This window comes from Myodes glareolus, chromosome 8 (genome assembly GCF_982192425.1).
Source record: "Myodes glareolus chromosome 8, mMyoGla1.1, whole genome shotgun sequence".
Lineage (NCBI taxonomy): Eukaryota > Metazoa > Chordata > Mammalia > Rodentia > Cricetidae > Myodes > Myodes glareolus.
In genome coordinates, this window is record NC_142033.1 from 5,156,472 (window position 1) to 5,295,931 (window position 139,460).

The window sequence follows — 139,460 nt, forward strand, 5'->3', positions numbered from 1 at the left end:
TAGCCTGACCTAAAGGGCCAATCAGCTTTATAACTTTCAGAGATCTTTGAGTGATTTTCTTGGGACTTGCTGGTTGTGGGGTACCGGGCGAGATAGATACCCCAAACAAGCCAGCCCCCTTCATGTTACAAAGTTTATATGACAAAACACAAAACCCAGGATAACCAAAACAATCCTATACAATAAAAGTACTTCTGGAGGCATTACCATCCCTGACTTCAAACTCTATTACAGAGCAACAGTAATGAAAACTGCTTGGTATTGGCATAAGAACAGAAATGTTGATCAATGGAATCAAATCAAAGACCCAGATCTTAATCCACAAACCTATGAACACCTGATTTTCGACAAAGGAATTAAAACTATACATTGGAAGAAAGAAAGCATCTTTAACAAATGGTGCTGGCATAACTGGATGTGTACCTGTAAAAGAATGAAAATAGATCCACATCTATCACCATACTCAAGTCCAAAAATGGATTAAAGACCTCAATATTGATCTGACCACATTGAACCTAATAGAAGAGAAAGTGGGAAGTAGTCTACAAGACGTGGGCACAGGAGACCACTTCCTAGGTAGAACCCTAGTAGCACAGACAATAAGAGCAACAATGAATAAATTGGACCTCCTGAAACTGAGAAGCTTCTGTAAAGCAAAGGACACTGTCAGTAAGACAAAAAGGTAACCTACTGATTGGGAGAAGATCTTCACCAACCCCTCATCAGACAAAGGTCTGATCTCCAAAATATACAAAGAACTCAAGAAACTAGACACTAAACCTCTAAGTAACTCAATTAAAAAATGGGGTACTGAACTGAACAGAGAATTCTCAACAGAAGAACTTTGAATGGCCAAAAGACACTTAAGGTCATGCTCAACCTCTTTAGCAATCAGGGAAATGCAAATCAAAACAACTTTGAGATACCATCATACACCTGTCAGAATAGCTAAAATCAAAAACACCAAAGATAGCCTCTGCTGGAGAGGATGTGGAGTGAGGGGAACACTCATCCATTGTTGGTGGGAATGCAAACTTGTGCAGCCACTTTGGAAGTCAGTGTGACAGTTTCTCAGGAAACTGGGAGTCAACCTACCTCAGGACCCAGCAATTCCACTCTTGGGAATATACCCAAGAGATGGCCTATCTTACTACAAAAGCATTTGTTCAAATATGTTCAAATCAGCACTATTTGTAATAGCCAGAACCTGGAAACAACCTAGGTGCCCCTCAATAGATGATGGTTAAAGAAGGTATGAAACATATTCACATTGGAGTTTTACTCAGTGGTCAAAAACAATGACATCTTGTATTTTGCATGGAAATGGATGGAAATAGAAAATGCTTTACTGAGTGAGGTAATCCAGACCCAAAAAGAGGAATATGGTATGTACTCACTCATAAGTGGATTCTTGCCATAATTAAAGGACATTGAGTCTATAATTAGTGATCCCAGAGAAGCTAAATAAGAAGGTGAACCCACAGAAAATCATATAGTTATCCTCCTGGATATTGGAAGTAGACAAGATTGCCAGGCAAAACTTGGGTGCACGGGAGTGTGGGGGGGTGGATGTAAGGGGAGATGGGTAGAGAGAAGGGAGAAGGGAAGGATTCAGGAGAGCTTTGGAGAATGGGATGGGTAGGATTGAGGAAGGGTGGATATGGGAACAGGGAAGTAAATATCTTAATTAAGGGAGCCATTTTAGGGTTTGCAAGCGACTTGTCTCTAGAGGGGTTCCCAGGTCCAAAAAGAGGTCCCCAGATTGTTCCTTGAGCAGCAGAGGAGAAGGTGCCTGAACTGGCCTTGTCCCACAGCCACACTGATGAATATCTTGCATATCACCATAGAATCTTCATCTGGCGATGGATGGAGATAGAGACAGAGACCCACATTGGAACACTGGACTGAACTCCCAGGGTTCAAATGAGGAGCAGAAGACGGAAGAACATGAGCAAGGAAGTCAGGATCATGAGGGGTCCGTCTACCCACTGAGATGGTGGGACTGATCTAATGGGAGCTCACCAAGGCCAGCTGGACTGGGAGTGATAGAGCATGTGATCAAACTGGACCCTCTGAATGTGGCTGGCAATGAAGGTTGACTGAGAGGCCAAGGACAATGGCACTGGGTTTTTATTCTGCTGCATGGACTGATATTGTGGGAGCCTGGTTTGTTTGGATGCTCACCTTGATAGACCTGGATGGAGCGGGGAGGACCTTGGACTTCCCACGGGGCAGGGAACCCTGACTGCTCTTAAGACTAGAGGGGGGAAGGGGAAGTAAAAGGGAGGCAGGGAGGAGGTGGAAATTTTTTATATATGTAAAGAAACCATAGGAGATGTAGTTCACAACCCCTCTGGCCTTCTACAACTTTCTATACACCTTTAGTCCCTTTCTTTGATTCGTTAGGCATTTTTACTTTAGACAAAGTCCTCTTTTCCTTCACTTCTCTTCAGTATTTCAGTCTCCTGCCTTCTTTCTCACTTTCCAGGTAACATAAAAACTTGTGCAGAAACTATCTTTCAATTTCTCTTCTAGAAATCACAGAGGTATCTGGCTAGCTGGACATTCATTCAAAGTTCTGCTCTAATGTTGGTGCATTCATCTTCATCCTACAGGCCTAGATTATCTCACAGATTTTTCAGTGAAACGGAAAATTTGAAGGACTGTCTGGCCAATTTTGGAAAAATGTTTCAGCCATTTTCTTCTGTGTCCTGCAAAATGTCTAGCAGACTCTTTAACGAAGCAAGAACCCTCAAGGACTGTCACACTTTGTTTTAGCAAATTCACACATCCTTTTCTTGTGAGTCCTGCAAGTCCATTTTATACAGAATATTTTCAAGTACCCCAGGCAACAGCAGTTTCTTGACCAAAGAGTTAACCTCGCCACATTAAAAAAAAATTCCATTCCTCCATTCTCTTGAAACAATTAGTGCAGCCAGGAGAGACATGTCTCACTGTTGAAAAAGTTGAAAGTTCTTGAAACATTTTCAATGCTAAATTATGTAGGTTGTTTGAATGTTACCAATCCTTCTGGAACATATTTCTGTATATCTAGAAAACTTAACTAAGGTAACTAAAAGTATCATAATTATACATGATGATTAATTTGTATGTCTTAACTATACATTACATTTTTAAATATACAGCATAAAAATAATACCTTAACCAAGATAAGAAATGTATATATATACATTTTATACATATATATATATATATACATATATATATATGTGGTTAACAGAATTAACCACAAATTTGTGTCAATAAGCCAAAATCCATACAATGTAAAGTACTTTGTATCATTTATTTTTTAATTAAACCAATTTTTAAAAAATCTACCCTTTGTATATCATATCCTGCTACTTTGCAATGTTTTATAGTAATTAGACAGACCACTGTCATTTTATGAGTGACTCAGAGCCAGGCAATTTTGGTTGAGGTTTTAAACCAAAATATAGGGCTCTTTGTGAATAATGTGGTCTTTTTGCTGTAGATTTTTAAATGTAGCTGACTCCTAGTCTGTTGAGATTTATTTCACACTTCAGCACAATAAGAGCTTTGTGTGAAGACAGTCACACAGACAGGAAACCTGCTTCCCACTGCCAGGTCTTCTTTTTTTCTCCAATGTAAACATGGAGATCTGCCTTCCTGCAATTATCTTTTTTATTGATTTTTATTGAGCTCTACATTTTTCTCTGTTCCTCTCCCTGCCTCTCCCCTTCCCCTTCAACTTTCCCCAAGGTCCCCATCTCCCAATTTATTCAGGAGATCTTGTCTTTTTCTATTTCTCATGTAGATAAGAACTATGTATGTCTCTCTTAAGGTCTTCATTGTTGTCTAGGTTCTCTGGGATTGTGATTTGTGGGCTGATTTTCTTTGTTTTACATTTAAAAATACTTTTGAGTGAGCACATGTGATAACTGTCTTTCTGGGTCTGGGTTACCTCACTCAAAATGATTTTTTTCTACCTCTATCCATTTGCCAGCAAAATTCAAGGTGTCGTTCTTTTTTTCTGCTGTGTAGTACTTTATTCTGTATTTGTACCACATTTTGCTCTTCCTTTTTTTGGTCGAGGGGCATTTCGGTTGTTTCCAGGTTCTGGCTCCTGCAATTATCTTTAATGACAGGCATTTGGTCCGCATTTAAGGTCAAGGCAAAAGCGTTTCATTTAGTAATTCCAAGATATTCAAGGACATAGAATTACTACTTACTCAAAGCTGCTAATTCATAGCAGCTCACAGAGAAAGAAGAAATATGCATGCCTTAGTTTTACCTCACATACAGATAAAGAAAGCAATGACCTCAAACGAACCTTGCATTAAAAGATTCCTAAATCCTCACCTCAGCTTCACCTCAGTGTACTGAAGATTTTAGTTCAGTAGATTTACTGCTTGTGCCTTACTCTCAGGAAAATGAATTAACCATCTACTCACAGCCCACAGGAAGACACACCTTCACTGGCACCTGTGATAAGCATCAAGCTTAAGAGATTGATAACACTGAAACTCACAAACATTTGATAAAAAATGCTAATATCTTCCCTTTTCTGTTTACATGGGTTGCCTGGTTACCTATACCTACAAGATTTTGTGAGTCTATATATCTGGGTAAGAACAAAGAGAAAGGAAGAAGCAGGAAAAGACAGGAGCAGGGACAGACAGAAGCTGGAGCATAAGTTAGAGCAAAGGTGCTCCAGATATTAGCAGAGAGAGGAAAACGAGAATGAAGAAGAAAAGGAATATAGCAGAGAATTGGAATGTAAACTAGGATTGAGACAGAGAATTAGAGATAAGAAATCATAGACAGTTAGGACATAAAAGTTAGAATAGAGTACAAGGAAGAGAGAAAAATACCGAGACATGGATCGAAAGAACATACTGTGTGTAGATTTTTAGCCCTCAGATTTTAGTTCCCTTTGAACACTAAGAGGGATCCTTGGAAGCTGGACTTTTAACATAGCCATTAACATCCTCCTTTAATTTCCTAAGAAATAGATTGACTATTACCATAAACCATTTATAACCAGCCTCCTTTAAATGAAAACAAACAGTCATAAACAATATTTTGAGAATTTTGGTGTAGTTTTCTATATTACTTCTTCCTGATTGGGCATGCTGGTAATCTTATGGGAATGATGAGAATATTTAGAATTAAGGTCAAGTCCTGAATGTGGTATTTTGTATGGTTGATCCAACTCAGCCTGTAGCCTTATAGTTATTTTGAATACTGAATCCCCTGGGCCATTGTTCCCATTGCGTATCTTTCAGAGGTTCTTGCTCATTAAAACCATGTTAACCTGGAAGGAATCCATACCTTCTCATCTTCTGTGGAAACAAGAACCAAATTTCTTATCATGTGAAAATGTCGTGTTTTCCCAGTATTCTTCAAGAAACCTATGAGGCTGAGTAATAAGGAAATGCGTGTGTCCCTTCGACTTTTGATTCCACCTTGTTCTTTCTAGTGGAAGCCAAAGGATCACATTTTACATTAATTTTTTGGAAGATACTTGATCTATGCTCCTGTACATGTGCATGGAATACAACTAATTTTAAAATTAATCACACTGTTATGTGGAATTTTTCTTTTATTTAATAAGACATTTTTATGATCTATTTACGTTAGTGTACAGGAAGCATGTCTAACACTTGTTTCTTGACTATACAGCAATCCAGGATCAGGGCATATTACAATTTGTTACCAATCTTTCTAAATGATGCTTAAGTAAGTTCCAGATTTATCACCAATGATATCAATACCTTTTCTTCTTGCTGTAACAAGATGGTTCAACCAAAGCAACTTAAGAAAGACAGGGTTTGTTCATGGTTCATGGTTCCAGATGGCACTCATAGCATGGCAGAGAATGCATGCAGAAAAAAGTAGAGGGTGGCTGATCAGAAAAAAGTAGAGGGTGGCTGATCACATGACATTCAGTCAGGAAGTAACAAGTGGTACATGTTAGTGCCCAGCTTGCTTTCACCTATTAACTGATTTCCCAGGTCACAGGAATGGTGGTGCCCACATTTGGGATGGGTTTGCTACCATAGTGACCAGAGATGATTCCCCACAAGCTAACCTAGTCAAGATGTCCCCACAGGGTGTAGAAGAGCCTGTGTCCTGGGTGATTCTATAACCAGCCATAACTATAAGTTGACAACAGTCACTGTGACAGTGTACAATGAGTAATCACATAGCTTCCATAGGAATGAATTAAACATTTGTGCCCTGAAGAAAGCATTGTCTGTGCAGACATGTATATGTTCTATCTAATGTGGGGCAGGCATACATGTCCTCTAATTAGCACTTTTAATGCAGAAATTTGCTGAATGAAAATGAAAACATGAAGCTTCATAAAAAGGCAGAGTATAAATTCACGGTCTACCACTTCATCAAAATAAGAGTGAATCCTATTGAAATGCTGAAAAAATGCGTTTTATAGTCATCACGGGCAGTAAAACAGGGGCAGCAAGCAGTGTGGCAGCTTCCTTTAGAAAATGACCTACAAAGGTACCACTGTTTTCTTTCAGGTCATTGACAGTAGATGTCAGCCGCTGTATTTCTCCATTCATTTCCTCAGCTTGCTTCCTAAATCCTTCTTCAAGCAAAGCCTTTTGATGCTAAAAACGGTGAACATGAGAGAGAAGAAAATATTGTAAAATCTCAACATTGTACAAGTTATAGTTTCAAACATTTGGCAAATGGTCCTTACGGTAGCCCTAAATTATTTCCCTTTCCATGAAGAAGGTTCTCTGAGTTAATCCTACACACTGTGAGGAAGAATAGTGGAAACTTCACTGGGGTTGATCCATCATGTCTGCTTGGTTGTAATGCTGGCAGGGGTGTGAAGACATTTCTACACTCATGCCCACTGAGATGCAACTGGTCTGGTTGTGGGGAGCTCAATCCACTGAGACAGTGTGGCAACCACGTCATACAGACAGTGGCAACCAATCAGTTGTTTTACAAATCTGTTACTATTTTATTTGTAGTTGGGCAATGAGAGAATCACTCTCCTGCCATGCGCTGCTTCAAGCAGGCTGTGCACTCTGCAGACAGCTACAGGACCTGCAGAAGAGGCCAATTATCTGCTCTTTTAAGTCCGGATATTTCTTTCAGTTTTATGTCAGCATAGGTCATTCTCAGAGTGGGAGCGTGGGTGTCAGGTGCTGATAATGTGGGCCTTGATAACCCAGGCCCATTGCTGTCCTTATTAAGCTGCCTAACCGGTTGGGAATCATTTAGTGAGTACCCCTGAGTTTGTTTTTAAATATACTGAATTGGTGTATCAAACTATTGCAGTCATTCAAATACTAAAGGAGCAAAAGAAAGCCTGAGGGGAAACGTCCTTATCAACAATACCTTTGGGAGGTGTTTTCATTCATGAGCAGGCTACATAATTTCTTCTGTTGCTGAGGGTATGGCAAGCACCATGGGGAGGAGGAGTCCTACCTGCAGCTGCCTCTCCAGCATTATTTTATGGTCCTTTATGAGCTGTTCTTGCTCCTGCATCAGCTTCATTTTTAGCTGCTCAAAGTTTTCCTTGTAACTTCTTTTTTGAGCCTCTATCACTTGCTGAAGTTCCTCCTGTTTCTGTCTTAGCAGCTCCAGTTCCTTCTTAGCTTCCTCCCTCTTGGCCCGCTCCTCTGCCCCAGGAGGATTAAGCGGGGAAGAACGTGATGGGAGATTGAGGACGGATGGTGGGGGAGAGAAATGATGGGTTAAGTAAAATGTCTACATTTCGAAACTCAAAAAGAAATTCAGATCTGAAAGGAAACCACAGACTCCACACTGGTTCACACAATGGAGAGAGTGTTTCTGGAGGGGATGAGGAGACCCTGCCCATCTGGACGAAACACAGACTGACTTTCTGTTGCTTGTAGAGTGAGCTTCCACAGAAGGCTAGAGAGCTGCTAATCTGGGAATGGGTTTACTGTGGCCCCAGGAAGCCTTGTGGGAACCTAACCCCTGCTGAAAGCCAAGAGACATGCTCCTGTACCTGCAATGGCCTTCTCTCTATCAGTTAGGGCTGTATCTGCCTGCAGGATAGAACTCTCAATGATGGCTTGTGACTGCAGAAAGCTCTGGAAGACTTCACTTGCCTGCAAGACCAAGAAGAAGCAAAGACCTTGATGCATCCTGGGAGAGAACCCGAGTGAGTTAACACAGTATCCACTGTGCCTCACTGTCAAATGCTATGGTGAGGCCTGCAGACTGCCCTGCTCTTCACTAGCACTAGATACTTCTGGGTTCATGGTTCCCTCTATCATCCGCACTAGGGCCACCTGCCACCTCCTGCTCCCAGATCACTCCTGTCCACATCATGTGCAGATTTAAGCACAGTGATCTATGAAGTTTTCAAATATTGTATCCCCATGTAAAATGCTGCATAACTGAGTGGGCTTCACTTTTTCTGCTCTTGTTGGCTCTATTCATGGTCTAACTGCCTGGACTTCAAGGTACAAATGTGCAAACTCTCCTAGTAGTAGTGGGCAACACCCAAACATTTTACATAACTAAAGAAAGGACTGAGGAAAGAACTCACCATGGTGTCATTTCCAACAACAGCATAATATGTTAGCTGTATTCTTATATTTATTAGGAGCTCACAGGTAGACCATCCTGACAAACTTGAAATCTTGTTACTGAGAATTTTTATGTGAATATTTCTCAGAATTAACAGTCAATAGCATCCATTTAAGTCAAGCACAATTCAGGTGATGGGGCTTGAGGGTAAAGCACTTGCTTGCACTGCAAAGCCCTGTTTTGGTCACCAACACCAACATGAAGCTAGAGATGCCATGCTATCTGTGTGTTTTCTTATTCCACTTAGAAAGTTCTGTGTGCTTTTGTTTTATGACACCGTCTTACTTCTGCCATGAGCATCAATGCTCCCTACACCTAACCTCTTCTCGACAATCCCTACTCCTCACCCCTTCCCCATGCTCCCTGCTCCTCACCTTCACCCCTTTCCGGGGCACCTGCCAATAGTCATGCTCAATCTTCTCCCTCATTTTCATGTAGAGCTTGTGTCCTCCAGGAACAGAAAATGTTGAAATAGTTTCCATAAAAGCCTTTGAAAGCCGATTCAGTTCTTCCTGACAGTAATAATTTGATGCTTCTTCATTCTTCAACATAAACATCCTTTTCTTCTCATCTATTAATTCCTACAAGGTAAATGGACAGAGATCTGACATGTTGAAGGAACAGAAGGGAAAAAGTTCCAAGAACCTTTGTATACGAGTCAACCTATTACTCACAAGAAAGTATTCTAGTGTAATAAGACCATAAGCAAATGTAAGATGCTAATGCCTGAATTAGAATTCGAAGAAATCTGTACAAGACCACAGTAAATGTTCTTGAAGTTCCTAGTCCTTGGGACCTTCTGTAAAATGATGATTCTGCATGCTACAATCTCTGGTTCCTATTGGGGTCCCATCTTGTAATTCTGTCTTCAATGACACGAAGATATGAAGGAGCAATAGAACAGTGACCTGCAGTGGGCCTCTTGTGAGACAAAACTATTTCATAGGAACAGAAGAATGTAGCAAGTTCAGGGATGAGCTACAGGTGTTGTGGGCCAGAGTGGAAACCACCGATATTAACTGCATGAAGGATTTAGAACATTATATTCTCATTGTTCCAGTCAATAGAGATTTCTAGATAAAAAGCAACTGAAGTTTGAGAAGGGGCCATGAGTCTTTCACAACTGTGTTCACTATGACCACATTGAGTGCTCAAATTTCAATGAATCACATACCCAGGATCATGAAGGCACAGCAGCGCCACAGCCTTGAAAGGACAGAGTCATGAGAGTTAATGACACCAACATTACCAGCAGCTTCTTCTGGAATTGCTGGGTTTCGTCCTTGAATGAATGCTCCATGAAGACAGCAATGGCTTCCTTCTCACAGGCTGTGTGCACATCCAGCAGCTCCTGGAGCGTGTCTGTGGGGAGCATCAGTCGCTGGTCCATCTGCTCACTGTAGTGGTCAGCTGCCTTCTGCACAGCTGCTGAGTTCTCACGCTGGGCCAGAGTTGTCACCGCATCATCCAGACAAGGCACAGCTCCACTGTTGATGGCACCCACGTAGGTCGTCACCAGAGTCCCTAGTACTTCAGTAACCCAGGGTTTCAGGGGATAAGTATGAAGTTATAAGTATCAGGGATCCAGGTTTAAGACTAGATTTCTAATCTTTCAGAGCTATAATGCAAACTCATAAACACAAACTAGCAATCTCCTACAACAAGACATCATCTTTTTCATAGTCCTTTTGTCTTTGTGGTTTTCTAGTTCTAGTCAAAATTAATATCAATCTTCACCAATAAATTCAATTATCTATAAAAAATTTAATTTTGCATTTAAATCTTGAAATTCATTAAAATAGATAAACTAACATAAACACACAAGGAAAAATATACCATTAAATCTTAAAAGTATGGATTTACATTGTTTAAACACTAGTACTTATGTTGTAACTATTTCAGTTTCCAAATTGCATTTCACGTTGTCATCACAAAGAATAATTCATATACAAATCACCCCCACTGAAAATAAAATACATCAACTTTAGCAGTTTAAACAAGTACATTTTCATTTGTGATTTTATTATCAGTTGAGAATTTCATAAAGGTTTGTGGAGCTATAGATACTAGTGATGAAGTCTGCATTTTTAAAGAAGGATTTGTAATGTACAGTCAATTATAAAAACATATAAGTTTTTCAGAGTAGAGACACAAGCATATTATCACTGTATAGATAATTTTTAAAAATGCAAATACTAATTTCAACATATACTACTCTATGCAGAAATGTGTTCAAAAACAGAATCACTCACGATTCCCAGTGACCTTAATTCCCTCTCTGAGCGTCTTGATCTTTGCATCAGTGAAGATGTAAGAAACAAAAGCCCTTGTTTGTTCCTGGAACATAGGATCCAGTTGTTCTTCTGAGATAGTATCAAGCTTGCGTAAGAGTGCTTTGTCACATGTTGGTTGATCAAAAACAAAACACTTCCGTTTAGGGAAGAAAAGTCTGATGCACTTCCTGGTCAGATTGGATGCTTGGATTCTGGGATTGTCACCTAGTGTTAAGGAAAACACAAAGGCATGGGGTAGTCTCAGAGCAGAGAGAAAATGATGAAGGCCCGTGTCTCTGTGATGTGTTCTGCACTCACAGGTCTCTACCATAAACATTCAACACTTCCATACAGGTCAAAAGTATACCAAGTTTGTACTTGGTAGACATCTGGTGAAATAGTTCAGGAGACATTTGACTCCACTGGAGTTCCATATGGCTGATATCCACAGACCTGAACATGCCATCAAGCACATTTTCCTTGTGTATTGTATTGACTGAGCAACAAAAGACTAAGTGTGATTTCTGATCCAATCATGCCTTTGTAGTGAAGGAGCTGTGGGACTCAAAAAAGTGCCACAAAGGTTTTTTTAAAAAGTAGTAAACACAGCAGCATTAGCAATTCCAGGAATGATGCCATGGTTAGCAAAGGAAAACCACCTTGACACTAAAAGACTTCATTTGTTGTCAATGCTAAGTATACACTCAGAGAAAATATGCATTCATCACAACTGAGGAAGAACGGCAAGTCTACAAAAATATGAAGAATACGTAAGTCTAGAGATTTAAAGATGAACTTCAAGACAGAATTTTAATAAACTGCTGAACTGAGGATTCTCTTTTGTTCATGTGAACGTTTGTGGTGCGTGTATGCATGTTTGCCTGTGTCTGGGTATATGTGTGTGAACAAAACAAAAAGAAGAAAGAAACAAAAAGGAAAGGAAATAGAAGGAAAAGAAAGGAAATGAAAGGAAAGGGAAGGGAAGGGAAGGGAAGGGAAGGGAAGGGAAGGGAAGGGAAGGGAAGGAAAGGAAAGGAAAGGAAAGGAAAGGAAAGGAAAGGAAAGGAAAGGAAAGGAAAGGAAAGGAAAGGAAAGGAAAGGAAAGGAAAGGATATGGGTGTTGGAATGCACATTTAATTCCAGAAAATCGAGGAAAGACAAAAGAAATTGTGAGTTCCAGGCCTGCGTGATTTGGGCTACATAGTGAACACCAGGACAGCTAAGGACTACATTTGATTCTTGATTTAAAAATAAACCATAATAAAAGATTATAGTAAAGGGACTCTGGCCAGCTCAAGTGTGGTGCGCTTGGTTCTGGCAGGCTTTGCCTTTCCCCATTCCCTCTGCTTTGCTACAGGTTTTAGGTTACATTTTCAAGGCTACCTACAAAGTTCTCTTTCCTTATTATGCCATTTCATCCTCCTAAAATCAAATACCAAGGTCCAGCTTTGGAAGTATCAAAATCCAACAACCCAAAGACCCTTGGCTCACCTAATTAACACATCCAATTAAAATTAAAGAGAAGAACAATGTATAACTCTGTAAAATGGATTTTGAGATGGACTACGCATGACAAATTAAAGAATTAGAATTACGTAGTCAGCTATTTCTTAAAGGAAGATAGACACAAAACAGACAAGACATGCCTGGACTTGATGAAGGTTAGATACTTTAGATTCTAGATAATAAAGTATAAACTGTAAAGCATTTGATTTGGAATAATTTGGTGGTGTTCTAGGTTCTAGTTTTCTCAATAGAAATCAAACTCCAGTTCCCAGGCATTACCAGCCAATGACCTATCAGTGTTTCTGCAGACCTCCGTCCCAATGCCAATACAGAAGGACCCCACAGAGGATGGGAGCAACACAATAGATCCCAGGCCTTCCCAGACCCCCCCCCCCAGCCCTCCTTCTACCTGAGATCAGCTTCAGTGCGTTCTCCAGGTACTCATCCTCCGTGATGCTCTCTCCATCTTTCTGCAGCTCCAGCATGAAATCCCGAACAGCCCAGACAAAGTCTGGGAAGAAACTCACAAACTCTGTGGAATTCTTTATTCCATCAGGATTGGGGGAAGACTTTGTCCTGATCAGCTCAGTGAGTTCTGTGACGTAACTGGCACCAGGTTAAGGAAAAGTGAATTCACATGTATATTCTCATAACTCTTTTATTAAAAATAAATCATAATAAAGAGTTTTTGTTGCCCTGGGTCTCCTCTGCCCACCAAAAGCCACACAGTGACAGGGCAGGTCACTTCCTCCATATGCATTCCAGAACACTCAATGGAACATGGTCACTCAGGTCCTGCAAGGATACTGCAGCTGCTCCAGGGCCTGGTGGTTGATGGTGCCCATGCTGTTGTAGACAAAGGTGCTGCTCAGAAGCAAAGCCAGGGCAAAAATCCAAGAGTCATTCTTAGGGTCTCCCTGGAAGACACATGAAGGCAGAGTGAAGAACCATTAACCATTCAGAGAGAGACATTGGAGTTCAACATGAAGAACTGAAATGGAAAAGAGACAAGCACTGGCTTTTTACCTTGACCTCAGTTTGAAAATAGTGATCCTGTCTGCAGTAATCTCAGAATGACACTGAGAATCTGTGAATGCCAGAGAGCTGCCCAATCCCTTTTTATAATCCTCTCAAGGACTGGGATTAAAGGTGTGCACTGCCCAGGTTCTATGGCAAACTAGTGAGGCTACTGGGATTAAAGGTATGTATTAATACTACCCAATGTGTAAGGCTGATCAGTGTGGCTGTTTGACTCTCAGATCTTCAAGTTATCTTTATATATTAAAATACAAACAAAGTGCCACTACACTTCCACCTTTTCTCTAAGATAAAAAAGAAGTATATAAACAATATAAGAAAAAATATATACAATAACGACAATATATACAGACAGTAAATACATCAACTATGTCTAGTTCATTTGGATTTGTCAAATTCAGAGAAAATATTTCATAGCTATCCTACCTTGGTGAGTGCAACGTCTTATACCTAATTTACTTTCTATCCAACATGCTTTCTTCATCTTGTAAACTATAAATATAGTTATATAATCTTCAACTCCCTCAGAGACTCAAGAAGGAAATAGTATTAACTGAGTAAGCAGGAATTGCAAGCAAGTGAACTCCAAAATTGTGGGTAATGACAGAAACATTGACTGCCCAGACAGTCACCCAAAGTTCCTCTGCAATGTTGTAGCATCCGTCTTTGACCTACATACCTAGCACATCTGACAGAGTTTTCTGTGAAGCAGGATAATTTGTGTCCTGCTTGTCTAACTAGGACAGAATACTGTCAGCATTTGAGGCAGGGGCATTTTCTTTCCCAGTGGCTCACTTTTGCCACAAAGAAGTGAAAGTACAAGTGGAATTTCTTGGATGCCCATGATCCTCTCTGAAGTAGATTGGTGCTGCCAGGAGAAGACATGTCTCATTGTCATAAAAAAAGAAGACTTTAATCTATTAAAACTTCTTAAATCCATATTCTGTAGATCTCTGAAGTCTTTATGATAATCTGTCTACCTAAAATATATCTGCTTGACCTTGTAAACATACCAAATATGACTACAAGTTTGATTATACCAGCTGATTAACTACTAACCTACACTTTCTTATTATTCTAAATAGCTGGTAATAATAACTTTCAAGGACTAGAAATTTTACTTACATTGTTAAATGAGTTACATAAGTACAATACCTTGAACAAGATTTGAAATATATGTACAGTATGCTTTAACAACATTAATTTTAAATTTGTATCAATATGCAACATTTCTATAAAATATACAAAAGTTCAGTCAAGTGTAAAACATTTAAAGCTAGCAGCTGCTTTCTCAAGTAGATTCAATAATCAACCTTTTCATCTTTTCATATCTATATCCTTCCTATTTCTTCTATAATCTCTTTTATCCAATCCTATCTACATCCCTATACTTTTGCTTTTCTTTTATCTTTTTTTTTATTCTTTGTTTTGATTTATTTATTTATTTATTGCTTTTTTGAGACCGGGTTTCTCAATAGCTATGAAGTCAGTCCTGGAATTTGCTCTGTAGACCAGGCTGATATCAAACTCATAGTGATCTGCTGACTCTGCCTCCCCACCCAAGGGCTGGGATTAAAGGCATGCAAAAAACCACCTGGCTTTCTTTTTCATTTCAAAACAATACCATATGTATACCCTCTCTTATTTTCTTTTCAATACAATAGTCTTGAATCTAATTTCTTTTGTTTAGCTCTTTTTTTTCCTGACTATTATCCATAACAACTTGTAACCAACACATTGACAATGACAAATATTCATAATCCATTTTTGGGAATATGGGAATAGTTTTCTATGCTACTTCCTGCAGACTGGGGGGGACTGATAATCTTATGGGGACCACAAAAAATTGAGAATATGATGAAATCCTGACACAGAGTATTCTGTGAGGCTGGATCATCTTGGCCAGCAGCCTTGCAGCTGTTCTGGATGTAGAACTCTGAGGAAACTGCAAGAGAGATGCTCTAAAATGTTGGCTCATCTGGCTCCTATAAAGACATTTTCAGGAGCTGGTTCTTAATCAGCCCTTATTTTTCTTAACCTAACATGAATCCACAATAAATCAAACCTTAATTTTATTAACCAAAAATGAATCCATGGGCTGTCATTTCCTGTGGAAACAAAAGCAAAAACCTCTTCTCCAAAGTAGCATACCTTCTGACTTAAATTTTAAAATCAAGATGCTTTAAAAATATAGAGGTTGGATTAGTCCAGCAGCATTTACAATCAAATATCTTTTAGCAGCTGTTCCTGCCTCAGCAGTCATTTAATTCAAATACAACCCAATCAAAAGTATCCATATATATATATATGTGTGTGTGTATGTGTGTGTGTGTGTGTGTGTGTGTGTGTGTGTGTGTGTGTGTGTGTGTGCTTTCTATCTTTACATGGAAGCTAAGCCAGGGAAGATGGGATCTGGAAAGGGTAGTATTTCTCCTCATCCCAGGTGGCTAAGTTTGGGTTCTCAACTGTGCAACTGTGCCAGTAGCGAAAAAGCCACAGGATGCTGTGGGAGCTCCTTCTGCTCCTTCAGCCAATCGCTGCTGAGTTACCAGCCCATTGGGGCGTGGTCTCTCTCTCTTTAAAAAAAGGCAGCTGACTTCCACTCCCTCTTTGGCTTCCGGCTCTGCTTCGGGCTCCCAGACAACACCCCTCCACACGAACAGCAGAGCAGACCTGAGAAATTGCTGCTACCAGGAAAACATGCTTTACTCTATTCTTTCCCAAGCTTTCTCAAGCTTTCTGTGGATTCAGTTATCCACATTGGGCGCCATATGTAGCATGAGGGCCGGCTGGCTTGTTGGGGTATCTGTCCCACCCAGTACCCCACTGCCGGCATATCCCCAAAAAAAATCACATACAGGACTTCATAAGGTTATAAACTGATTGGCCCTTAGCTCTGGCTTCTTATTAGCTCTTATAACTTTTGTTACCCCATTATCCTTATCTACATTAGCCACATGGGCTCAGTACTTTTTCAGGCGGGGCAGCTTACATGCTGCCTCTTCGGTGGTCTGTGCAGGAATGGCAGAGAAACCTCCCTACTTCCCAAAATTCTCCTGTTCTCATTTCATTACCTCTACTTCCTGTCTGGTTTTCCTGCCTATACTGCCTGCCTGGCCAATCAGCGTTTTATTAAAATATGATTGACAGAATACAGACAATTCTCCCGCATCAACAGGAGAATGGCTTTTACATAAATTCATGTCCCACATTGGGCATCAAATAAAGCATGACTAATAAAAACTCACAGAGAGAAACTGGGGTTCAACCTGAAGATCTGAAAAGCAAAGCAGCCAGCCACTGGATCTTATCTTGGCCCCAGTTAAAAAATGATGATCCTAACTCCAGAAATCTCAGAATGAGACTGTGTCTGAGAACTGTCTCCTCCTATTTTACAATCCTCTGTAGGGCTGGGATTAAAGTTGTGCCCCACAGAGATTAAGGGCATGTACCACCTGGTTTCTATGGAAAATTTGTTTGGCTACCCGGGTTTAAAGAGTGTGTTACCACTACCTAGTCTGTAAGGATGACCAGTGGGGCTGTTTTACTCTCTGACTACAAGCAAGCTTTATCTATTAAAACACAAATGAAATGACATCACAGCAGAGGGCTGGGGAGAGCAGTCCTCAGGAGCCCATTTGGGCTGCCCTGTGGCCTTGTTATTCCAGGAACGCTGGAGGCAAAACAGGGGGAGCAAGAGTGCTTGTTCTAGCTGGAGAAAAAATCCAAACTCAGTCTGAGAAACCTAGTGGAATGTATATTGTTCCTCAAGGAACACAGCTCCAAGTGGAGCAAGGATCTCAGATCAGACACCCTGAGTCACACAGAAGAGAGAGAGAGAGAGAGAGAGAGAGAGAGAGAGAGAGAGAGAGAGAGAGAGAGAGAGAGGGAGAGAGAGAGAGAGAGAGAGGCGAATAGGCTGGAACTTAATTGCTCAGGAAAAATCTTTCTGAACAGATTTCATAGACTATAAGGACAATTAATAAACGGGATCTCACAAAAAAGAAAAAGTCTATAATAGTTATAATCTGAGAGATGGTTAGTATTCAAAATATATAAGGAAGTAAAAACAAAACAAACAAACAAGAACAAACAAGAAAATGAACATCAAAAAAACAAATATCTCTCCTTAATATCTGTATGTAGAACTAAAAAGATGTCTCTTAAACAATGAAACACCAAAGACTAAGAAACACATGAAACAGGTTCAAACCCCTTAGTTACCAGGGAGCTTCAAATTCAAACTGCTTTGAAATATCATCTTCTCATAGAATGGCAAAGAGCAATAAAACAAATGATGGCACATGTTTTTATGTACTGATACATGTATGATGTCACACAGAGAGTGACATCACATGCAATCTGCATGGTTTCAAAGGAGACAAAATCCCAGGATTTAGAAGGGAAGTAGACACAAAGTGTCTAATGAACTTAAATTTTAAAACTATGGTTGCTGCTTCACATATGGTTTCAAAGTAATTACAAATATGCCAGTTACATTCTTTATAATGAAAACTTCTAAAATTCACATGAATTAACAAAATACACTCTCTAAAGAGATTAATATTGACCAAGAACAGCAGCACAATACTGATTTGAAGCAAATTCCTGTACTATAGTAATCAGAACAGCATGATTTCTTCAAAAACATGTTCCAAAAGGCTGTTAACAAACACCACAAGAAAAGCAGAGGAGGAGACAATGGATGGTGTCTGTCTCAGAATACCATGTGAATCCTATTAATTTGTACAATTAACATGTGTTATGAGTATCCTTGAAGTACAATAAAAACCAGACAAGGACATACACCAATGGAAGAGAAGAAGAGGCTCAGACATAAACCAGTGAATTAACTAACTGCTGATCTTTGCCAAGGCTGTCAAAAACCCACAAAGCAGTAAGACGGTTCCTTCCACAAATAGTGCTGGAGAAACATGCCATCCAACTGCAGAAAAGCAGAATTGGATCCCATGCACACTGTACACAAAAGTCATCGGAAATAGATACAGATAAGTGCTAGGATGTGACCCTGGATATGTCAGTCACCGTGTGCGTGTGTGAGGCAAGCAGAGCAGCTTAGGGAAGGAGCGGCTGAGTAGTCCCAGCCAAGGCAGGGACTCAACCTGGGATGATGAGTGGACAGAGAAAACACGCTACACATTTGTGTCGGACTCAGATACAGACACACACAAAAGAAACCCTGTGGTATAAACATGCAGATGAACATGGAAAGTGTCTAGGTGAGTGGAGTGACCGGTTCTATGTGTAGAACTAAGGGAAGGAAGAAAAGGATGAATCAGCAAGCAAGATGACACAGGATGCAAGGCTCTAAATGTGCAACCCCAACAGCTTATTTCAATCTCTGGAACCCATATGAAGTGGGAAGGAATTGATACCTTGCCTACACACACACACACACACACACACACACACACACACACACACCAATCCTCTACACTCTACATACACACACATACATGCAACTACATGCACCACATAGCATCTCACATACAGCAATAATCTTTTTAAATCACTCAGTTCCCTTATTTAAATAGCCAAATTTATCCTATTTAGCTGTTTGTGACAAAGAGGTCTTCAGTGAACCTGTAGAATCATTTCTCCCCAGAATGCCCTGAGGACAGTTGACGAGTTTCACAAATTATGTGAACACAAGGGATTGGACAGATGTCTCAGTGGAAAGAACACTCACTGCTCTTGAGAAGAGGACCACAGTTTGATTACCGATATGCACATCAGATCGATTCTAACTTTCTGGAACTCCAGCTCCAGAGAATCCAAATCCTCTGAAGACCTAGGATGCCTGTACTCACACACACATACCACAAGCAGACACACACACACTACACACAATAAAAATACAGCTCTTAAAAATGTAAATGTAATTCCTTAACCTCATTTCCAAAATGTATCCTTGGTATCTCAGAAGACAAGTCAGGATTCTTCATCAACTGAGATGGGATGATGTCATCCACCTTCTCATCAAAGCATTCTTTCACCAAACTGCTTCTAGTGTGATGTCATCCACCTTCCCTAGGGAGCATCTGTCCATCTAACTTACTGCTCCTAGGAGAAGTAGCACTGTGCCACCTGGTTCACCTTTCAGAAGGGAAGACCTTGTTCATCTAGCTCTGCGAGAGCTGATGGGTGACAGCTCTCATATGCCAGCACTTAGAATGACAAAGGCCTCCAGGGAAGACTTCCAGTGATGGGTAGGCACTAGTGATGAATACCCCCACCCTTTACCCAACACAGGCTAGCTCTTAAGAACCCGCCCTAGTTCTCCTTCTAGAGTTCAGAGGTCAGAGGCTGCCCTGTGACTGTTCTTCCTCTCTGCATCCTGCATCTTTCCAGGTACTGGACGATATGAGAAGCACAAAGGTAGGATCCTCAATGAAACTGTGGAGGTTCTTGGGAAAAACTTCATTTTCTTCCCTAATATCTAACTACTGTACCTATTACCCTGGAATTTAACTACTAAACAATTTTTTTTGGAGTGAATCAAATCATTCACTCAAATGGCAAGAAATAAAAGCATGTTTCACCTAATATAATACATCTTATCACTGGGTAGTGGTGGTGCAGGTCTTTAACACAACACTTGGGAGCCATGAGCAGTTGAATCTCTGTGAGTTTGAGGCCAGCCTGGTCTACAGAGCAAGTTCTAGAATAGGCTTCAAAGCTGCACAGAGAAACCCTGTCACAAAAACAAAAGCAACATCAAAAATTTGACCTTGTCTAAATATAAAATCTAAATAAATCAGTCTTAATCTCACACCTATTGTAGTTCAGTCTCTAGAACTATTAGATCTAGTCCTGAATTGGTCAACCAGTTTGATAACAAGGGCTCATAATGGTCAGAATGAATCTTATCCTACCTTTTCCATGTCACCCAGGCCCTCAGTGTCCAGGAGGACCAGGATGTGTTCTGGCTTGGTGGGGTGTGGCACACACCACATCCAGATGCCCTTGGTTTCAGACTGCACAGTGGAGCCCAGAGGGAAGCCTGTGGGGAGAGGTGAGGTGAAAGGGTTGGTTCATGAACTTCCTGCACAGGCAGCCTTATGTGCTTAAAAATATCAGTGCCTGGAAGTCTCATGCTCTGAAACTTCAGTGCCCAGAATCCTTGTGTGCTAAACTTCAGTTTAGGGAAACCAGCATCATCTTGAGGGATTCTGAAAAGGGATGGAAGTTGAGACTAGACCGAGGATAAGAAGTCATAACTCTTCCCAATCCCTTCCTCAATCTCTGCTACTAGTCTTCCATGCACCTGTCTCTGTGATGTTACTATAGCCCCAGGATTAACAAACCCAACCACTGGGGAGTGAAATTTCTAAAACTGTTTCGAGACAAATCCTTCCCCATTAAGTTGTTCACTCTGGTGTTTCGGACCCAGACATGAAAAGCAAAGAAGAGAACAATGCACATGAAAATCAGATGTAAATAGTAGAATTGGCAGTGTTGTGAATCTCAGCACTACAAATGGTGCTTCATCCTTCCTCAAAAATATATTAGTTTATGAATCATCTATTTCAAGCTATAGTGGACATTTAACAAGAGAATGATGCCTTGGAGGACTCCAAATGGAAACAGAAGCATCCACGGAGAGGAGAACATGGCACCCACTGGTGGCGGCAGTGAGGGTTTTGAGTCAGCCAGGGTTGTACTCACCTGTCATCCCTGAAGGCAGGAGACAGAGGCAGGGTGATTGTCAGTAGTTTGACAGCAGCTGATACTAGATAGCTAGAGCCAGGCCAAACAACAAGACAGTCAAAAATAGAGGTATGTTTTACAAACTGTGGGAAATGGTATGGGTTCCATGTCAGAAACACTCAAGAAGAGAAAAACAGGAAAGTAGAAAAGAGAAATTGTTGTAATAGTTTTTATACTCAAAGTTATTAAAGAAAAGCAGGAAAAACAAACAGGAATGTGCAACTATAAAGGAATATAAAGTCCTTTAAAATGTTTTTAAAGATTTATTTACAAAAGAACAGTCATTAAGATTTATTGATTTCATTTTATAAATATCAGAATTTTGCCGGCACATATGTGAGTACACCATACACATTCCCCAGATGCATAAAGGTCAAATAAGGGCATCAAATCCTCCAGAGCTGGAGTTTCAGAGAATGTTGAGTTACCACATGGGTACTGGCACCAAATTCAGTCTTCTACAAGAGCAGCCTAGATCGTCTCTCCAGTCCTACACAAATTTTTAAAGTCTTAGGTATTCAAAGAAATTTCCCCCTGGTGGAAATATTTTATTGAGAAAGAAAACACACGGTATGAGACCAGAGACTGACCCATGGGATACCATTGCTGAAGGCATCAGAAAAAACCCTGTCTTGAGCACTCCTGGGAGAAAGTTTCCCTGACGGAATGGAAGGAAAGAATGTGGGAACCGATTATTGGGGATCAGTAATTACTCATGCGAACTAGCATGAGAGAGTAGATGTGTTGAAAGGAGTTTGGCTTTCCTTTGTTTTAATTGGGAATCAGAATTAAAATAATGGCACAAAGACAGTCAAACCTTTGGCTAGTTCCCAGCATGCCACTCACCGTGATTCTGTCCTGCCAGACGGTTCATCAGGTAGGACTTCCCTGTACGGTACAATCCAACAATAGCCACAACTACCACTGGCTGGGAAATGTTTTCCAGAATCTCTATGGCTTTTTGGTTCACAGACAGCTGGTCCTTGTGGTTTTCCACCAGACAAATGGGAGACATCATTTGTGGTGTGGCCATAGCAACTGCAAAGCTAGAAGAATCTTCAGTAAGAATACAAAGTCATTTTCTGCCTCAGTGTTACTCAAGCCCAAGGTGAGTTAGGACTGATGACTTTTAAACATTTCCTAAGGCAGCAAGCAGATACAGAGGACATTTTCTATCATCCTTCCACAGTTCCAACGACGATTTGGTAAGATATGGGCTGCCATCATGAAGAAAAGATTGTCTTCAATGGAATAAAACCCGAACAACGGCCATCTTCATAAAGGGCTACAATATGCTAAGCCTTGTAATGAATACCTTACCTTGTGAACCCCACATTCTGTAAGTGCCTACAGGTTATAGATTACTGCACACTGACAATAAGGTAGGTGAGTTTGCAAACCCTTAATGACCCAAGAAATGGCAGATCAGTTGGTTCTAATCACTTGTTCCCTCTGTGAATTTAAAATGGCTGAAAATGTATAGGAGCTTTGGAACACACCCATGAATAACACACATACTGAGATGTCCTAATGAATAAACAGTGTGAAATATGTGTGTATGAACTAGACTTTTCAATGTTTACCTCTCACACACACGCAAACACCTGACAGATTCTGTCTGCAGGAAACAAAGCAGCCCTTAATTGTAACAGGCAGGCCTAGGGTAAACCTGGTCTGTGTTTTACCGAATTAGGACTTCAAGGACAGATTATTTCTTGAATGTGATATCAAAATCTCAACGGGATGAATATAGATAAAATACACATTGCAAAATTAGGAACTTTTGTGCACCAAAGGATGAGCACTGTATATTAAATATGCGAGAAAAGTTTAATATCTTAAACTTCTACAATAACAACCCATGTTTAAAATGGGCAGAACACTGTACCCTTATTTCTCCAAAGAAGGTTTATGAATGGCCATAAGCACATGAGAAAGCCTTCAATATTGCTAATCACTCTGTACAAGACAACTCTAAAATTTTAAAGAATTTATTTGAGAAAGATGCAGTGTACAAACTGGGAAGTGCCAAACTGAAAGATAAAGTGTCTGTGTTCCTACTGCAAAATGTCAGTCTGCTTTATTAGGGAAATGTGGGAGCTAAATTAAAAAGCTTTAGCTACTTGATTTCTGTCTTTTAGATTTGGAGACAGATGTAAAAGTCTGTAGTCACATAATCTCGTGTGACTTGGTTTCTAATAATTTATTGAGGTTGAGTCTTTCTCCAGGCTAACGTACATATTTGCTTGAGGTCATTTGTTGGTTTTGCATGTGCTTGCAGTTTAAGCAAGAAAGAGGTCATCATAATACCTACTTGGTTTAGTTGCTCAACAATCTTTCAAAACCAGTCTGCATTATAACGAGGCTTTAGGGAACATTGAGGAACTGCCACTCAAAACCAGATGTCACCTTGGACCCACCAGGACAGCTACCACAGAAAATAAAAACTAATAAATGTGAACCAGAATTCAGATCACTTAGATATTTGTGCACTGCAGCTAAGAACAGAGAATGATGCTACGTCATGGAGAATAGTCTTGCTTCTTATAAAATGAATAGTAACCTTTGATCCAAGAACTCTGCTGTGATTACATTCAATATACAGATAAGGATTTGGACACATTTGAAGATCTATGATAATGGCAACCAACGGCACAGTACCCAAAATGTGGATGTAACCCAATCTCTCATCCACAGATGTATAGATTCAGAGGATGTGATGACCCACACTATAGAATATTATCTTAGCAGAGAAAGGAATAAATTCTACTGAATAAATTCTCAGCACAAGCCTGAGAATATACAGGCTTGTATATTCTTGTGCTGAGGAAGGAGACTGTACAGGATCATGAGAATTTATATAACAGGTGACATCCTGTCCTATTGCAGAAGCACACGTTTTATAAAATTATTAAGAAAGAATAAACTGTGGGGCAATATTATACAGGCCCTACATTGTATGATGGCCAGACTTTCAGAGCAACTTGTACCTGACCACACAGGAGGTGGTCACCTAGCCTTCCAGACAGGATGTTGCCATTCTAACAAAAGAACAGGATATGCTAATATCATTCTACTTCTTTCTTTGTAACTATAGAGATCGCCAGGAAAGAGGTTTGAATCCAGGCTACATGACAGAGCAGTCATAGATGTGGACGTGACTTTAGTTCCGCTACCACAGAAACAGAATGCTAAGGAACATCCCCCTCAGTTTACCTTTTGATATAAAAGCTGTTTGGATAATAAATGCAGGTGATCTTCAGGCTTTGAAGAAACCATGGGACTGCCTCTTGATATTGTGTGAATTGGGTCTCAATTATTCCCACGCCCCCACACTGGTCTGAGAGACAATTTATGTTGGGGCTGGACCCCGACAGAGTACACCTGTGGTGTGGCAGGAGTTTCTACCTAGCATGCCAGCTGCTTAAGTGTAAAGTTACACAGAAGAGTCTCTTAAAAGAGCTGCATTTCTGTAGACTGCAAGCAGTGAGCTCCGTGTACATTCTTTTTCCTTTTTCTCAGACCCCATGTTAAGAGATATTGGACCTGGGCTCCTCAGCATTGGACATCAGTTATAGTTGGTCTTTTTTGTTGGAATGAAATGAAATGAAGACTTATTATGAGTTAAGGAAATTTTGATAATTTAGCTTAGGTTTATTTCCAATTAGTTCTGATAAATTAATCTACATTTTTCATGTGGTTTTATTTACCTGTCTTCCATTCTCTACGTCTCAATTGCTCAGTTTCTTCCATGTCTAGATTCAGAAACCTGAGTTCCTCTCTCAACCTGACTTTTCCATTCATTCACATTTTTATTTTTCTACATGCTTCTCTCCTCCCCTTTCCTAAGGAAATCCCCCATTTTCTTATCAAATCAATTTTACCCTAAAAATATGGAATCCTTCTTCAATTTGAATGTTACCCCTGCACAGGGGTCATGTTAATCATTTCTGTATCAGTCAAGGGTTAGTATAGGTGCTGACAAAGCAAGAATGGGAGCTGACTTCAATGCCCCACTATGATCAATAGATTCTCCAGATGCCTACCCTTCAACAAACTTCAGAGTTAAGCTGTGCTGTAGATCATATAAAGTCACAAGACTTCCACAGAATATTCTACATAATCGCTGAAGTCCATAGATCAAATGGACTCACAAGACTTCCACAGAATATTCTACACAACCAATGAAGTCACATCCTCTTTAGCTGCTTGTGGATGTGGATGTTTTGTCAAGAAAGATCACATCTTTAGCTGTAAAGCAAGTTTTAACAATCAAAAGGTAGTTTCTTGTATCCTAAAAGATCATAATATCCATATATGGAGAAGTCTTTGAGAAACTAAATTCATTCTTGATTACAGTCCTGAACAAACCAGGAAGAGAAAGCTCACATCTGCACACAATAAAGGGTTGTGTTAATCCTACCAGCTAGTTTATACTGAATAGGAATTAACTCAAATTAGTTCCTCTCAATACTGGATAGAGCCAAGGGTAACCATTCCTCTCAACTATTATTTAATACAGAGCTTTCATTTGCAGAGAAATTAGACAAGAGAAAGAAAAACTTATAATCAGGAAAGAAAAAAGTCAAATTGCCCTATTAGTGGATGAAACACCACCATGTTTAAAATCCCACTGGACTGATAGAGCACTTGCCTAACATATGGAAGCCTCTGGATTTGATCCTCTTAACCACATACAAGAAAAGGGCTCTGAATCCAGGGTCCAGCATGATATCTCTGCAGGTAAACGTTCTGGCTGTACAAGATTGGAGATATGAGTTCAATCTAAGAATACCATGAAAAACGACCACAATGGCATGCATTTGTAATTTCAACATGGGAGATCTCCTGGAAGCCAAAGGGTCAGCTACCCTGGAGTATCCAGCATGGAACAAAGTACAGGAGAGACCTCCTCAAGAATTTGGAAGAAAAGAATTGACTTTCAAAATTTATCCTATGATTTCCACAAAACAAATAGTATAACTAACACACACACACACACACACACACACACACACACACACACACTGAAAATACTGAGACTAGCTGTGGGAGAGCAGCTCTGGATTAAATAGCAGAGTAGAATAAGGAAATACGCTTGCACACCTCCGAATATTCCCATAGACACACTATGTCACTATATAGTGCACTGTCAGTCACTGAGGTATGTGATGTTAGTTATGCTAAAATAAAGCCTTTCCTGAAGAGAAAAAAATGTAAAACCAAAGTCACCAAGACTATTAATTTTTGTTACTCATCCTAAAGTGAGCTGAACAGTAATCTTTGTATAGAAAAAATTTTAATTTTCTATATACCAATGTAGTGTGTTTGTGTGTGTGTGTGTGTGTGTATGTGTGTGTGTGTGTGTGTGTGTGTGCATGTACAAGGTAGGGTTGCCAGTTCTTTCATTTCCGTAATCCTTCTTAATTCTAATTACTTTCTTCAAGCAGCTGGTTTTGAGACTTCCTACTTCATATGGTTTTCAAATACGACCAACCTTAAATCAGAAAGAGTCAACAGAATGTCTGGGATGTCAGGAAAGTTACGTCAAACTAGTCTTACACACTTTTCAAATTCAAAAAATATGCAATGTGATTCAAATATTTCCAAATACTTAAAGAATGCAAAATTCACATAACCCAAAGAAAACCTTGGTTTATCTCTAAGTAAGACCTGTTCATCAAGGTGTCTGTAACAGTTTACCTTAGCAGAGGCACTGCTCTGGCATTATGGGATGGTTCCAGGCATAGCCTTTCTTTGAGTCTCCTCAACATCCAAAATTAACACACACATGAGATGTTTCCCCAAAAGCAAAGGCCAGGTGAAGCTTCTCTGAAGAGTCATTATGTTTCCCCCTCTTTTTCCTAAGCTGGGAGACTGATCTGCCCCTTCCTGCTATGATCTCAGGGATGCAACTTAAGGGCTTGGAGAGACGGCTCAGTGGATAAGAGAACACACTGCTCCTAAGTGGACCTGGGATCCATTTCCAGCCCCACATAGGGGAGTTCCAACTGTCTGCACCTCCAGTTCCAGTGATCCAGTGGCCTCTCTGACCTGCAGGTGTTCCAGCAGTGCACTTACATTCATGCAAGCAAAACACTCATGCACATCAAATAAAACTGAATAAATCACTTAAAATGTAACTCAATTCAGATTTGAGGGCCCCAAATGTATTTATGTTCGTTCTGATGTTCTTTCTCACCAAAATTCTCTATTCTTGCCTGTATTTTATTTTGTGAGAGGGTCAGGGAGCCAGAGAAGGGACCTGATAAACATTTTTAGTAGCCCCTCCAGAGACCAGAACTTAGTTTCAGTTTGCTGGAGCTGGCTGGATCTGAGCAAGTAGTTTTCAGGGAAAACCACAACTGGGGTCTCACTAATTAGCAAGCACCCCACAACCTTCTGCTGCTAGTCAGGTGCCCACAACCTTATGCTAGCTAAAGATAGCTTTCCTGCCCTGCAGCTGGATAGTTACTAACCACTAGACCCACCTACCAATCTCATAAACTTTTTGGTAAACCCAGTAGTCAGTCCCCAAACTAATCTCTTTTCCACGGAATTCTCCTAACCCTGTTTAAACAGGGCCTTTGATGGATAACCAATCACACCCCAAAATGTTATTAATTTTTCTTCTTTCTGACCCTAACATTTTTCACTTATCTTATTTATCTGCCTTTCAAATGCATCACAGATGCTTATCCACAGTTTAGTGTAGAAATAGCGTCTGCATGTGTGTGCATTTTAATACACATTGACTGAAGAAAATGCACTGATGGAGAGGGGCGAGTGTTAATACCGTAAGAAGGACTCTTCTGTGCAAATGCCCAGGCCTGGACACTGGTGCTTAATAAATAGGTTTTACTATAAAACTTGCTGTCTTCCTAAACTGGACCAGTGATTACATTTCTTACAAGTATTACACAGGAAAATAAAAGAAGATAGCATTTTAGATTCGTAATCCAGTGGCAGGTTTATACTCTAGTTGTTTTGGCTTTCAATTTTTCTGTTTGTTCATAGTTATTATGCACTATCTGAGTAAGAGTTGTAAGAATTTGATGAATGTCTGTATAGCAAACTAGAGATTTTTGTACAAATTTTAAATCATAAAATAAAGAAAAAGTTAATTGTACAGGTCCTTTACAATACCAGTGTTAATAAATCTTTTTTGCACTTGTGGGAACTTCAGTACTTGATAAAATTTTTACCCACGCAACATCATCAACCTTATTCACCTTCACACATCTGGAGAGATCAGAGGTTGTACATCTTCAACCCATTCTGAATACCACACTCTCTACAAACAGGTGACATGACCAAGACTTTGCCTTTCACACTTGGAAATGAGCTGAAAAGGAGTTCCCAGAACTATCTGCCCAAACTCACCAGGGTCAGAAGCAGAGGCCCAAACTTCTTGTGCACAGGATGGGAAAAGAGATGCAGCTCTGGCTTGAGGTTCTGGCTTCTGCCCCACAGTGTCCTGGAGCCTCTGTATCCTGGCCACCTCTGCTGCTGTCCTTCAAGGGTGGAGACCTATGTGCCTTGTAAAGATAGGAAAGGAAGGAGTTGTTCAGGATGCCATGGGGTGGGGTAAATAGGGTGGGGTGAGCACACTGTGTTTTTGGGGCACTGTGGGTTCATGAGATTGAGGTGTTCCAGCTCAGGGCAAGCTTCCAGAGAGCTGATCAGTCTGCACTGCACCCTATGTAAGGCCAATATCTGTGCTGGAAGATCAGAAGCCAGTATCTAGAACCCCAGAAGAGAGAAAACGAAAGTAGTGTTTCTGGCGGTGAGGTAGTTAAGAAATGAGGGGGTAACAAACATGGGATTAAGGACAGCTGAGGATATGATTCTTCAAAACCTCAGGTTGTTAATATACATTGATTTACAGCTTCACTTTATTTCTGAAGAGACCAATTGATAAATAATTCACTGTTCACAATCATAATCCCTATAATTGAGAGGCTGAGGCAGGAGGTTTGGGGGCTTCTTTCTTTGTAATTATAGAGATCGCCAGGATAGAAGTGTTAATCCAGGCTACATGACAGAGCAGCCATAGATGTGGACGTGACTTTAGTTCCGCTACCACAGAAACAGAATGCTAAGGAACATCCCCCTCAGTTTACCTTTTGATATAAAAGCTGTTTGGATAATAAATGCAGGTGATATTCAGGCTTTGAAGAAACCATTGGACTGCCTCTTGATATTGTGTGAATTGGGTCTCAATTATTCCCACGCCCCCACACTGGTCTGAGAGACAATTTATGTTGGGGCTGGACCCCGACAGGGTACACCTGTGGCGTGGCAGAAGTTTCTACCTAGCATGCCAGCTGCTTAAGTGTAAAGTTACACAGAAGAGTCTCTTAAAAGAGCTGCATTTCTGTAGACTGCAAGCAGTGAGCTCCGTGTACATTCTTTTTCCTTTTTCTCAGATCCTATGTTAGGAGATATTGGACCTGGGCTCCTCAGCATTGGAAGTCAAGTATGGTTGGTCTTTTTTGTTGGAATGTAATGACATGGAGACTTATTATGAGTTGTGGAAATTTTGATAATTTAGCTTAGGTTTATTTCCAATTAGTTCTGATAAATTAATCTGTTTCCATTAATCTACATTTTCATGTGGTTTTCTTTACCTGTCTTCCATTCTCTATGTCTGAATTGCTCAGTCTCTTCCATGTCTAGATTCATAAACCTGAGTTCCTCTCTCAGCCTGACTTTTACATCCATTCATATTTTAATTATTCTATGTGCTTCTCTCCTTCTCCCCTTTCCTAAAAAGATCCCCTATTTTCCTATCAAATCAATTTTACCCTAAAAATATGGAATCCTTTTCAAATTTGTATATGACTCCCTGCACTAGGACCATGTAAGTCATCTCTGTATCAGTCAAGGTTTAGTATATGTGTTGTCAAAGTAAGAACGGGAGCTGACTTTAATGCTCCACTATGATTAATATTTTCTTCAGATGCCTACACTTCAGCAAACTTCAGAGTACTGTGCTGTAGATCCAATAAAGTAACAAGACTTCCACAGAATATTCTACATAATCGCTGAAGTCCATAGATCAAGTGGACTCACAAGACTTCCACAAAATATTTTACACAATCAGTGAAGTCACATCCTCCTTAGCAGCTTGTGGATGTTTTGTCAAGAAAGATCACATCTTTCTTAAAGCATGTTTTAACAATAAAAAGATAGTTTCTTGTATCCTAAATGATCATAATATCAATAGATGGAGAAGTCTTTGAAAAACAAAATTCATTCTTGATTACAGACCTGAACAAACCAGGAAGAGAAAGCTCACACCTACACACAATAAAGGGCTGTGATAATCCAACCAACCACATTATTCTGAATTGGGAATAACTCAAATTAGTTCCTCTCACTACTGAATAGAGCCAAGGGTAACCATTCTTCAACTATACTTAATACAGAACTTTTATTTGCAGAGAAATTAGACAAGAGATGGAAAGAGTTAAAATCAGGAAAGGAAAAAGTCAAATTGCCCTATTTATGAATGAAACATCACCATGTTTAAAATCCCACTGGGCTGGCAGAGCACTTCCCTAATATATGAGAGCCTCTGCATTTTGTTCTTTGTACCACATACCAAGAAAAGGACTCTGAAAACCATCCAGGGTCCAGCAAGATACCTCTGCGGGTAAACATGCTGGCTGTACAAGATTGGAGACCTGTGTTCAATCCAAGGATGCTATGAAAAGGGGACTACAGGGGCATGCCTTTGTAATTCCAGCACAGGAGAATCACATGGAAGCTGAAGAACCAGCTAACCTGGAGGACCCAGCATTGAACAAAGTACAGAAGAGATCTCTTCAACAAGTTGGAAGAAAAGAACTGACTTTCAAAATTTATCCTGTGATCTCCGCACACAGTATAACACACACACACACACACACACACACACACACACACAATCACAGAGAGAAAATACCGAGAGAAGCTTGGGATAGCAGCTCTGGATTAAATAAGCAGAATAGATTATAAAAATATGCTTGCATACCTCTGAATATTCCAATAGTCACACAATTGTGCACTGTAAGTCACTGAGGTGTGTGGTGTTAGTTATACTATAATAGAGCCATTCCTGAAGAGAAAAAATGTAAAGCCAAAGTCACCAAGACTATTAATTTTTGTTACTCATCCTAAAGTGAGTTGACAGTAATTGTTGTAGAGAAGAAATTTTTAATTTTTTTATGTAGCAATTTATCTTAAGTGTGTGTGTGTGTGTGTGTGTGTGTGTGTGTACAAGATAGGCTTTCCAGTTGTTCATTTCCATAATCCTTCTTAAATTTAATTACTTTCCTTAAGCAGCTGGTTCTGAGATTTTCTACATCATATGGTCTTCAAATACGACCAAACTTAAATAAGAAATAATCAACAGAATGTCTGGGATGTCAGGAAAGTTGCCCTAAACTGAACTGACACACTTTAAAATTCAAAATATATGCAATGTGACTCTCAGGTAAATATTTTCCAAATACTTGAAGAATGCAAAATTCATATAACCCATAGAAAACCTTGGTTTATGTCTAAGTAAAACCTGTTCATCAAGGTGTCTATAACAGGGTAAAGAAAATGACAGCTACAGAGCAAAGGCACTGCTCTGGCATTATGGGATGGTTCCAGGCATAGCCTTTCTTTGAGTCTCCTCAACATCCAAAATTAACACACACAAGATATGTTTCCCCAAAAGCAAAGACCAGATGAAGCTTCTCTGAAGAGTCAATGTGTTTCCCCTTCTTGTTTCTAAGTTGGGAGACTGATGGGTCCCTTCTTGCTATGATCTCAGGAATACAACTTAAGGGGCTGGAGAGATGGCTCAGTGGTTAAGAGCACACATTGCTCCTAAGATGACCTGGGTTCCCTTTCTAGCCCCATATAGGGGACTTTCAACTGTCGGCAACTCCAGATCCAGGGATCCAGTGGCCTCTCTGACCTGCAGAGACGCCAGGTGTTCCAGCTGTGCACTTACATTCATGCAAGCAAAACACTCATGCACATCAAATAAAACTGAATAAATCACTTAAAATGTAACTCAATTCAGATTTGAGGGCCCCAAATGTATTTATGTTCGTTCTGATGTTCTTTCTCACCAAAATTCTCCATTCTTGCCTGTATTTTATTTTGTGAGAGAGTCAGGGAGCCAGAGAAGGGGCCTGATAAACATTTTTAGTAGCCCCTCCAGAGACCAGGCCTTAGTTTCAGTTTGCTGGAGCTGGCTGGATTTGAGCAAGTAGTTATCAGAGAAAACCACAACTCGGGGTCTAACTAATCAGCAGGCACCCAACAACCTCTGCTGCTAGTCAGGTGCCCACAACCTCATGCTAGCTAAAGATAGCTTCCCTACCTTGCAGCTGGACAGTTCTAACCACTAGACCCACCTACCAATCTCATAAACTTTTTTGGTAAACCCAATAGTCATTCCCCAAACTAATCTCTCCTCCATGGAATTTCCCTAATCCTGTTTAAAGGGAGCCTTTGTTGGATAACCAACCACATGTCAAAGTGTTATTAATTTTTCTTCTTTCTGACCCTAACATTTTTCACTTATCATATTTATCTACCTTTCAAATGCTTCACAGATGTTTAGCCACAGTTTGGTGCAGAAATAGGCTCTACATGTGTGTGCGTTTTAATACACATTGACTGAAGAAAATGCACTGATGAAGAGAGGCATGTGTTAATATCATAACAAGGGCTCTTCTGTGCAAATGCCCAGGGCTGGGCACATATGCTTAATAAATATGTGTTATTATAAAACTTTCTGTCTTCCTAAACTGGACCAGTGATTACATTTCTTACAAGTTTTACACAAGAAAACAAGAGAAGATAGCATTTTAGATACATAATCCTGTGGCAGGTTTATACTCTAGTTGTTTTGACTTTTAATTTTTCTGTCTGTTCAAACTTCTTATGCACTATCTGAGTAAGAGTTTAAGAAGTTGATGAATATCTGTATAGCAAACTAGAGATTTTTGAACAAATTTTAAATCATAAAATAAAGAAAAAAATAAATTTTTAAGGTCCCTTACAATGCCAGTGTTAACAAATTTCTTTTTCACTTGTGATAACTTCGCTACTTGATAACATTTTTACCCATGCAACATCATCAACTTTATTCACCTTCACACATCTGGAGAGATCAGAGGTTGTACATCTTCAACCCACCATGAACACCACACTTTCTACAGACAGGTGACATGACCAAGTCTTTGCATTTCACATTTGGAAATGAGCTGCAGGGGATTTCCCAACCCTGCCTGCCCACACTCACCAGGGTCAGATGCAGGGGCCCAATCTTCTCGTGCAAAGGATGGGAGAAGAGATGCAGCTCTTGCCTAAGGCTCTGGCTTCTGCCCCACAGTGTCCTGGAGCTTCTGTATCCAGGTCGCCTCTGCTGTTGTCCTTCAAGCGTGGAGACCTATGTGCCTTGTAAAGATAGGAAAGGAAGGAGCTGGTCAGGATGCCATGGGGTGGGCAAAGGAGGGTGTGGTTGGCATGCCATGGTTTTGTGGCACTGTGGAGCCCTGAAGATGGGGTGCTCCAACTCAGAGAAAGCTTACAGAGAGCTGGGCAGTCTTCACTGCACCCTGTGTCAGACCAACATCTGTGCCGGAGAATGAGAAGCCTGCATCCTCAGCCCCAGAAGAGAGACAATGAAAGTAATGTTTCTGTAGAGAGGGGGTGAACAAATAGGGGGCTAACATAGAAAAGACAAACATGGGGTCTAGGACAGCTGAGGATATGCCTTGTTAAAAATTGTGGTTTTTCATATAAATTGATTTACAATTTCATTTAATTTCTTAAGAGACCAACTGAGAAATAATTCACTGTTCACACTTTTAATCCCTCTAACAGATTGCCTGAGGCAGGATGTTTGGAGGCTTGGGTGCCTGGGGTAAATATCAAGCTCTATCACTTATGAACAAGTGGAGGGGGAGCACTAAGTGTAGACTGTTAACCCGCAGTCAGATGGCATAGTGTATGCAGTGTGGAACCATTAGACAGACAAGAAAATTAAGTGTTAAAAGTAAGTCAGTTTCACACTGGGAAAGGACAGAGTAGTGAGAGAAAAGGGGAAGGGTAACGAGGAGCAGTGAGACACAGAGGAAAGACAGAACTACATGGCTTCCCTCAAGCTCCACCATGGCCATCCTCTCCAGAGGTCACCACATTCTTAATTCTTTCATTTATTGTCTGCTTCTATTTCGATTTTACTTCTATTATGTAGTAAAGCTGCTGACCTAACCCAGGGCTTCAGGCCTGGACCAGGTATGCCACTGAGTTATGTTGTGGGATAATGCTCTTGTACACTATAAAGAATTGTCACTCATATTGGTTTAAGAAAATGCTGATTGGTCAGTAGCCAGGCTTGAAGTGTAGGTGGAGCAAGCAGACTAGGAGAATTCTGAGAGGTGGAAAGGCAGAGAGTCAGTCACCAGCCAGTTGAAGAGGAATCAGGATGAGAAATCCTCACTGATAAAGGTACCAAGCAAGTCACATGGTTAAACATAGAGAATTAATATGGGTTAACTTAAGATATAAAAGCTAGTTAACAATAAGTTTGAGCTAATAGGCCAAACAATTTATACTTAGTATAAGCCTCTGTGTGTTTTGTTGAGACTGAATGACTGCAGGACAAGGCAGGACAAAAAAAATCCATCCACAAATGGCATCCAAATATTTGGCAAGGATTTCCACAGAGAGCTGTAGATGGAGGCTACTCATACATTCCCCGTCTGCCCTAACCCAAAATATTCACAAAGACACTATTAATGACAACACAGCTAGCCCAATTATTTAAGCCTACTGCTAGCTAGTTCTTATGCCTTAAATTTACCAATTTCTACTAATTTGTGCATTACCACAAGGACGTGGCCAGCTGATCTGGGGCATCCGTCCCCGGTGGCAGTTACATGGCTTACCACTGACTCCACCTACTTTCTACATCTCTTTTCAGAGTTCCTACCTGCCTTTACTGTGTTAAGCCATTGGCCAAAAGCAGCTTCTTTATTAACCAATGACAATATATACAGAAGGACATCCCACACTGTTTCCCCTTTTCTGTTCAAATAAAAGGAAGGTTTTAATTTTAACATAGTAAAATTACACATAACAAAACAGGTATCAAGCAAGAATTGCAGTTATAATATTTATATCTACTTTATCTTTTATCATAACTAAGGTAAGCTATGATTATAACTATCTATTCTTCAACTACATCAAAGACCAGAGAAATATAAAATGTTAATAGGAAGTTAATAAGAAGTGCCTTGCAACTTCCAAAAATCTAGAAATGACAGAAATATCTCCCTACCTGGACAGTCACCCAAAGTTCTGCATCCATCTTCAGCCTACAGGACCATAGAATACAGAAGACCTTTCCATGAAGCAGGAAATTTCAAAGACAGTTCTTCCCATATTGGTAGCATGTCAGCCATTTTTTCTGTGTCCTGAAAATATCTAGCAGACTCATTTTGTTCTTCCATGAAGCAGGAACTCTGAATAACTGTCTCACCTTTAGGCAAGTCATTTTCTGTGTGTCCTGCATGTCCAGTTTATACAGCATACCATCAAACAAGCAGTCCATGCAAGAGCAGTTTCTTGCCAAAATGACTAGCAACTTCATAAGAAGCGTCTTTGATGCCCATCTTCTCTTGAAAGAATTGGTGCTGCCAGGAGCATGTGTCTCACTGTCATGAAAATTCCTAAGTTTTAAAACATTTTAAATGCCATATTCCGTAGGTCTTTGAAAGGTTTAAGGATTATGTATCTGACTGAAATATACCTGTATATATCTCGTAAACCCAACTAACATGACTGTAAGCTTGACTATTGTAGATGATAATCTATTAACATATATTTCCTAATTGCACATTACTTTCTTAAATAAGCTGCATAAACACAATACCTTAATCAAGAGCAGAAATATACATTTGGCAAAATTGACCATAAGTTTGTATCAATAAACCATGATCCATTCAAATGCAAATTATTGATCTCTATATCATATCCCCCTTTAAATGTAAACAAAAATTTATGAACAATACTTGGCTATTTGGGCACAGTTCTCTCCAAACTACTTCCTGATTTTTGTTTGGCAAGATCATTTTGGGGTTCACGACCTTTCAGGGAGTCTTGGTCCATCAAGCCACATTAGTCTGAAAGGAATCCACAGGTTTTCATCCTCTGTAGAAATTAAAGTAGAACATCTTTTCCAAAGCAACTTATGCTTAGATGCAAAATTTAGGTCAAGATGCCTTTAAAACATACATGTTGGTTCAACTTAGCAGCCTGTACAATTAAATGTCTCTGTACTTTGCTCATTCACAATCAAAAAGTTTAAAGAAAACACAATAAAAACATAATAAAAAAGCATTATGATGTTTTTAGACATTACTTTATTGTACAGGAATGTTTTGCCTATCTTGGGGTTTTTTGTTTGTTTGTTTTCATTTTTGCATTTCCATATGAAGTTGAGTACTATACTTTCAAGGTTTTAAAAAAATTATGCTGGGATTTTGATGGGCATTTTTTGAATCTGTAAATTGCTTTTGACAGCATTGCATTTTTTTTGTTATTTCTACCTACCTAAGAACATGTGAGAACTTTCCGCTTTCTGGTGTCTTCTTCAATTTCTTTCTTCAAAGATTTAAAGTTCTTTTTTATTAATATTTTTGTTGAGCTCTACATTTTTCTATGCTCCCCTCTCTGCCTGTCCCCTCCTGCCTTCAACCCTCCCCCAAGGTCTTCATGCTCCCAATTTACTCAAGAGATCTTGTCTTTTACTTCTTCCCATGTAAATTAGATCTATGTAAGTCTCTTTTAATGTCCTCAATGTTGTCTAAGTTCTCTGGGATTGTGGTTTATAGGCTGGTTTTCTTTGCTTTATATTTAAAAACCACCTATGAGTGAATACATGTGATAATTGTATTTCTGCATCTGGGTTACCTCACTCACTATGATGTTTTCTAGCTTCATCCATTTGCCTGCAAATTTCAAGATGTCATTATTATTTTCGGCTGTGCAGTACTCCACTGTGTTAATGTACCACATTTTCCTTATCCATTCTTCAGTTGAAGGGCACTTAGGTTGCTTCCAGGTTCTGGCTATGAAAAACAATGCTACTATGAACATAGTTGTGCAATGTCCATGCGGCATGATTGATCATCCTTTGGATATATACCTAAAAGTAAGTGGTATTACTGAGTCTTGAGGAAGGCTGTTTTCTAATTTTCTGAGACATCACCACACTGGCATCCAAAGGGGCTGTACTCACATTCCTACCAGCAATGCAGAAATGTTCCCTTTACCCCACAACCTCTCCAGCATAAGTTGTCATCAGTGTTTTTGATCTTTGCCATTCTTACAAGTGTAAGATGGAATCTCAGAGTTGTTTTGATTTGTAATTCTCTGATATCTAGAGATGTTGAACATTTCCTTAAGTGTCTTTCAGTCATTTTGGATTTTTCTGTTGAGAGTTCCCTGCTTGGGTCTCTACTCCATTTTTATTGAATTATGTGTTCTTTTGATGACCAATTTCTTGAGTTCTTTGTATATTTTGGAGATCAGTCCTCTGTCTGATGTGGGGTTAGTGAAGATCTTTTCACACTCTGTAGACTGTCATTTTTGTTTTGTTGGCCATGTCCTTTGCTTTACAGTAGCTATTCAGTTTCAGGAGTTCCCATTTATTAATTGTTTCTCTCATTGTCTATGCTGCTGGAGTTATATTTAGGAAGTAATCTCCTGTGCCAGTGCGTTCAAGTGTATTCACAAACTTTACAGCTGCACTTATATTATAAAAGACCATACCCAAGTAGGCTGGTATCTTAAAGGCTATTGGCTGAAGAATGGAAGAAGCTTTCATAGTACCTTTTGTTTAAACAAGAGAGTTCAAAATCCAATACAAAATTATATGCACTAGAAAAAGATATCAACTATAAGGTTAGAATTGCAGCCAGAATAATCATTATTAAGCAAGAAATGTATGCTAAATGTTTTAATAAACATTTTGTCCTAAAGAGTCTAAGCCTTGTATTGGAAATGACTTGGTTAGAGCATAAGAGGAGAGTAGCTACAACTATCGATTCTTGAATTGAAGTCCTGAGAAGGAATGTTGGATCCCAGGTTTTTCCCCTGCTCCTCGAAGTCAAAGCACAGGATGCAAGAACTGTTTACACTAAACCAGACTAGCTTCCTGTTAACTTCTCTGCTCAATTCTACCAGCTTGGGGGATTAGCATAGAGCCTTGTTTCGTCTTTGGCATGGTAATTTCACCTGCAAAGGAGAGTTCCCACGGCGCCTAAATTTTCTCTTAACTGTCTGTCACAGCTCTTAACCTGGTACCCCCTACCTGGAAGTACTAGCCACTCAACGGGCGCCAGGCTCTCAACACTGTGATCTCACTCCTAGCTGGGAGGGGGTCCTTCTTTCCTGGGAAAAGAGGTATATTAGTCTGGCGGAAGCAAAATAAAACTTGGCATTCGGCTAATCTTGGCGGATGACCCAGATCTCTCTGTGTATGTGTGTCTTGTGTTTAACCCCCAGAACCTCGCCCCAAGCTTGTGGTAAGGTACGAAAGGTATGCGATCCGCATCAGGTGGGAGGGAGTGCAGACCTGGGTGGAACACTTGGAGGCACCACTGGGATCGGAGAAGAAACAGCTGCGTTCTTCTCGTCTGCAAACTCACCCACAAGTTTTTGGGAAGGTAAGAATGTGTGGAGTCACCCTCAGGAGGCTGGCCAGCATTATAAGTGAATAAGTGAGTACGAAGGGTGATTTGGTCAGGATTTGGCAAATGGGTGCGGATATGTCTGCTCCAGCAATAAAAAGCAGATTAACAGATCAGTTGTTGGGCCTTCTAGTGAAACTGGGCACCGGAATCAGAATTGAGACAGCACAGGAGATCATTAAGATGATTTCAGAATTTAGCCCTTGGTTCTTAATTGCAGGAGGTTTTAATATCATGGACTGGGAACTGGTGAAGACTGACCTTCATATTGCACAGAAAGAACGGGGACCTAGAGCCTTCCCCCTTGCAGTTTTTTTGCTATGGTGTTTTATCAGAGATGCTCTCCTCAGTGATGATATGATAATGAAAGAGCAGTTAGAGGTTTTGAACAAAACCCTTGAGGAGATTCAGAAAGTAGAATGAATCTGTGAGCTCTATCAAGAGTTTTGAGGAGCAAGAAGTCAAAAGCATTGAGGATTTAAAAGAGGAAAAAGAAATTTTAGAAGGCGAAATCGCACTTCTAAATAAACAGCTAGAAAAAGAGGAAGGCAAGACAGCAAACAGAGATCTCCCTATGAGACCTCCACCACAAAAAACGTTTTTTGTCACCCCTAATCATTGTGCTACTGCTTTCTCCCCTATAGACCTAGAGGCAGAAACTCGCGAGATGTTAGACAGTCCTAATAATCTAAGTAGGGAAAGGCCAATTTAACCTGCTGAGGAAACTATCGATCAGCAAGTACAAAGGATCAGGCAGCTTGACTCTCTGGCCTTTAAGGATGTCAAGCAATTGAAAGAGGCTGTCGTGGCCTACAGAGCACATGCCCCTTTCACTGTGGCATTGCTGGAGTCCTTCGCAAAGCTCAACCTTACACCCAGTGATTGGACGCACCTTTGCAGGGCCTGTCTCTCGGGAGAAGATTATTTGCTATGGAGAGGTGATATGCGGAAAAATTGCAAAGAGATCGCATAGTATAATGCCATCGCCAGCTTTCCCCAGCATAACCTTGACATGCTAACTGATGAAGGTCAATATGCTGGCTTTACAGCACAGATCACCTATGATCCCGCGGTTTATGCTCAGATAGCTGCCACGGCAATAAAAGCCTGGAAAACTCTGCCTAACATAGGAACAGGAGAGTAGCTTTCAAAAATCGTGCAAGGACCTACAGAACCTTATTCTGAGTTCATTGACCGCCTTTTGCAGGTGGGCAATCATACTCTAGGGGATGTGAGTTCATCCATGCTGGCCATAAAACAATTAGCCTATGAAAACGTTAACAGGTCTTGCCAAGAAGTTTTGCACCCACATAGAAGCAGGAGCTTAGATGATTTTATGCATCTATGCAGAGATGTAGATACTCCCCCTATAGTGGGATGGGCAACTGTTTCTGCCCCTAGGGAAGTTACAGGTGGAACTAGATCTAGGAACTGTTTTCATTGTGGCAAGCCAGGCCTCCCGTGGAGCAGAGCCTGGGAGCTAACCAAAGCCAACCGGCTATTGTCTCAGCATCGGGGGGGGGGGGGGGGGGGGGGGGGGGGGGGGGGGGCATGATCTTTGGAGGTAGAGACCTACAGATCTCTATGAGCTCAAGGTCAGCCTGGACTCCAAAGTGAGTCCCTAAAACAGTCAGAGACAAAAAATGTCCAGGCCCTGTTTTAATAGGGTCTGGAGAGATCTGGGTTTTCTCACAGGATGAAAATCAAGTCAGATGGCTTCCAGAGCGACTAATTCGGTGCACTCAAAAGAAGGACAACGGACCTAAGGACAGCTTAGCTGACGACTGCCCAGCAGGAAAAACAGAATGAGAAAAGCTCCAAGAGAAACCAGTAATCCAGCCCACAGAGAGGAGCCTTATCCTGACCTGCAGCCGCCAACTCACATTGCTGCAGGGAGACTTCTGACAAAGAGATCCTGCTGAGATGAGCTGACTGCAGCTGGCGATGGTGGACCGAATGCCAAGGACTCTCCCTTTGCCCTTCTGCCCTCCCCATGATCTGTCAGTCATCACTGTGGCCGCCAGAAGCGGCTTGCTACCAGTTTTCTCTTTTTTTTTTCCTTCCTTATCCTGTCAGCTGCTTCTGGGCACTGTGAATACCTTCTCGGGGGCAGGCTAAAATGCCGTGGTCGTTCAAATTGAGCTAAATTTACAATTGAATACTGGGGTTAAATTTTACAGATTGGTTATGGTTTCTTACCACTGCTGGTCACAGAAAAGGCTTTTTGCTGTTTTTCATGGATCCTGGAGTACAAGATTTACTAATTGGCTGTCATTTATTCTAGTTAGCTATTCCAGGGTCTCTTTTCACCGGTGCTGGAGTCCTTACTTAAAGGGCTCCATTCTGAGCAGACTTTTTAAGGATTGTGCAGGCGTAATCTCCTTTCGGAATGCTTGTATGCACTGGAGCATCATCTTCATGATCTCATGGTGCCAGAGCCAATGGCTACTCAGGTCAATGCTGCCACGTGGCAAGTCCTTTTGGCACTCGCCTCAGAGTATCTCTCAGCATAAATCTGGCAAAACTCGATGATGTATATCTAGTTAGCCAAAGACGGGAAAGGTTTCTTTGGGGGGTTACCTCAACCTAAGACAGGAATGTGTTTGGACCTGGACACTCTCCCTTGATGGGTAAGAGGTTTGCCTGATGCCATCGCCGCCCAAGACAAGCTTAGTCATCATATCTTATATAAAATACGGGGCCCTGTTGGATCCCAGGTTTTTCCCCTGCTCCTCAAAGCCAAAGCACAGGATGCATGGACTGTTTACGCTAAACCAGCCTAGCTTTCTGTTTACTTCTCTGCTTGATTCTACCAGCTTGGGGGATTAGCATAGAGCCTTGTTTCATCTTTGGTACGGTAATTTCACCTGCAAAGGAGGGTTCCCACGGCGCCTAAATTTTCTCTTAACTGTCTGTCACAGTTCCCAACCCAGTACCCCCTACCTGGAAGTACCAGCCACTCGGCAGGTGTCAGGTTCTCAACGCTGTGATATCACTCCTGGCTGGGAAGGGGTCCTTCTTTCCTGGGAAAAGAGGCATATTAACCTGGTGGAAGCAAAATAAAACTTGGCATTCAGCTATTCTTGGCGGATGACCCAGATCTCTCTGTGTATGTGTGTCTTGTGTTTAACCCCCAGAACCTCACCCCAAGCTCATGGTAAGGTACGAAAGGCACGCAATCCACATCTGGTGGGAGGGAGCGCAGACCCAGGTGGAACAAAGGTAGATAATATTTCTTGAGTATGCAGGAAATACAATCAAGCAGCTTCCAAAATGTTCAGTATATGACAGAGACAACTGACTGCCTGAGCAATCACTCAAAGTCTCATTGGCAGTATTGAAGCAACCAACTTTGGCCAAGGTTTAGTGCAACTGACAGACCATTTTCAGAGGCAGTAATTTTTTCAAAACTGTCTTACCCTGTCTTGGTAAGATTTGACAGACTTTTTTCTTGTATCCTGCATGTCCAGTCCAGACATGTGTACATTGTCAGTGGTCGAGGCATGGGCAATTCCTTCCCCTAAGGCCAGCTGCACCAAGAAAAAAATAAACTCCAAATAGAGTGTCTTTGATGTTTAACACTCTCTCAGGAATAGATGAGTACTGCCAGGAGCATTCATGTTTCATGTCAACAGAATACTAATTTATTTAAATGCCATGTTCTACAGATCTTTGAAGTGGTTGAAGGTTGCCTATCTATGCAGAATACAATCTCTATATAACTAAAGAAGCTAATTAGTCTGACTAAAAGTATAACACACATGAATGACTATTGATCAATAATGCATAATACCTATATATCTTAATGATTAAGACTTCATATTAGAATATTATACAGTTTTTAAACAACTGTGCAGTAAAGGAGGACAATTAACTCAAAATGTAAACAATGTATAAATATCTTAATCAGAGGTAGAATATATGATGCAATATGATAAATATAACCTAAAATTGTATCAATATGCAAAACTTCCTAAACAGTGGCAGAAACATGCATGTGCACAATCTGACAAAATAACTTTGCATAGGTGTACCAATATTGTAAACCAAAATAGGCTCATATTCAATATAAGAAATATGATTTGAATTTGTGCCAAAAATCAATACCAATGTAAATTGTCCATAAATAATAGCTCACAAGTATTCACTTCATTACTCACTATTATTGTTAATACTGTGAGCAAGTTCACTCTAATCTACCTATTATCCCATTCAGTTTTCCCTTTTTTTATGTGATCTCTGAGCTTACATAATTTCCACCCCAATCCCCAACCCTATATGAGTAATAGTCAAGCCTGAAATGGTGTCCCTAACGCTGAGGACAAACATTATTAAGAGAGTAGATGTCGTCTTCTAGAGTTGCTTCCAGCTGTCTTGGGAGTGATGTTTTTCTATGTGATCCTGTAAAAGTAAAATGATGGTTAAGTTTCAAGATTGCTGTTTTGTATAATTGCAAATGGTCTCTCAGTAGTCAGTAGGGTTTTACTGAAGTTCTTATTTGGAGTTCTGACCAGAACGTTGTAAGAAGGTTCATCATTTCCACAGCTGGTACCCCAAAAGCAGTCTCATAGTAGTGCTACAACATCATGATGCCATAGCAACCAGATGGAATTGTTGTTCTAGAGCCCTATATTCTTCCTGAAAGCTTCAAAGAAAACTGCAGGAAAATCTACTGTTAATTGTAAAAAACTTAAACATTATTCATATAGACATATATTCAACAAAAGATACAATATAGACAAAATGGGCATAGAGAAAAGTAAAACATTTCCTTAAAATCTGTTTTCATTCTGTTATATACTAGATGGCTCCTGACATGAGCCAGAAATTCTGAATTTTTCTTTTAACACCATGCTTGGATGTAGAGAATGATAGCCATTGTCCAACTCCAAAGTCAGTTCTTATTTTTAAGTAAAGACGTATACATGTTCAGATAATTAAATTTTACCATGCAAATGATACAGCATAAGTCAGATTTCTCTCTGCTTGTTGTGTTTTTCTGGATAGTCATCTATCTCTTCATCTTTAGGCATCTAGATGTCCAAGGTCTCTCAGCTCTCTGAAGATGAGTATTTTCCTACAAAGACAAGAATAGAACCCTGCTCCAATATTTATGAGGTTTTCTTACAACTGTATGATATTCACCTCTATGATGAGCTGTCATTTCTCTTACCCAAGAAGTTTCCCTTTTTAAAACCAAATCTTTAATAATTTTGATGGTATCCATAGCTTTCCTTCTCCTATGGAAATGAGAGCGAAACCTCTTCCCTAGCATAACACATCTTTGGGTTTCCCTTGTGAGGTCAATACAACCTTGATTACACCATCTGATTTAATTCAGAAGATTTTTTTTATTATAGAATGTCTTTCTCTACTGCTGTTGTTCCTTTCTCATTAGTATTAAGAAAATTCAAGATTAATACAACATTATGCAATCTATTTCTGAGGCTATTTTCTATCCATTTCTATTTGCTTAGCATATCCTTTATAGTTTGATTTGATCTTTCTGAACTGTAGAATTGTTTGGTATACCTATAATATGCTTTATAATAAGCAAAGAACTGTCTCATTTTCTTAGAGACATATGCTGGACCATTATTTGGAAAGAGACCTATAAAGGAAAGAGACCTAGCATATGGGTGTGTTCCACTTTATGGAATTTGATAAATTAAAATATGTACACTATCGGCGAATCAATCCCGCAGCAGTACACCACACCATAGACATGTATTCAGGTTTTCAATGGGCAAATGCTTTAAACTCAGAAAATGCTGATTCAGTAATCATTCATTTATTAAAAGTTATGGCCATCATGAATATACCTGCACAAATAAAGACAGATAATGGCCCAGCATATGTCTATAAAAAATGAAACAGTTATTTGGTTATTATAATATCATAATTTATTAAAATATTATAATATTATTATAATATTAAGAATATTACACACACACGCATACATATATATGGCTGGTTTTGAAGTTGGACAATAAGTCTGTCCTTCTCTAAATCAAGGCATGATGTTAAAAGAAGTATTCAGAGTTTCTATCTCATGTCAAGAGCTGTCTGATATGGGACAGAAAGAAGAAAGAATTTAGAAAAAATTTACATTTCTTCATATCTATTTTTGTCTCTATCATACCTTTAATTGAATATATATGTCTGTATAAATAATGTTTAAGTTTTCCACAATGAACAATGAATTTTCCTGCAGTAATCTTTGAAGTTTTCAGGAAGAAGATGGGGCCCCACAACAATTCCACCTGTTGACATGACATCATGATGCTCATAGCGCTACTATAAGACCAGTTTGGGGGTACCAGCTCCTCAAGATGGTTCCAACTTGACTAGCAGAAATGGTACACTTTTTTTAACAACATTCTGGCTTGAACTCCAAATAGGAACCTCAGAAAAATCTTACCAAATTCTCAGATACTATTTGCAATTATATCAAACAGTAATCTTGGAACTTAATCATCACTTTACTTTCACAGGATCCCATAGAAAGTACGTTGTCCTCGTGACACTTAGAAGTGATTCTAAAAGAAAACATCTCCTCTTCCAAAAAAGTTTGTCCTCAGGGTTAAGGACATCATTTAGGGATTGATTACAACTGTTATAAGGTTGAGGGGAAATTATGTATGCTCAGGGATAGCTCTGAAAAAAATAAAAGCAAAAATGGGGCAGGGAGAAATTGGATGGGATAATAGATTAGTGTGAGCTTACTCACACTAATATTAATAGTGAGTAATGGAGTGAATATTTGTGAGCTATTATTTACTTTGTATATAGATTCTTATATATTAATACAAACTTAAAATATATTGAATATGTTCCTATTTTCATCTAAAATATTTGCATACCTAGGCAAAATTATTTTGTCATATTGTTTGCCTGTATGCTTCTACCTCTGCTTAAAGCATTTTTGTGTATTGATACAATTTTAGGATATATTTATTATATTGCAATGTACATTTCTACCTCTGATCAAGAAACTTATACATTGTTTACATTTTCAGGTCATTGTCTTCATTTGTTGCATAGTTTTTTATTGTATAATATTCTAATATGAAGTCTTAGTCTTTAAGTTATATAGATGTTAAGAATTATAGATCAATAGTCATCTATGTTTGTCATACTAACAAACATAGTTAGACTAATCGAGTTTTATAGATACATAGAGATTATATTCTGCATATATAGGTAATCTTCAACCACGTCAAAGAACTGTAGAATATGGCATTTAAATAACTTAGGGTTCTGCTGAAGGAAGACATGATTGCTCCTGGCACCACCGATCTATTCCCATGTAGGAGGGAGGGACTGCTTGTTTGTCCAAGGAGCCCAGCTAGCTAAGAATGGAAATGATCACACAGAAACGGTATTAACTAAATCATTACCTTTAGTTTCTTATTGGCTAAATCTTACCTATTAATTTAACACATTTCTATTAATCTGAATATCACCACGAGTTCATGGCCTACAAGCAAAGTTTTGGCACATCTATCTCTGGTGGAAGATCCATGGCATCTCTCTGACCCTACCTCCTTTATCCCAACATGCCATTTAGTATTCCCCACCTACCTAAGTTCTGCCCTATAAACAGGCCAAAGTAGTTTCTTTATTCATTAACAATAAATGGAATACATAGACAGAAAGACTTCCCACATCATTTCCCCTTTTCTGTTTAAATAACAAAGAAAGGTTTTAACTTTAACATAATAAAATTACATATAACAAAACAAGTATCAAACAAGAATTACAGTTACAATATTTATATATACTTTATCTTTTATCATAACTAAGGAAAATTATAACTAAAAATTCTTCAACTCCTTCAAAGACTCCAGAAGTATATAATATTACTTAAGTAAAGAGAAGGTGCATTGTAAGTGACTTCCAAAACTCTAGAATTGACAGAGATATCTCACTGCCTGGGCAGTCACCCAAAGTTTTCCTGTACCATTGGAGCATCCATCTTCAGCCTACAGGTCCATGGTATCCAGCAGACTTTTCCACAAAGGAGGAAATTTCAAAGACAGTTACACCTATATTGGCAGTTTGTCCATAACATTTTTCTTTTTTTTATTTTTCCATTCAAAAATTTATACTTGCTCCCCTCCTCCCAATTCCTCCCCTTCTCCACTCACTCTTCTCCTTTCCCCTCCCTGCTTGAGAGATGGCAGGTAACCCTGCCCTGTGGGAAGTCCAAGGCCCTCCTCCCTACATCCAGGCCTAGAGAGCTGTGCATTCATATAGACTAGAGTCCCAAAAAGCCAGAACATGCCATAAAAACAAGTCCCAGTGCATTTATGGTTGGCTTCTCAGTCAGCCCACATTGTCAGCCACAATTAGAGAGTCCAGTTTGATCACATGCTCATTCAGTCCCAGTCCAGCTGGATTTAGTGAGCTCCCATTAGAACAGGAACACTACCTCAGTTGGTGGACCAACCCCTCCTGGTCCTGACTTCCTTACTCATCTTCTCCCTTGTCCTGCCCTTCAACTGGACCTTGGAAGCTCAGTCCATTGTTCTGATGAAAGTCTCTGTCGCTATCACCATCCATTGCTGGACGAAGACTCTGTGGTAATATTCAAGATAATAATCAGTGTGATAGTGGGTCAAGGCCAGTTCAGGCACCCTCTCCTCTGCTGCCCAAGGACTTAGCTTGGGAGAGCCTCCTGGAAATTGGAAGCAAACAAGATTGCTGGACAAAAGTTGGGAGTTGGGGGTGGGGATATGGGTGGGGTTAGGGTTGGGGAAGGCGAGAGGGGGAGAGAGAAGGAGGAAGGGAAAGATTGGGGAGAGCTTGGGGGAGTGGGAGGGTGGAGATGGAGGAAGGGTGGATATAGGAGCAGAGAAGAAGATATCTACATTAAGGGAGCAATTTTAGGATTGGCAAGAGACTTGGCTCTAGAGGGGATCCCAGGTGTCCACGGGGATGTCTCCAGCTAAGTTCTTGGGCAGCAGAGGAGAGGGTGCCTGAACACTGATGGTTATCTCGAATATCATCTTAGAATATTTGTGCGGCAATGGATGGAGATAGAGACAGAGACCAATATCAGAGCAACGGACTGAGCTCCCAAGGTTCAGTTGAAGGGCAGAAGGAGGGAGAAGATGAGCAAGGAAGTCAGGATCGTGAGGGGTTGGTCCACCCACTGAGACAGTATGTCTGTTCTAAAGGGAGCTCACCAAATGCATCTGGACCTGGACTGTAGGAGCATGTGATCAAACCGGACTCCCTGAATGTGGCTGAAAATGGGGGCTAACTGGGAAGCCATTGATAATGGCATTGGGACTTGTTTCTACTACATGTTCTGGCTTTTTGGGACCCTAGTCTGTTTGGATGCACAGCTTCCTAGGCCTGGATGTAATGAGGAGGGCCTTGGACTTCCCACAGGGCAAGGTTTCCTGCTCTCACTTAAGAAGGGAGGGACAGGGAGGAAGACAAGTGGGGGAGGGAGAGTGGAATGGGAGGAGAGGAGGAAGTGTAAATTTTTGAATGGAAAATTAAAAATATAAAATAAAATTAATAATCAATAGAAGCAACACATTGATTCTAAAGCCATACACAGTTTCCTTTATTTGATAAGAAGCCTGTCTTTTTAATTTTGTGAGGAAATATAACAATTGTAATATCCCTAGGTCCTGGCCTGGCTGTCTACCTAGTTTGAAAAGCATTAGAAGAGGCTTATTTAGTCATGACATTGGTACTGCATACCAAATAGTTTCAGGAGATTAGTAAAATTGCTGTTATACAGATGAATTAGCTCATAAAACAGACAAGTTATGATCAGAATAAGAAGGAATGCTTAGGATACATGCTTGATTGTTGATTTGGGCTGCACCAGTCATGGTGAGTATTGTAAGTCAATGAGTTGACAATCTGGTGGGTTCATATCCCTATATAGTTTAGGGCCTGGGTGTCTATCCTTTCCTGTGACTTAGAGACTGATTCCCAGAATTTTCCTAAAGGCCAACATTTGTTTTGTTGGTATACTATGTCTCTGATTCCCAGGATGATCACTTCTGTGCTTTCCTCAAATTTAGGTAATTATGTAAGAAATCAGTAGAAAAATAAAAGCAGTGATTAACAAAATTGACTTGTAATTGATGTTCAGTTGTCAGAAAACAGTATCTATTTAAAATGCAGTGAAAACCGGAGGTCTAATTCTATTTATAGAGTGTTTGCTACCCTTTGAGTGATTCAGTTACATCCCTGTTCCTCAGGACTAGTGGTTCTGAATGTTATAGGTAAGCAGGCTGAACAAGTCATAAAGATCAGCCAATAAGCAACACTCCTTCAAGACTTCTACATCAATTATTACCTCTAGGTTTCTGCCTTGACTCCCTACCCCTATATCCCTGGATGATAGACTACAAACTTTAAGATGAAACGAACACTTTCTTCTGGAACATGCTTTGGACCATAGCATTTTATCAAAATAGAAACCTTAACTAAAACACCTTGATACTCACAAAATATTCAGTTCATAGATTAAATTATAATGATGCCAAAGTCAAAAGGGAAAAACATTCTTACTTAAAGCTCAAAGAAAGCAGTATAGCAAGGTCTTCTAGATTAGTGTTGAAACGATGCTACAGAGCATCTAGCATGTACTAAATGATACACAGAATCCCGTCACTCGTGTTTAAATCAGTGGTCTCCTAGGCCCCTTTCTTTTTCTTTCTTTTTTTTTGATTTTTATTGATCTCTACATTTTCCTCTGATGCCCTTCTAGCCTCTTCCCCCGCCCCCATTTCAACCCTTTCCCAAGGTCCTCATGCTTCCAATTTACTCAGGAGATCTTATCTACTTCCCATGTTGATTGGATCTATATATGTCTCTCTTAGGGTTCTCATTGTTGTCTAAGTTCACTAGGATTGTGATTTGTGGGTTGGTTTTCTTTGTTTTATGTTTTAAAACCATTTATGAGTGATAAGTGTATTTCTGGGTCTGAATTACCTCACCCAATATGATGTTTTCTAGCTCTATTCATTTCCCTGAAAAATTCAAGACATCATTATTTCTCTTCGGTGTAGTGCTCCATTGTGTAAATATATCACATTTTCCTTATCCAATCTTTGGTGGAAGGGCACTTAGGTTGTTTTCAGGTTCTGGCTATGACAAATAATGCTGCTGTGAACATAACTCAGCACATGTCCTTGTGGCACAATTGAGCATCCTTTAGATATATAACCAAAAGTGATATTACCAGATCTTGAGGAAGGTTGTTTCCTAGTTTTCTGTAAAATCGCCATACTGACACCCAAAGGGGCTGTACCAGCTTGTATTCACACCAACAATGTGTAACATGAAGGCCGGCTTGTTGGGGTTTCTGTCCCGCCCAGTACCCCACAGCCAGCAAGTCCCAGAGAATCAATCACACAGAGATCTCTATAAGTTATAAAGCTGATTGGCCCATTAGGTCAGGCTACTTATTAGCTCTTATAACTTATTTTACCCCATTATCCTTATCTACATCAGCCACACGGCTCAGTACCTTTCTCAGCTGAAGAGTTTACATCCTGCCTCTTTGGTGGTCTGTGCAAGAGTGGCGGAGGGAGCTTCTTGTTTTCCCAGAATACTCCCAGTCTCTTTGCTCCACCCCCATTTCCTGTCTGACTTTCCTGCCTATACTGCTTGCCTGGCCAATCAGCATTTTATTAAAATATGATTGACAGAATACAGACAATTCTCCCACACCATTTCCCTCTTTTTTTTTAAACAAAGGAAAATACCCATAGTCCATTTGTTGGGAATGTGGGCGTAGTATTTCAGGCTACTTCCTGCTGGTTGGGGGCGTTGATGATCTTATGGGGACCTAAAGAAAATTTAGAGTTATAATCAAGTTCTGACTGGAGTATCTTGTGAGTCTTGATCATCTCAGGCAGCAGTCTTGAATCTGTTCTGGATGTAGAACTCTGTCATCTGGGTCATCTGTTCCTATCAGAGATTTCTCAGATGGTCTTCGTTTTTTGAACCTGATTTTTCTTAGCTCAGAATGAATCCACAGCCTTTCATTTTCTGTGGAAACAAAAGCAAAATCTCTTCTCCAAAGTAACATACCTGTTGACTTCAATTTTGAAGCCATGGTATTTTGAAAATACCTATCTTTGTTAGTTTAGCAGAATTTATAAGCAAAAGTCTTTTAGCAGCTGTTGCTCCTTCCTTAGCATTCAAACAATTCAAAGAGAGCATAATAATAGCATAAAGTATCAAGATTCTCTGTGTATTTTCCATCTTTATGTGGCTTTTTTAAACCTCTATTTCTTTTATTTTTACTTTTACTTTTTGAGATAGGTTTTCTGTATATCTTTGTTCTGGAATATCTCTGTAGACCAGGCTGTCCTTGAACTCATAGAGATCCATTTGCCTTTGTTTCTCAAGTGCTAGAATCAAAGGTGTATGCTAACACACCTTGAACTCACAGAGATCTGTCTGTCTCTGCCCCCCAGGCATTGGGATTAAAGGCGTGTACTACCACACCTTGAAGTCACAGAGGTCAACTACCTCTGCCCCTTAAAGTCTCAGAGTTCAATTTACCTCTGCCTCTGGAAGTGTTGGGATTAAAGGTGTGTACCACCACACCCAACTACTCTCTTTCTTTCTTTACTTTAAGAACTTTAACTTTTAGCCTGCATATATTTTAACACACTGTAAACCATTTAGAGGTTTTTTTTTTACTTTGAATCTCTTTTTACTGTATATCTCTCTTTTTCTGATCACATGAGCCTTTAATTTATTAAGCAATATGGAGAGCCATGGCTTTGATGGCTAGATCTAGCCCATTCCTTAGCTTTTCAGCCTCATGGCAGAGGTACCGCTGGAGCCATTTTTATTGCCACAACGCTGTGGCGTTTCAAGGTCCCTGTCAGTGAGCAAGCTGCTCACAGACCACACTCTGTCGGACTGCCTGCCTAAAAGAGTCAGAGTTTGCCCTGGCAGGACAACCCAGAAAGCCAGCATTTTAAAATAGCACAGCTTTTTTCCTGCTACGGCTGAGAACTGAAAAGCAGCTTCTCATCAACACTGTTTAAGTGTTTTGTGGCAGGACCTCTTAAAAGGGCTGCAAGGTTTTGCAGCTAAAGCTGAGTCAGGAAGCCTCTCTTAGATGAGAGCCTTGCTTGCCTCTAGCAAGCAGAGCAGAACCGAGAAATTGCTGCTACCAAGAAACCATGCTTTACTCTATTCTTTCCCAAGATTTCTCAGGCTTTCTGTGGATTCAGTTATTCACGTCTTACAGCAATGCAGAAGTGTTTGCTTTACCCTCCAGCATAAGCTGTCATCAGTGATTTTGATCTTGGCCATTCTTGCAGGAATCTCAGAGTTATTTTGATTTGCATTTCTCTGATGACTAAGGATGTTGAACATTTCCTTAAGTGTCTTTCAGTCATTTTAATTCCTCTATTGAGAGTTCTCTGTTTAGGTCTATACTCCATTTTTTATTGGATTATTTGTTCTTTTGATGTCCAATTTCTTGAGCTCTTTGTATATTTTGGAGATCAGGCAGTTGTCTAATGTGTTGTTAGTGAAGATCTTTTCCCATTCTGCAGTTTGTCATTTTGTCTTGTTTACCATGTGGGTTTCTGCTTAAGAGAGTCTATGGATCAGCACAGTCAAAAAGGAAAGCAGATGGGCTAGATGGAGCACTGAAAGGGCAAAAGAAAGATCTAGGGGCATACCGAGTCTGCACCAAGAGACAAACTGGACTTTTTCTTACAATGTACATCAGTTTGTAAAAATTTTAGAAACACCTATATTGCTGATGAGTACTATGCTGTTATGGGAAAACACTGAATGAAGAAGTTATGAATATAAATTAAAGAAACCCAAGAGAAATAAAGACTTCGAAGGTATGGATATAGCAGCTACTTAGCCATAGACTGTAATCTCTAGGGTTGCAAAGGATCTTGGAAGCTAGCAGATCTGGGAGTAGGCAAGGATTCCAAGAGGCAGTTTCTACAGATACTGATCTGTAAGGCAGGGCCCCAACATCTGTGTCTCAGCAACGTTCCTCAAGAGAGCCTCTTGCCAAATTCTATACCACTGAGTTAACCCAAAGCTTAAGTGACTTTTCAGATCAAATATCAAAAGAGTCATTTTATATCACAATAACCCTGTCATTTTATAGCATCTATAGCCAAGACCTCCAGTCAATACTCCTGAGCCATTACATCACCACAGAGAAGTATCCACCTGTCCTGGCTGGTTTTATGACAAGTTGACAGAAGTCAGAGTCATCAGAGAAGACAGAGCCTCATTTGTGAAAATGCCTTTATAAGATCCAGTTGTAAGTCATTTTCTTAGTAAGAGATCAATGGCAGATGGCCCAGAAACTGTTCATGGGGCTACACCAGGATTGAGAATCCTGGCTTCTATAAGAAAGCAGGAAAACTATGCTGAACAAACCAATAAGCAGCAACCCCCTCCATGGCCTCTGTGGTCGCTCCTGCCTCCAATTTCCTGCCTGCTCTACTTTCTGTCCTGATTTCCATCAGTGATAAACACTGGTGTAGAAGTATAAGCCAAATAAACCTTTTCTTCCTAACTTGCTTTATGGTCATGGTGTTCCTTCAAAGTAATAAAAACTCTAAGACACCATCCATAAATCTTATTTAATGAGCTCATCAAAGATGTTTCCATGGTCAGTCATGCATGGTTTGTTTATTTTTGTTTTGTTTTGAAGTAGCATCTTTTGCAGCCCAGGGTAGCCTCAAATATCCTATCTACCTGAGGATGACCTTGAACTCCTGATCTTCTCACTTCTCAGGTAATGACTGTAAATGCAAATTTTGTCCAGCCAGGTTCTACAGCTGTTCAGTCCCAAAGTAACACACAGAGGGTTATATTAATTATAAACTGTTTGGTTAATGGTTCAGGTGTATTCCTAGCTAGCTCTTACATCCTAAATGAACACATTTCTGTCATTTAATATATGGCCACAAGGCTATGGCTTTCCAGTAATGTTCTGACATCTTTCTCCTTCGACAGCTGCATGTGCATGTCATCTCCTTGACTCCACCTACTTTCTTTATATATCTCTGTTCAGATTTCCTGCCTGGCTTTACTCTGCTGAGCCATTGGTCAAAACAACTTTATTCATCAATCAATAAAAGTAACAAATATACAGAAGGACATGGCATATTAAATGACACTATAAGCTTGCATCATCACACTAAGTTCAGAGACATTTTTACCTTTAGAATTAGCACAGTTTTTTATAACATATTTTAGAACCATGCTTTTAAAAGAATCTGTAGTTTCTTATGAACCAGATAATGGCTGATGATGGATTCATTTGGTGGATATAGGCTATGTTCTCACTTATGAAGATGTAAAAATGTAAGGTTCTCTAGGACAAATTCTCCTTTTCAAGGTAAAAGAAATTTTGTTGGTTTCCTCTCATGATTATTATCAGTGAAATGAACTAACATGCAATACTTAAAAACATTACCTTGGCACTTAGTACCTTTACCTTATAATTCAGTTTGTTACTACCTTGTAAATTTCAAAGAAAAATGATTGTTGCTTATTTAGAATATAACAAAAACTGATAAGAAAAAGTGCATTAGATACTTTACACAAGATGTCCTTTTTATATTTGTAATTTTTATTTCAAAAATTTGGCAATCCCATATAAGTACACAATGCATTGCAACCATACTCCCCCTTCCCACTTTTCTTATCTCCCTTTCAACCCCTTTATTCAATCCCTCTGTACAAGTCTCTTTCCCACATTCCTATTTTTGTGTTCTGTCTTGTGACCCATGGAGTTTAACCAGGGCTCTCTGTGTGACCCTGGGTTTTAGACTGTCCACTGGAGCCTAGTTGGCTCTACTGTGAGTATACATGTGAAATCAATGAATAACTATCTATCAGAATCTACCCATAGCTATAGTTCAGCAGAATGGAGTATGGTCCTCTTGAGTCCCTCGCTGACCCTGATGTTGTGGATGAGGGACCCAGTCTTGTGTAGGTAGTTGTAGATGTTGTTGACGAACCATTGTTGCAAGGGCTCTGTGTATCGTGTCCAAAATACAGCATTTCCAGCCGTTCTTCTCATCTTATGTTTCCTGTACTCATTACACCCCTCCACTACACAATTCTGAGTTTTAGAGTAGATGGTATGGGTGCCCAGTTTAGGGTTAAACACTCCAGAGTCAGTACTTGAGCAGTCATGAGTCTCTGCACTCACCATAGTTCATTACAGAGGGAATCTTTTCTGGGTAATGCTGGCAGTAGCCTGTGCCCATGAATATAAGTAAAGATATTTAGAATGCAGTTTGTAATCAAATCTCTTTAAACAATTGTAGAAAATTTCTACCATAGAACATAAACCCCAGTTGCTGGTTTTAGGTTTGATATATAGAGCAACAACAGCAACAAAAAAATTAAGTTTTGCTTCTGTAGAGACCGGCCTTCAGCAGCTCAGGAACTGACAGAACTCCACAGATTCAGAGGACTAATCACTCCATAGACTTTTCGATCTGAGGAATAAAACTGAATTCTCTGGGGTAGTGACTAGGACAAAACTGTAACATGACGGGCCGGCTTGTTAGGGTTTCTGTCCGACCCAGTACCCCAATAAGCCAGCAAGTCCCAAGGAAAATCACACACAAGACTCCATAAGGTTATAAAACTGATTGGCCCATTAGGTCAGGCTACTTATTAGTTCTTATAACTTATCTTAACCCATTATTCTCATCTATGTTAGCCATAATGGCTCCGTACCTTTTCTCAGCTGGGCAAGTTACATGCTCCGTCTTCGGTGGTCTGCACAGGAGTGGCAGAGGAACCTCCTTGCTTCCCAGAATTCTCCTGTTCTCATTGCATCACCTCTACTTCCTGCCTGGCTTTCCCACCTATACTGCCTGCCTGGCCAATCAGCGTTTTATTAAAATATGATTGACAGAATACAGACAATTCTCCCACACCACAAAACTTAACTTTCTGTGGCTGGCAAGCAAGGGAAACACACAAACACACACATCTCCAAAACGTCAGGATCTCAGCGTGGGTGCTGATGAATGGTGAACCTTCAGCAGTCAGAAAGCTGCAGAGGAGATGAAGAGCATACAAACCACTGAAAACATAAATGGGCACGCAAGGACTTTTCTAAGGGTCAAAGCTTAGTTCGTTGTGGTACTCTATATTTTTCTTTTCTTTTCTTTTCTTCTACATTGATGTTTTCTTTCTTTCTCTTTCCTGATGACTTCCTTCTCACTGTTTCCCGATGACTTCCTCCTCCTCTACTTCCTGATGACTTCCTCCTCACGACTATTTCCTGATGACTTCCTCCTCCTCTACTTCCTGATGACTTCCTCCTCCTCTACTTCCTGATGACTTCCTCCTCACGACTATTTCCTGATGACTTCCTTCTCGCTACTTTTTCCCTTACAACTTATACACCCCAGCATAATCTTTAAAACAATATGAAATTGACAATGTGATTACATTCTACTTTTAACTGAATGATTACAATGTATACAAGTAAGAAACAACATGGTTCCTATTTCCCTTACGTGATTAAATATTCTATGCATTACAGCTGAAGAACAAACTATCCCCAAGCTCCCACATACAGTTAAACATTTATCTTTTAGACTTCTCATAGATCAGGAACCTTTCAGTCATAACTATTTACCAAGGCAGTAGTTTTTATAACTGTCTGAAAAACAGGCTACTATGTTCACTTTTCATATTTTAGAGTTCCACTATGTTATTGAACCATAAAATTCTTTGTTTTCTAGTTAGATGAAGTCAATTGTTTATAGCTTTTTTTTAGCTATGGTACACACTGAAACCTAAAAACACATTTCCCAATATCAAAGAAAAAATTTGAGCAAACTCCTGGGACTCAATTGTTTTCCTTAATTATTAACCTAAACAATAGTCTATAAGGTTCCTAAGAGAAACTCTTAAGTTTTAGTTTTATGACAAATCCTTGTTCCTTTTTTCTATCCTCTCCAGTCCCTGATGTATCAGGGCTGTGGGCAACACTGTTTCCTACATTTACCTATATTAATTTTCACACTAAACTGACATCTATCATAATCCCTTACTACATTTGATAAAAGCCCTTAATCATCAAAATTCTCTTTAAACTACCACTATTATTGTAAAATTATTACTTAAATTAATACATATTAAGAGGGAATCATCTTCATTATAATCCACAGGTAAAACTGCCTCATAGGTCATGATATTTCCACGAGATAATCACACTACATTAAAGACAGGGGAATCCCTTCACACTCACTCACACCATGGCAAATACCATAGAAAAATGGCAGCAGCAAAAACGTAAAGGCACAGCAGTAGCCAGAGACATTCTGGAGCCAAAGTCCTTAGGGCCTTGCCTATCCATGATCCACCCATAAGTGCCTTGAGTTCTGGTGGGCCAAACTCCTGAAATTCAAGAGCCATCTACTGCTCCTCAGACATTGTCACCCATCAGTAAAATTTTAGTTCTTTTAAGGTCAGTTTAATTCAAAGAAAGTGGAAGACTGATTTAAAAAAACATCTCCTTTTTGAAAAAGCTAATAACTCCACATAGGTAATTGATAAGAGGATAATCGTCATACAAGCTAAGGCCACGTGATTCCCCCAGAAGCCCCACGATGAGAGATCAATGCCCTGGATTATCAGGAATTCTTCTCCACTGCATCTGTAAATCAACACACACAAAAATAACGTCAAAACTTACTCAGTACATTCACTGCTCCTTCCTTTTAGAAACTCAGTTTCAGTACATCATTAAAAACTTCATCTTTATATTTAGTTGATACTAGTATTGGAGTACTTACAATTTTGTTATATATTATGTCAATCTAAGCTACTTGAATGAGGTCCCTTTGTTAATTTCAAAAAACATCTGAAGAAGCACAGCTATCACATATATTTAAAAGCATAGAGGAAGCAGGCATAATAAATGTGGATGAGTTCAGAGAGTTACACTAAAACCCAACTTTGTAGACTTAACTGTATCATTCATTTCTACATCTACAATGCTGCTCTCTCTTCAAAGGACAAAGGCACAGAAGAAGGACTTGTTTCTCCCAAAGGAGAAAACATTAGCTTATTAATTAGACACACACACTCTAAGAGACCAAAGCTTTGTGTAATTCTGCTGCCTCAGCATACAGTCATGCAATAGAACACAGCATAGATTTCTAGACCAAGGACCAGAGGAGAACAAGAGTTTCCAAGAGGAGTCAGTTGACTGCTCTCAGCTCATGTACTAAGAAAGCAGTGACACCGATGGATGCTCAGCTATGGAGCCCATGACTACAAGCAGAACCTGGGAAGCACAGTAGGATGCAGGTGTCCAGAAACAGGTTAGAAAAGCAGCAACTGCTAAAATTTCTGAATACACTACAATTGTTGCCTGTACATCCCTGTCCCTGTGTGTCTCCACCCCTGTGTGTCTCCACCCCTGTGTATCTCATAGGATTTAACATTCCCCAAATGCCTGGGAAGGGCAGATTTCTCCTTCCTCTTGTGAAGACAGTTCTTTTACGGATATGAGGTCTGTGGATGAATCTCCTTGTTTTCACTTTACCCATCCCAACACTCCTGACCAGAAACTGATTAGGAATTTGTAATAGAAAGATTCCAGACCATACCAGGAGAAAAAAGGTGTGGGAAATAAAATAACCTCGACACTTGCTTTCTTATCAGTAATTCAAATATAAATTTTTGTTATTGTTATTTATTTTTATTTTTGAACATCCATAAAAGATTTAACATATTCCCATGTTCTTCTCTCGTTTTATATCAAAATCAAATCAATGAGAATAATTATAGAAAGTTAAGAAATTTTAAGGTATTAGACAAAATGATATTTCCTTCCAACATAGTGAAAAGTATATTTTTCATTTTTCATTGCAGGACAAATCTTCTGATAGGACATTTTACACACACATGCACACACACACACACAAACACACACACACACACATAAAGGCACCATGCTTTGGTGTCTTAAAGTCTTCCAGAGTGTGGGACAGAGGAAATACCCTGAAATCTGGCAGGCAGTGTTCACTCACTTTAGTCCTTGCTGCCCTGATAATCTTGGGCTCTGCTCACAGGTGCCAAAATCAATACATGTTGAAATTGTATGTCTTTGTAAACTATCAAAGCAGCCTATGTCAAACTCAAATGTTCTGAAGCAAGGAACCCAAATCCACAATTAAGACACCAGAACCATTTTTAAAGGCCCCAAAGAACCCTTTCTGCATGTTAATTACACCATGGAGCAGGAGGCTAGAAACACAGCCACATGCATTGGTTACCATGACTCACTCTGGGGAATGGACAAAGGGCAGAGTGTTAATCCTGAGAGGATGGGTTTCCCTTCTAAGTCTAGGAGCATTCTATGTCCCCATTGTGACAATGAACTCAAGCTTACATTACAAAGTTCTGACATCTACTGATTTCTGCAGTTTTGTTCTCTGGACAGAAGTTTTGTCCCAAGAATTCATTGTGCAGCAAAGCCTGTAACACAAACAGGAACAGGGAAAGGCAAATAGTTCAATATTTTTATACATTTCCAAAGAATAAACACAGCTATAACCTCAAGTTCAGTATTGACTGTAATTTGTAAATATAATTGTTTCATTTTTGCAAAAATATTTTTAAACAAAAAATATTCTCACCAAGTTCAGTCTGCCTAGCAAAGCCGTCCCCTCCCCCACACTTGGAGGTATAGGATTGAAATGATGGGGTCTCCTAACTACTAGGACATGGACTCTCTAACTAGACTACTCCAGGTTTCTTCTCCTCTCCCAGTCCATAACCTTGTAAACTCTATATTTAAAACAATGCTGCTGATTTATACTAACAATGTTCTCTTGCTTGTTTTCATCAACACCAGTTGTGCTTATGGAAGGAACAAAGTCTATTAGGACACAGTTTCCTGCAGAGGAAGCTTAGCAAACCAGAGTAGCTCTGGGTATCACCTGGTTTCTGTTTCTTTCATTTTCCTGCTATAAACTATATATCACAGTCCCTGATCCTTTCCTTATTTCCTTATTGGGAAGAATCACAACTGTTTGATTTTCATCGTATCATCTATATTTCCCATTTACTCTGGGATTCTTTTTACCCTTTTTTTTCACCCTCAAATAACATGTAACTGGAGAAAATCTCAGATGACTCACTGACCATCTGCTAAAACCAACAGGAAAGATCTCATCTTTTGCTCCTGGAAGGAAAATCCTGGGCAGTGACTGGTTAGAGATTACAGCTGGAGAAAGGACCTGGATGGGAATCATTGCACTCGCTACAGCTGGAGAACCCGAGTACAGTGAGAGACAGGACAACTTACTGTAAATCCATAATGCGGAATGCTAAAGTACTGAATCCATGAGAAGTCCTGTATGACGTTTATGGAATATAGACCTGAAATAAACTATAAAGACCAAAACCACAAATTAGAACCAGAACAGGGACTAAGAATTCTAGAGAAAATCCTCCTTCTTCAGCCTTCTGACCATTTCTGCTCAGACTAGCTCTTTAAAACATTCTGTGTGGTGGCACACACCTTTAATACTAGCACTTGGGAGGCAGAGGCAGATGAATCTTTGTGAGTTTGAGGTCAGCCTGGACTACAAGAGCTAGTTAGTTCTAGAACAGGTTCCAAAGCTACAGAGAAACCCTGTCTCAGAAAAAAAGAAAAAAAACATTCTTTCAGTTAAATCTAAGCAAAATTTTTCACTCTTGCAAAATTAAGGCTCCTTGCGGGTTTTAAAAGGATAACTAGTCACCCCACTCTGCAAGACCCAAACTTACAGATATTACATAATCTTTAAAATGGCATTAAATCTATGAATATTCTTAAAACTTTAAGTACACCCATCCTATGCCTTTAAGTCTTCTTTAGATATTATGATATCTAATTTTTGCAGATACTATGATTGATGCATGAGGACAAACAAGGGACAGCTGTGAAGTTCGCATAAGACTTTTCCTATGCAGTCTTGGATACACTAGAATATGCAAAATAATGGCTGTGTGTGCATGCATTCAGACTGCACCTGACCAAATGGCTATACAGAAAACACACCATTTGGCTTCATAACTAGTTTGCAGGTCACATGTAGAAACTTTATACGATAACCTGTTGTCTTGGGTCCTTTCCTGAGGCTGTGATAAAACACCATGACAAACAGAAAAGTCGGGAGCTTTTCAAAGTACAAATTACAAACATAATGGAAACAAAATGACATAAACGGTCTCATTTACAAAAGCCTCAAAAGAGTGGAAGAAAGGGAACCTTGGAATAAATCTAACAAAATGAAATACTTGTACAATAAGGTTAAGACACTGAACAAAAGAAATTGGAAAATATGTAAGTTAGACAGACCACCCATGTTTATATTTCCTAGGATAAAAATTACAAAACTATCTATCCTTCCAAAAACAATCAATAGACTCAATGTAATACCCATCAAAATTTCAATTCAATTCACAGAAATAGAAAAAAATATTGAATTTCACAAGGAAATAAAAAGACCCAGGTTAGAGAAACAATTCATAACATCAACAGTAAAACTGTCAGAGGAATCAGCACCCATTGGAGAGAGAATCCATCCTCCTGTTGCGTGAGGAATAACTCATCATCTCTGTCAATTAGAGGCTCTCAGTGGGCCTGCCTGCACATCTGGGAACAAGAAAAACAGACTCTGGGAAACTTGACAATCATGTGTCCTTCTCTCAGAAAGAGGGCAGCATGCAGTTTGCTCAGTAGGACCAGAGTCCCACTAAAAGGAAAAGGATCCTTGAGCCTGTGGATGTCCTGCCACACAGGTGTAGCAATCACTCCTTGGGCACATGCGCTCTACAATTTATCCAAGTATTCAGGGTCTATGTCAGTTTTATAAATGCATTTAGCAAAGATAGAAGCAGAATGATCTCTACCAACTCCATGACCTTTAGGTTATGAGGGATTGATAGGGTCCTTTTGGGAATTAATTTTAAAGGCTTCCTGGATGATTCAAAGGGACAACTTGGGACACATGTACTTGTCTGGCAGAGAAAGGTTTCTGGTTTTCCTTTGTTTATTTGTTTTCTTTTTTTGGTTTCTTAGGTAAGTGTTAGATTAGATACTCACAACAACAAACTGCTATTAAACTTCTTTACTTACATTAAAAGCTTTTATTGTCATATTAGAAATAAAAAGCAAGACTTTTAAATGTTAACTTTAAAGGTTTTCCTTGTGCTAAGACTGTCCATCTGGATGATGATGTCTGCAGTCTCTCACTTAGATGTACTGTGTCCCACCTCCTTAACCTTCTGAACTGTGCTCTTGGTTAACAACACAGGAAAGGGGCCTTCCAGGTCTGCTTCAACTTTTCTCTTTTTTTTCAGCTTTTTAGCAGTATTTGGTTCCCAAGCAGGAAACTGTGGACTGGAAATTTTAGCAAAGGAGTCTGGGTGAAAACTTTGTAACCTAAGAGAAAGCAAAGTAGAGGATTGACCTGCAACACAATTGATCAGAAACAGACTTTATTTCCTGGTGGAAAAGCTTGTGGGATCCCTAAGACAGAAGATATGTAACATTCATATGAGGAGAGTCTTGTAGTCCTTCTGAAAATGACTTTAATCTTAAACAAATGTGTAGTTCTGAGTTACACTAAGTAGTATTCATCACACCAGCATCAGCATGAGGAATGGAGGAGGCTCTACCCATCTGAGGAGGTGGTATACACTTCTACCACTGTATATTAAAGTTCTCTTTTAGTTGTTTATTTGTTTCTTTGATATTTGTGCAATTTCATCTGGGTTCCTAACCCAACAATGTCAGTCTATTATATAGAAAGTAGGAAGACTTCCAGGAGACAATTTAATATTGTAATATCTGTTGTATTCCTTTTGAAATTTCCTCATATATTCTCCAGGAATAACTTACTCTGCTGTGCACCTACTATGAAAAGGGAACAGGGATGGAGTTGCACAGGATTATCCAAATTATCTATATGGACACATTCTGTCATCTTTAACCCTCCACCCAACATACTGGAGTCACTGCAGAACTGCATTTCATTTTTAAATCTTCTGTAAAAATGCTCAGGCAGTTCTGGGCTCCAAGATGACTCGTTTTCCCTTCAACACTCTGAGGTAAGATGATCAGAACCAACAATGGGCAGAGCTCCTGGAAATGGTGTCTGGTTCTTGCAGTTTCCACTATGCTTTGGGATCCATGCTCTGGGACTGCAGCAGAACCAATGTCTGTAGGTCATCTTGTCCACAAGAGTCATGTTTTTCTACTGCCCAATGCCCTGAGAGTCTGGCACCCCAGCAATGACATAGATGAAAGTACTGTCATTGTACCCCAACAAGAGTGCCCCAAAAGGGTAGGGGTTTTAGGTCTAAGAATCAGAATGCCAAGGCTTCCTTTACAGAAACTAATCTACAGTCCAGGCAAGCATGCTTGACAGAGTAATCTGAGTCTGATCCTTAACACAATGGGGCAGAACTTCCCATCAGTTTCTTTTAGTCTCTTATGTGTAGTGACTTCCATCTGGACTGGGTGCTGTCACTATGAACAATGAGCTAGAAATGCTGACATATAGGATAGGGATTTCAGGTGAAGTTGTGAGTGTGCTCAAGGACAGTGGTGATTCCACCTGGGTTTCTGCTTTTCATTTTTGTGGAGACAAAGAAACACACGGGGAACACCGGACAGACTACTACAATGGAACTAACTACCATCTATTTTTTGATTGTAGTTATGGCCTGCTCTATGAGATGGAAATACTGTCTGATGCTGTGTCTACTGGGGTCATAGGTGCCAGGGGAGAATCTCTTGTTGTTGTTCCCAAGTTGAGATCCCCAGAGAGACACCACCAGAATCCAGTCAAGTCCAGAATGCAAAAGCAAATTTTATTCAGTGCACATGCACATAGTCCAGCTAGCTGGAAGCTCAAAGCCTCCACTCACAAGGAAGTGCAGTAGAGAGAGCTCTCACTCCTCATATGTGGTTGACATATACAGGCAAAAACCGCAAGCCAGGTTTACCCAGGGTCAAGGGGAATTAGTTTTGGTAACTAGCAAGTTAAGTTAGACTACTGCATACCCTCTTACTTCTTTAAGTGGCTTCTTCTGATTCTGTGCATGCCCCCTGCCCTCCACTTGAGCAGTTATTTTCTGCTCCTATCTAGACCACAAAGCTGGGTGTTGACAGGGGGCTAGCTGCTAGGGACAGTTGGTCTGCACTTTTGCAAAGGCTCCTGTTTCCAGCTAACTCTTGAAGCTCCAAAGTTTGTAGAACCCAGTGCCTTAACCAGCTCCTGACCAAGTAAAGTTTCTTAAAATTTTCCATGTCCTTGCACTCTTAATCTTCTAAACGGACATGGTATTACACTGACTTCTAATAAGTTGTTGTCATAGATTAGTGCATCTCAGACCTTCATCAGAGAAGCTTACTTTTTTAGGAGACAGTGATTAAGACAGACCCACCACAGGTCAACATAGAGAGAATAGAGACGTCAGAGGATCCAGGACTGAATGGGACATCTGGATCACTCTCCTTCAAAAGATCAAGAATCATGATGAAAAGATCAAGGATCAAAGAAATTTAGTGCAGACATTGCTGCTAAATGACCCTTATTACTATGCTGTCCAGCTGGACCAGAAAGCCAAACATCTTTGTCATCATAGTTCTTCATCAGACAATGTTGTCAATTGGGGGGAAAACTGAAATAGATTTCAACATAATTGTTAAGTGTCGTGTGGACACTGGATGACCAATGAAGTCTAAATTCACAATAGAAGAACTGCAACCCAAAACAGTAAATGCATTGGTTTGATTATTAAATATGCTCTGTTCTTCAGGCTGCCATGTGTGGTAGAACAGATTTTACAATGATGATTATGTTTATATATAAAAGTATAACTAGCTAGTTCTTTTACTCGTTAGTTATGTGTTGGATCCTGGCATTATGTGTTTGTTATTATTTCAAGGAGTAACTTGTCCTTTTATTGGCTGATGTTTTTAGATAGACTTTTTAAGGACTTAAGTAATATCACTAATTATAACTCACAAGTAAAGGAGTCAGGGTGGGAATTTTAGGGAGCTAAATTTAATGTGAATTTAGAGACAGTGTGGGCATTTTAAGAGGCCCCAGATTTAAATTTCACAGAAATTTAATTTTACAAGTCACTACTGAGTTGTGAGTGTGGAGGTGTGTGGTAGATTTTTAAAGTTATCTTCCTTTAAAGGTGAACATGGAAACTTAACTTTTGTAGTTTAGGCCTCCTCAGTACCCCATGATGATTAAAGTAATTTAATCATGTATGTCAACACATAACATTGTATCTTAATTAATAAATAGAATAATTACAATTTTAAAAAAAAGATCAAGGATCATGATGAAAAGAGGTTAGAAAAATTGTAAGATCCAGAGGCAGTGGACAACTACAACAAGACAGTGTTTTCCTGTCACAACAGGACAGTGACACATGTGAATGCAGAGCAGTTGTGACAGCATGGGCATCACAAGTGAGCCCTGAGATAGACACTTAGAGCTGAACAATTACATTGATCATTCTTGTAGAATATTATTTTAAGATATGTTACACACGTTTTTGTTATGGAACATTTGTTTAATGATGCAAAGATTTGACACATTCTTTTTATATTGCATTTGATTAACTTTGTCAAGTTGAAATACTTTGCCTGTCTACATACCTGATATGTCTAATAAAGAGCTGAAAGGCCAATAACTTGGCAGGATAGGATAGGCAGGGCTGGCAGGCAAAGAGAATAACTGGGAGGAGAAATCTAAGGGGATGGAGGAACAATAAAAGGAGAAGAGGAGGATGCTAGGGGCTAGCCACCCAACTACACAGCCACCAATTCACACTGCCAGTCATGGAGTAAGTGTGAGAGTAAGACACAGTAGTAAGAAAAGATAGGGAAACCCACAGAAACAGCTGATCTGGGCTAATGGTAGCTCACTGATCCCTAAGTGGCAGCTGGGGAACCTGCACAGGACCAAACTAGGTTCTCAGAATGTGGGTGACAGTTGTGTGGCTTGGGCGGTCTGTGGGACCATTGTCAGTGGGACAAGGATTTGGATCTAGTGTTTGAACTGACCTTTTTGGAGCACATTTTTACTTGAGGAATACTTTCCTTCACCTATATATAGTGAGGATAACCTGGTCCTGCCTCAAAGTGATGGACCAGTCTTTGTTAATTCCCCATTGGAAGGATTACCCTCTCTAAGGAGTGGTAAGGGGTAGACTTGGGCAAAGGTAGGAGGAGCTGGAGGAGGGAAGGGAGTGGGTACTAGAATTGGTATATAAAATCAATTTTTAATCAAAATAAATAAAAAGAGAAAAAAATCCCGGAGGCAAAAGGTAGATTGGATAATTAAAGTAAAGAAATAATGCCTAGAGACAAGCCAAGAAAGGCTAGGCATTTATAAGTAATAATATTATTCAATTTGCTTTATTTGGGAGCTGGGTGGTGGGTGCCCAAAAGAACAAAGAGTAAAGAGTAAAATACAACCTGAACTATGATTTCTCATTAAAGATGACTGAACAAACCAAATCACCTCTGCTATGATTAAAAGGGCAGGTAAGTCTCTCATACTGGCATTAAAGGAAGGTAGCAATCTATCTATTTGGGGAATCAGTCAATCACACCAATTTCTTGAAGTTCTATTTTATCACAGTTTTGTAACGTGATTCCAAGAGATGTCTGGTAAAAGCTCATGAGAAACAGCATGCCAACCATGTTGGAGGAGGCCGCTTGTTTGTCCCGGCTGCCCAGAACCAAAATAATCAGACAGAAACGTTATTAATTAAATCACTGCTTGGCTTATTAGCTCTACCTTCTTATCCACTAGCTTTTACATCTTGTTTTAACCCATCTCCATTAATCTGTGCATTTCTACATGAGGTTACTAGCAAAGTTTCAACACGTCTGTCTCAGGTGGCTCCATGGCTTCTCCCTTTATAGGACTGACATCAGAGAAGTAACCATAAAGCCTAGGAGGAAAGGCAACTCTTTCTCTCCTACAGACCATAATAAGCTTTAGCATCAGGCCTACTGTCACAAGTCCTGATGAGTCAAGCAGGTTACATGTGCAACAAAGGACACAAGGAAATTCTTCTTCTAAGAAAACCACGATTCACACTCACCAGCATGAACACAAAGTAGATGGTCACAATTACTATTGGTACACCCTTTGCAATCTGCCCTGCCCCTATAGACAGTGGCAGGGAACTGGCAGAAGAAGTCAACATCATGATGGTAAACAACATAGTGAAGAAACCCTTCACATCTGTGTTTACTCCTTAGAAAGAAAAAAAGTAGAGTCAGTTCATCTATCTATGTCAGGAATATTGTACATATTTCAAATAATGCTTTAATAATCAATAATATTAGTAATAGTTTCATGGCCGCCAAACTTCTCTGCATCTGTAACTGTGACCTGATCATGTGCATGCTGGGAACAAAATTTGGGGACTTTGGAGGAGCAACATGTGCTCTTAACCAATGAGTCTCTCTCAAGCCTCATCATATCACTTTCTTTTTATATCCACCACAAAATATCTTTTCATATAACACCTGTTCTCCTCTATATAAAATTATGAGCAATGTATATGATCCTGATATGGAAAACTACAGACTATACAAGTGGCCCAAATTTTATTGCATTTTTTTTCACAGGAGAATCAGCAATAGAACATGTTCATGTCCACTTTCCTCTGTGTTTACTATAATTGCATTAGTAATAAAATTGGGATCAGGACTGTGTCTGTTAGTTTTTGTTATTTTACACAAGCTAGAGATGTTTATGGCAAAAGGGAACCTCACTAAAAAAATGCTTCCATTAGCTTGGCCTGTAGGCAAGCCTGTGGGGACATTTTCTGCATGAATGATTATGTAGGGGGTCTTAGACAACTGTGAATGATGCCATCCCTAGGCAAGTAGTCTTGAGTTCTATAAAAAGGCAGACTGAGGAAGCCATTAGGAGCCAAAAATCAGCACTCCTCCATGGCCTCTTCTTCACTCCTTGCCCCCAGGGTCCTGCTCTGAGTTCCCTTCTTTAAGGACATTGAACTATAAGATGAAATAAACCCTTTTCTCCCCAAGTTGTTTCTAGTCATGGCATTTGTCACAATGCTAGAAACCTAACCAAGGCAAGGATTAAACAACCTTGCAGTGGTTTTAATATCTAGAGGACAGGAAGGTCAACTTTAGTTTTCCTAGGAAGTCACCATGTAACTGCTCTGGAGGAAGGCAATGGGTTCCACAAACTGATATGTAATCTTTATGGAGATAATGATATGAGCCATGAATAGCCCTGTGTTTTATAATAGTCACAAAGCCACAAGGTAGAGTCTGGGAGAGATGAGTTCCAAGTCTAATTGTTTACAAAGTTAATGTTATGGTTATCTTTTTTTTAAGTAATTTTATTAAATTATAAAAGTTTCCATTTCCGCCCCACCTCCCAACACCCTCCCACTCCCCCCACTCCCTCTCCTCCTCCCTCTTCGTCCCCAAAGTGAGTATGGTATATGTGTGTGTATAGGTGTTCATGACTATGCATGTGCCATGGTATGTACATGCCATGGTGTGTATGTGCCATGCTGTATATGTGCCATGGTGTGCATGTGGAGTTGAATGATGTCTTTCTGGAGTGATTCTCTCTTCTACTGTGAATTTTAAGGATCAAATTCAGGTTGTCTGATTTGCAGGACAAGCACATTTCCCATAACCATCCCACAGCCTAAATGACAGGTTCTAAATGATAAATTTCTTATTAAAAAAGTCTAATCTTTATCAGTGCTTATCTTTGAAAGTCTATGTGTGTGAGAGAATGTATGTTCATATATGTGCATGTGTTTATGTCTGTGTGGAGTATGCATGTCTGTATGTCTTTATGTGTGTGTATGTGTGTGTCTGTGTGTGAAAAGTATGAAAATTCTGAGATGAAGCCTATCCATGATGCACAGATGAATTTGTACACATATTTAAAATAATTTTTTATATTGCATAATATCAACCAACCTTAAATTTAGTATCCTCTCTCTTTGTTAAATTAGGTAGCATAAGACATTGTATACATTTAAGTTCATTTTCACATACAAATGTGGTGTGATAGGTCCTTCTGTCTATGTGTTGTTTTTATTTGGTTAGTGAATAAAGAAATTGTCTTGACCTCTGTTAGGGCAAAAGAACAGAGCTAGGCAGGGAAAAGTAAAGTGAATGCTGGGAGAAAGGCGGCAGGGTCAAAGAGACACAATGGAACAGCTGCCAGAGATAGACGTGCTGAATCTTTGCTGGTAGGTCACAGCCACGTGGTGATATACAGATTAACAGTAATGGGTTAAGGTTAAATTAATATGTAAGAGGTAGCCAATAAGAAGCTAGAGCTAATGGGCCAAGCAGTAATTTAATTAGTACAGTTTCTGTGTGATTATTTTGGGGCTAAGCATACAGCACAAACAAGCGGCCTGCTGCTACAAATTGGTGCCCAACATGTCAAACTAAAATCCACTTATAAACCTGAGACAGTTTAATTCTAGACACAAAAATACAGAGTTTAACACAGCTTCTTGCTGTTTAATGGTGGCATGCCACAACTCATTTAAGAGAGGTTTTCCTGACACAGCTGTAACAACAAAAAAAGTCATGTCATTTTAATATGCTGACTTTCTTGGCTGTGCTGCCAGCATGACCTCTGGCTCTTTCAGGAGATTGAGCATTTGGATGGCAGTGTGAGCAATGTCCTATGGCTTGCTGATGGCAACTTGGACTGGCTGTGTGCCTAGAAGTGGGGCAGTGAGAATAGCACTAAAAGATGAGCAGCATCATTATGGACTGGACAGGGCAAGCAGGAAGTACCACATATACCCTAATAATGGCACAGCTTAAGTTTTTAAGAAGTGCTTAGCATTTTAAAAAGTGTTCCTGGACAGTAAATATTTGCAGCTACACTTAAGGACAGATTCAGACATAAAAGACCTCAAAATGGGTTACAGTGTTGGATAAATGTTTGTAGGCTTGGGAGAAAAAAAAAGAGTATAAAGAGTTAAAAAAGAAGTAAATCATTTTTTTAAAAAAAAGTCTTTAAAGAGACAGAGTGCAGACAGTCAGATTAAAAGGAGAAAAGAAAAAATAAACCAGATAAAGATGGCCAATACACAGAGAGTCTGGATTATCTATATTATTGTGCTTTCTTTTAATTTTTTGACTATGAAGGAGTTAAGTCCAGAGACACATTTCATTGTGTGAGCTGCTAAGCTAAACCAGCATATATGATATATTCAGAATTTGGGTCTAAGTATTTGTTGCTTTGGAAAAGAGGTTCTTCTCTTATTTCCACAGAGGATGAGAGCTTATGGATTGCTTCTAGACTGGTGTAGTTTGATGGAACAAGACTCCTCCTGAAGGTCACTGTGAACATCCCCCAAAATTACTTTGCTCAACAATCAGCAGGAAGCAGTATGGGCAAAACTATGCCCATATTCCCAAATACAGATTGTAAATGCTTCTTTACATTTAAAGGGGGATATGTCTTAGAGATTTGAAGTGGTATAGATCTTGGTTTATTGATACAAATTTTAGGTCAATTTTGTTAAATATATATGTGCCTGATTGAGGTATTGTGTTTGTGCAGTTCATTTAAAAATGTAATATATAATTAAGAAATATCGGTTAATAGATAATCATCTATAATAGTCAAGCTCGTAGCTATGTTGGATTTTCTAGATGTATAGAGATATATTTCAGTTAGATAGGTTTTCTTCAAATCTTTCAGAGACCTTCAAAATATGGCATTTCAAATGTTTAAAACTGAAAACTTTTCATGACAGTGAGACACATCTGCTCCTGACAGCACCAATTACTTCAGGAGGACAATGGGCATTGAAGAGGCTCCTTGTGGAGCTGATTAGCCATTTGGACAAGAAACCGCTCTTGCCTGGACTGCTTGACTGGATTGCAGGACCCACAGAAAAGTGACTGCTGAACTTGTCTAAAGGTGAGATGACCCATCGGGGTTTCTGCTTCATGAAAGAATTTGCCAGACATTCTATAGGACACAGAAAAAAGTAACTGAAAATCTACCAATTTAGGCAGAACTGTTCTTGAAATTCCCTGCTTTGTGGAAAAGTCTACAGGATACTACTTGTCTGTAGGCCGACGATGGAAGCCACAATGATGTAGAAGAACTTCGGGTGACTGTTCAGGCAGTGAATTGTCTCTGTCAATTCTAGAATTTTGAAAGTTGCTTATAATGCACCTGCTGTCTATTTAGGTAATATTATATCTTTCTGGAGTCTTTGATGAAGTTAAAGAATTTATAGCTATGGTTTTCCTTAGTTATGACAAAAGATAAAGTAGATATAAATATTGTAACTGTAGTTATTATTTGATACATTTTTATGTAATTTTACTATGTTAAAGCCTTCCTTTTTGTTTAAATAGAAAAGGGGAAATGGTGTGGGAGGCCCTTCTGTCTATGTGTTACTTTTATTCGTTAGAGAATAAAGAAACTATCTTGGCCTGTGATAGAGTAAAAGAACAGAGCTAGGTGGGGAAAACTAAAGTGAATGCTAGGACAAAGGAGGCAGGGTCAGAGAGATGCCATGGAGCAGCCACCAGAGATAGACAGGCTGAAACTTTGCTGATAGACTATGACCTTGTGGTGATGTGCAGATTATAGAAATGGGTTAAATTAATATGTAAGAGTTAGCCATTAAGAAGCTAGAGCTAATAAGCCAGGTAGTGATTTAATTAATAGAGTTTCTGAATTTCTGTGTGATTGGTTCAGGACTAAGTAGCCAAGAACCAACAAATGGTACCCTCCTCCAACAAACATATGTGTGAGATACTATCCACTTTTCTATATTGCATTTACACATTCGGATACTTATACAGAAACATAGGAAAGATATACAGCTGGGGTAAGAGATGGCTCACTGATTAAGAGTGTGTGCTATTACTGAAAGGCCCTGGATTCCAATCCCAGCACCTATACAGCAGTTCCCATTCTGTAACTCCAGTTCCAGGGGATCTGATGTACTTCTCTGGCCTCTCTAAGCACTGGATCCACTTAGTGCACACATGACAGAGAGACAGACAGACAGACACATACACATGAAAGTCAAACAAACAAGTGAAGGAAATTTAAAGCTTTGAAAAACTTTTGCGTAGATATTTAATAATTTACCTTGCTCCATTGACACTGTCTCAAATGTGTGTACTATTTTCACATTCATTATAGTGCACAGAATCTCTAGTAAAAGCACAGTTTCATAAACAGCTTTTATACTATTTTGTGAACAAGTCTTGAAGAATTTCTTCATGTTGAACTCCTGTTTTGATGGCACACAGTGGAGATGTGCTTTTCTACTTATGTTCTTCTACTTTAGATTTGCCACAGTTGTACAAACCAAAACACGCTCCCCCAAGAGTAAAGACACGTTCTCTTGCCTTGTCACTTACCTGCTATGATGAATACTATAACAGTAAATATAATACTTGGCAACAACCTCCTGGGTACCAGCTCACCCAGCAATTTCCCAAGGAAATACGATGACACTCTGTAGTATCCACTGGTGTGCTCATGTCTACAGAGACAGAGATCACATTATACATCCTTAGATTAGTCCAGAAGGCACAGGTGAGATACTGACCACAGTGACTTCTGCTACCACAGTCAGCCTAACAGGACAGTGTCCTCTATACTCCATGCTGACTCCCACACATGTCCTCATCTTAGACCAGTCACTCTAGGTCAACAGCCTTATGACATTCTCCCTACTGTTCTCCCCACCAGAAAACTCTTCCCTCTTTGTCCACTCTGGCCACACAACAGCCCTCCAGGGAAACAGTCTGATGTGCCCACTCTCCCCAGAGTCTGTGTCCCTCTGAAGCTGGTTCCCTGAGGAGCAGCTCATTTGTACCTCACCTCACACAATTGTTATGGAGACTTCTGTCCTTCCAGTTCTTATGAGGAAGGTGACACTGTCACTCTGAGGTCACAGTGCATCTTCAGGACACTACACCCTTCTCTTCTGCTACCCCCACTTTAGGACAGATGTATTCCTTCAATAGTCTCTCTTTACAACCATGAATCTTTAACAGATGCCAAACTTAACCCTTTCCCTGCCTTGCCCTCCAAGTCCTCAGCCTTTCCCCTCCCAGTATATTCATTTCATCTCTGGGGTTTTTGTTTGTTTGTTTGTTTTGTTTTGTTTTTGATACAGAACCACCAGTGCAGGCTGACCTTAAAATCCATACATAACCAAGAATGAGCAACTTCCTGTCTCTAACCCGGTTGCCAAATTCTGGGATTACAGAAATACAGCCCTGCTAAGAGTTTTGTGGTACTACGAATCTAACACAGAGTTTAACACAGGGAGAGTCAGCATTCTGCCAACTAACCGAGGCCCTCGGTTCCTCTCTGAAAACTTCCCTCCTTGGCATGTATTTAGCCAACTTTGAGAGCAGGGAATCCTAAGCATAGGCCACCAGGAAAAGGTTCTTTCATGTTTGAAAAACACGGATAAAAACAGATCTTTTATATCCGGCTGTTGTCTGGCTCTTTCCAGCCTTGCATCAAGAGGACCCTGATTCTTGTGCAGCTGTCCCTCTCCAGCTCCAGTGCTGCTGAACCCACTGCACCCGAGCTCTGTGAAACCCCTGACAGCTTTCTTTGGGAGGGGGTGGGTGAATTTCCTGTCACGTTTAGCCCCCTTTATATTGTGTTGTCTGAAACACTGGGATCTAGTGGTCTCACCCCAATTTTGAGATTTTTCTCTGAGCAGCAGAAACATCTGCTCTTAATTTTTCATCCATTTTTCAATTAATATTACAAAACTCTTTACATCCTTCAAAATTCATGGTCCCACATGATGAAAACAAAATTTCATAGTTTGTTTATTTTCAACTAAGTAATTAAGAAAAAGGGGAATTGCTGGTAATATATGATATAACATTTTAGGCCCAACTATGAATGTAATTAAATTGATCACTCGCCCCTGATGCCTGCTTCTGGAGCAGAGGCTACTCACGGAAAACGATCCCTGTCAATCACGAGAACCTCTCCCGCAGTCACATTTGTGAGACACTGGAAGACTGTGAGCAAGAAGAGCAGGCCGGCTCTGCCAGGAGAGAATGGAGGCAAAAGCAACAGTAAATTCAACATTAGGATGGGTTCTTTTCCAATACACCTTGTTCTGTAAAATAAATAACGTTACACAGATCTGTTCTTTGAAAAAGAAAACAGAACTGGAGAGATGGATCAGCAATAAAGAATGCTTGTTACTTTATCAAAGGACTCAGGTTTGGTTGGGAGCACTTACATGGTGGATCACAGTCATCTGTCACTCGCGTTCAAGGGGATTCCATGCCAGTGAGTTTTATGTCAACATGACCTAAGCTAGGGTTATCTAAAAGGAGGGAACCTCAATTGAGAAAATGCCTCCATAAGATCCAGTCAAGTCATTTTCTTAATTACTGATGGATGGGGGAGGGCCCAACCCATAGTGGAGGCTACTTCCTTGAGCTGGTGGTCTTAGGTTCTAAAAGAAAGCAGGTTAAGCAAGCTATTGGGAGCAAGTCAGGAAGCAGGGCCCATCAAAGGCTCAGGGCTCGGATTCCTGTCTACTTTGAGTTCCTCCTATCCTATTTCATTCAATGATGAATTATAATTTGGAAATATAAACTGAATAAACTCTCTCCTCCCCAACTTGCCCTTTGGTCATGTGTTTATTCAGAACAATAATTACTGAAACTAGGACAGGAACCAGTGCCTATTTCTGATAGTCATAGATCTCAGGGCACACTCCTTTTACACAGACATACATGTAGGCAAACACTCACACACATAAAAATAAAATAAGTATTTAGAACTTTTCTGATTTAAAAGGACAGAAAGTACGAGTCCTATGAATAATTTTCCTTTCTGTCTCCACAGTGGTGTCTGTTCATGGAAGTAGGTACCCTAATATCCAAGAATTTGATAAATGATACTTAATGTAATGATCCTAGGGTATATAATTCAGTAATTAATAGGTTATAGATGAAATCCTGAGAGTGGAACCCCATAATGCCATCTGTGTCCTCATCATGGGAAGAAATAGCATTGCAGGGTCTGATACAAGACGTCTGAGAGAAGGTGTCCAGACAGGAAGAGCCTGGGAGAGAATCCTCCCCTCAGGCTCTCACACTGCAGTGCGGAGACACATTTGATTTTAAATCCACTGATTCTGTGGTAGTTACTTGGCAGCCCAATCCATCTTTTTAATTTAACTAACAAAATTCATAAGCATCATTCCTAATGTATAAAGAAAAAAAGCAAAAAGATTAATAAGACTCCAAGGAATTTTCATGTTCAGTTGGCCACTTTGATTTTACAGAAGAATAAGAATGAAAACATGAATCAGTGGGGGAATCCCCACTCAACAGCTAACTACAGACCTGCAGACATCAGCTGTAGAACCATCTTCAGAGCCCCGACGATTACCCCAAAACAGGCCAACCAACTTCCTGCTTGGTTTCCAAAGAATTTGGAAAAGGAATTCATTCATGCTTATTTGTGAAGAAATACTTGGTGATCATGTGGTAGGGGATGGTAAGCAGGAGGAAGGGGAGCAAAAGGCCCTCTGCAGTTATGTGTTTCCTGGACACACGTCAGGTTCCTCTAAGACAGATGGCATGACTGGCTCCTAAAATCCTGTTACCATTTTCAACTAATGTCAGAGGTCAGCGACTCTTTATCTAGATACATGGTGATGGTTAGATATCAGGTCAGATGATGGGGGAGCTTATTAGAGACAAGTTTCCTCTTACATTAAAGAAAAATCCAGTTAACAATCTACAAAAGGCCACATTAAAAGAAAGGATGGAAAGAAAAAAGACAAGCTAAGAATGGGTAAAACTGCGAGGAGAGCAGGGAGTGAGATCACCAAACTCCTGGAACTTGGGAGACAGAGGCATGAGGATGGCTGCAGACTGAGGCCAGCCTGGGCTACAAAACAAGGTCTGGGCCTGTGAGGTCACAACTCTGGCCCTCCCTTTAATGACCAAACAAGGGCAAAGGACCTGAGCACCACGTGACCAACCACAGCCCAGAGGATCTGTGCACCATATGAGCAACCGTAGCCCAGAGGACCTGGGATTCTCCTCCTCTCCTAATGAGCCAGTCTTGCTTCCATGGCTTCACTCTACTAAATGCACAGCTTTCTCTCTCCACTCTTCATTCCCACACACACATTCCCTGGTGCTCAATGCATTCTCTATCTCTGTCTCCACTAAATTGTCCTCAATTTCCATCTTGCTTGCTTTCATATGTTTTTAATCAACAAAACCAAGAATTTAGGAAGGGAACTTTATGGCCCTGGCTACACTTAGCCATATATACCATATCTACATTCTACCTGACATTTTAGATATTATAATGGTAGATTGACAATCTATAGCAATACATTCAAGGTATGAAACTAATACAACTCATTAAAAATTTTGTGAAATAATCATATCAAGCTAAATAGGGTGATGTCCATCACTACAATTATACATCATTTTACAGTAACACATTAGAAATATATTCTAAGAAACTTTGAAATGTGTACTAATATCTAGATTGAATGTGCTGTGCATTTTATCTCAAAGGAATAAAATCCTACTTGTGTTATTTAATAGATTTTATACTCTTCACCCATCTGTGTCTCTTTACTCCTCACTGTCCTGAAAATGTGCACTATGCAGCCAGGAAGTCAATTTCTTTACAACCTGCTTGTAAGTGAAACACGTTTGTCTTTCTGGGCTTGGACTATTTTACTTTGCATGATGTTCCTCAGATTTTCAGTTCTTTCTCTATTGCTACAAATTCCCACTTTAAAGAGAAGCAGCATTCTGAGACACATCTTACCATTTATGTGTTAGCAGACACTTATACCCCCTAACTTTGTTATTGTATACAGTGCTTCAATGAACATCAGTCTTCACATGAATCTTGGGTAATGATTTTAAATATGCATATAAATATGTGCAGAATAATTGTCTGTATCCAAATTTTTCTATTAATGCCTTCTCCTTAATGACTACCACCTCAGTCCCATAATGCTGTGGAGCTCAGCCTCTGGCTTGGCTACCTGCCGCCAGCTCGGCTTGGCACGAGGCCTCCCTCAGCCATAACCTCCATGCCTCCCAGGATACACAGGTCCGGACAGTCTCTGCCGGCAAACTTTGCCATGTTTTTCAGGGATTTTTAAATTTTTCCTTGCAACGTGAGTCAAAGAGCTCACAGCGCAAGCTCCCTTTGAAGTTCCAGCAAGCTGTTTGAAACCACTGCCATCCGCCATAACTGATTGGGAGTGCTGCAAGCAGCTTGACCCTTAATCCCAGCACAGGGACACAGGGCCCAAAGCACTAGGCCTCTTTAGCAACAGTGCAGCATCGGGTTGGACAGAGCAGCAGGGCAGGAGAGCCCGACTGGGGTAGGCCAGGCTGCCTTGTTTATTGGCCACTAGAAGCTCTCTGACCTTTTGTGATCTGTGAATTTAACCTCTGGATTTGAGTGTATATATTCTAGAGTTTACTTCCTGAATCAACGCCATTGCCACATGGATTCAGGTGCGCCCCACCTCCTACTGGCAGGCAACGGTCATTACAGGTAAGATTTTTCTTTTCAGTTGAAAATACATACATACATACATACATACATACAAGTACAATTTCTTTTGATTGAAAATGTCAGAAAATATTACTATCCAAAATTTCAATGGTTTTTTAAATTGTGCTATGGAGGATATTCTGAAGGCTGTCTCTGATTGATATTCCTCTTACTTTGTTATTCCTGGGATCTGTCGCTTTTCTGGTGTTTGGTTATTTTATAAGAAAGATACAGTCCTTACAGACTTAATCTACAATGCTGAGGGCAGAGATTAAAACCTTAAGAACAATTCAGACTGATACCAACCTCCTCAAAAAAGAGTTTGGAGATCTTAAGGAGGAGACTAGATCTTTGTCTGATATGACTCGGTTGACTGACCAAAATATCAAGAAGGTACAGTCTGATATTGCTTCTTTAGAAGGGAGCTTCACTGCTCTGGAGGAGGGGACAACCAAAATGATTCGTAACCTCCAGTCCATGACTGTAAGTGCTGAAACATTAGCTGAGAGGATTATAACCATTGAATGTGAAAATCAGACTTTATCAAAAGGGTATGATAGATTAATTGACAGGATTTCCATACAAGAAGGCACAGTACATGCCATGAGGATTGTGTCCAAAGAGGAAATGGTGTCTCTGACAGACAAACTCCATGCCTTAGAATCGTTAATGAAGGCTTTGGAGCATAATACTGGACAGGAGATTCAGGACTTACAGAAGGCAATGGTGAGCAGATTTACTAAGATTAAGGAAATCATAGACTCTGATGAACAGGAGCAAAAGGTAGAAAGGCAACATTCACCTCAAAAAACTCTCAGTCTATATAGAGTTATACCTGCTTTTCCAGTAATAATATCAGGAAAGATAACCGGCTCCAAAAACCCTAAAGTCATTAAAGAACATACATGGGAGCCTATACGTATGAATGATCTGAAAGAATTTAAACAAGCAATTGTGAATTATGGACTACATTCATCCTTTGTTAGGGAGATGTTAAAATCCTGGGCTCTGAGCAGCAGGACCACTTCTCAAGATTGGAACCAGCTCACGTCAGCTGTCCTAGAGAACAGACCTTTATGGCATTTCAAATGCCTATTCAAACAAGAGGCCAGACTTTTACAAAAACAAGAATCAGCGAAAGGAATTGAGGTTTCTCTACATCAAATTCTAGGGGAAGGACTTTACTCTGATCCTTAGGAACAAGCTCTTTATGATGAAAACATTTTATCCATATGTGCTACAGCAGCTCTAAGGGCCTGGGACAGGGTTCAAGACTCAGATCAGAGAGTAGAATCGTATATCAGGGTCAAACAGGGTCAGAGAGAACCCTCTAGTGGCTTTTTACAAAGACTAACTAAGGCTGTACAAATAGGGATACCTGATCCGGAAGCAAGAAATATAGCAATTGAGTCTTTGGCTTATGAGAATGCCAATGTAGAATGCAAAAGGATCCTGGGGCCTTTAAAGCTCAGATCAGCGCCTTTGGATGAATGGGTTTTACATACAATGAATGTTGATACATTTGATTATGGCAATGAAACATGGGTGCAAGAAGCAATTTCCAAAGGTAAAAGGAGACATCAGATTACAAAATGCTTTCATTGTGGCAAAATGGGACACATGAAAAGGGACTGCAGACAATGGAATTCCAGGAATAATGCCTCTTCTAGGAATAACAGGAATAGGAGGACTCAGCCTTCAGGTTTATGTACGAGATGTGGAAAGGGAAGGCATTGGACGAATGAGTGTAGGTCAACAAGAGATAAACAGGGCAACCCGTTGCCATCGGGAAACTCAATAGGGGGCCTCTTGAAGGCCTCCATGGCAAATGTGTTCCAGTCATTTCCGATCACTGCAGAGAACATGTCTCTTCAGGGAAATTAGAATGCCCCATGCCTACTGTTAAAAGCAATAACGGCCTGAAGGATGAGTTAAATGTGGTGAATGAATCAAGAAATCTAAGAGGACAAAGTAAATGTATTTCTGGCAGACTTCTATAAATGAACAAAGACCACAGCTAAGAGTGTATGTAAATGGCAAATTTATTACTGGCTTACTGGACACAGGTACAGATGTAAGTATCATTACTCTAGAATCTTGGCATCCGCATTGGCCTCTTCAGGAGGTAGATATTCAGTTCTTTGGAATTGGAACCCTATCTCAAGTAAGGCAAAGCACGAGATGGGTCAAATGTATAGGTCCAGACAGACAAATAGGAAAACTAAGGCCATATGTAGCAAATATTGCGGTGAATTTATGGGGCCTTGACCAATTGCAGCAATGGAATACCCAAATTAACATTCCTGCTGCTTCCAGAGCCTATATTTCTAAGGACAATATTATAAGATATTACAGATGGCGGAAACCAGCCATTAGAGCTATACAAGAACACAACACAATTGATGGCCCTTCAGAGGTACCAACAGCCATGCCTCTACAATGGTTGAATGAGAAACCAATATGGACTAAACAGTGACCTTTAGCTGAGGAAAAGTTCCAGGCTTTAGAACAGCTGGTACAAGAGCAATTAGATGCTCAACATATAGAAGAATCTACCAGCCCTTGGAACTCTCCTGTATTTGTTGTTAAGAAAAACTCTGGTAAATGGAGAATGGTGACAGATCTTCGAGCTATCAACAAGGTTATTCAACCTATGGGCCCTCTGCAATCTGGAATTCCTCTGCCCTCCCTGTTACCAATGGGATGGCCTCTTATAGTTATTGATCTGAAAGATTGTTTTTTCACTATACCATTACAAGAAAAAGATAGAGAAAAGTTTGCCTTCACAGTGCCTACCTATAATAATTCTCAGCCTGCAAGGAGGTACCAGTGGACCGTCCTCCCACAGGGAATGTTAAACTCTCCCACCCTGTGCCAACATTTTGTAAGCCAACCATTGAAAATTATACGCAAACAATTTCCTAAGTCCATAATATACCACTATATGGATGATATCCTGATATCTGATCAAAACAAAGACACCTTAGAAAGGCTGTTTGAAGAAGTAAAAATAGTATTACCTAAATGGGGATTGCAAATTGCTCCTGAAAAAATTCAGAGAGGAGATTCTGTTAATTATTTAGGTTGTAAAATAGGTTTACAAAGAATTAAGACTCAAAAGGCACAAATCAGGAGAGACCGGTTACGAACTCTTAATGACTTTCAAAGATTATTAGGAGACATTTCCAGTCTACGACAAGCTGTTGGGATAACACCTGATCTAATAATTCATTTAAACAAAACCTTAGATGGTGACAAAGATTTGAATAGTCCCAGAGAGTTAACAGCTGAAGCAGAAAAGGAACTGATGATGGTTGAGGAAAAATTACAGGAGGCACATGTAGATAGGGTGGATCCAAATCTTAGTTGCATTCTACTCATATTGCCTTCCAGAATTTCTCCTATGGGAATTTTAATGCAGAGGGAAGATACTATTTTAGAATGGATCTTTTTACCACACAAACCAAGTAAAAAATTAAAAACTTATGTGGAAAAAGTCTCTGAATTGATTATAAAAGGAAAATTGAGACTTCGTCAATTAGCAGGAATAGACAGAGCAGAAATTATAGTGCCTTTCACTGCTGATGAGATAAAAAAGTTTTGGGAAGACAATGAACCATGGCAAAGAGCTTGTGCTAATTTTTGGGGAGAAATCAATAATAATTACCCAAAAAGCAAGAGACTTAACTTTATAAAGAGAACTTCTTGGATCCTCCCTCGAATTGTCTATGATGCTCCAATAACCGGAGCCTGTACATTTTATACCGATGCTAATAAATCAGGGAAAGCAGGTTACAAATCAGAAGAATTGAGTAAAGTGGAACAAAGTCCTTATGATTTTGTCCAGAAGGCAGAATTATGGTGCTTAGGGATTTTAAAGAACCTCTTAATATAATTACTGACTCACAATATGCAGAAAGAGTTATTTTGCATATTGAAACTGCTGAATTTATACCTGATGATACAGAACTGACCTCATTGTTTATCCAGGTACAAGACATGATCAGAAACAGGTTCTGCCCTATGTATATAACGCATATCCGATCTCATACGGGTCTGCCAGATCCTCTAGCACAAGGTAATGCAGATATTGATCAATTATTGATTGGTAGTGTGCTGCAGGCATCTGAATTTCATAAAAAACATCATGTCAATAGCAAAGGCTTGAAAAAAGAGTTTTCTATTATATGGCAACAAGCTAAGGAGATTGTAAAGAAATGCCCTACTTGCTCTTTTTATAACCAAACACCATTGCCTGTGACTAATCCAAAGGGTATTAAAAGGAATGAAATTTGGCAGATGGATGTGTTTCACTTTCCAGAATTTGGCAAATTAAAATATATATATCACACCATTGACACGTACTCAGGTTTCCAATGGGCAACTGCTTTAAGCTCAGAAAAAGCTGATTCAGTAATCACTCATTTATTAGAAGTTATGGCCATCATGGGTATACCTACACAGATAAAGACCAATAATGGTCCAGCTTATGTTTCTAGGAAAATGACACAATTTTTTTTTGCTTATTATAATATTAAGCATGTTACAGGTATACCATACAATCTTACAGGTCAAGCAGTTATAGAAAGATCAAATCGAACTATAAAAGATATGTTGAACAAACAGAAAGGGGTGGAAAATACCCCCAGGAATAGGTTACATAATGCTTTATTAACCTTGAATTTTCTCAATGCTAATGAGAAGGGGACAACGGCTGCAGAAAGACATTGGATATTGGAAAAGTCTGCTGAAATAAATCAACCAATTTATTTCAAGGATGTGCTGACCTCACAGTGGAAGCCAGGAGATGTGCTGCATTGGGGAAGGGGTTTTGCTCTTGTTTCCACAGGAGAAGAAAAATTGTGGATACCATCAAAATTAATAAAGGTTAGATCTGAAGAGAAGAAACCTCTTGGAACGGAGAAATGACAGCATATACAATGATGATGACCATACAGGTGGTAAGAAAAACATAAAATGGGGGCAGGGTTCTGTTCTTGTCTCCACAGGAAAACACTCGTCTTTGAAAAATTCAAAGTACCCTGGATGTTTGAATACTGACAGATGGAAAAATAACTACCCAACATGGATTATCAAGAAAACTGAATAGGTTCTGTGAGTATGAAGCTCTGGAATATACTAAATCATATTTCTGAATTTATAGAGCTGGTTTTGGAGTTGGACTCTTGGCTCGGTCCCTCTCTAATTCCAAGCCTGTTGTTAGGAGAAAAACCCAGAGTTTCTGGAGTTTCTGTCTTATGTCAAGAGCCATGATATGAGACAGAAAGAAATATGAGTTTAGAAAACATCTTTGCTTTTCTTCATATCTATCATACTTTTCATTGAATATGTCTATCATACCTTTCATTGAATATGTTTGTATATGTCTATATAATTAATGTTTAAGTTTTCCACAATGAACAATGAGTTCTTTCTGCACTGACATTTGAAGTTTTCAGGAAGAAGATGGGACCCCCATAACAACAACTCCACTCAGTTGATATGATGTCATGATACTGATAGTGCTACTGCAAGCCCTGTTTCAGGTATCAGCTGCACAGATGATTCCAACTTGGTTAGCTGAAATGGTGCACATCTTGTACAACATTCTGGCCAGACCTCCACAAAATACTCAGAGACTGTTTGCAACTTTAAGACATTGACCTTGAAATTTAACCATCATTTTAGTTTCACAGGATCCTCCAGAAAGAACCATACCCTCATGACAGCTGGAAGTAATTCTAGAGGACGATGTCCCCTCTCTCAGCAAAGTTTATCCTCAGGTTGAGGAACAATATTTAGGGATTGATTATAATTAGTATATGGTTGAGAGTTGGGAAAGGAATTTTATAAGCTCAGGGATCTTTAAAAAAAAGGGGGGATAATTGGATAGATAATAATGGTATTTGTGAGTTATTGTTTGTAGATAATTACATGGGCATATATTGAATATTGTATGTATGCATGCTTCTACCTGTTTAAAACATTCTTTATGTATCGATATATATTGTATTGATATATGTATACCATATTGCAGTGTACAGTTCTACCTCTGATTAAGATACTCATATATTGTTTATGTATTGATATTTATTGTTTACATTTGGAGGTCATTGTCCTCATTTATTGCACAGTTGTTTATTCTCTTAGTCTTTAAGTTAGATACATGTTAAGAATTGTAGATCAATATTCATCTATGTCTGTCATATTTATGGTTAGACTAATCAGGTTCTTTAGATACATAGAGATTATATATAAATAGTCTTCAACCTCTTCGAAGAGCTGTAGAAAATGGCATTTAATTTAATCTTAGAGTTCTGTATAGTGAGACGCAATCATTCCTGGCAACACCAACCTATTCCTGAGAGATTGTTGAGCACCAAAGACACTCCACTTGGAGCTTGTCTTCTTGACAAAACTGGCCTCTGGGTAAGGAACTGCCCATACCTCAACTACTGACAAATACACGGTACCCGGAAATGGACAAACAGAACTGTCAAATCTTGCCAAGACAGGGTAAGACGGTTTTGAAAAATCTCTTGCCTGTTAAAATCTGGAAATGGATAAAATCCAGAAATGGATAAACAGAACTGTTAAATCTTGCCAAGACAGGGTAAGATGGTTCTGAAAAATCTCTTGCCTGTTAAAAATAATCTGTCAGTTATTCTAGGCCTTAGTCAAAGTTGGTTGCTTCAATGCTGCAAACAGGTCTTTGGTGATTGCCCAGGTAGCCACATTGTCTCTGTGATTTGTTGCATGTTTTGGAAGTTCTTTGATTGCACTTCCTAATTACTCAGGTAACATTATTTCCCTTCTCGGATCTTCTATGGGGTTGAAGACTAGATAAATGTAGCTACTTTCCTTTCATGACTGGGCCAAGTTATTTATTACACAAGACTTTAGCTAATTAGAATAAGATATTTGTACTTATTGTATATAATTGTGTAGGTTTGTACTTACTGTATATAATTTCGTAGTAGGCTTAGAACTCTCTTACTTAAACAAAAGGGGGAGGTGCTGCGGGAGTATCTTCCACTGCTTCAGCCAATAGTCGCTGAAGCACGAGCCCATTGGGTTCGATGCTGCAGGAGGGCCTTCCGCTCCATCAGCCAATAGTCACTGAAATACCAGCCCACTGGGGCATGGTATATTTCTCTTTTAAAAAGAGCCACAGATCTCGGCTCAGGCCTCTTGGTTCTGGCGCTTGGTCTCGGCTCCTGCTCCCAGCTCCTGCTCCAGCGACTAGGCTCCCTTACTGACAGTTTATGGTGTATGTGAGTTTTACCCCCCAAAATAAATAACCCCTTAAAACATAACTGGTGTGGGATTGATTCGCCGTTAGTTTGTGTTGCTGCAGTGAATACCCTCATCAACAGCGACTTGGGGAGAATGGCATTGATCTGGCAAGCACATCGCAAGTCGTAGTCCATCCCCCTAGGAAAGTCAGACAGGAATCCAAAGCAGGATCTGGGAGACTGGGATGGAAGTTGGGACCACATAGGATTTCTTCTTACTGGTTTACTCCTCATGACTTGCTCAGACTGCTTGCTTATACACCTGAGAATCACCTGCCCAGAAGTGGCACTCTTCCCGGGGGACAGGCCCCTCCCACATCCAGTATTAATCAAGAAAATGTCCCACAGACTTGCTTACAAGACAGTCTGATAGACGAATTTCTTATTCAAGATTCCTTCTTCCCACATGACTCAGGCTGGAACAAGTTGGCAATAAACTAACTGGAACACAAACCAAAAGAATCCATCACTAATCAGGATGACTAAGATAAATCACACGCAAAGGCCAATGTCACACAGCTTCTTATAGAATACTGGAGGAGGGGAATAGAAAAAATAAAAACTAAGAGCATTTCACAGTTTCTAGAAAGAATATGAAGGAACAGTTAATAAAGCTCTTTTTTGTGCCTGCATTGTCCAAGAATATTTCCAGGTCAAGTTCTTCAGAGGTCATATCTGAATGCTTCCTGTGACAGTGTCTACACCGTCTATCTTGTCTGTCCTGTTCTGGGTTAAGATGCGCCATCTACACAGGCACAAACCAGGTACTAGCAGGTCTGGAAAGCACTCAGATCTTGATCTTCAGGGAAGGTGAAGAAAACAGACTGGAAACAGTTGAACCAGACATCTCACTGCAGACTAACTTCTAGTTCACACAGAAGATAGTTCATAGAAGAACTCATTTTTATGCTTATTCTTTTCTTCAAAATCAATAGGTGTTTTTCACACATTAAAACATTTTATGGGGCTGAGAAGTTGGCCCATTCAGCAAAGTGTCTGCCATGCAGCCATGAGGCCCTGAGTTCAAATATCCAGAACACATGGAAAAGTCTCCAGGCACAGCACTTATGTGTAACCACAGACTAAAGAGTACAAAGGTGGACACTTGGAGCTCATTGGTCAGCCCAGTCAAGTCAATGAGCTCTGGATGTGGTGAGGGACCTACATTGATAAGGGAAGTGGAGGGACATCAAGGAAAACATGGCATCAACCTCTGACCTCCACATGCAGACACATGCATACTCACCAACATGCACATTTGTATACACCCGCATAAACATAAACCTGACACAAAACTATGCATATAATACACAACACTGCAAACAGGCACACACACAAACACCAAGAAAGCAGAGCATCCATGGTAAGCCTCTCTGGCCATTGGGAGGTACCCTGAGGCTGTGGGTGTCAAGAAGGGAGCCCAGTTGAATAAACAGTGGTATGTCACACATTAATTACAATGAAAATTTTAAAAATTGTGATCCTGATCAGAAACTATGTTTGGAACATGCTGTAGTCATTAAAAAGTTTAAAATGATTTCTTTTCCACTGTGTAATTTGGCTTCTTTGTCAAAAATCAGGTATTCATAGGTGTGTGGATTAGCATCTGGGTCTTCAATTTGATTCCATTGGTCAATCTGTTTGTTTTTATGCCAATATCAAGCTGTTTTCATTACTGTAGCTATATAATAGAGCTTGAAGTCAGGGATGGTGATGCCTCCAGAAGTTCCTTTATTGTACAGGATTGTTTGGCTATCCTGGGTTTTTTTGTTTTTCCATTTGAAGATGAGTATTGTTCTTTCAGGGTCTGTGAAGAATTGTGTTGGGATTTTGATGGGGATTGCATTGAACCTGTAGGTAGCTTTTGGTAGAATTGTCATTTTTATTATGTTGATCCTACCTGTCCAAGAGCATGGGAGATCCTTCCATTTTCTGATGTCTTCTCCAATCTCTTTCTTCAAAGACTAAAAGTACTTGTCAAACAGGTCTTTCACTTGTTTAATTAGTGTTATCCCATGATACTTTATGTTCTCTGTGGCTACTGTGATTGGTGATGTTTCTCTGATTTCTTTCTCAACTTCTTGATCATTTGTATATCAGAGGGCTATTGATTTTTTTTAGTTGATATTGCATCCTATCACATTGCTGAAGGTGTTTATCAGCTGTAGGAGTTCCCTGGTAGAATTTTGGGCTTCACTTATATATTCTATCATATTGTCTGTGAATATCGAAAGTTTGACTTCTTCCTTTCCAATTTCTATCCCCTTGATCTCCTTTTGTTGTCTTACTACTCTAGCTAGAACTTCAAGAATTATGTTGATTAGATATGGAGATAGGGGACAGCTTTGTCTTGTTCCTGATTTTGATGAAATCGCTTTGATTTTCTCAAATTTAATTTAATATCGATATTGGGTGTCAATGATATTGCTCGCTATGTATTGTTTTTATTGTGTTTAGATAAGCTCCTTTTATCCCTGATCTCTCCAAAACCTTTATCATGAAAGGATGTTGGATTTTGTCACATTCTTTTTCAGCATCTAATGAGATGATCATATGGAGTTTTCTTTCAGTTTACTTATATAGTTGATTACATTGATAGATTTTTGTACATTAAATCATCCCAGCATCTCTGGAATGAAACCAATTTGATCATGATAAATGATTTTATGGGGGGATTTGATTTGTCAGTATTTTATTGAGTATTTTTTTTTGCCGCCAAAGGATGTTCAACCATACTACAAGAACACTTGTTCAACTATGCTTTTAGCAGTATTATTTATAATAGCTAAATACAATTCTAGCAAACCTGGAATTAATCTAGATGCCCCACAACCAAAGAATGGGTAAAGAAAATGTGGTACATTTACACAATGGAGTACTACTCAGCAGTAAAAACTAATGACATCTTGAAATTTGCATGCAGATGGGTGGAACTAAAAGAAACCATCCTGAGGGAGGTAACCCAGACTCAGAAAGATGAGCATTGTATGTACCCACTCATAAGTGAATACTAGCTTTAAAGCAAAGGAGAAGGAGCCCATAGTCCTTAAGAAGCTAAGTAGCAAGGAGATCTCTAAGGGAAATGTATATAGATCCCCCTGGGAAGGGAAAATTGGGAGACAAGATCTCCTGAGAAAATCGGCAGCATGGCTGTGGGGGGGGAGGCAGAAGGGAAGGAGGAGGAAACAAGGAGTTAGAGGAGAAGAACTAGAGGGTACAAGATGGTTGAGATGGGGGAAGCACAGAGACAGAAACACTTCATAAGACATCCAAAGAGTCGTGATTTCATTTTCTTAGATAGCTTATTCTAAACAAGAAAGAACCTAAGTCTGGGTGAGCATGTGCACATACTGGAGCCCTTGTGTTGTGCTGATGAGGATATAAAATAGGACAGTGGAGCTGGAGACAGGACAGCAGCTCCTCAAACAGTTAACACAATGGGCTGTGATTGGACAGCTCTAGCTTTCAACCTTAAAGAGCAAAAGTCCAGGGCTCAAAGAGATATTCTTGCACCCTCAGCAGCTTGACTCCATCCACTAAAACAGGCAAAATAGGTGTGGTGTGCAGAGTTTCATACTATCTACACACAAACATACGTGAAAAAGTGAGTTCTTCCACTCAGCCTTCAAACAAACTCTATCACATGGTAAAATGTTTACTCTGTTCTTGTCATAAATTCAAATTCTTCATGGATTTATATAAGCTTGAACAAAGTCACGGCATTTTCTCCTTTGCTTACCTGGTCTGGACTTCAATACAGTCATTTCTTAGGACACGGAAAGCAACACCCAAAGACACTGCCAGTATTACTGTGATAAATGCCTTTCAAAAAGAAAACAGGGAAAAGAAAATTTTCAAATAGGAGTAAAAAGTATTCTTCACATTGTTCATTATTTTGGAAAATAAAGTTTACTAATCAGATGTCTCCAGTGATATAAACACTATATTATAGCCAGAGTCCCTGTAAGAATATACAGCACACATGTCAATTGTATGCTGATATGTCAGACTGACTATGAAGGTCTCTGCAATCTGAGACTCGAACAGTGCAGACCGTGGAAAAGCAAAGATTTATCCCAGTGCTCTAGCAGGAATGGAAAGTGAAGAGCTCAGTTCAGGAACTAAAACCTGGATGACACAGGGTGGCAGAGAATGCAGACACCTGGGGAACTCTGCGAACAAACCCAAGTAAGTGACAGAAAGTCACTAAACTGAGGTCTCAGCTCTGGTGTCATCGAACATGTGCAGGTTTCTACTTCAAGTGGCTCAAGGGAATACAGGCTTTCTTTACTCTTATAGTTAGAAACAAGAGCACCCAGGCCAGGGGACAGCTCAGTGGCAGAGCCCTCACAACACACAGTAATGCTAATCCCCTCAAGTGCAAACCAAATAATGAAATTAAAAATGATTCACAACACAGTCCTAGCAATGGGATTTTGTGTACTAAGAAGGGGTGAGCTGATCCTCACCTATGTCACCTCAGGGAAGTCTGTGCTGTGTGGGAACCAGCACTATTGCTGTCACCAAAGTGATCATACAGCGTCCTCTGGGTCACCCCAGTCTCCCATTGCCCATCATCTCTGTCACTGCTCCATCAATCTCGATAAGATCAGCCAGGGCTCAAATCTCATCTACGCTGCCAGCTCCTCCAGATTCCCATCTCCCTTCATTTACCCAATCTGTGCCGACCATCACAAGGAGCCTGTACTGCTTTGATTTTGGATTAAAATGACTTTAAAAGGTGCTTCACTTAGCAAAGGAGTAAGCCTACATGATGTTGCAACTTATTTGAAAGATTCTAACTATTATTCCTTGGATAATGTTTTAAAATTAGAATATTACGATATCAGGGAAAGCATCCTACCATGTAACTTGACAAATCAGAAATGAAAATTTCAGATAAGGTTCAACAGTTAAGAGCACTTGCTGTTCTTGCAGAGGATCTGGGATTCAGTTCCCAGCACCCAAGTGGCCCCTACCCACTTTCTGTAAGTACAGTTCCAGAGGATCTGATGCCATCTTCTGGCCTCCATGGCTATGCACACGATGACAATTTATACATGCAGGCAAAACACCCATACTTAAAAAATATAAAAACAACTAACCATAAAAATTAGTTGTCAGTTTTTAGCATGTGTATGTGTTCACATGCACACACACACACACACGCAAACACTTCTTACCTCATCATTATTGCCTCACTGTTTAACAAAAAGTAACCCAATTTGATGAATGTAACTCGCTGTTTTCCAATCATATTAAATGTTTTTTATTACAAAAAGAATGGACATAAAAATGTCTTTTTTATTACATAAGTCCTCAAGTAAAAGCCAAAGACCAGTATAAATCAAATGATCAGCATATTCACATACACACAGGGAAGGAAGCAACATTGAAATATGAAAAGGACAGCTCACATATTAAGAAGTAAGTGATGTTTCATTACAGTCAACAACACACAACCTTTCAATATTCAACAGAAACTAAATACTGAGAATGAAATGACAACGCACTAGAGCAGAAATGACTGTAAGTTCTAGTTGGATGTGAACAAGTTCTGGATGGGCGGGATAGGGATGTAGGTCCTCGGTAGAGTGATTGCCCTCTAATTGCTACAGCCCCAAGATGAACAGGATAAAATGCTAATACAGCAACAGAATCATCATCATCATGAAATAAAAGATAACTGCATAAATGAATGGTTCAATGAGCTGGAAGAACCACATTTCTATGTGACATTGAGGTTAAAGTAACAGAAAATCTTAAGGAATGATGACCCTTGTTACAGAGTCAGTTTAAAGAAAAGCAGAACTCGGGCTGCAGATATGGCTCCGTGGTTAAGAGTACTGACTGCTCTTCCAGAGGACCCAGGTTCAATTCCCAGCATCCACATGGCAGCTCACAACTGTCTGAAGATCCAGTTGTAGGGGATCTGACACTTTCACAAAAATGCACATAAAATAAAGTTAAATAAACCATAAAAATATTTTTTTTAAAAAAGAAGAAAAGCAGAACTTCATCTCCTCCCCATTCCAGTTTGTTGACAGGGAAGAGCATTGCTCATCCAGTTACTGTGTGTGTGTGTGAGCTGCACTCTTTGAGTAGCTGCTGCTTTCACACACTGGACTCCTGATGAGGGAACAGCACTCTGCAGCGGGCTCATCTCAGGCAGTGGATGCTCAGGCTCCCTCAGAGCTGTTTTATGGCCCTGTCTCCTCACCACATGATTTCAACCCCAGACCAACCGTCCTTTCCCTCTCCAGTCATCTCCACCCTTCTCTACTTAAACCTTCTCCAAGTCCATTCTCTCGTCTGACAGGCTACAGTTTTATCTGTTTATCCAGTTACCATCCATCCCCTCACAAAAAACACTACATCAGAAAAAAAAGTCTTTTTCTCCTTGACTCATTCCTGAACTTTGAACTTGTAGGATGCACTCATGAAATAAAGCAGACAGGTGTGAGGAACTCCAAGGTGTGCTGAGTTTCTTGTTTTCATTCCTTGAATTAAGGTTTCTACTTGGATTAGTCATTACAGTTCCTGTTAATAAAAAAACAACCACTAAAAATGTTTTCCATAAGTAAAAACTTAATAGTGGTCTACTTGCTTTATTGAATATTTCTCTGTGCCAGGTAGAGTGGAGATGTCAATTACGTGGAAAGGAGCAGAAGACAAGTGTGGCCCTGAAGTAGACTGACTCAGAAACAAATAGCTCCCACATGAGTTTAACAATTAAAATAATTCATCAATTACCCAAATTACAGTGATCCGTGGAAAAACCTTGAAGTTTGTAAATGAACGACAGATAATCCACCAGAGCTGATGCCAGAAAGGGGTGGCACAGGTGATCTCCTCCAAGGCTGAGCTCCTCCCTGCCTTCTGTTCTCCCAAGAGTGGATCCAGTTCAGTTCTCATTTTGCTGTATATGGAGGACTGGACATACTTATTGGCTAATTTTTCTGTGAGTTGGTGCTGTCTCTCAGAAAGCTTATTATGTTTATTGGCTTTGGGATAAAAATGGATAAAGGTAAGAAAAAGTTAGACTATAATTTAACATGTTTTGCTGAGACACTTTTCATGAAGAACATAAATTATGTATCAGTTTTTCTTTGTGACAGTCTCATGCACCCTAGACTGTCACAAAGAGAAACTGTCTAAGTTGCTCTGAAGCCAAGGGTGACCTTTAACTTCTCCAGGTCCTCCTACTTCAGTCTCAAGTGCTGAGATTACAGGTATGCACCTTCACACCCAGTCATGTGCTGCTAGGAACCAAACTCTGGCTTTGTGCATGCTAGGCAAGTAGTCTACCAGCTGAGCTCCGTCTTAAGCCCACCAAACTTTGAGCATAAAATAATACTCTTGAGTTAATTCATTTATAGATTAGAAAAGTGTCCCTAACTGGCCTGACTACTATCATTACCCCAAGGATATAGCAATCTGATCCACCATTTCCCATATGGATCCCAATTTTTAACAAAGTTCTCCTTCCCATATGGATCTATACACTTTAATATGAAAGTTTTATCCCTGCCTTCTGCCACGTGTGAATGTACATTTAAATGTATAAATTGTCAAGTATCTTTTTTTTAATATTATAAACATAGCCAGGCATGGTGAGATAGCCCTGTAATACCCACACTTGGGTAGGGAGGTAAAAAGAGCACACATTTAAGCCCAGTCTGGCTACATAAGAAAGCCAAATCTAAAATAATAACAAGAATAATATGATGAACAAAAAACATTTGCTTTCTTATACAATTTTTTTACAACTGACAATATCATAGAAATAGTCATTAATAAATTAAATTTAAAAAAAATCACCCAGCACTAACAGACAGAAAAGTCTATGAACTAATTTGAGGACACTGAATTAACATAAAAAGCTGTATTCCAATGAACCACAAAGTTGTGTTTTAATGAAATCAGTTAGGCAAAATGTATGACCCTGGAAGACTCACGTACCATCATGGCCGTCTTCCTCTATATCTAATAGAGTAAGGAAACCTCCATCAATGATGTTCATGAAGAAGACTGCAGAGTGCAGATCTACAAAGGTATGACAAGAATACAAACATAAAAACTCTCTTTCAGAGAGCAAAAAGGCAGAGGGAAGAAGAAATGTAAGGAAATTTTCCTCTTCTTGCCCCTCCCTCACTAACTTATCCTTTCCTATTATATATGCACTCATAATAGTTCAACAATATCTTCTTCCCAGTATAATATATATACACATATATACATATATGCACATTTAAGAATATCCGTTTATATTTATGGACATATTACATACACATATATGAACTCTTCTTATAATGTAGTCATTTGAATTTGGCCTACATTTTTATTGAATTCCAAAGAATCACAATGCTTACACATTTTTAAATGACAAATATTAATCAAAAACAAATAAAGAGTGAGAGAAAATAAATATTTAAACCTATATGTGTAGTCAAAGAGCATCATCCTTAACTATACTCATATTTCTCAAAGATAAAACTGAAGGCATGAACCATTAAAAAATATTTCATCGTGAAATATAACTCTGAAAAAAACAGGAAGAGACAAAGTTGAGTCCACAGAAACCAGACATGAGCCATTACAGCCCTCAAGCATTGCCTAAACCTGAAATGCAAAGTTACTACTAAGTTAAGTAAAGTTTTCACAGCTCCTCAGAGTCAGGTCACACTAGGGAAAACTGAAAATCACCATCTATTATGTGAACATGAACATGATGCTGGGCCTTTCCAATGCTCTTCAAATGATGGAAAACAGGGCCTGAGCCCAGTATGTAAATTAAGAGGGTCACCACTACTGGAAAGCAGAACAAGAGGCTCAGTAAAAATCCTGTACACAGAAATGCATACAGGACAGGAGAAAGAAAGAGACCTGCACAGCAAGCCTGTGCTGCACAAGCAACAGAATCCTGTCACCAAATTTACCAAAGTTATTTAAAATGGAGAAACCCACACACAGTAGGTCTACACGAGGGCCAAGCAGCATTCCTGAGAATCCCTGTTCTCTCCCCAGATCCCATGAATGAAGGAACTCTCACAGCAAAAGCCAGCCATACCTGCGAATTTGAAATACTGCGAAGCATCCCACGCAGGCCCGTGATATATGACTTTTCCTGAGCCCACTAAGGTGAGGCTGTCAAAAAATATGAAGTTGGAAAATTGGGTCTGACTAATGGAGAAGATGATTGTCCGTCCCCTCATAGAGATCCTAAGTTCAAAGATGGAAAACTCATCAGTCACTGGACATCAGAATCTTGAAATTCTTGACAAAATATTTTATTCCTGAAATGATATTTTGTTCCCATTTCAGCTTAATTTTCCTTAAAAACACCTCAACTCACTTGTATTATACACCTGATAGAGAAACTAAGCTAAAGTTTTTATGTAGAGTGTAGGACTTCTAACATGTGGGTGTCAGTAGTGCAGGGTCCACTCAAATGTTGCTACATAGATCCCTGGACAGTCTTCTAGACACTGAATCAGAATATCTGGAAGTCAGTGCAAGGAATCCATATTATGAGCAGGCAGCCCTAGTGATTGACAGGTTCACTCAAGCTTGAGAAGCAACGACTGAGCAAACATTACAGCTGTGACTGTATGCACAATTCCCCTCAATCGTTCACACTTTCTGTCTCTTCAGGATTTGGTGCTCACTGTTCCGATGATGTGACTCACATTCCTAACCACTTGCTCTCCCACTAAACACTTCCGCCATAATCTTGGTTCAGTTTTCATAATATCAGCATGAGTCAATTCAATAAAATTTCTGCTTTGTATTCATAGGCTTAAAAGGTGGAACAATGGAACAAGAAGTCAGTTAATTAGGGGGAAAATTGGGATTTCATCATTGGTTGAATTGCATGACCAGAAAAATATGTTGAACTACCATCTCATGAAGTCATATCTTCTGCAAGGAGAACCAACAACCAAACACGGTGTTTAAAACTTCTATGAAGTTGTTATGCTAGCATATCTGTAATACCCCAGCACTTGGAAGGATCCATTATTCAAGGTTCAACTAGGTTACATGAGACTCTGTTTAAAAAGGACAACCAGAAAGAATTAAATAAAGAGAGGGGTTAGGAGGGAGAGAAGGAGGGAATAAGAGAGGAAGGGAGGAAGGAAGAAAGGGGCAGTTGGAGGGAGGAAAGGAGAGAAAGAGGATGGGGAGGGGGAGGGAGAAATGAAACGAGAATGAGAAAGCTGTGAAGTGCAGTGCACACCTTGAGCTCCAGCTTAGAAGGCAGAGGCAAGAAAGTGAGATCAGCCTGGGTTACGGAGTAAAGTGACAAACTGAAACCTCAAGACAAGTGTCTCATGAGCATATACTGAGGCGTCACTGTATCCTCATACAGTCGGCCATTTCTTTAAAAATTATTTATTTGTTTTACAGCGTGTATTGCCGTGAGTGTATGTCTGTTACCATGTGTCTCTGGTGCCTGTGGATGTGGGAAGACTGCATTAGATCTCCTAGAACTGCAGGTACAGATGGGTGTGAGCTGCCATGTGGATGCTGGAAAGGTTACCTGAGTCCTCTGGAAGAGCAGCCAGTGCTCTTAACTTTTAATTCATTTCTTGAGTTCTTGTCAAGAAATTTAGTTTTAAAATTTTATTTTTTAGATATATGAATACTTATCAAAAGAAAGAATAAGACTTGCTACGGACCGTCTCTTGTGGAGACACTCAGACAGAGGGAAAACAGGACGAAGGGACAGGAGATTTCAGAATACGGCGAAGGAAATGACAAGCAAACACACTCAATGTAGTTGAATATGTTGCTGTAGCTTCACTTTAATTAGCGTAAGGCTTTTATACTTTTACAATCAAGGAACTTGGCAAAGGCATACGTCATCCGATCATAGAATAGAAACAAAGAAAAGGAACAGCACTGTCATTTAACAAGAATAGCAAATTTATGTGTCCATTGTCTATTCTAAATGTTAGTTGTGGTTGTTGCTCAAAGACATGATCTCACACTTCTCTGAGACTTGTTTCACACCATTGATCTCAACTCTCTTCCTGATTCCCAGGCTCGGATGTTGTTATCAGTTTAGGCCTCTTCTGCCCACAGGAAAGACCTTATAGGCTTTCTGTGTATGGGAATGGATCAAGGTAATTACCAGACTTTGGGGTCAGCGTGGGGGCGTCCACCATCTGCTTTCTAATTGCAGCTGTACGTGTCTTCCCAGGCAGATGCCTAGTGGGGGCTGCTGTGACTGTTTTTCTGCAGAAGGCTTCTAAGATTTCTCCCAGTAAGACTAACTCCTTCTGCTCCACATCATTAAGGAATTATCCTAATGATGACCCCCAATTTCCAGAACTAGCTACTTCTTTAAAGGCTTTCAGCAGTTTCATTCATTGGAACAGCATGGTCTGTTGGCAAAATACGAGAATAGAACAAAAGAATAAGAAAGAAACAGCTTCAGCGGTGCCAGTGACAGTGAGGGTCGAGTCAGTGCAGATGGCAATTCAGGTGGCATCAGGACCACAGCTGATTGCCAGGGAACAGCCCAGGACATAAACTCCATGGAGCACGAACCCCAATCCTCCAGCCTCAGTCCGTCCAGTCAGCATTTCTGCTACACCGGCGTGACAGCCGTGGATGTGGCAAAGACTGAAAAATATTATATGTAATTCCTCAACTATAAATAAAAACATAAAAAGCCTTACTGTAAAGGGAATTCCACCAGCCAAACTGGGTAGATTTAATACTTAAAATAATGAAGAAAAACATATTACAGGCCACTGTACAAAGTAGGAACTGGGGAGAGATGTCTTTCCACACAGAATGTCATGTCAGCTTGTACTTAAAACAAGAGCAGAAGTTACTGATTCTCACTACACTGGGCAGTAGAGATGAGATCAGAAGCAGAATAATGATTCCACAGCCTATTGTTTCCCTGTCACACTATTAATAGTCACAAAAGGGAAAATTATAATTTCATTTGATATAACCCATCAACTACTAGCATAAATAGATGATCAAGATCCAAGCCAGGGAAGTGAGATGGATCAGTGGGTAAAGGCACTTGATGTCAAGTCTAGAGTTTAATTCCCAGAAACCACTTGATGGAAGGAGAAAGTCAAGTCCCTCAGGTTTTCCTCTAACCTCTTCATTGTATACACATATAGACATAGCACACACACACACACACACACACACACACTAAATAGTGTGAATTTTATAAAATATTCCTGCCATGGAGGATGCACTTCCAGGAGGGTTGGGGACCAAGGGGAACACAGTATATCAGGGCCTAAGTCTGCTCCCAGACATGGGAGAAATCACACTTATGATGACCCCTTGACATGCCATAAGACACAGGGACAGAGAGAGTGTTCCGTGATTGAACATGAGCAAGACGTTAATCTTAGAGAATATAGAGAATATCCTGAATCAGACAGAAAAGGGACAGACAGGGAAGGTGTTACACCTGAAGAGTCTATAGGATTGAAGGTGGCAAGGCCCCAGTTGTTGACATCCTCACTGGGAAGGGACAGGAGGTAGGGATCTTGGTTCTTGGAGGTACAGTCAGGAGTGTTTAGACTGAAGGACCATGGAGTCAGAACAAAACAAAGAACAAAGGAAAGGAAGGAAAGACAGACAGTGAAGTAATTTCTATAACCAGGAGCCTATGTCATGGGAATGGGAAAGTTCTCATCTATTTCTAGGGGTTATTCGATCAGTTTGAAACTCTTATTATATCTTAAAATTAAAAATCCTAACCCTTACACTTTTAATATAAACATTTCAGCTATAGACTTATTTAATGACAGAAGGAAATGTCTCTTCTTTTATATTATTCTTCCCAGGTTCAGGGTCCAGATCTTGGGAATCACTCCCTCAGCCGTCACATCCAGGGCCAATCCCTGAGCTAATTCTGTTTATTCTATCTTCAAAACACACCCAGAACGCACCATTTGCTAGCAAAGAAGACCCCACATCTCAGCCTCCTGCTGACATTTGACATGCCCATAGTGCACCTGCACAACCTTCTCCACGATGCATTGCTCAGAAGCTTTCCCACATCCCCTGCCATGGAAAACCTTAGACCTTACAGTGGTCCAGGTAGTCTAGGCAATCTACATCCAACATAACCAACCTCCTCACTTCAACTAGGAATGTGGAGGGCAGAATTCAGTCCTTCCAAAGGATCATTTGTTGAAGACTTCACAGCTAAGAACTTAAAATGTTGATATAATAGAGACAGAGCATTTAAAAAGGTAATTAAGTTTCAATGAAATTACTAGTGTGTCCTAAGGTAACTGTTTTCCATTAAAGAGATCACAGCATAGACACACAAAGAGGGAAGAGACACCGTCCACAACTCGGTGACCCAGGCCTCAGCAGACACAGGCTATAGACACCTTAATATCTGACTTCCAGGATCCAGAACTGAAAGAAATGTAACTTCTGTCAAGTCACCCAGTCTGCGGCATCTTTAGCAGTGCACTAGCAATTTTCCAACCCCTCGATCCACTGGGTTCTAGTCAACAGGGTCTCTTTAATGCTCCAGACACACCAAACATGCTCTGCCTCAGAACAAATGCATTTGCCCTCCATACAACACTCTGTTCGGATCTCACCCACTCGGCTCTCTTGACACTGGCTTGAGTGCTATGGGGCCATGCTGTTTAAAGCAGTCTCCACCTTCACCACAGCTGTCTTTTCCTAAGCTCTTGTCTCATTGATCTTGATGTGTAATCCTTGCTAACTGAAGTTGTCCTCTAATAAATGAGGACGAAATTCTGTTGCTTACATATGAATCTCTTGCACCAAAAATATACACATGTGGTCAGGTATTAAGTGAATAAAACTTAATGTTCCTTCAGCACTTACCTTCTCAGGACCGAGATGACATCAGTAGCAGTGCTCCAATCTAAGCCAGTGGTGGGGTCATCCAAGAACAAAATGGGATGCTCGGTGACCAGCTCCATGGCTATACTGGTCCTTTTCCTGAGCTCTTTAGATCTAGGCTAAAGCAACAATGATCATCATTATCATCAAGAACATCCAACAGTCATTGTCATTTGGTGAACGAGCTTATTCTAGCAATAAAAGATGTTGTTATATCATTATCATGAGGAGAAAAAAAATGTGCACCTAGGAGAAGAAGCTCTTTTTATTTTCTGAGTGAGTAGAAAGAGGCTCAGGACAGACGTGACTTGAAGCCCAAGATAATGACAGTTACTGTTTGTTCTTTATCAAGTCATATATTCTAGGGTAATTAGTCATCATACTCAAAAGCTGGTGCAGTGAATTCTTTGTCTTGAGCAATAAGATGAGCAGGAGAAGATGAAGTATCTATAGAAATTTAGTAGTCATTCAACACCCTTCCAACACACATTCACACACAAATATACCCATGCATAGACCTATATACAAAAAGATACACACACACACATTTATAGACAGGCACACAGAGATATAGGTACACACACTACTTTTTACCAAAACTTTCATATTTCCATACTAGGGCCTTTTCAACTTCCTTAAGACTTCATGAATTGACATTATTCAACTGTACAGCATCACAGAATTAAGGCCTCATCCTTCTAAACAAATTCAAGAGGTCATATAGTCTACAGGTCAAACTGTCACAGTCTTTGTACCAGTCAATGCCATGTGTAAGGTGAGAGGGAAAAGCAAGAATTATGGGGACACAGAACTAGGGAACAATCCTCTCCAAACATGATAACCAAAACCATGTAAAGCCCTCCTGATTACATACAACAAAGGATGCTTGCGGAATGTGGATAAGTGTGGTTAGGGCAAGGCTGAGGATATAAAGGAATTGTTCATTTGATGCCACACCAACTCCAGTATTGTCTCTGTGACATGACATATGTCATTATGCCAGACGGGAGCTACGTGTCCTATGGAACTAGGCTTCCTGGAGGTCAATGGCAGATGGTCCGGTATTGGCCTCCCTTGAGGCATAGGCTGATTTCTCGATTATCTGGCTAAGCGGAATATGGGCTTTGCACAATCTCTTTTATAAGAATGACAGTCTTTATTTATACAAGACAAGGATTATCTCTTCAGGAACAGCTCTGGGATAGGGAAGCACAGTATGGGAATGTATAAGACGACAGCAGAACCTTTGTCATGATGAGTAAGGGAATAGATGGGTTAATGTTAATGGACAAAGAGTTTTATATTATACCTTGAACTTTATGGATAGGCTTGCTAGACACCAACCCCCCACTCTCTTGTGTGTTGTGTCTGTCTGTCATTGCTGACCTCGTGCCTTCCTGTGTACCAAGACCCTGCTTCTCCCACGGTCTGAGTGACTCCCCTGAGCCGATCCATGGCAATTTGATAGCTAAAAATAGAGTTCATAAGTAAGAAGATGCCCTTATTTTTATGGATGAAAAGTAATTAAGGACTCAGGAGTAAGGAAACACCTAATGCTCTGTTAAAATGCTGCAATGAGAAACAGCTTCAGCGAGTCTGCTGTTGCAAACACTCAAAAGCCAGGGTCCTGGTATTAGCAAGGGTACTATTGTGCTGGATATATGGCAGTCAATCTTTTACCACAAATTCCCTATACATTTCTTAAATCAAAATCTTGTGAAAGTCTAAAGAGAAGTCTTAGCAAGTAAAAGCACTTGCCACACAATCTGGAAGCCTGGGTTCAATCTCTGGAACTCACATATAAAACTGTACCCAGTGGCAGGCATTTGTAATTTCATCAAGACGTAATTTTAGTAAGATGGGAGGTGGATCACGAGCATCAGGCAATCACGTAGGGCATCAGCAGAACAAGACAGATGCTGCCTTACAAACAAGGTGGGAGGAAAGAACGGACCTGTGACAAAGATGTCCTATGACCTCCATGTCTATGCTGTGGCATTCAGGTGGACACAAACACACACACATGTACAAATACATGCGCCAGTGCAAACACACTCTTTATTGAAAGCTATCATTAAAAAATATTAAAGTTCTTACAATCAATTACATTTTATGACTTCAAGAAGTTAATAAATATCTTCATATGTTGTCCTCAAAAGAACAAAAAAGAAACTTGTTTTAGGGAAATGGCTAATTATTGTTAAAAAACATTACAAAAAGAATTTTATTGTAAATATAAAACTGTGTAATAAACATTTCAAAACACAAAAAAAAATCCATCGTTCAGGAAAAAAGAAAATGTGGTTAATGTCAGATTTTCTTTTATCCTTCCCAACAAGACAAACATCTCATAAATGACAGTGGAGAGGTATCTTGGAAATTAATAGCCATGACCTTCCTATTTCTCACTGCGTCCAAGGAGGAGACACCACAGGAGTTAGTCCATGAGATTTCTATTCTGGGGAGACCATTTTCATCCATACTCCCAAATATCTGCTCAGCAGACATCTCTATGCAGTCTTCTCAATGAGTCACTGTCACTGTGAGAGGCAGAACAGTTTGGAGGACACAAGCGGAGCCAAACAACCCGAAGGTTGAGTAACTCTAGGCATGCAATAAACAAAATGCCTGATGAGGTTCTGTAATCAATCTATTAATAAAAAACATTGGGGATTGCAGACGGTTATAGACCTGACAGTATTGAGAACACCAAGATTTTGCTCATTTTGATAGTTAAGAATAGAATTGTTAAAATAAGCATATATTCTTAAGTTTTAAAGTTTAAAAATACGTATTCAGAAATGAAGCCTTACATAACAGTTTCTTATAATACGTTAGTAAGAAACTAATTAGCTCTTACATAGTCAGCTGTGAAGGTCATCACTTGTCTATTACCCCTCCTTATCCTGCACAAATGCTCACCAGGTCTGTTCTTTGTTGCTCTTGCCCAAGGTTGTATATTTAAAACCTGACATAGAAGCTGGTAATGAGTATTGATAGAATATAAAAAAGGAGAAAGTGAGGGCAAAAGGATATCCAAGGATTCCATCTAGTCCTAGGATACAATAAACACTCCTTGTTTACTATGAAAGGTTTTAAAAGTACAGTTGATCATTGCAGGGAAGTCGAGGCAGAAAGCTAAGCGAATGCAGCTGGTTACATTCAGCCAAGAGCACAGAGAGGATGACTGCACACATGCCTGTCAGTGTTCAACTCACTTTCTCCATTCTCATGACACCCAGGACCCAAACCCAAAGGATGGAGCTGGCTAAGTAGACTGGGTCTTTCTTCATTGCTTTACTTAATCAAGATAATCATCTACAGAAATGCCCACAAGCCAACTGACTACAATTCCTCACTGAGACTCTCTTCTACATGATTCCAGGTGATTCCAGATTGTGTCAAGGTGACAGTTAAACCTGACCACCACAGACAGGGTGAGATAAAAACACAAAAAGAAAGACTAAAGAAGATAGCAAGCGCTACACAAGTGAGAAGTAAAAGCTAAATAGACCAAGGACAACCCTGGAGGAAAATAAATGCAGAGTGAACACAGAGCCAGAGTTCTCCATCTCACATCCTGTGTCAGTACAGAAGCACACTCTGAAACAACAAGGGACACGTCCTCTAGGGGAAGAGACAATAAACAGGAAAAAGCACTTGTCCAATTCTCTGAAGAGTCAAGAGTTTAAGGATGAGAGAAGCGGAGGTTCATGCGAGGAATATTTGGAAATGGCCATGTGAGGGACACTCTTCCCTGCTGGATCACAGTCCATTTCTAGAAAAGAGTCTTCCCAGATTAATTTTCACTTTACATCATATAATCAGTCACCTACTCATCAACACAGAGAGAAGCCACGTTGACCACACAGCTTACAGGAAAATAGAGATGGGACGTCATATTATCAACACCAGCATGTTTTATTTTTGGCTCTGAGCCTTTCAAGATTTTTCTTCACATTACCTTAACATTTGACTCTTTATCTAGACACAGAAGTTCAAGGGCCTTGTTAATCCGCCTTCTTTTTTCTTCTCTTGTCATAGTCATTGGCAGTCGAAGAGCTGCTGAGAACTCTAAGTTGTCTCTCACAGTCAACGTGTGCATCACCACGTCATTCTTAAGGTTAAATGGAATTTCAATGAAATTTAGTGATCAGATAAACAATCATTCTAACAAATGTAACCTAATCCTCATATAAAACAAACACAAGGTAATACTCTACTGAAAAATATTATTTCAATATTATTAATTTCAAGTAGAGAACCTGAAGCAATCATTCCACCCCCTTCCATTTGCCTTCCATGTATAGCAGAAGGATTTTGGTGACTGCAACTTGCAATTATTTGCAGAAGGCATCTTCAAAGCAATGGAGAGAGATGAAGGAAGGGTAAAATAGGACAACTCTAGTCCTCTGTAGAATAAATCACAGCTGCAAATTACTAGCACTGTGCCATAGATGTCATACTTCAATCTCTCCACATCTTCCTACATAATAATGTCAGTCTCAGGTTAATGAGTCATTGTGAAAAGCTGGTGTAGAGAAAGTTTGGCCTATAAATGTGTCATCTAATGAACTAGAAAAGCACAAATCTATAAGCTGAGCATCTAACCATACAGAATCAGGGGAAATATAAAATTACAAACCCACCAGCACTTACTTGTGGCACATAACCAGAAGTACATGTGAAATTAGCAGGTCGAGGTTTTCCATTTATCAAAATATCTCCCGATAATCCACGTGGATCTTTCCTTGCAGCTAAGACATCCAATAACCTACAAGGGTTACATATGTTGTGAAGTTTACTTCCTCCTTTGGTAACAGCTATCAGCTTTCAGAAGCTCAAAATAATAATTCTGCATATCAAAAGGCTGAAGTCGTACACACACATGCACGTGCGCACACACACATACACACACACACACACACACACACACACACACACACACACACACACTTTTCTGTTCAGTTTGTGCTCTAATACAGCCCAGAATTATGAATGTAAGACAGATCCATATGGCCACCCCTCTCTGCTATCTGACCTTAGGAACTCCAACTGGTAATGTGCTGCTGTATTTTGAGACTTGGGCCTGGTGATGAGTCCTTGTCCCCAGAAATCTTTGCTTCTTCTTTATAATTCTAATATTATTTTCACAACATTAAATAATCATATGACCTAACACCATATGCCAATCACTCTATCATTTCCTACCAGTAAAGTAACCTAGTAAGATTTCTAGTCTTGGTGTAAAGTTAGAATCCATTCCCCTGCACGTTATCCCCACACGTGGGACCAGACTCACACGTACACACTCACAGATACACTCACGCAGTTCTCAAATAGCTCTTATAGAAGTAGTTTTTACAGCACAGAAAATGGATAAAAATTTATTGCATACACTTTCCTTATACTCACAAAGATCTGCTTCCATCTTGAGGTCCCATAATCACATTGAGGCCAGGTTTCATAATCCCACTGTAAACACAGAATCATACTGGTTGATACTTCTATTTTAAAGAAACTTATATTAGCTTTCTTTAGAATAGAAATATATATTCAGCATAATATCTATGCTGAATATTCTATTGAAATTGTAATAGAAAATAAGCACAAACTCATAAGAAAAAATTTGAATATTTATAGAAGTCTACTGTTTACAAAAATATGCTGAATTTTAATGGAAACTCATTAGAAAATGCTTCTGATATCACAAACCCCCTGTTGTTTATTGTTTAAGGAGTCGTCCTTTTGAAACATGGTGCATATAAGTTAAGTGTCCTTGAACTAAACATCAGGCTCTCAGAAGGACCCCATTACACACATGGACTTTATGTGTCAAGTGTATGAGAGCTTCTTGTTAATGTTTGATGAGCAGTGTCGTCATATAGCCCCATTTGCTGCCTCGCAAACACTGTCACAAAGATTCCTGGAATATCAGTAGCAGTGTCATTACTATTAAAATTGAATCAAACCAAAATCAATACATCTTAAGGAGAAATCCAAAGTCTAGAAAGAAGTACTCAGAGGATAGGAGAGTGTTGTCAAGTTTAACACTTAAAACAAAACTACCTTAATCAACATTGAAAAGCTAAATATGCATCCCCAAAATGATTTCCTTCCCTGATAAAGAGATTAGAATATGCTCAGTAAAAATTGGAAAACATCCCTCAAGTAGAGGACTTTATTTATTGATGTATAAATACAGGACAAACACAAATTATGCCCCAAAAACTGATTGATTGATTAATTCAGAGTAGTGAATATTTAGATTGAAAAAGGCATATTCTTATAGTATTATAAAAAATTTAGCTACATTCCCATTTGTTATTTCATATATAGACAATGTGTCAATCCTTTGTCCTACCCATTCTCCTCTTAATAAGAAAAAGGTAAAAGTTTTAGACGGAGGACCAGAAATGACCAGTGTCCAAAATCCCCAATGGTTGGGATCGGGAGGAGTCTGTGCAGACTGTGTGGGGGAAATCTTGGTATTTTTGCTCTGTCCTCAGAATTTGGTTGTAAACATGCTTTCTCTATGTCAAAGAACAATGTGTGGAATGTTGGTTTTAGCTCTTAATGAATTTTGAGTAAATATTTGAGAACCCAGACTTTCTGTTGTTGGGACTTTCTCATTGCTTCCATCTCATCACTGGTAACTGACCCAGTCAGCCTGGTCTAAACTCTCAGTTCAGTTTTGGGAGCAGATGTGTGTTTGCATGTCTGCACCATTCCTTAATTTCAAATTTGTAGAATTTAAATTTGCAATATTTCTCATATCCCTTGATTTTAACAGGACTTGCAGACGGCTGGCCTGGCACACACTGAAGTGAAGAATGAGGGAATGGGTCTGCACCACAGTAGAAGCTGAAGACCAGTGCTCAGGGCTGTCCTCTTATGTATTGTATCTTGGTGTGTCATCCATCCATCCATCTGCACATGTGAATATACACACATACATACTTACACACATATATAGACATATATATATATATATATATATACACTTAAACACAGAATTTATAGATAATAGAGACATTCTGTGTTTTGAAAACTTGTTCAATGCAGTGGATTCTGCTTCATGCACATACCTGATATTTGATAGTCTTTCTACCACACGTGTTTTTTTACAAAATGGAAAGCCATGCTGCACTGTTTTTTGGTAGTTGATGTTATGAAAACTTAACACAGCCTCTCCAGTCAATGTGTGTGGGTCATTGGAATTTCCTGGAAGGTCACTGGAATTTCCTCCTGTCACTGAGACTACAACAGAGTCATTATTGGAAGACATATTGAGAGGTTCTTCCTTCCTGTAGAAGGAACAGCAATAGTAAGTTGACGGTCCATAAAACAACATTATTACACAGAGCAGCACACTTAATGATTGTTTAAACTGTACAGTCATAGACAGATTCCTCACTGATGAGCAGTACATATTGCTGTGATCACCTAAGAACCCAATGAGAAGCAGAATTAACTGAGGACATAGACTCCCTGTAAATAACAAATTCCTGAGAAACAAAAGAGCCCTAAGTAGCAGAATATAAATATTATTCATAATTCATAAAGAAAGAAGGGGACAAGTAAAGGGGTATATTTGTCTTACCTCAAAAGCATATTGGAATACTATGTAAGTTTAGAGGTAAAATACATGAGCACATGTCTGGCAGGGAGAGCACATGCACAGGTGTGTAGAAATGTGGATTGTGAAAGGCAGAGTCAAATAGCAGATACACATGGAGAGAGAGAGAGAGCTGTTCTGTAACATGGTGACCAAAATACATAGTTGATTGAAGGTAGTGTCAGTTACAAATACAAAGATGGTTCACGGAGCAGATTGCTTCAAAGCACAGAACTGACTCCAAGCACAAGTGGGAGCTCAGGTGAGACACTTAAATTTAGGCTGATCATGTGAGCAGAAGTCCTAGGGACAAAGCCGAGAGTTTGTTGCCTTGTATCTGGTGATGCATCTATGGGGTGGGCTGATGCTGACTCAGTGGCTATGATCCAAGTGAGGGCATTGCAACGCTCATTGCTCTGGTGTTTTGAACAAGCACACAAGCTTGGTTTCTCAGAGAAGGTCTTCAAACATCTGTGGGATTAGGTGTTCCTGACTTGATATGTTTATAGGTAGGAAATATTTACTTATATTAATAAGTCCTTTATCAATCTATATCTTATTTCTGTGCTGGGCACTTGCACGGATAAGGTACAGAGGCATTTTTCCTCAGCATTTGTTTTCAAAATGAAGCAAACCACTGCCATATAAATGGAGTCACTCAGGGCAAGGCACACACTGAAAACTCCTGTCCTATGTAATACAAAGGAACACAGATGGGCACAGCCCGAGCTCTCCACACCCCGTCTCTCACAGTACTAGAACCAGGAGCTTCTGTTCTCTGAGTCTGAGCTGTGGTGGGGACCCAAAATCATCTAGCACATGTCATGGTGCCCTGGGATGCCCTGGTGGGTAGGCAGTCATGAGGGATAGTAGTGCAGGAGGGAGTGACTGGCAGACAGATTCATAGCTCAGGCCGTGGAGGCATGAGGACAGGCAGCCCTGCCTCCTGTAACCAGAATGACATTGGCTCCTCTGGATGACAGCAGAGCCTGAGAGTTCTGAGCAGGTGCCAGCCATATTCTTTGATTTCTGAAACTGACTCGTGGTACAATTTGTGTGCAGCAGACAAGGGTTGAGAACTGTGAACCTGAGTAAAATGATCACTCAATTCCCACAGCTTTTTCCTTGTTGAATAGTGCTTTGCTGTTGGATAGGATCTGAAAATGCTCATCGCCCAGGACCTCTCTCCACTGCAGACCTCTGAGCTCTGTTTGTCATCCCACTTCCCCCAAAACATCCAGGAGACACTGCTTTGTTTAGACAAACCTACAAACAGAAGGACCTACCTGAACTACTAGCCACAAAGACCTCTGGAGCTAGCCGTGGAGAGGATTATACAGAGACGGGAGGTCTTTCACATAAATGACGCTCTGTTACTTAAAACACCTGTGTACTGTACACAACACCAACCTGGAAGGTAGCACAGAGAGCGACAATACACACCAACTACAACCCTGATGCCCCCAGGCCTGGGCAATTATATGAGAGCATCAAGAGAAAGGTTCCTCCAAGTCTCTGCTTCCAGACACTAAAGCGATGTGTGTAATTTTCATATAACACAATGTTTTTATTATTTTGAAGATTTAAAAAGCTTTTAATCTTTAAAAAAATCTCTGTGTCTTGCTTACTTAATCTTGCCATTATTGACTATGAGGCAGGGTCCACATGGATGGTTCAGGTTTGCCACAAATTTGCAATCCTCCTGCCTCACCTTTCCTGGGTCAGGATCACAGGCCTGCACTTTATCTATTTTATTTACACTTTTTAAACTTTGTAACTACATTGTTTCTAATCTCTTGCTCGTTTCCTCTTCTCCTTTTATTTTTTCTATCCTTTCCTTTTCACAATTCTTTATTCAATTATTTTTCATGATTGTCTTAACCTTTACTAGTTGCTAACTTCACGTTATATTAGAAATTAGCTTTGCACATTATATTCATTATGCCCATTATGGTAACTCTGGGGAAGATGACTCTGGTATTGTTATTTCTGAGGTTTATTTTCTCCATCGTGACTAGTGCTGAGAATTTAGATCTGGGCAGATGAATGCTCACTGTACACATCGTCACATCAATGTGTAGAACACACTCCCACAGATGTACCAACCACCAAAAGGAAACAAGGTCTCACCACTTTCTCAAAATATCTTTAAGTGTCAGGAACTGAATCAAAATATATTTAATTAGGTAGGGCACTGGAGAAATTGCTCAGGAGGTTAACTTGGAAAGGATTACTCTTCAAAAATATAGACAACTGACAGAAATAAGCAAAACACATAGAATATGAATAATAAATATAGGGAGATTTTTAAGTAAATTTTGAAAATGTTGGCAGATAAATTTTTGAAATTAAAGAGTAAAAATCACCAACAGACTAAATTAACTGGAAGTAAAAATACCAGGGCTTCAAAGACAAGGTTATTGAGTTATTGCTTTCACAGATGAATAAAGAAAAACTTATGATGACCTCTAAGACAAGACATACAGAAAAAACAGAAACATTTTATGGAGTACTACACAGCAGAAAAAATAACAAGGCCTTGAATTTTGCAGGCAAATGGATGGAGCTAGAAAACATCATTTTGAGTGAGGTAACCCAGAGTCAGAAAGACAATTATCACATGTACTCACTCATAAGTGGTTTGTAAACATGCAGCAAAGAAAACCAGCCCACAATTCACAATCTCGGGGAACCTAGACAATAATGAGGACCCTAAAAGAGACATACATGGATCTAATCTACATGAGATGTAGAAAAAGACAAGATCTCCTGAGTAAATTGGGAGCATGGGGATCATGGGAGAGGGTTGAAGCAGAGGGTAGAAAAAGGGAGGAGAGCCAAGAAAAATGTAGAGCTCAATAAAATCAATTAAAAATTATCAGAATGCTGAAGTAGAGATAAAAGACATAGAAAATCTATTCATTGAAGTAATATCTCAAAATAGCCTATATCTATTGAAAGATAAGTATACCTGGGTACAGAGATCATTTAAACCACTATATAGATACGACCAGAAAATATTCTTGTCATATCACACTCTTAGTAAAATTCAAAGAGTGAAGAATGAGAAAAGAATGCTGAAAGGGACTACAGAGAAGAGCCAAGTTACTAACATGGACCTGATTGGAAAATCATCAGAAAAGCAGCACGTTCCTTGACAGAAATGATTAAGGTCAGAGGGCACAACTATGTATTTTGAGCCCTCAAAGAAAAGAACTGACAGACAATGTGACTACATACAAATTTGTCTTTATAAAGACCTTCAAGATGGACACAGCTAAAGTAATGCATGACCACAGAGGGAGCAGTGAAGAAGACACTCACAGGAAAATAAAAACACAAAGGAAGAAGACAGAAAGTTAGGATCACAAGAGCTCAGGAGAAAATAACTCCAATAGTTCTAAGGAATAGTAACAGAGGAAGTGTGCTAGTTAACTGTTCGTCAGCTTGACACACACTGGAGTCATCTGGGAAGAAGAATCCTTAGTTGAGGAATTGCCTCTATCAGATTGACAAATCTGTGGGGCCTTTTCTTGATTGATGTGGGAGGACCTGGGCCACTTTGGGGTCCTAGGATGGTTAAGAAAGCAGGCTGAGCAAGCCATGAGAGCAATGTTATTGAATATATACATATATATGCACATGCACATTTATTTGCACATATAACCTGATGAGTACATATACTGTTGTATGTAAGTTTTCCGGGCTGACCATTTGGCACTCAACAACCAGTTTGTGTGCTCCTCTCTGGGTGCTGTGGGACAATGGCCTTTTATCCTGTCACTTGTATTAATTATAATAAAACGCTGATTGGCCAGTAGCCAGACAGGAAATAGAAGCGGGGCAATGAGAATTCTGCGAAGAGGGAAGTTTCAGTCTGCAGAGGACACAAGGTGTGAGTGTCTTGCTGAAAAAGGTACCAAGCCACATAGCTAACACAGAAAAAATTATGGGCTAATATAAGTTATAAGAATTAATAAGATGTTTAACATTAATGTAGATCTCTGTGTTATTTCTTTGGGATTTAACAACTGCAGAATCAGGCCAGGCAGAACATTCAGCTAATACCTGGGGAAGAACACTTTTCCTTCTCCCAGCTTTTCTCAGCTGCCTGTAGTTTTCTGTGTAGAACTGAGGCCTTCTGGATTTTTCTCCATGTCCGTGGTTATAATCATGAATGTCCTCTTCTTCAGCCCATGTCTGAGCAGTCGTGTTGATGAGATTTTTTTGGTATAGTTAGTAGGACTTTCTTGGAACGCCAGACCCCAAATAAGGACACAGAGACTACTTATTTTTGAAAACTTGGTCTTTATCTTAGGCTTCTTCCCAATGAGCTCTAATAACTTAAATTAACCTGTTTCTATTCATCTACTGTCTGCCACATGTCTTTGTACCTCTCTTTCATTCTGTACATCTGACTTGCTCAGTGTCTTGCTAACATCTCTCCCACACCTAGATTTATAACCCTGAGTTCCTCTCCTACCTGAAGTCCTGCCTATTCTCTCCCGCCTAGCTATTCACAATTCAGCCCTTTACTAAATCAATCCGAAGGTGCCTTTCTCACAGTGTGATCAAACATTTCACAATATTTTATCTTTTTTCTTTAAATAAAAAGGAAATGGTTTTAACTTTAAAACAGTATACCTATATACAATAAGAAAAATTATCAGGTGTGGATTATATTCCCAATGTCAAATCCATTTGTATTTGGCAAACTTGAAGACAATACTCTATTAGCTATCCTGTCTTGGTGATTTCAAAGTTTTATAACTAACCTATTTTCTATCATAATTTGTATTACCACTCTAAAAAAATATCTTTTTAGACCTAAAAACATTTTCTTAGATAAACAACTTAAACTTTTATGTCTCTCAATCTTATACACTTTGAAGTTCTTTTGTGAGCTTCTTTTCTGAGTTTAGTAACAAGAAAAAGTAACTATATCATACATTCTACAATCCCATTAGATACTGGAGAAGGATATCTTATTACCCGAGTAGACAGGAATTACAGAGCAAACAACTTCCAAAACTATAGAAATGAGAGAAGCAGCTGTCTGTCTTGACAGGCACCCAAGGTTTATCTGCAACACTGTGCCATCCATATTCAGCCTATAGGCCTAAATATCTGACAAATTTGTCTGTGAATCAGGAGTTTTGGAAGAACTGTCCTACACTGAGATGGCAAAATTCAGCAGTTACCTTCTGTTGTGCCCTACTCGTCCAATTTGAACAACATATTATCAGCATTTGAGACAATTGCAAATATCTCTATGTGACCTACTAAACATGACTACAAGTTTGTGGTGAGAAAAAGAGAGATATACAGTAAAGAGAGATTCAAAGAGAAAGAAAACCTCTAACTGGTTTACAGTGTGTTAAAAATATATGCAGGCCAAAAGTTAAAGTTCTTAATGTAAAAAAAGGAAGAAACAGAGTAGTTGGGTGTGGTGGTACACATCTTAAATCCCAATGCCTGGGAGGCAGAGGCATATTGACCTCTGTGACTTCAAGGGACAGAGGTAGAGATTGACTTTCTGTGACTTCAAGGTGTGGTAGCACACGCCTTTAATCCCAATGCCTGGGAGGCAAAGGTATATTGACCTTTGTGACTTCAAGGGGCAGAGGTATATTGACCTCTGTGACTTCAAGGTGTAGTAGTGCACATCTTTAATCCCAATGCCTGGGACGCAGGGACAGACAGATCTCTGTGAGTTCAAGGTGTGGTAGCATACAGCTTTAATCCCAGTACTGGGGAGGCAGAGACAGAAGGATCTCTGAGTTCAAGGACAGCCTGGTCTACAGTGTTATTCCAGGACAAAGATATACAGAGAACCTGTCTCAAAAAGTAAAAAGTAAAAATAAAAGAAATAGAGGTTAAAATAAAGATGGAAAATACACAGAAAATCTTGATACTTTATGCTATTATGCTCTCTTTGAGTTGTTTGAATGCTGAGGAAGGAGCAACAGCTACTAAAAGACTTTTGTTTATAAATACTGCTGAACTAACCCAAGATAGGTATTTTGAAAATACCTTGGCTTCAAAACTGAAGTCAAAAAGTTTGTTACTTTGGAGAAGAGATTTTGCTTTTGTTTCCACAGAAAATGAGAGGTTGTGGATTCATTCTGAGTTAAGAAAAATCCAGTATGATCAAGGAAGGCCACCTGAGAAATCTCCGACAGGAACAGATGGCCCAGATGTCTGAGTTCTTCATCCAGAACAGGTTCAAGACTGCTGCCTGAGATGATCAAGACTCACAGGATACTCCAGTCAGGACTTGATGATAATTTAAAATTTTCTTTAGGTCCCCATAAGATTATCAGTGCCCCCAACCAGCAGGAAGTAGCCTGAAATACTATGCCCACATTCCCAATAAATGGACTATGGGTATTTTCCTTTGTTTAAAAAAAAAGGGAAATGATGCAGGAGAATTGTCTGTATTCTGTCAATCATATTTTTTTCAAAGTTTATTAAATTATAAAAGTTTCTATTTCCGCCCCCCTCCCAACACCCTCCCACTCTCCCCACTCCCTCTCCATCCCTAAGAGCATTCAGGGTTTCCTGCCCTGTGGGTAGTTCAAGTTCCTCCCCCCTCCCTCCAGGTCCAGGAAGGTGAGTATCCAAACAGACTGGATCCCAAAAAATCCAGTATATGCAGAGGAAACAAGTCCCAGTGTCATTGTCAATGACTTTTCAGAAAGACTCCTGGCCAGCTACATTCAGAGAATCCGGCCACATTCAGAGAATCTGGTTGGATCACGTGCTCATTCGGTCCCAGTCCAACTGGCCTTGGTGAACTCTCATTAGATCAGTCCCCTTGTATCAGTGGGTGATCGCACCCCTCATGGTCCTGATTTCCTTTTTCATGTTCTTCCTCCTTCTGCTCCTCATTTGGACCTTGGGGGACTCAGTCCGGTGCTCCAATGTGGGTCTCCGTCTATATCGCCATCCATCGTCGGATCAAGGTTCCCTCTGGTCTTGCCTTCTTTGCTCACGTTCTCTTTCCTTCCGCTTCTCGTTTGGACTTACAGAGTTAAGTCCAGTGTTCCAATGTGGAACACTGTCAATCATATTTTAATAAAACGCTGACTGGCCAGGCAGGCAGTATAGGCAGGAAAGCCAGACAGGAAGTAGAGGTAATACACCCCCAAAAATACTTTGCCCAACAAAAAGCAGGAAGCAATTTGGAGAGAACCACACCAATAAACCCAAATATTGTTTATAAATGCTTGTTTACATTTAATGGGGGATATAATAAACAGGTTTGCATTGGTATGGATTTTTGTTTATTAATACAAATTTAAAGTCAATTTTGTTATGCTGCAAATATGTATTTCTGTTCTTGATTAAAGTATTGTGTTTGTGCAGCTCATTTAAAAATATAGCATGCCAGGAGGTGGTGGCACATGCCTTCAAGCCCAGCAGAGGCAGAGGCAGGTGGATCTCTCTTAGCGTGAGAACAGTTTGGTCTACAAGAGCTAGTTCCAGGACAGGCTCCAAAAGCTACAGAAAAATTCTGTCTTGAAAAACCAAGAAACAGTAATGTATAATTTTAAAAAAATAGGTTAATAGATAATCATCTGTAATAGTCAAGTTTGTAGTCATGTTAGTTAAATATATTCTGGTTAATTAGGTATTTTTCAAATATTTCAGGGACCTACAAAATATGGCATTTAAAATATTTAGAAACTTAGGACTTTTCATGACCATGAGACACATCTGCTTCTGACAGCACCAGTCTACTACAGGAGGATGATGGTCATCAAAGAGGCTTCTTGCAGAGTTTGCTAGCCATCTGAGCAGGAAACTGTTCTTGCCTGTACTGATTGATGTTATGCTGTGTGAACTGGACATGCAGAACCCACAGAAAAATGACTGCTAAAGTTGTTTAAAGAAGCTGAGATGATCCTTCAGGGTTCTTGCTTCATGAAAGAGTCTATTAAATATTCTGCACGACACAGAAAAAAAGTGACTGACAAACTGCCAATATAGGCAGAACTGACTTTGAAATTTCCTGCTTCATGAAAAAGTCTGTCAGACGCTATCAGCCTGTAGGCAGAAGATGGATGCCCCAGTGATACAGAAGAACTTTGGGTGACCATCCAGACAGCGAGATGTCTCTGTCATTTCTAGAGTTTTGGAAGCTGCTTACAATGTATTTTCTGTTTACTTAGGTAATATTATATCCTTCTGGAGTCTTTGATGGAGTTGAAGAATAGATACTTATAGTTTTCCTTAGTAATGATAAAGGATAAAGTAGATACAAATATTGTAACTGTAATTCTTGCTTGATACTTGTTTTGTTTTATGTAATTTTACTATGTTAAAGTTAAAAGATTCCTTTTTATTTAAACAGAAAAAGGGAGGTGATGTGGCATTCCCCTTTGTATGCTGTGATTATCATTGATTAATAAAGAAACTACTTTGGGCCTATAGTAGGGCAGAATAGAGCTAGGTAGGGAAAACTAAATTGAATTCTGGGAGAAAGAAGGTGGAGTCAAAAGACACCATGGTGCCACCTCAGGGGAAACACATGAACTGCCAGCTGAAACCTTACCAGTTTGACAAGACCCCCATGTCAAAATATAAAATAATGGAAATGGGTTAATTGTAGATAAAATAGATAGCTAGCAATACACTTAAGAAATTAGCCAAGCAGTGATTTAATTTATAAAGTTTCTGTGTGGTTCTGGGAAGCTGGGAACATACAAGTGGCCTCCTACAACCAAGGCCATACCTACTAATAATGTCAATTCTTTTGAAGGCCATTTTCTCTCAAATCATCTCAATCACTGCCAAGGCATTTGTGCCACTACTGCAGTCCCAGGGCTATTGCACATTGATGTGGTTCATGAGGGTCATTGATAGGCAGAACTATCGTGGCCTCTCTCCTTTGGAAGTTTTCTTTGTGCCTTCTAGTTCCATGAAAAATAGTCCTCAGAGCAGTGGGGATCATCCAATTCAATTCTAGTCCAGGGATCTCTAGACCCTGTGCCTGAAGCTTAAGGGACTTACCTTCCCACTCTTGGGGTAACTAAATGCAATAACTTTAGGAATCTCTTAGATTACTTGGCCACAACTCAAAAGAGGGCTTCTCATATCTGGTATTTTTCTTTGTTAGGTGGTCGTTGGGACCACCAACCTAGATGAGAAAGGTTTATTAAAATTATATATGTATATGCATATACTGAATTGTGGCCGTTATAGGTTTTACTGTGTTTAGGTAGATTGTTAATAGTGTGATTTCTTGAGGCTTTTTCATCCATTCATATTTTTATTATTCTACATGCTTCTCTCCTCCTGTATTTACCTCCAACTTCCTTTCCTGAGGAGAGTCACTTTTTCTCCTATCAAATCAATTTTATCATAAAAATATAGAATTGTTTTCCAATTTGTGTGTTATCCTGATATGGGGGCCATGTTAATCACCTCTGTATCAGTCAAAGTTTAGAATAGGTGCTGCCAAAGCAAGAATGGGAGTTGACTTTAATGCCCCACTATGATCAATAGATTCTCCAGATGCAAACATGTCAACAAAACTTCAGAGTTAAACTGTGCTATAGATCAAATTAACTCACAATATTTCACACAATCTCTGAAGTCCATAGATTAAATGGACTCACAAGACTTCCACAAAATATTTGATACAATCTCTGAAGTCACATCCTCCTTAGCAGCTTGGGGATGTTTTGCCAAGAAAGATCATATCTTAAGCTGTAAAGCAAGTTTTAACAATCAAAAGAAAATTTCTTTTATTCTACCAGATCAGAATGTCAGTAAATGGAGAAGTCTTTGGAAAACTTAATTCATTCTTGATTACAGTCCTGAACAAACCAGGAAGAGAAAGCACACCTGCACACAATAAAGGGCTGTGAAAATCCTACCAACCACATTATACTGAATAGGGAATAACTCAGATTAGTTCCTCTCAATACTGGATAGAGCCAAGGGTAGCCATTCCTCAACTATTATTTAATACAGAGCTTTTGTTTACAGAAAATTTAGATGAGAGAGAGAGAGAGAGAGAGAGAGAGAGAGAGGAAGAAGAAGGAGGAGGAGGAGGAGGAGAAGGAGGAGGGAGGGAGGAAAGAGGAAGGAAGGAAGGAAGGAAGGAGAAGAAAGAAAGAAAGAAAGAAAGAAAGAAAGAAAGAAAGAAAGAAAGAAAGAAAGAAAGGAAGGAAGGAAGGAAGGAAGGAAGGAAGAAAAAAATCAGGGAAGGAAAAAGTCAAATTACCCTATTAGTGGATGAAACACCACCATGTTTAAAATCACACTGGGCTGGCAGAGCATTTGCCTAACATATGGAAGCCTCTGGATTTGGTTCTTTGAACCACATAACAAGAAAAGGTCTGTGAAAACCAACCAGGGTCCTGCAAGATATCTTTGCATGTAAATGTGCTGACTGTACAAGATCGGAGACGTGAGTTCAATCCAAGAAAGATACGAAAAGGGACTACAGAGGCTTGACTTTATACTTCCAGCAGAGGGGAATCACCTGGAAGTTGAAGGGCTTCCTAACCTGGAGTACCCAGCCTGGAACAAAGTACAGGAGAGACTGCCTCAACAAGTTGGAAGAAAAGACTTTCAAAGGTTATCCTGAGATTTCCACACACAATGAACACTCCCAATGTTCCCTTCATCCCCTGCAAACATACACTGAAAATACCAGAGAGAACCTGTGGGAAAATATCTCTGAATTTAAATAAGCAGAGTAGATTATGGAAATATGCTTGCACACCTCTGAATATTCCCATAGCCACACAATTGTGCACTGGAAGTCACACAGTTGTGCACTGGAAGTCGGTGAGGTGTGTGGTGTTAATTATACTACAATAAAGCTATTGCTGAAGAGAAAAAATGTATAGCTAAAGTCATCTAGACTATTAATTTTTTTCACATCTTGAAGTAATCTTCACGGAAAAGAAATTTTAATTTTCTCTGTACCAATATCGCATGTATGAGCATATGTGTGTGTGAGCATGTGTGTGAGAGTGTTTTAGCATGTCTGTGAATATGTGTGTGTGCATGTGTGTATGTGTGCATGCGCGTGTGCAAAGTAGATGCTCCAGTTCTTTCATTTTCATCATCCATCTCATTCCTAATTACTTTCCTCAAGCAGCTGGTTCTGAGACTTCTTACTTCATACGATTTTCAAAGATGACCAAACTTAAATCAAAAATAGTCAACTAAAGTATCTGAGGTGTCAGAAAAAAACTTCCCTAAGCTGATCATACACACTCGTCAACTTCACAAGATATGAAATGTGGCTCTAAGGTAAGTATTTTCCAAACACTTAGAGAACATGAAATTCACATAACCCATAGAAAACCTAGGCTTACTTTAAGTAAGACCTGTTCATCAAGATGTTTGTAACAGGGTAAGGAGAATGACAGCTACAGTTTACCTTAGCAAAGGCACTGCTGCTGGCATTATGGGATGGTACCAGGCATAGCCTTCCTTCAAGTCACCTCAACATTCCAAATTGACGCACCTAAGAGATGTTCCCTCAAAAGCAAAGGCCAGGAAAAATTTTGTTGAAAAGTCATTATGTCCCTTCTTGTTCCTGAGCTGTGAAGCTGATCGCCCTTCTTGCTATGGTCTCAGGAATGCAACTTAAGGGACTGGAGAGATGGCTCAACAATTAAGAGCACACCCGGCTCCTGCAGGGGACCTGGTTACACTCCCAGCCTTACATAGGGGCCTTCCATCTGTCTGGAACTGGAGAGTTCCAAGGATCCAGTGGCCTCTCTGGCCTCCAGGGGCACCAGGTATTCAAGCAGTGCACTTACATACATGCAAGCAAAACACTCATGCACATCAAATAAAACTGAATAAATCACTTAAATGTAACTCAATTCAGCTTTGAGGGCCCCTAAATGTATTTATGTTCACTTTGATGTTTTTTCTCACAAAAATTCTCCATTCTAGCTTGTATTTTATTTCTAAGAAAGCCAGGCAGCCAGAGAAAGGCACTGACAAATTCTTGTAGTAACGCTTCCAGTAACCAGGCCTTAGTTTCAGTTTACTGGAACTGGTAGGATCTGAGTAAGCAGTTATCAGGGAAAACCACAACTCAGGGTCTAACTTATCAGCAGGTGCCCCACCACCTTTGGCTAGCTAAAGATAGCTTCCCCACCCTGATGCTGGAAAGTCACAAGAGCCACTTAACAATGCTTTAAACTTCTTGTTTAAACCCACCTATCAGCCCCCAGATTAATGTCTCCTCCATGGAATTCTCCTAACTTTGCCTAAAAAGAAGCCTTTGTGAAATGAACAAACCTCAAAATGTTGGTCATTTTTCTTCTTTCTGATGCTTACATTTTTGTTACCATATTTATCCCCCCTTCAAATGCTTCACAGATGGTTAGCCACAGTTAAGTGAAGAAATGGGTTCTATGTATGTGTGTGTTTTAATACACTTTGATAGAAGAGAATGCACTGATGGAGAGAGGAGTATGTTAATACTGTAGGAAGGGCTCTTCTATGCAAACACTAGGCCTAGAAGCAGGTGCTTAATGAATATGTGTTACTATTAAACTTTCTGTCTTCCTAAACTAGACCAGCGATTACATTTCTAGTATTACACAGAAAAACAAAAGAAGATAGCTTTATAGATACATAATCCATTGGAAAGTTTACAGCCTAGTTGTTTTGACTTTTAATTATTCCATCTGTTCAAACTTTCTGAGTAAGAAATTTAAGGAGTTGATGAATATCTGTATACCAAGCTAGAGATTTTGGACAAATTTTAAATTATGCGATAAATAAAAAGAATAAATTGTTCAGGTCCCTTACACTGCCAGTGTTAACAAATTTCTTTTGCACTTGATAACACTTTTACCTACCTGACACCATCAACCTTATTCACCTTCACACATTTGGAGAGGTCAGAGGTTGTACATCTTTATACCTCCATGAACACCACACCCTCTACAGACAAGTGACATGACCAAGACTTTGCATTTAACACTTGGAAATGAGTTGCAAAGAAGTTTCCAGTCCTGTCTGCCCACACTCACCAGGGTCAGATGCAGGGGCCCAGGCTGCTTGCGCACAGGATGGGAAAAGAGTTGCTGCTCTGGCCTGAGGCTCTGGCTTCTGCCCCACTTGTCCTGGAGCCTCTGCATCCAGAACACCTCTGCTGCCCTCCTTCAAGGGTGGAGACCTATGTGCCTTGCAAAGATAGGAAAGGAAGGAGCTGGTCAGGATGCCATGGGGTGGGGAAAGGAGGGTGTGGTTAACATGGCATGGTTTCACGGCACAGTAGAGCCCTGAGGATGGGGTGGTCCAGCTCAGGGTAAGCTTCCAGAGATCTGGGCAATCTGTACTGTGCCCTATGTCAGGCCAACATTGGTCCTGGAGTATGAGAAGGCAATATCCAGAGCCCCAAAAGAGAGAAAACGAAAGTAATGTGATATGACTTGTTAAAATTTGAGGTTGTTAATATAAATTGATTTACAACTTCATTTTGTTTCTGAAGAGACCAACTGATAAATAATTCATTGTTCACAATTATAATCCCTATAACTGAGAGGCTGACACAGGAGGTTTGGGGGCTTGGATGCCTGGGATAAATATCAAACTCTATGACTTAAGAACAAGTGAGGAGGGAGCACTAAGTGGAGACTGTTACCCTGCAGTCAGATGACATACTGTGTGCAGTATAGATGACATACTGTGTGCAGTCAGATGACATACTGTGTGCAGTATAGAACCACTAGACAGACCAGAATGTTAAGTGTGGAAAAGTAAGTCAGTTTCACACTGGGAAAGAACAGAGGTGGGGAGAGAAGGGGAAGGGGGAGAGCAGCACTGAGACACAGAGGAAAGACAGAAGCACAGGGCTTCCCTCAAGCTCCACCATGGCCGTCCTCTCCAGAGGTCACCACATTCCTACTTCGGTCATTTGTTGTCTATTTCTATTCAGTTTTTACTTCTATTATGTAGTAGAGCTGGTGCCCCAAGTATGTCATTGAATTATATCCCCCAATCCAAGGATCTGATAGCTATGTAATGAACTTTCAAGTTGATTCTCTTCACCCCCTAACTCTAACCTGACTTTACTCTTAACCCAAGTGAATCTGCAACCCTGCCTTAAACTTCTGTGGTGCCTGGAGTTCCTGGACCAACAACTCGTAAGCAGGTTTCCACATTCGTGCTGTGATTTTCATTTAAGATCCCATGACTTTGGGAGCAGCGTTATCCACTCACACAGAGAACCACACTTCAAATTCGTTTTTTAACTATTTTTGTATAATTGGCTAAAATACACAAATCTAAAAATTCTAAGGAAGGACAAATATGAGAGAGAACATTTGTCTTCCCAGGCCTGGATTACCTCACTTGGAATAATAGTTTCCAGTTCCATTCATTTTTTTTACAAATTTAATTTTCTTTACAACTGAATAAAATACTATCATATACCTGTACTGAAGTGAAAAAGACAAAGCCATGTGGTCCTCTCTCCATTTTGGTCAGCTCAGACACTTCTCAGCCCTCTACCCCACAACAGTGATGTCTCCCTTCGAAATAGAGTTGGGATTCCCAAGATCATGGTCCAGATTTATTAAACAAAATAATTAGTGCTATACAAACTTAAACTAAAATAACTGAAGAAAGTGTAAGTCAAAATGAATTGTCATGTTGTGTCTGAATAGCTATGTTCTGTCAAAACAAATGATGCAAGGTTACTCTGCTCTTCATCCAACATCAATGAAATTGTAGGTTTTGATTTTAAAATGCTATACCTCTGGCCTTCTGCAACAGGACACTTGAGGCATGAGCCCACTCTTTTCACTGGTCAAAACAAAAGGACTTTGTAAGGTTAGTTGTCTCCATTAGTGTGGTGGTCTGTATTTCCCTGGCATGGGTTTATTACAGTGCCACATTTCCTTTACACTCATAAGCAGCTCCATCTAACACTGGACATCTAGGCTGTTTCCTCTATTACGACTAGAGCAGCAATGAACACAGACGGGCAAGTATCTCTGTAATAGGAGACAGAGTCCTTTGATACATGTGTGGGAGAAAATCCTCAGTAGTTACACCCTTGACAGGGAAATAATAGCCAGAATAGAGAAAAACCTGAAGACATCAAGAATGAAATGACTGAGTAGGTTATGGAAATAAACAGAGAGCTCTCAACAGAAACACACACACACACACACACACACACACACACAAAGGAAGAAAGAGAAGAAAGAAAAAAGAAACAAAACCCAATGGCTAAAAAATATTTTTTTTGAGACAGGGTTTCTCTTGTTGCTTTAGAGCCTGTCCTTGTGCTAACTCTGTAGACAAGGTTGGCCTCAAACTCACAGAGATCTGCATGCCTCTGCCTCCTGAGTGCTGGGATTAAGGGTGTGCGCCACCACTGCCCGGCTAAAAAAACAATTTTAAAGTGCTCAAATCCTTAGCCACCAGGAACTTGCAAATTAAATGATTTGAGGTCTATTTCACGCCAATACAAATGGATACCATTTAGAAAACAAATGAGAACAAATGGTAGTGAGGATGTGGGGGAAGCGAGGCCCCTACTCTCTGCTGGTGAACTGTAAACTATACAGGTGCTGTCGTATCAGTGTGGAACTTTCTCAGGGAGTAAATCAGAACTGCCATATGGGTGAACATATCCTGACCCCCAATTCCATTGATTTACATATCTATGTCCGTTCCAGTGCTAGATGTTTCTAATACCATGGCTCTGTTGTATATGTTGAAATGCAGCAAGAAATGCAGCCTTAGCATTGTGTGTACTGCTTAGGGTTGATTTGGGATCCCAGGTTCTTTGATGTTTCAATATAATTTTAAGATATTTTTCTATTTCTATGAAGAATGGTGGAATTTTAGTAGAGATTATATTGAACCTATAGACTTTGAAACAGCAATTTTCACAACAGTGATTTTTCCAGTCTACGTGTATGGGAGATCTTCTTTCTGGGATCTTCTTCAACTCCATTTATTTATATAACATACAAAATCCTACTTACATAAAATATAAACTACTTATTATTTTTAAAAATATATTTTGTAAGTATATTTTATAAAAGTATTTATATTCCTTTTGTACCACACTGATTTCAACAGTTCCTATATCAGTTTACAGTTCCACCAGCAGAGTAATATTTTAAAGCTTTTACAGTGTGAAGCATTCATTTCCTCGGTTAGGTTTAATCCGAGGTTTTTACTTCTTCTAGGGCTGTTGTGGTTAATATTGCTTCCTTAATTTCTTTCTCAGTCTATTTTTTATTGGTTATATGAAATCGACTGATTTTTGTTTGTCAATTTTGTATCCTAGCACTGTACTGAAGGTGTTTGTTCGCTCTAAGAATTTTCTGGTGGAGTCTTTAGAGTCTGTTATGTGTGGTTTCCTGTTATCTGCACATAAGGACACTGACTTCTCCCTTCATGTTTAGCCCCCCCCCCGCCAGCCGAATGCTGGGATTAAAGGCATGTGCACCACCGCCCTGCTTCTGTCTTTGTCTTCCTGCTTTAGCTAAGATCTCAAGGACTGTTCTGAACAGGAGAGAGGCAGACTGCCCGGGTTTGACAGTAATTTTAGTGGAACTGCCTTGAGTTTTTCTCTATGTACAATAATATTGGCTGCAGGTCTTTTAGTCTGTATCACGTTGAGACACATCTCCTCCATTCATAGTCTCTTCAGGGTTGTTTCCATGAAATTGTGTTGGATTTTGTTAAGGTCATTTCTTACTTCTTTGAAATGATCATATGATTTTGTCCTTGAGTTTATTTATGTGATGTATTATTTTATTGATTTGTGTATGATCTCTGTGTCTCTAGAGTGAAGTTGAATTAATTTTGATGATCAATTGTTTTCATGTATTCTTTAACTCATGTCTGTGGTAACCCATCTTTTTATTATTGATGAGTCTTTGTCTGATTTTTGTTGTCTGAGTTTCCTGTCCTGCCTTGTTCCCGCAATTGTTAAGTCCCAAAGAAATCACACAGAGGTCTACATTAGTTATAAACTGATTGGCTTCTTATTAAGCCTTATAACTGATATTAGCTCATTATTCTTGTCTATGCTAGCCACGTGGCTCAGTACCTTATTCAGCGAAGCAGTCACATCTTACTTCTTCTGTGGCTGGGACAGGACTGTACAATCTGCTTCCTTCTTCCCAGAATTCTCCTGTTCTCATTGACCTTCCTCTATTTCCTGTCTGGTTGTCCTGCCTATACTTTCTGCCTGGCTACTGACCAATCAGCGTTTATTTAAAATATAATTGACAGAATACAGGCCATTGTCCCACACCATGTTTTGGTGTCAGGGTAAGCTTCATAAAATGACTTGGAAAGTATTTTTTCATTTTTTATTTTAGGGAGTCACTTGACAAAACTTATTATTAGTTCGACTGTGAAGGCCTGGCAGAATTCTGCACTGAATCTATCTGAGTCTGTACATTTAGGGTTGATGTAGTACCAATTCCATCTCACTTTTATTCTTTATCTAAGTGTATTAAACTTTGATAGATCAGAAATACCTGGAAATTCACTAATATCTTTTGCATTTTTCCGCTTAATAGAATATTAGCTTATAAAATATGCCCTTCTTATTTTCTGAATTTAATTGGCATCTGAAGTAATATTTCATTTTTTCTCAATTTCATTAATTTCAATTGTCTCTCCTTTTCAGTTGGTTAGTTTCACTAAGGGCTTATTTATCTTCCTCATCTTTTTAAAGAACCAGTTCTACATCTTATTTTCTCATTTTGTATTCCTGTTTTGTTTTCACTATTTTCTACCCTGATCTTATTTCTTTACATCTGTTTCTGTTGACTTGAAATGTTCTTGTTTTCCCCAAGAACATAAGGTGTGTCATTAAACATTATTTTAAAAACAAAGACAGAGGAAAATATATGAGAAGATCAGGGGGATTCAAAGTTTAGATCAGATGTCATGTGAGAAACATCTAACCATGTCTCACGCAGATAGCATGCAAAACATTCTCAGACAAAATAATGACATTTTCGCTATATCAACATTACTTCATAAATGGGAGAATGAAACTCAACTCTGACCTAACAGTCAGTTGAATTTTCCCAATACTTGTATGTAACAGCTTTTGCAGAAAATAGTATAACATTAAGTAAAGGAGACTTTATTACACGAAACTATGAAAATCTATTGCAGTTCTTAGTGAACTTTTCATAATGAGAAAAGTGAGAAGTGGAAGGGATTGATAACAGGCAGGTAACTCTTGACACATAAGTCCGTATTGATACAGATTCTTGAGTGTATTTATCACGTCCTCTGTAGACTCTGAGAATAAATATCGTTGAGTGGATTTCTCTATTTCTCAACTCTGTGCTACAGGCTTCTGGAAGTGGTTGACAAGGGCACAGAAGACCCAGAATAATGACTTAACACACGGTGATGGCTTCATTCCCAATGCTGTGGCTGTTGGCAGGTTCTGCTTTCTGTGTTGTTCTTCTTGAATTTTGGCTCTCACACATGCTCTACAGCCAATAAACTGGAAAAAAGAGGAGGACAGCTGAGGAGAAAGAGTCAATGAAGTATTTGCTGCACAATATGTGGACCTACTCATCCCCAGTACACACATGTACAAGGTGGGTCAGGTGGTAACATAGTGACTGTAGAGCTGGGTTGGCGGATATGAACACAGTCCTGGAAATCACTGCTCTGGCTAGAGTACCAAACCAAGTGAGAGACTTTTTCTAAAATAAAACCTTAAAAAAATGAGGTCAATGTAATCAAAAAAAAAAAAAAGAAAGAAAGAAAAAGAAAGAAAGTAAAGAAAAAAATAAACAAGTTAAATTGACCTCTGACTTCCACATGCATGCACTTGCATATGTAATCATACACAAATACATACAAACAATACTAAAAACAAGAGGAGATATGACAGCCAAAAGGAATTTTCATTTGCCACAGTCTTCGTTTTGACTTGGTCATTGATGGAGCCTGTGCAGTTTCCAGAATCTCAGCTTCAAGACATGGCCTCTGCCCTGCAATGGAGGAAATAGTTATGCCTAATACCTGACTAGAAGATTTAACTTCTTTATTTTTATCTGTATTGGTGTTTTAGCCTGCCTCTATGTCTGTCTAGCACTTAACATATCTGATGTATGTGGAGACAATGGAGGGCATTGAATTCCCCTAGAACTAGATTTACTTATGGCTGTGAATATCCATGTCAGTGCTGGGCATAAAACCTAGGTCCTCAGGAAGAACAACGAGTTCTCTCAACTGTGGAGCCATCCCCCAGCTGTGGTGGAGGCTTTTAAAACCAATTCCAAACCTACATTTCTGGTAAAGTAGTAAAAGTACCATGAAGTAAATCCTTACACTTTCTCAGAAAATTAGACCTAAGCAATTGCTTCAGAATACTAACAGTCATTGTTTTCTTCATAAATTATTATTATTATTATCATTATTATTATTATTTATTGGAGGAGAGAAAGAGAGACAGAGATGGCATGCCTGTGGGGATCACTGAACAACTTTGTACAGACAGCATTCTCTTTCCATCTTTACACTTCTCTGGGATCAAACTAGGCTTCTGCAACACATGCTTTTACTAACTGAGTTTCTCAACAACTCTTGTTTGTATTCTTTGATTTTATTTTTTTTTCCTTAAAGCACTTTTAGAACGTGGAGTGCATTGCTTCAGTATCTTCTGGCTTCCAAAATTTCCAAAGTTTCCATTGAGAAATCAGCAGTTATTCTGTCAGATTTTCATTCTTATGTGACTTGTGTTTATTCTTTTCTAGCTTTGAATAACTTTCTTTGTTATGAGCATTTAGTGTTTTAACTGTGATAGGCTGTAGGTATTTTCTTTTTTGATCTTGTCTCTTTGGTGTTTTATGTGATTCTTATATTTGTATGGGAATATCTTCTTAGTGTGGGGAAGTTTTCTTCAATGATCGTGCTGATGACCTGGTCTCTGTCACTGACTTTGGATGTTCCTCCTTCATCTATTCCTATAATTCAAAGGTTTTGTTTATTTATGGTGTCCCACATTTCCTGTGTGTTTCTTCATATTCCTTGATGATTTGGTCTAGATCCTCTACTTTAAATTTGAATACTACTCTATTCAAAATATCTACTCAAAATTCTTTGAGTTTTAAACTTGTGTTATTTGATTTTCCATTTCTATCTCCATCACAGCTTTAGTTCTGTTCGATTCTATCACCTTACTGAATCCCATTCTCAAGCCCTGGGTTGTCTTCATCATTTTCTTTAGCTTTGTTTGTGTTTTACTGGGCATCACTCAAGAACTCCTTAAGTTATTTCTCCTTTACATCATTGAGCTGTTTCTTTGCATCTTTTTTAAATTCATTGAACTTTTTGATGGAGTTTATGATTTTTTTTTAAATTCTGTGTCTTGGGATTTATCTAGATCATTCCCAGTGCAAACATTTCTACAGGATCAATAGGTTTTGAATAGGATATCCTGACTTTATCTTTCACCTATTTTGTATTTTTGTAAATATATATGGGCTGTGAACTTCTTTTGTGTTCAAAGTCTGAATGAAACAGACAGGAGTAGAAGAGAGGTTTACAGAGGGGCTGGGCCTAGAAGTTTCAAATGTCTTGGTTGGAATGAAGTCAGGTGGGCGGAGGGAACTGACTGGTTACAGAACATGCCTCCTAGTCTAAAGCTGGAGTATGGGAAGATACGACTTGGGAGAAAGACTGAATGTGGTGCAGGATGGGCCTGTAGGATGTTGGGTAGATAGATAGAGTCCTGGAAGAAGCCTAGGAATTAGTTGTGGTGTGGACAAAAATGGACATAGTATGTCATATCACTGGATATGTGTCTGAGGCTGTAACTGGCAGTTTGGCAAGGGTGCACGGATGAAGAGGTAAGGGAGAATCACCAGGCTAGACCCTGGAGAAGTATGTGGTAGATCTGGATGAATGGAGAGTTTGAATGCTGCACAGAAGGGACCTGTGGATTGTGGCAGGTAGATGTGTTGTCGGAGTTTTCTGTCCTTCCTGGTTCCTGCAATCATTAAGTCCCAAAGAATTCACACAGAGGTCTACATTAGTTATAAACTAATTGACCTAGTATCTCAGGCTTCTTATTAACTCTTGCAGCTTATATTAGCCCATTATTCTTGTCTATGCTAGACATGTGGCTCAGTACCTTATTCATTGAGAAAGTCATATCTTGCTTCTTCTGTGGCTGGGTCAGGGACTGCGGACCAAGTTTTCCTCTTCCCAGAATTCTCCTGTTCTCATTGATCCTCCTCTACTTCCTGTTTGTTTGTCATACCTCTACTTCATGCCTGGTTACTGGCCAATCAGCCAATCAGGATTTATTTAAAATATAATTGACAGAATATAGACCATTGTTCCACAGCATAGGTGTTTTATAAAAAACTTGTACTCCTTAACAAAATCAGTAATTAGGGAACAATGTTAAAACTATACTTAAAATACCCTTTGTATTCTCCATTTTACAAAACTGGTAGCTAAACATTTGTAATTTATTTTTAATATTTTGCTTGTAATAATTTATTGTGTATTTTAATAAAGCAATGTCTTTGACACTTGTAATTAAATATGTTCCTTGTGGCTGGAGAGATGGAGCAGAGGTTAAGAGCACTGACTGTAATTCCAGAGGTCCTGAGCTCAATTCCCAGAAACCATATGGTGGCTTGTAATCACATATAATGAGAGTGGTACCCTCTCTTGGCATACAGGCATACATTCAGACAGGGCACTCACATACATCAAACACAAGAATAAATAATTATCTCTAAAAACGTTTTAAGGAAGAAGTTCCTGTAAAAAAATATTTCCCTGAGAGGTTGGAGAGATGACTCAATGGTTAAGAGCACTGACTACTCTTCCAGAGGTCCTGAGTTCAATTCCCAGCAACCACATGGTGTCTCACAACCGTCTGTAATGAGTTTTGGCATCCTCTTCTGATGTGCGGGCATACATGGAGGCAGAATACTGTATACATAATAAATAAATCTTAAAAATATATTTCCCTGAAATAGTAAATGTCTATAATTGATGTCTTACATACTATGGGTTTTCCATACTGGGTGACTTTCTATATTCGTGCTCAAATACAATATGTACAAGGTTAGAGAATACCAGAAAGGGTTTAACTGATGTCATTGTACTAAATTCCGTAGGATTCCAAAGCTCTTATGGCAGAGCTGCATGTTGAGGAGCTCATTTGATGGTTTAAAAGAGGCCTGGTGCCTTCTACCAAGATAAGAACATTGCAGCCCAATCTCTTGTCTTCTACCAATATTGCAAGGTAATCAGCTCTTCCCACAGTGAGACGTCCTCTGAGAGTGGGGAGAGGGACTAATTGGAAGTCCTGTGTCCTTAGAATCTATCTACATATTTAGCTCATAATAGCAGACATTGTTTCTACCACAGCATTCAATAAATTCTTCCTTGTTAATCACTTGACCCAATCAGCACTTAATTCATATCTTCCCTTGGAAGAAGAGACTTTATAGATCACTCTTAAAAATGTTTGCCACCTCGCCAGTCTTAGCTTTATAGTATGTTTTTACTCCCTTTGTTTAAAGGTTTAATCTCTACCTCTTAAAGATTTATTTATTTATATTAGTTTGGGTATTTTGCCTGCATTTATGTAAAGTCACCATGTGTGTGAAGTGTCTGTTGAACCCAGAAAGGGTATAAGACTCCCTGAAAATTTAGCTAATGAAAGTTATGAGCCAAAAAGTGGATGCTGGGAATAAAACCCAGGTCTTCAGGAAGAACAGCTAGTGTTCTTAACCACTGAACCATTTTTGAGAACAATCTGAGTATGTTTTTATAAACAGACAGTTATCAAACTATAGTGAAATTACATCCATCTTTATTAACACACAGTAAGCAGCCAAAATGGACCTAACCTAAGGGACCGCATACTCAATTATGTTTCCTTTTTTTTAATTATTTTTTTCATACCCTAGTTATAGTGACACAAAACTCTAATCCTATTTCTGTAGAGGCAGAGACAGATGATGTAGGAAATCCTACAGCCATAACCATTAAGTTACCCACCCACTTGGGCGTGGCCTCTGATACTATTTATGCCAATGTAAAGCACACTTCTGCCCTCTCTTCTGGCTGCTGAATTCAGTTGTTGTTCTCCGTTCCAGCAGAGGATATTGATTTGTAAGTCTACCCCTAAATAAATAACCCTCTATTAATCTCAATTCTGAGCTAGTGTGGGATTTCTTTTAAGAGTTCATCTTCAGACAGGTAAATCTCTGAGTCTGAGGTAAGCTGTCTACAGAAAGAGTTCTAGGACAACCAAAGCTATTCAGATAAACCCCATTATCGAATATTTTTCATAAAATATGCTCTGATCATATGCTTTCCCCTCCTCCAAATCCCCCCAATTTCTTATTACCTCTGTATTCACTCATTTTCTCTCTCTCTCTCTCTCTCTCTCTCTCTCTCTCTCTCTCTCTCTCTCTCTCACTTTCTCTCTGTCTAAACAACAAACAAAAAACAAAAATCAGACAAAAATGGCAAAACAAAAGAAAAATCATACATAAAAAACAAATAAACATGGAGTCTATTCATGTAGGTGAACCACTCCTGGGTATGGGGCCTGCCATGGAGTGGGGTTGATAGAAAGCTGATTTTCCCTCTCTCAGAAGGTCTCAGTTGCAAACAGCTACTTGGTTAGGGGTGAGATTTTGTGTCGACTTCCTCTTGTCAGTGCTGAGATTCTGACTGGCTTGAGCTGTTAGGCATGGTGCATGCTGCCACAGTCATATGTGTACCTGTCCTGTTTTTTTTTTTCTGAGAGATGCTGCTTCCTTTGAACTCATCAATCACTGTTGCCTCTTAAACTCTTTCTGCCTCTTCTTTCCACAGATATCCTTGAACCTGAGGTGTGGAGTTTGATGAAGACATCCATGTAGGGTGAGGTGTTCCAAAGTCTCTCACTCTGCATATGGTCAGGTGTTTTGTCTCTAGGTGATGTTATTGTATGCAAAATTGATGAACCCCATCCTCAAAAGTGAAAAAGATCCACATTATGTGGGCCATGGTGGCACATGCCTTTTAATTCCAGCATTTTGAATGCAAGAGCAAGTGGACCTAATGAGTTTGAAACCAGCCTGGTCTGCATAACTAGGTCCTGTCCAATCATGGATACAGAGTAGATTTTATTTCAAAAAACAACAATAAATTAATTGTTGGGCACTTTTACCAAATTGTCTATACAAATTCAATTATGAACCTTTTCTACCTAAAGTCCTGAACATTTTAGAAAATATGGTGTATATTCTCAAGTATCTTACTGTGTAGATGATCGAGCAGTGCTAAGACCCAAGGCAATTAGCTAATGGATAACTGTTATACTTGTTGGCATTTGATTCAATGTGGTCCCCCAGTGGGAAAATGCAATCTGACAGCATCTGCAGAAATGATGGGGGGCATTGAATTGATTATATGAAACAATTTGAAATAAGCTGCTATGTATTTAGGTTTTGTTTGGGCAGAACAAGTATCCACTGGTTTCTTTTTTATCATAGTTCTTTAATTAAAAATAGATTCAATTCTCACACAATATATCCTGATAATAGTTTCCCTCCCTTCACTACTCCAAGTTCCTTCTCATGTTTTCTACCCTCTATTCCCTTTATGTCTTTCATTAGAAAAAATAACAAGCTTTATAGAGATAACATCCAAACATGACAAAATAATGCATAATAAGATGGAGAAAAACTCTCATACTAAAGTTGGACACAGTAACCCAATGGGAAAGAAAGAGTCCCATGAGCGGGAACAAGAGTCAAAGACCCACTAGTTCTCACAGTCAGCAGCCCCATAAAAATACCAAGATAGTAGCTATAATATGCAATATTGTATAATAATATCATATGCAGAGGGCCTGCTTCAGACCCATGATGGGCCTGTTCTTTCTGTGTCAACCTCCATGAGCTCATATGTATCTGGCTTAGTTGATTCAGGAGAGGGCCTCGTCCTCCTGATGTCCTCCATCCCCTCTGATTACAGTCTTTCCACATCCTCCTTCACCGAATTCCCAGAGCACTGAGGGTAGGGATTTGGTGGAGATTGTCAATGTAGACTCCCTCTGTACAATGTCTGACTCTGGGTTTCTGCATCTATTCTGAGCTGGAGCTGGAGGAAGCCTCTCTGATGAAGACTGGATTAGGCGCTGATAGCAGAATATCATTAGAAATCATTTTATTGATTGTTTTACACCAGTAGTGCTTGATTTTACCCTAGATCTCTGGACTATTTAATCTCTGGTTCTTGGTTACTCAAGTAGTGCTGGGTATGGGTTCCTTCTCATGGAGTGGGCCTTAAATCAAGTCAGACATCGGTTGGCTACTCTAAGAAGTTCTGTGCCACTATTGCCCTAGCATATTTTTCAGCCAAAATATATTGTAAGTCAAGGGTTTGATGACGGAGTCAGTGCTGACATTTCTCTTTCAGTAGCATGCATAGAATATCCAGGAGACTAGAATGTAGGCGTGAATGCCTCATGTAGGCACCAGCTCAACTTTTTCATGTTCAATCAGTTATGCTGATGTTGTCCTTGACAATGGGGCCCCACAGTCAGTTTGTAGAGCAACCCTTTTTGTCTTAGTAACAGCCTGGATTGTTTGAGGATTTCCATGGAACCCTCTTGGTCAACAACTCAATTGAATGCACCCCGGTCATTCCACTGGAAGCCTTGCCTGGCTGTAAGACATGACAGGTGAAACTCCGTATCCTCCATTAGGATCACCTTCATAAATTCCAGGAAGTTTCCATTGTTCTAGGTTTGCACCCCACCCCCAAATTTTCTCTAATTCCAGTCATCTCTCTCTCTGCACTCTTTCCCTCTATTCCATTCTCCCACACATGAGATCCCTCCTGTTCATGTCCCAAACAACCCCCAGTTCACCAGTAAAATCTGTTCTATTTCCTCTTTCCAGGGTAATCCTTGCATTCTCCCTAGACTCCTCCTTTTTACATAGCATCTCTGGGGCTAAGGATTGTAACTTGGTTATCTGATGGTTTCTTAGAAGTCAGCCTCTTAGCAAATGGCTCTTGTCACTCTCAGTTCTGGTCTGAGCTGGATTTCCACAATCATCCACATAAGACATTTTAAGATAACTGAACGGATTTTTTTTTCTCTCAAGCTTGGAAACCTCTATATCAGACTTTAAAACAAAATGACTAGAAGTCTGTGTTTTATGAAGACTGCAAATTATAAAATTATATTTAATATTTCTAGTACTTCTTGTTGTTCAAGAGCAAGTATATAACAGCCATTCCTTAAAATACTCACAGGTTGGAGGTTTTCAGAAGCTAAAACTGCGGCTTTGCATTCACACCTGATGACATGGGCAGGAGAGATCATTTTCTTAACTTTTTTCAGATCCCTGACATGGGACTCTGTTTAAAACACAAGCTGAGTGACAACAGCCTTCAGGGTGAAATTTGGAGAGAGTTTGTTTTAGTCTTAGAGTGAAGTCCAGCATCCATGTCATGCTCTTCCTAGCCTTACTCAGGCTCCTGGTCACCCCTTTCTGCATCTTTCATAACCCCAGGTATGACGCATTTGCCTTCATTCAGGACCAAATACAACACGATTGTTCTTCTTAAGACTGATTTGTGTGTGTGTGTGTGTGAACTTAAATTCCTCCCTTCTTTCTAATTTTGCTCTTGTTAAAAATCATGCCCATGCTCACTTCATAATAGAAAGGTCACAAACTCATTGATCTAGGTTGATTATGTCATTCCTTTGAAGACTTACAGTTGCTTTATGCTATTCCTGTGTCAACCCTATTAGATATTCAAATAACAGATTAGCTGGCATAACTTGTCTAATGTCCTATTTCTGAATCAAGAAGTGAATATGCAGAGCACATGGGTTACAATTGTTATGTAACCACATTATCTTCAGAACCTTCCCTGTGTATCCATGCTGCCAGCAGTACATGGTCACTGGACTAAACATCCATCAGTAGTCCTACCAAGACCTTCCTACAGCTTTCTTATATATAGTCAGCTCCAGCTCCTCTAGCAGACTGAAGGTAACCTAACGGTAGTGCAGCAGCAGCAATCACAGCAGAAGAAACAAACCCTTGATCTGCTGAAGGAAGTAGCAGGTGACTTGGTGTAGTCACCAGTCACAAAGCACACATCCATGCACCAGGCTGTGAGGACCACAGCTGCACCCAGAATGAATAGAAACTTTAGACAAGTTATGCATCTGCCGAGGGCTCAGGCTTGATCAGTATTCTCTGATAGGTCTTCCTTTCTTTCTGTGTTCACATTCAGCCAATTTGGGTCCAACTGATGTTCTATAAATCTGGGTTTCAGACCACAGGATCGTGATAGAAGGGCAAAAAGAAGAAAGATTGCATTCAATCTGAACAGAAGGAGCTGGCAAGATGACTTAGTGGAAAATGCACTTACTGCCAAGCCAGCAGAAAATAGTTCAGTCCTTCAGATTCATGTGTAGAAATGGAGAACTAATCCTGAAAGCTATCCACTGACCTCCACAGTCATCATGACATCTGTGCACATATCCATGTGCATAAATGAACTAACAAATGCAATTTTTCAGAAAAGGAAACACTGTCGAGGTACAAACTCGCCAAAAGACAAAGGATTCCTAAGCCTAAAATTTCTTCTTCCAGCTGACTGGAGTCAGCATTCAGCACCTGTCCTGTAACTGCCAGAGAGGGGACTGGCTCCATCCTCCACCTCTGCTGCTACTACTGTTGTCTACAGACAAGAATTCATTCCCAAAGATCCAGACCTACTGCTTCAGAGACCTGTGATGGAATAACACTTCTCAGAGTATTAATGGGTCTCTGCTAACATACACCGGTACAAAAAGTTCAAATCCACTTCAAATAAAATGTTGAGTCCCATGTGGCAATCAGTTTTGTTCCATTTAAACTTCTTTATCTAGAGTTAGTAAACAGCTTTGTTAGTAATAAAATACTCTTAGACAGACTGTGTCTGTGAGTATTGAGGTGGGGGCATTAGCATTCGCTGTGGCATAACTCCATTGAATATATAAATATATCACATGATCACATCAATGATTGGTCAGGTAGGATATCCCTGATGCTGCCATAAGCAGTACTTATTTCTTCGGGTGGCCAACAGATGTTCAATTGGACTTTATGTCCACTAAAAAGTAGTAAAATATGCTGTCTGTCTACATCACTCTTAGGGCTGTTGTGAGACCAGATGGAGATAGTCTCTGCTTATCGTCACAGTAGTGAGGAAAGATTCTCTGTAATGGTGTGTGTGTGTGTGTGTGTGTGTGTGTGTGTGTGTGTGTGTGTGTGTGATATGTAGTTATACTTTTGAGAATTGGTGACATCTCTATGGATGCACTGGGGTACACTTCCCACATGTTCAAAGGCTCCCGTATTTGAAGTCAGGTAGACCTTTCACACCTGCCTTCTCTGTGCCCTTGGGAAACATCCATCACTGGGACACTGCCTGTGAGAAACATCCATAACTGGCACACTTCCTACTTGTAGATTTGAGACCACAGAATCTTCTTGGTTCGTGATGGTTTTGTATTGAAAAATTAGCTAAAGCAGACCCTAAAAGTTCTACCTTCTTTCCATCTTAGGAACTAAACTTGAGGCAGGAGTTCCTCTGCTCTGTTTTCTCACTTGCCAACTCTCTCCTCCTTGAAGTATTTCAACCACCATACATACCCATTCTCCTTCATCACATTGTCCTCAGCAAGGCCACTATTCCTTCTTTTCTCTTCTTGGTGGTTGACTTTAGACATGTTTCACCTGTCTTACCATAGCTATTATTGTCATTTACAGTGACACCCACGTGATTGACAACCCTGCACGTAGCCCTCTCAGTTCTTCTAAAACAATTTCAGGCACCAAACTAAAGTCCCAAAAATGCACAATGTCTGATGTTTGTTTTTGTGTATTAATTGTCTGTCTGTCCCACAGCTGACAATGCATTTGGTCAAACTTTTTTTTCTGAATGCTCCTTTGTTTGCAACTCATTCCCCATGAAGGGATCTTGTTCTGAAAATGCATATTTATACCCATCGCTGAATAGTCATTACATTAAACAGCATCAAGATTTTTTCTTCGTAGGATTTATACTTTTTAAACAGATAGGCAATATGCTTAAGAGACCCCACTCCTAGATGAGGAACTCTGCGTGGTTGATAGCAGTCCACTGCGAGAAGGAAAGTGTAGTTACTGCAGGGGTGTGACTCAGGATATGTTGTCCATGTTCCAATAGATGATATTCTATATCTGTGAAGTTGAGGCCAGCACCAATTGGATTCAGAAATGAAGAAGAGGGTGAAGAGGAGGAGGATGAAGAAGAGGAGGAAGAAGACAAGGGGGAAGTTCTGAACTTGGGAGGGGAATTTGAACGAGTCTTAGAGGAGATGGAGGGGGAGCAGACATAACATAAATACACTGCATTCATACATGCAATAAAAAAGGGTCCTTGAATATTTTCACTCATAAGGTCCATTGTCAATCATGATAGTATATTCCTTTAAAAATTATTTTAAGTGTGTTTTGTGGGAGACAGAGTGATGTGATGGAACTACTTGTGCCCTTGGGGGCCAGTCAGACCCCCTGGGGCCATGTGGATGCTGTGAACTGAGCTTCTCTGAACAGCAGTGTGCATTCTTGACCAATGAGCCATTGCTGAACAGCCCACCGCTCACTTGATCCATGTATTCTTTTATACTCTATACTACCGTTTCTCTTAGAATACAGCTTCCCTCTTACTTTGCAAATAAGTAAATATAATGTTTAAGTGGCATGCATAAATTATATTGACTGCATGTGGAAATAATATTTTGATATATTGGGTTACATAAAATGTATTGTTTTAATTATTCTTTTTAAAGCCACAGGGAATAAACAACATAAAGATGCAAATGCTGTGCTTCCTGGCACTCAGATCCTCATCTTGGTTGCCTTCTAAAAGCTTCTTTCATTTCCAGAAAGCAAAATGTCATCATGTAATAGTGAATTTGAACTTAGTCACTATTTTAAAATGCAAATGTATCATGTTTTCCCAGTATTGTTCATAAATCCTTTGACTGAGTACATAATAAAATGCTTGTGTTCCTTCAACTTTTGATTCCAATTTTTTTCCCTACATGAAGAGAAAGGATCACTTTTTCATTAATCTTACAGAGGCACTTTATCTGTGTTCCTGTGCATTTGACTGGGATAGTAGCATTTTTATAGCAATCATACTATTATGTGGTGTTTTCACATTATTTTATAAGATAGCTTTAAACTCAATTTACATTAGTATACAGGAAGTTAAAATGTCTTTTCTTTCTTGACTATATAGTACTCCAGGTTCAAGACATATCAAAATTTGTTATCAATATTATTCGATGATGCTTAAGTGATCTCCAGATTTATTAACAATGACATTTTTTCTAGCTGAGACAAAATGCCACAAAAAAGCAACTTAAGAAAGAGTTTGTTCTCATTCATGGTTCCAGATGTTACATGGAGCATGGTAGAGAAGGCACAGAGAAAGGAGTAGAGGTTGGCTGGCTACATGGCATCCACAATCAGGAAGCCACAAGTGATGGATGTTAGTGCCCAGCTTGCTTTCACGTTTTAGCTAGGTCCCCAGTCCACAGGAATGGAGTTGCACACACTTGGGGTGGGTTTCCTACCATAATAACCTGAGATGATCACCCCACAAGCCATCCTAGCTGAGATGGTTCTCACAGGGTGCAGGTGACCTTGTGATGCCCCACAAGCTAACCTAGCAGAGATGGTCCTCACAGGGTGCAAAAGAGCTTGTGTCCTGGGTGATTCTATATCCAGTAAAGTTAACCAACAGTAACTGTGACAGTGTGCAATGAGTAATCACATAGCTTCCACAGGAATGCCTTTAAAAAAAATTGTGCCCTACAGGCAGATCTCTGTCAGTTCGAGGCCAGCTGGGTCTAGAAGAGCCAGTTCCAGGACAGGCACCAAAGTTGCAGAGAAACCCTGTCTTGAAAAACAAAACAAACAAAAATTTGTCTTAAAAAAGCCCCATTGTCTGTGCAAACATCTATATGGTCTATCTAATGTGGGCCATGCACAGATGTCCTCTAACTAGTAATTTTTCTGTTGATATTTGTGAAACAAAAATGAAAATATGAAGCTTCATAAAAAGACTGAGTATATATTCAGAGTCTATCATTGCATCAAAAGATAAATAAATTCTATTCAAATAGTGAAATAATGCATTGTGCAACCTATACAGGAAATAAAATAGGAGAACAAACTGCTGTAGCAAATTCTTTTATAATACTGTGCATAATGGAACCACTGTTAACCTCGATGTTAGAGTTCAACCGCTGTATTTCTCCATACATTTCCTCAGATTTCTTCTTAAATTCTTCTTCAAGACAATTCTTTTGATGCTAAAATGGTGAACACGAGAGTGGAGTAAATATTGTCAAATTCCAACATTGCATGAGTTATAATTTCAAATTTTCAGAAACTGGTCCTTAGTGTGCCCATTAAGTGATTTCCCTTTCCATGAAGAAGAGCCTCTGAGTTAGACCTACACACTGTAAAGAAGGATAGTGGAAACTTCATTGGGGTTGATACACCATGTCTGTTTGGTTGTAATCCTGGCAGAGGTGTGAAGACATTCCTGCACTCATGCCCACTGAAATGCAACTGGTCTGGTTGGGTGGAACTCAATCCACTGAGACAGTGTGGCAACCACGTCATACAGACAGTGGCAACCAATCAGTTGTTTTAGAAATCTGCTACCATTTTGCTTGTAGTTGGGCAATGAGAGAATCATTCTCCTGACAAGTGCTGCTTCAAGCAGGCTGTGCACTCTGGAGACAGCTACAGGACCTGCAGTAGCTGACAATTATCTGCTCTTTTCAGTCTGGATATTTCTTTCAGTTTTATGTCAGCATTGATCATTCTCAGAGTGGGAGGGTAGGTGTCAGGTGCCTGATAATGTGGGCCTTGATAACCCAGGTCCATTGCTGTTCTTATTAAGCTGCCTGGTTGGGAGTTTGTTTAGTTAGTGCCAATGAGGTGGTTTTTCAATTGTAATGATGTCATATAGTTCCTTTAAATTAACCATGCATAGATTTCAAATTATCAATTTCCAGTGTTACTAGTTTTAACTGTTTAACTTGTTCTAATTTTGACAGATTTTTAATCATATCTAACAAAATAAACTTATTAACTTTAAAGTAGAGATTGTTCACAAAAATTAAGTCAAATTTTTTGTCTATTCTGTTTTGTGTTCTTCTCTTTGTCACTGTGTCAGGGGCTCAGGCTGACAGAGCAGCACAGAGAAAACTTTCAAATAAGCATGCCTGCCTCTCGTGAAAGAAGAGCCATAACTCAACTCTAGAGCTAGAAATTTAATAAAGAATAGCATAAGACAGTTTTAATTCTATCTACATAAAAAATCTGAATTCCTGCTAAATCTAGTGACCAGATATCAGAGATAAATTCTGAGTCATGCCCAAAAATGTGGCCACAGTGGCAGTTGACTGGCTGGTGATCTGTGGAGGCAGCAAAAATATCCAAACCGTTTTTGTCTCAGATCCATGCTTGCAAGAAAAACTATGAGCTCCCCAGAAACACAAACTTTCCAATCAAACAAACCACACAATTTCTCAAAAGCCAGACAAAACTTATTAACAAGACAAATAAAACTTTTCCCCAGAATTAACCTAATATGATCAAATTTTTAACTTATTTTATGGTCTTTTTAAATTTAGTTTTTGCAGATATGAGAAACCACAGAAAATGTAGTTCACATCTGGCCTTCTACAACTTTCTATATACCTTTAGTCCCTTTCTTTGATTCCTTAGGCATTTTTACTTTAGACAAAGTTCTCTTTTCCTTCACTTCTCTTCAGTATTTCAGTTTCCTGCCTTCTTTCTCACTTTCCAGGTAACATAAAAACTTGTGCAGAAACTATCTTTCAATTTCTCTTCTAGAAATCACAGAGGTATCTGGCTAGCTGGACATTCATTCAAAGTTCTGCTCTAATGTTGGGGCATCCATCTTCCTCCTACAGGCCTAGATTATCTCACAGATTTTTCAGTGAAACAGAAAATTTGAAGGACTGTCTGGCCAATTTTGGAAAAATGTTTCAGTCGTTTTCTTCTGTGTCCTGCAGAATGTCTAGCAGACCCTTT

The 139,460-nt window shown here is 39.6% G+C and overlaps 2 protein-coding genes and 2 non-coding genes across 7 annotated transcripts; all 4 read right to left on the reverse strand.

Moving 5' to 3' along the window:
* Positions 1–5,566: 5,566 nt before the first annotated feature.
* Positions 5,567–28,749, reverse strand: LOC125395843 (guanylate-binding protein 6-like). 2 transcript variants are annotated; one of them, XM_087908812.1, is made up of 11 exons: positions 28,512–28,749; positions 21,975–22,184; positions 20,294–20,421; positions 13,167–13,276; positions 12,769–12,965; positions 10,833–11,078; positions 9,830–10,110; positions 8,955–9,161; positions 7,994–8,096; positions 7,447–7,640; positions 5,567–6,614 (listed from the first exon to the last, which is right to left on the reverse strand). In XM_087908812.1, exons 2-11 carry the CDS (start codon positions 22,159–22,161, stop codon positions 6,405–6,407), a joined length of 1,863 nt encoding a protein of 620 aa, XP_087764938.1. In that variant the 5' UTR covers positions 22,162–22,184; positions 28,512–28,749; the 3' UTR covers positions 5,567–6,404. The 2 variants fall into 2 exon arrangements, with proteins under 2 accessions (XP_087764938.1, XP_048283517.3); XM_048427560.3 differs by having other exon boundaries at positions 21,975–22,174; positions 28,512–28,739.
* On the reverse strand, positions 25,016–25,118 carry LOC148121085 (U6 spliceosomal RNA). Its single transcript, XR_015738665.1, has one exon. It is a non-coding gene; the product is annotated as a U6 spliceosomal RNA (small nuclear RNA).
* Positions 28,750–55,507: 26,758 nt separating the features above from the next.
* Positions 55,508–119,479, reverse strand: LOC125395824 (ATP-binding cassette sub-family G member 3-like). Of its 3 annotated transcripts, XM_087908809.1 has the most exons (16): positions 119,328–119,479; positions 105,779–105,997; positions 104,106–104,165; positions 103,350–103,464; positions 102,655–102,807; positions 98,673–98,809; positions 93,889–94,040; positions 92,781–92,864; positions 91,572–91,822; positions 88,558–88,640; positions 73,919–74,008; positions 72,348–72,472; positions 67,031–67,185; positions 60,210–60,293; positions 59,292–59,377; positions 55,508–57,548 (listed from the first exon to the last, which is right to left on the reverse strand). In XM_087908809.1, exons 2-16 carry the CDS (start codon positions 105,976–105,978, stop codon positions 57,371–57,373), a joined length of 1,953 nt encoding a protein of 650 aa, XP_087764935.1. In that variant the 5' UTR covers positions 105,979–105,997; positions 119,328–119,479; the 3' UTR covers positions 55,508–57,370. The 3 variants fall into 3 exon arrangements, with proteins under 3 accessions (XP_087764935.1, XP_087764936.1, XP_087764937.1); XM_087908810.1 differs by lacking the exon at positions 92,781–92,864; XM_087908811.1 differs by lacking the exon at positions 55,508–57,548 and having other exon boundaries at positions 59,288–59,377.
* On the reverse strand, positions 115,677–115,779 carry LOC125396427 (U6 spliceosomal RNA). The gene has a single exon (XR_007230800.1). It is a non-coding gene; the product is annotated as a U6 spliceosomal RNA (small nuclear RNA).
* Positions 119,480–139,460: the final 19,981 nt, after the last annotated feature.

Coding starts and splice junctions, on each gene's coding strand:
- LOC125395843 (XM_087908812.1), bottom strand. CDS start 22,161: ATGGCCACACCACAAATGATGTCTCCCATTTGTCTGGTGGAAAACCAC. Junction 11,079..12,768: donor CGCACTGAAGCTGATCTCAG/GTAGAAGGAGGG, acceptor CCTTAACACTAG/GTGACAATCCCAGAATCCAA. Junction 10,111..10,832: donor AATTAAGGTCACTGGGAATC/GTGAGTGATTCT, acceptor GGGTTACTGAAG/TACTAGGGACTCTGGTGACG.
- LOC125395824 (XM_087908809.1), bottom strand. CDS start 105,978: ATGTCTTCCAATAATGACTCTGTTGTAGTCTCAGTGACAGGAGGAAAT. Junction 104,166..105,778: donor GAAAGACTATCAAATATCAG/GTATGTGCATGA, acceptor CTGTGTTTACAG/TGGGATTATGAAACCTGGCC. Junction 102,808..103,349: donor CTTCTGGTTATGTGCCACAA/GTAAGTGCTGGT, acceptor TTTAACCTTAAG/AATGACGTGGTGATGCACAC.